At 32.4% G+C, this 111170-nt stretch overlaps 1 protein-coding gene across 1 annotated transcript; it reads right to left on the bottom strand.

Moving 5' to 3' along the window:
* Positions 1-783: 783 nt before the first annotated feature.
* Positions 784-77801, bottom strand: LOC127710268 (transmembrane protein 94-like). Its single transcript, XM_052216044.1, has 29 exons — positions 77688-77801; positions 71660-71889; positions 68470-68621; positions 67143-67336; positions 66114-66265; positions 65250-65355; positions 64052-64138; positions 59745-59858; positions 58342-58509; positions 55369-55528; positions 48318-48370; positions 32214-32279; positions 29735-29856; positions 28074-28167; positions 27206-27314; positions 26767-26869; positions 25772-25933; positions 21837-22023; positions 20336-20419; positions 19366-19839; positions 18271-18370; positions 16439-16547; positions 15817-15991; positions 15304-15549; positions 13294-13421; positions 11716-11810; positions 7449-7542; positions 6182-6346; positions 784-2789 (listed from the first exon to the last, which is right to left on the bottom strand). Exons 1-29 carry the CDS (start codon positions 77688-77690, stop codon positions 2717-2719), a joined length of 4005 nt encoding a protein of 1334 aa, XP_052072004.1. The 5' UTR covers positions 77691-77801; the 3' UTR covers positions 784-2716.
* Between the last annotated feature and the right edge of the window lie 33369 nt (positions 77802-111170).

The following is a 111170-nucleotide window of genomic DNA, read 5'->3' as shown; positions in this document are numbered from 1 at the left end:
TGATTATAAAGATTATAACACAATGTTGTCTTGTGTACCCCAATTTTTGACTTCTTTATCAATTATGTTTATGTGTTTTGCTCACACATTGTGTGTCAATATAATGGAATTCTCTGTGACTGTCATACAAGTGAGAGGTTTAGCTAGCTATAAGTGCCTACCAAATAAATGCTATATTTTATACAAAACTGGTCAACCTTTTCCAATATCAATGAATTGTTATTGTTTGACTTGTTCCCTTACTGAATATACATTTGCTATTGGCCACAGGGCCAAACAGCTACTAAAGGTGATACTTTATCTTTTTTTGACTGCTGGTGATCCAATGATATATCAGAATGAAGACACGTTAAATGGGTCTGTTTACAATGATACCAATACTTTATTTGTTATCTATAGTTTCTTGGACAAACATATACATGTATCAGTTTACCAACTGGGACAATGACCCTTAAAATCTCAATATTGATAAATTTACTGTCTAAACATTCATGATATGAAATGTTGGCACTTTAAATATGGAGTAGTCGCCCACAGATTTCCAATACATCTACCCATATATTTAGATGAGGCTTCTCGAATGCAATGTGAGTATTGCAGGCATTGAGATATAGGAACACAAATTCAACATACCAATAAGGGTTAAACAAACCAATAATAAATGAAAACAAATAGTGCTTGTTCACAACATTATTTTGCCCCCCAGCTCAATTGGACTTAATAATGGTGGCTTAAAGTGCAACTGAATGTAAAGAGTAGATGCAGGCTGTAAGAATTGAATGCTGAAGATACAAATTTAATAGCTATGGAGTGTCATATGTATACAAAATAATCACAAATAAACAAAGGAATTTCAGTTACACTTGTAATATCTCTGAGTATTTTGCTTATAATATAAATTGTACCATGATTTAAGCTCAAATAACTGAACAACATATTTCCTTCACCATTTCTTTTTTATCAAACAAAAAACAATAAAAAAAAGTCACAATAAATCATGGTGTTACAACAGCTTAAACTTATTTTTGTACCAAGGAAAACTGAACTTTACTTTCTTTAAGGCTACTGATCTAAAGAAAAATAGTTGTCCTTTGGAAAATTGTAATTTAAAACATTACTAGGTGGAACTGTTGTAGTGAACTAAAATAAATTTCTTGACTTAAACTAGTGCCATCATGTCCCTCAGACAAGGAAAGACAACAGATACATTCTAGTATTGGGAAGGTATTGTAATGGCAAATAACAATACATATGGTAAATGGGTGTGGAATTTAACTGTTTTCAAAATATTTTTATATGAGATGGTGGGACAAAACCTGCATTCAGAAGGGTTATCATGGATGTATGGGTTAGGGGTAGAGATTCAAAATGATAAGAACATGGGATATAAAACAGTGTTCAAAAATATTTAATAATCAATGAGATGATAAAAACCCAGGGAAAATAGTTTTATCAAGGAAATTAAGAATGTATATGGTTAAGAGGTGGGAATGTGAGCAGTTTTCAAGATATGTTACAATTAATGATAGGAGAGCTAGGCATGTTCCCATGGGAGAAGATCTATGGTAAACTAGAAGGTATTATCAAGGCAATTAAGAATATATATGGTTTAGGGATGGGATCTATAGCATTATTTAGATATTTAACAATAATTTATGAGGGGCAGGGCATAACCCATAAAGGCACAAAATTTTAGGTGCATTGAAAATATATGGTTTTGGGTGGACATATAAAAATCTGTTATCTTACATAAAAGGTCAGAGGTCATCTTCAATAGTACGCTACATATTGTCTTGAGGTGCTGCACCAATGTACCAAACATCAAATACATATGTCAAAGGATTAAAAAAGTTATATGCCTGACAAGGAAATGTCCAAAAATAAAAATGGCCTATTATTGCTTACATCCACACCATTTAAACTTTGGTGGATAGTTGTCTCATTGGCAATCATACCACATCTTCTTATGTTTATACAATAGCATTTTAACCATAAATATAGATTCTACCACTGCATCGAGTGTGATACGATATTTATCCACTCAAGACAGTTAAATTTTCAAATTTTAAATGCGAGGCTTGCCGAGCGTTTTAAATATTTAAAATTTAACTGTCGAGAGTGGATAAATATCGTATTACACAAGATTTGGTGGTGGAATCTGTTTCTCTAATGATTTTCAAACAATATGCAGGCAAACTTATTCCTTCTTTTTGAATGATCTGCAAAAAGATGTGTTCTTTCTATGTGACGTCATCAGGCATGGTCGCCTTTTTTCATGCCGTCACAATAGGAAATTCAGAGGAAAGCAAGAAAATTTGACGTTATAATCGGATTTTAACCAATGAAGAACTGAGATCAAACGAACCACACGTTGATTAAATTTTTTTTATACAATGGGTGCAGAAAGGGATAAATTGACGAAGAATTAGAGAAACAGTATTTATACAGACTTATTATCAAAATAAGATATTTACCACAGTTTACATTTGAATAAAAAAAGAAATGTAGAGTATACATCAATGTAACAGTAACTTAATGACAAAAAAAAATTCAAAACATTTAGGGAACAACCCATAGTCATTAACAATAGATAGGTGTCAGTACAATATGTCAAGCTCTAAGTCGTCCAGAGTTTATAAAAGTTGTGAATAAAAATGGTTTAAAATGCTCTTAATATGTAAACATAATTAATATCTAAAAACATGCTCTATTACTATTAGAACGGTGAATTCATGCCAAGTTTTGTTCCAAAGTTCAGTCTTGTCCTTTTCTGATATCGTGTGTAAATGCTGAAATATAAAAAAAAAGAAAATTTAAAACATTACTTACATCTAAAAACTTTATCATGGGACATTTTTGTAAATTAGCAACTCTTTTCTCAAAAAATCACAGATAAAAGTACTATGAGGAACCTCTAGCCTTTGGTGTATTTTTTTAAAATTTTGGTTCACCTGTATGTTAAGGAGTTAAGTTTGGCATCCATTTCGCTGAACTAGTTTACATTATTGTTTAGGGGTCAGCTGAAGCCCTCTTCTGGGTGCAGGATTTTCTCACTACGTTGAAGACTTATTGGCGGCCTTGGACTGTTTTCTGCTCTTTGGCCGGGTTGTTGTCCTTTTGACAAATAGTATTTAAGTCATTACAATTCAGTATAACTATTAAATGATTACCAGTAATTTTACTGTCATTGAAAGATTTTTTGTGGAAAGCACATCAGTCATTTATTTTACACAAATTCTTTATAATATTCAAAAGTTGTAAGCCCTTAAGAAATGACTTGAACATCTGTTTACAATTTATCTATGCATATCATTTTATATGAAATTTGTTGTTAAGACATGTAATTAACAGTAGAGAAATTTAGTATATGACTTGTAAAATTGATCAAGATAGTGTGTCAAACAAAATTTAATGGCTTTATGAAATGAGTATTCTATAATATTCAGTATATTATTTAACAACAGACATTCAATTCTTTAAAGGGCAAAAACAGTAAGATTTAACCAAAGAGAACAACTTTACAAGGTCATTAACTTGAGACAGGCAAATGAACAGGTATCAGTTTTGCTCATTTTTGAAGGCTGTACTGTGACTAAGTCATTTGGTCTCTGGAGGAAAGTTGTCTTATTGGCCATCATACCACATCTTCTTATTTTTGTATAGGATGTGAGGTTATACTACTATTTTCAAGCCTTTAATCTTGATAAGAAGATCAAGAAAAGTAAACAGAAGAAACTATAATAAAATTAATTCAGAATAAAATGCTCCGCTGGGCGCAGCTTGATACGACCGCAGAGGTCGAACCCTGAACAGTTGGGGCAAGTATGGACACAACATTCAAGTTTGATACAGCTCTGGATTTGGATTGTGATTAAATATTTGACACAGCATAGGTTTCTGACACAGAATGAATGTGGTCTAAGAACTTAAAATTTTTTAATTTACCTATTATGGTCCAATATCCAAAATCTAAATACATGGTTAGATTCAGCATATCAAAGAATCCAAAGAATTCAATTTTTGATGAAATCAAACAAAGTTTAATTTTGGACCCTTTTGACCTCAATGTGGACCAATTTGATAACGGGGCCCAAAAATCAAAATACATGGTTAGATTCAGCATATCAAAGAACCCCATATATTCAATTTTTGTTGAAATCAAACAAAGTTTAATTTTGGACCCCAACTTGGACCAACTTGAAAACTGGGCCCATAATCAAAAATCTAAACACATGTTTAGATTCAGCATATCAAAGAACCCCTAAGAATTCATTTTTTGTTAAAATCAAACTAAAGTTTAATTTTGGACCCTTTGGACCTTAATGTAGACCAATTTAAAAAACGGGACCCAAAATTAAACATCTAAATACACGGTTAGATTTGACATATCAAAGAACCCCAATAATTCAATTTTTGATGAAATAAAATAAAGTTTAATTTTGGACCCTTTTGACCTCAATATGAACCAATTTGATAGCGGGGCCCACAAATAAAAAATCTAAATACATGGTTAGATTCAGCATATCAAAGAACCCCATATATTCAATTTTTGTTGAAATCAAACAAAGTTTAATTTTGGACCCCAATTTGGTCCAACATGAAAACTGGGCCCGAAATCAAAAATGTAAATACATGTTTAGATTCAGCATATCAAAGAACCCCATATATTCAATTTTTGTTAAAATCAAACTAAGTTTAATTTTGGACCCTTTGGACCTTAATGTAGACCAATTTGAAAACTGGACCCAAAATTAAAAATCTAAATACACGGTTAGATTTGGCATAACAAATAAATAAATGTGGTCAAAGATTTTACAAATCTAATGCGCCATACTGTGCAATTAAAGATTACTTCCTGAAATTTTTCAATATTTGAAATTTGAAAAAAAATAATATTTGAAGAATAATTCTTTTTAATTTCTGAAATCTGAAATGAGAATAAATTGACCCCCACAATTTCTTTTTACCCCCCCCCCCCCCCCTTTTTCCCCAAAAAAATTCTTTCCCTCAAGATATGGTCATAATCTCAATTCAAATTTCCAATGGAATTTGCAACCATAATTACCCATTTAAATTTACCATAGTGCTAACTTAATCTATTTTATAATAGAATTTAAATTATGGTGTCAAATCTTTCATATGGATTTTTTTGTAAAAAAAAAAAAGATGCAACATTTGCAGATATTTTTACTGGTCTTCCTTTATAAATATGCATTTCTTTAAACATAATTTAAAAGCAGTGTAAGGGAAGTAATCAAAACGTTGTATGTGGATTACCTCCCTTACACTGTTTTAAATTGTCTTAATTGTTCATTAACCATTACTTTATACATAATTTAAAAGCAGTGTAAGGGAGGTAATTCAAATGATGTATTTGATTTGTCTCCCTTAGACTGCTTTAAATTATGTTTTGTACTAAAGTATTTGTCCATATAAAAATGCTTGTTTTTTGCCCCATTTTTTGCCCCTAATTCCTAAAATTTTGAGGCAATTACCCCCAAAATCAATCCCAGCATTCCCTTTGTGATATGGAACCTTGTGGTACAATGTCAGAGAGATCCATACACTAACACACAAGTTATGTCTGGAAGTTACAAAAATGCTTATTTTTGGCCCCTTTTTGGCCCCTAATTCCTTAACTGTTGGTACCATAACCCCCAAAATCAATCCCAACCTTCCTTTTGTGGTATTGAACCTTATGGTAAAATTTCATAGGGATCCATTCACTTAAACTAAAGTTAGAGTGCGAAAACCAATGTGTCTTCGGACGACGACAACGACGATGACGACGACGCCAACGTCATCGTCATACCAATATACGATCGCAAAATTTTTTTGCAGTCATATAAAAAGGGCTTTACTGTTGAACACCATGATAGACAACGAAAATACAGGCACATGTATAACAACAAATATAACAGTTTCCATGAATGCTAGCAGTAACTTAAGTCAGTTAACAGTACATAATCTGCTGAGACTGGACATACAGAAGTTCTAAGTTGTATCTACACATTTGAATTCTAAGGTTATATTTTAACTGTCTTAATTATAATGTGATATCTTGTAGTTTTGAATTTTAACATGAGATTGTGTATACAAGTACCTTAAAGTTCTAAGATAAGATTTGTATATATCTCAGTTCAAAGCTAAGATGTCATGTGTCTAATTCATAATTACTTACTTGATTTCATATTTCTTTACAAGCTCATTTACACCAATTATTACAAGAGGGAAACTAAATCCTACAGCATATACTGCTGAATGTATGTTAGAAAATGACATTGGACTTTGATCCTTACTTCGTAGAAAAATATCACAGACACTAACAATCACTTGACCAACTAAACTGAAAAGAAAGTAACATTTCTTAGAAACATGGTACATTCAAGGCATACTTAAATAACATGCATCACAACACATTTATTTCATTAGTCATCAATAATAAGAGTTGTTTGGGAAACATCAATAAAATAGTTACCTAATATCATTCAGTTATTTAGAAGGACATGACCTTCAATACCAAGTAAGCACTCACAATAAGCAAGCTTTTACTAGTTTGACTAAGTCTGCACTAAGTATACAATTGGTTGAAACACAATCATTATGGTAAGAGTTAATCACTTTTCTTTAATTTTGTTAGCTTTATTCTGATGTTAGAAAAAACTGTTTTAAAAAGCAGTAACTGTTGAAACCAAAGTCACTGTTGAAATTAAGGTAAAATCCTTAGAGGAATTTCATTTTAATACCAAACCACTTTTTAATTGGCTTTAAATACAATTCAAACTGATCAGTTGTAAACAAATATGTTGACCTTTCAATGAGTTTGGGTGTTATACTGTAGAATTCATTGGTGTTTGTGCTAACATACAGAGGCAAAGGTTTAATTGATAATTAGAACAAGAAAATATGAAACAATACATCAAGTTAGAAGATTCTGATAAGAGCATAAACCACTATGAACAACAGTTTTTTTAAACACCACTGGATAAAAAAGGGTAAGCTGAATGAGGGCAAAGATCAAACCTTGCCAATGTCCACCTACAGACCCATACTATTGTTTTGCAATGGTTTAATTGTTAATGTGCAGAGTGTGTGGCATTCTCCCAACACATTCAGATTTATTGTCCCTAATCAGACTAAATGGGGGCCTTTTTGGTCATGTGGTCTAGATAGTTTGTCTACAGGGATGACTATCATGTCAACAATGAGCTTGAAGGTTAGAACCATGTTCATGGCGAGGTGTGTTTGACTCTTAACTGACAAGGATTGCCCTAGTTTTTCTGCTGAAGATCAGTGGTTTTCATCATTTACTTAGGCTTACTCCACCAATAAAAATAGCCAAATTAACTGAAAAAGACTTCAAATGCCAAATAATAGATAAACACTTTTTTTTAACAGACTAAATGGTGTAATTCAGTAGTCTTAAAAATATTGCAAAAATGACTTACACTAAAGGAATGACACAGGTCCATAACTTGTTTTTTGTTGGAGATTTCTGCCATAAATGGTCAAACCAATGTACAAAACTTACTGATGTACATACTGAAATTAAAAAAAAAAACATTCAAAAGTTGAAATAACCACTGAAGAAATATAGATTGCTACAAAATAATAATTTTATGAAAGTATCTAAAGGACAATAATGGAAAATTAATTAATTTCTTTACCTGTTGCTGCAAAAAATTTTAAGCAAATATTATGATGCAAATTTTGTGTACTGCTGATTTTATCAATCAAATTTTCACATTTATAACAAAGACATCACATTTATTTCTGAATTACCAGTATTTTCATTATCAGCAGGTTAGCATTTCGCTATACAAGTTACTTTTTAATAAAAAAAAAACCAACTGAAGCTTGATTATCTATATTACTATTAAAATGACCTGCAGAGCCCTGTACTAAAGTACTAAAGTCATAGGATTTATCAAATTATTGTCTCAGCGGCAAGACCCCTTTGGTTACTATCTGTGATACCGCAGTTGTAAATGGCATCTGGAATTTCTTATCAGTCACATGATTTTATCAAGTCCAGTAATTATAGCGCATCTGTGGGAAACCCGTAGTTTATTGATAACGAGGTGGCGCTGTATCATATAAAACTTCTACCTTTAGAAAGAAATAGAATGGTGTAAAAAACTTGAAAAACGGACGAGAATTGTTTAAGCTACAACAGTTTAACATGGAAAATTGTTTTATTTTTGCATATATTTGGTTTTTACTGTTTGTTTTAAACTGATCTAAAAGTATTTTCCAATTGAAAGCGAAGCTCGAGTAAAACAGGTAATAACGATGAAGCAATCAGGTTTCACATGATGTTTAACAAAATAGTGTAGACATATGTAGACATAAAAGATTTTACTGTTGAAATGTGCAAATTGTGAATATTTTAATTGACAAGAAAACACGTATGACTTTGTTTATTGTTATTTGAAAAAAGCAGGTCAAAACATATTTTTGTACAATTATCTTCTTAACTTTTAGAAATTGATTCTAAATCAAAAGAGGGACGAAAGATACCAGAGGGACAGTCAAACTCATAGATCGAAAACAAACTGACAACGTCATGGCCAAAAATAAAAAGACAAACAGACAAATAATAGTACAGATGACACAACATAGAAAACTAAAGACTAAGCAACACGAACCCCACCAAAAACTGGGGGTGATCTCAGGTGCTCCGGAAGGGTAAGCAGATACTGCTCCACATGTGGCACCCGTTGAGTTGCTTATGTTATTACAAATCCGGTAAATAGTCTAATTCGGTAAGTCACATTCGTGAAAAGGGATGGGTATTGTAGTTACGACATAAGGAACATATCCGATATCATCTGTGAAACGGTTATTCCATAACGGTCAACCAACTCGTGATGGCGTCCGTAAAATTTACGAAGCGATGACTTCAACTTCACCATTTGGAACTCTTGGTTTAATAGCTTCCTTGTGAGCAGCAATCCTCTATCAAGGAAATCATGATAGGAAACACAAGCCCGGGAATATCGTATCAATTGGGAGATATATACTCCGTATGCAGGCGCTGCTGGAATGTTGCTACATAGAAATGGAAAGTTCACAATTGGGAAGCTGAAATCATCTCTTTTGTCGTGAAGTTTTGTTTTCAACCGACCCTCATTGTCAATTTCTAGATGTAAGTCAAGATATGAGGCAGACTTAACTGTATCTGTAGTATCCTTTATCTCTAGTTCGATGGGATAGATTCGTTCAACATAGTCACCAAATTTTGTATTATTTAGTGAGAGAACATCATCTATATAAAGGAACGTAGAGTTAAAGGATATTGCTAACTTCTTATCTCTCTTCCTAAGAAGCTCCTGTATGAAGTCAGCCTCATAATAATAAAGAAACAAGTCGGCAAGAAGAGGGGCACAATTGGTTCCCATTGGAATTCCGACAGTCTGTTGAAAAACACGTCCTCCAAACGTAACAAATATGTTGTCAATCAAGAAATCAAGCATCTTGATAATGTCAGTTTCAGAGAATTTTTTGTTTGAATCAGAGTGATTCTTTACAAAGTAGGATTTATCCCTCCCCAAGACAAGATACTTGTATCTACGTTCGCCATTCTTTTTAATGAAACAAAGTAATACCAACTCTTTCAATTTGTCTTTTAGTTTGGAATGGGGAATACTTGTGTAAAGTGTAGAAAAGTCAAATGTTTTAATACTATTGCAAGATGAGAGAGTCTTAGATTGTATGTACTCTAAAAGATCTTTGGAATTTTTTAGTATCCACATCTGATTCACGCCACCTCTAGAATAGGCAGTTTCACAATAACTTTGGAGCCCAGCTTTGATTGCTGATAAAATAGATGTTAATAATTCAGAAAGAGGTTTCGTGGAGCACTTGGAAGACCCAGCAATATACCGTTGTTTGTAAGGACACTTATGTAGTTTAGGTATCCAATACAGTGATGGAAGATCCAGTTCTTCGTCTTTGGTTGAAATTCCAAAGGAACATAGAACAGACCTATGATTATCTAGGATTTCCTCTTTGGTAAGTGTCGTCAGGGTATATGTTGAGTTTCCAAGTGAATTGTCAATACCTAATTCATTAATCAAGCAGTTTATGTAATGATATTTACACACAAAAACGATGTTGTTTGGGGCTTTATCTGCGGGGATAACAACATATTTGTCATGGAGGTAGGACAAGTGTTTTGCAACATTTGGGTCTTTAAAAATTGATGTAGCGTGGGTATTGATATGCCCATTTAGTTTCTTAATTCGGATTTGTATCAACGACCTCACAGCCTTAATCCATTCGGAATGAGTATCTACGTCTTCTTTCTCGCGTTTAGCCCATTGCCTGGCATAATCCTCGACTGAATCCATCAGTATTTTGAAGTTGTATTTCCAATTGATGGATTTAGGCTCATTGCCTGGCATAATCCTCGACTGAATCCATCAGTATTTTGAAGTTGTATTTCCAATTGATGGATTTAGGCTCACGATATTTCGGACCTTAGGATAACAAATTTCGCAGGGAAGTGTTATCGACAATGTTGAGGTCTCCGGTAATAACGTGGCCAGCCGGATTATATGTGAATTGGGAACTAGCACAGGTGCAATCAGGAGGTTTAGACTTGAAGTCGTCAATGTTGAGATCCTGCAAAACGTGTTTGTAATTGAAAATTTTAGTTGCAATTGGTTTGGTATAGGTATATTTCGTTTATGTGGAAAATTAGAAAAAGGAACCTCACATGATTTCCTTTATCGTGAAAAATCAAAGTACGCAAGGGACATTACACTATCTATAAATATTGAAATTGAAAATGATCCACCTTATTTCTGCAATTTCATATGTGATAACTGTCGGCTTAAATTATCAAGATAGATAAAAAGACATAAATAGGGAAAATAGACTAAAATCAAGATTGAACAAGTGACTATATGCAAATTGTAATGTCGTTAGAATAAATCCAGTCCTCTTCTATACGTGAGATTAATGTGGCCATCGTAGAGCGGAATATAATGAGTGAATTATTCGGGTTACTTCGTAAGTATATCCGACAACAACCGGTCTGTTCGTATATTTCTGTGAACACGAAAATGACCGGAAAGTGTCAGTGATTTCATCGATCACATACCGAGAGTCTATCTTAATTTAATAAACTAGTAATCGGAAGATTGGCGGTAACGCAGCTGAAACCTTTGAACTGGCGTTGTTGTTATTCCTGTCAATATAATACTTCCATGGTATGAGTTAAAGAAAAAAAGAACCAAACATTCAAAATTGTTTATTTATTTTTTGTTTATGATTTAATTTTCTTTACAGTCCATTTTGAAATAATTGAGATATACTGAATAAATAATAATTTTTTTGTTACATATTATGTTATTTTGATTGATTTTGGTTGAATTGATATTGTAGAAGATAGTATGAGCTTAAACTGTCTGTAAATAAAAGCTATTGAAAAGAAAACTATAACCACATAAAAATAAAACTGCTAAAATTTCCAGGTTTTTCTGAGGCTACTTAATGCCATGTCACTATTTTACATTGTGAATGTATTCTATTCAAACTTTAAAAGAGATGTGAAATTTTATGACCTCAAATCTATCTTGAAAATAATAGAGAGACACAATTTATACAATTATGTAATATGGTTTTTGAACCTTAGAACAGGGGAAAATAATCAATAGAGAAGATTAGAGCTGCTTTAATGACTGCTTTCATTTCACCATCTATACTTACTAAGATACAACACAAAGAAAAACACGAAAATATTTTGAGCAATAGGTAAACTTTCAGAGAAGTCATCATACCAATACTGTGTTGAATTATTCTGACTGAAAAAAACAAAATTTTATTAGAATTACCTGTATTCCATTAAATTCATAAACCATTTATTTAAGTCAGAGAATGGACTTATATTAATATAAAATAAGATAGAGAATAGATTAATGTTATTAATTTCACAACATGCAACATACTGCATAAATTCTGCAGATTTAAAAAAGTTTCATATCATGCAACATGCTCCATAAATTCTGTAGGTGTGAAAGGATTTGTGTCTCATTGATGCTTACCCTACATCTTCTTTTATTCATATCAATAATTCAATCAAAGTGCTTGTGAGAACTGAAGGGTAAAATTTGCATTCATTTTGAAAAATTACACATTGCATTGTATGAAGCATTATGAACAAAGGCAGATAACTCAAATTTGAAATATTTCTTTAATAATAAAATCATCGATAATTTAAGAAGAGATACTGTAAATTCAGAAATTATTGCGAGGTTTTTATTATTGCGAATAATGCGAATGAGTGATAATCGCAATAATAAAAACTTGCATTCTGGTATCTGATACATATAAGTGTATGCAGATTTTCCTGAAATCACAATAATAAATCTCACATTTTTGTCCTTTCTTCAAAAATCGCAATAATAAATGCACGCAATAATTTCTGAATTTACAGTACCATGCACAATTAATGTAATTTTCTTGACAAGTATGGTGAAACATATCATTTTTGTAACTTGAATATCTGAGTAAATAATTCATTTAAAATGTCTTGGACTTTTCATGGATAGGATGTATAGAATGTAATGCTCAATGCACACATTTTTTTTTTTTATCTCTGACAATAGTAGTGATAAAGTCTGAAAAATTATCACGCCAGCACCTTAAGGGATTTGAAATTAAACATGAATGTAACAATTACCCCAAAAATGTTAATTGTCCAAAATGTTTCTAATAAATAGGCTTTACATTAGAATTTTTTACAGATGTATAACTATATAAAAAGCTTATCAAGAATGAACAATAAATTTAAGATATAGATTATAACTAAATCTTATCTTTGTTAGCTACCTACTGCGAGAATAACAACTGTCATTACAAGCAATTTAAATTATGATACAGGTAAAAAAGACATTAAAGAGGTTTTAATAAAAAATAAAACTTAACAAAAGCAGTGGTCAATTCTAATTGCAAGACAAATTACCAGAGACTTAATAAAATCCCCACTATAATTGTTTACAAACGTCTTTAGCAAAAAAAGTCACAAGTTTATTTTGCGATATTAAGTTCAAAAACATGAAAGTTACCATATTTTTGCTTTATAAAGCATAAAAATGTATAAAGTTTGTTGAAATATCACTCATTAACAATAATGCTGCATTAATGCAAAATATACATTGATGGTTATTTCTTTGGTCTTGTGGATAGTCGCCTCATTGGCAATGATGCCACATCTCTTTAATTTTATATTTATGTGACTCACTGTTAATTTTCCTACAAATAATAATAAAATGGAACTGAACTTACCTAAATGAGTATAATGAACATGAAGAAATGTCACATAATGAGTTCAAGGTCAAACCAAAACATAGTATGGAAATACAGGTGAATGGTACAAAACGTAACAAAAAACAACACAGGAATTGTAGCACCATCTAAAAAAAACAAAGAAATCTAATATCATTTTAAGTAGCACACAATATTAATATAGTGTATAGCATGGTCAAAATTTATAAATTCATTCCAACAACCATATTTTATATACATTCATATGAAAGTTTAAACCTTTTCAGCAATGTGCTGAAAAAAGTGATTTTTTTTTTAAAAGTGCCTTTAGTTTTCTCGTTTGAATTGTTTTACATTTGTCATTTCGGGGCCTTCTATAGCTGTCTATGTGGTATGGGTTTTGCTCATTGTTGAAGGCCGTACTGTGACCTATAGTTGTTAACTCTATGTCATTTGGTCTCTGGTGGAGAGTTGTCTTGGAAATCATACCACATCTTCTTATTTTTATAATCACTTTTGTAATTGTGATGATCAACATATTAACCCTTTTTTTTTGGTGGTCCCGATGACAATTCATAGGTTCACTTTTCCAAACGTTACCTGCAATCTGCATGAAATTTCCTTATTAGCTGCGGCTTATTTCCTCATCATTTGAAAAATTGCAAATTTTTATGAGTCATTATCATATTTACATAAGGAGTTTGCACTGTTTTTAATTAGATCTTATTCAATTTTTGGTATATTTTTTATTTTTTCTATGTATAATCAGGAAAAAAAGAGACTACAAGATACATACAATTTCTTTTGGTAATCAACTGTGAATTGTTTGAAAATTTCCACCAACAACACAGAATCACTTGAATATATAAATAACACATATCTGAGAGGGTGATAGAGCAGATTGTTACCCCGAGAAAACATTGTCAACTGAGGCGAAGCCAAGGTTGACAATGTCTTTTCGAGGGGTAACAATCTGCTCTATCACCCTCTCAGATATGTGTTATTTAATTTATTATACTGAATGTTCTTTTATTACTGTCTATCAAATTTCAAATTCAAAGTAATAACTTATGTCGTCTTGTACATAACAATCATCCGTATTTATTAAAGAGCACATTTGAGCAAGCGTCTCCGTGAAGGGTAATAGAGTATTTACCCATGTGATAGAGTAAATTGTCTCCCTCGTATTAACCAATCAAAATCTGGCATTTTGACATGAAGTATATTAGTATCAGATTATTACATGGTATTTTTCATATCGCATGTATTATCAGCCCTAGGTTCAATATCAGCCCAAGAGCTGCATGGCTTAAGGGCTGATATTGACCGAGGGCTGATAATACATGGGATATGAAAAATGACATGTTATGATCTTTTTATCATATGCTTCAACAATGGAGAAAAATAAAAGATTAATATATTAATCCTTTTACCTGGTTCTCAAATAGAAGTTCAAAGAGTGAAAAGTTCACGGACATAGGACCCCAAATGTAGTACATTCGATATGAAATCTTTCTATCATATGCCTCAACAGAGAAGAAAAACAGCAGTATGAAATATTTTAAATATGGACTATAAAAAAAAAATTATTCAACAATAAACATAATGAACACTGTTTGGAAAAGTCAACATTTTTAAAGTAACTTTCCTAATTATGTTTGAAACTTTTAAAAATGGATTTATGTTATCATTTGTTTGTTGTTTTTTTTTTTCATTTTACACAATATACTATCCAGTATCCAAATAATTGTTCTGTACCCTACGTTGTAATGTTTTTTACTGAAAACGTACCATTTAGCTGTATTTTCCGGAATTTGCAGAGTATCACCGGAATGCCATGCGATAACGTTACGGAAAGGCATGTGATAAAAGTCGAAGCATGTGATAAACTTTTCATATCAGCCCGCTAAGCACCAATTCGAAAAATATGGAATTCTTGTAAATTTAATGCTATTATCATACGGTAAAAATCATATTTTATTTAGTCTAAGTATATGATTATAATAAATATCAAATTCTAAAAACATTCACCTGTGTACTGACATATTCAGGATTTTTACTCGTAGCATTATTCATCACTCGAGGGTCTACTGGATTCCCCATCAAAGTGAGGCTAAGAGCAGGTACTACTATGAATAACAACCATAACAGATGTTGACTGGATAAAACTGGTGGTAACAGGACAATATTGGCCAAAACCTGTGCCAGGCTGATTGAAAGGTGGTAGCATAACATCAAATAAAAACAATTTCTTTGTGACATCAAAAATGTTCTGGCCTTAAAAAACAAAACAAAATTTTTTTACTGTAAAAAAAAATTATAATAAATACAAAAAGATCCATACCATGATTTTTAAGCTTTGAAAAAAAAATCTGTTCATTCAATATTAACAGGTTTATGACCAGAGTTGAAAGCAAAGCAGTTCTCAATGAACATTTATTTTCGACAGCTATTGGAAAAGTCTGGCATATTGTAAACATATTCACTTCATTTATGAGGATTAAAGATAAGAATGAATGAATAAATGAAATGAAATGAACTGACCTCAGCAATAATCTGGACAAGACCTATATAATCATCTCGTCTAAACATGAGAGGACAAGGTATACTGATCATCACGTTAGCTAATTGTGAAGGAGTTAATCTGTCATCACACCATCTTTCCACATTTAAGGCTTGTTTGGCACAAATTTGTGGATAAAGAGGTTCCAATGAAAAACTGAAATAAAGTTATTTCCTAAAATAGTATTTTATAGACATCTAGCTCTGTATTGTCTTTTTGAAATCTTTTTGTAATGTAAGGTTCATAAACTCCTAAAACCCATCGTCAACTCTAGAAATACAAGATAATTTTATCACAATGCACAATTTCAAGTGATATCAAAGTATGGAAAAAACAGATTTATATGTGTAAAGAAGCTATCAAAATAATTGAATGGAATAGAGTACTTCGAAAGTACTGTATATAAACTCATTTTAGAGCATGCTTTTTTCAGATTTTAACCCTTTGGAGTTGATTTTTAGCCAATTATTTTTGTCATTTTCCAGCTTCACTCAGATATTCATATAAAAGAAGATCCAAGTTTGACATATTATTTCTTTTTATTTTCACACTATTTTTCTTCCTGGAAAAGTCATTCAAAATGTTGTTTTACAGTATGCATACCTGCAATCAGCCTGCATAAACATATTAGTATTATTTATATTTAATGAGCTGCCAACACATAAAACTACTTCATCATTCTCCTGCATGATCCTCATCATTTCTTCAGTGGCTGTAGATAAATTATAGAGAAATAAGTTGGCACTTTTAAAAGATATACAACTTATAATGTAAATTACCTAGGTCATGTGATAATTTTACATATATAAGGGGATTTTTCTTTGAGATCTTTAATATGTATAACATTACAGATATTAATCACTGAGTAATATCAAATCAGCAAGTACTAAATTTATATTCTTATTTTGTTTGTTTTTGTCACCTCCCTTGGCTATATCATATTGAAAATACCTTGCCATGAGCTAAATATAAAATATAATACAGTCAAACCTTGTTGTGTCGAACTCAGTTGTATTGAAAACACGGATGAGTCAAAGTAATTGCTCTATCCCATCAAAATTCCTGTTTAATCAATGTATTTTAACCTCTGATGAGTCAAACTCGGATGATTCGAATTCTCGGTTAAGAAGAATAAATCTTATATTCCCTTCGATGGGAAATTTATGTAAACTTCCCCCTGATGTCTTGAAGTTCAAAAGTAAGAAATTTCGAAAAAATGCAGACTTAGATAAAAATTCAAATTGGGTGTTTTTCTTATGTAACCTAATTATTTTCATAAGTGATTAAAGCTGTGTAAACATACTTATTTGTATATTAGTTAAAATGACATGTTTATTGTGGCCTTGTAATTAACACCTTTGTTAATCGTCCAACCGGAACTTTAGTGTGATGAACATATTTCACCTGATATAAAACCGAAACGAATTCAAATGACCCAAGCTGAGATTAAATGAATCATTTGAATTAAAATTCGTTAAGTACAATAATTAAAAGGATTAAGACAATTATGAAAAATTTACAATAATTGAATGGAAAGCAGAGGACCCTCATCAGTGATCTCACAGGACTTGCTTCGTTCTGCGAGTGATTCCATAATTTATAGTGGCTGACCTTTGTAAATATTTGTGTATTGATTTTATTTGTGAATGTTTTGTATCTGTACTTGAGTGTTTAATTACTATGATGGAGCAAAAAATATGGAGCTTTAATACACAATCATAAATTGTCAGATAAAAAAGGCACAATGTTCCAAAATATTATACCATATTTCATGCATTCCAAATACATTACGACACACTCAACCCCGGATGATTCGAATACTTTCGTACCATCCCTTCGACTTAAACTTAACGAGATTCGACTGTATAACAAAATGTATAATATTTGTATTTGGTTGCAACATCAAACTAAATGCTTCCTAAGAAATGTTTAAATGAGGAGGAGAACAGTAACACGTTAAGAAAAAATTAATATACCCTGCATAACATGACCCAACACAATAAGTCTGAATATTCAACAAGCAAGCTCACAATGACAGACATGTCACCCTACTCCAACATGTAATTCTGGTTCTGATCTAACCAGTGTATGCTCTAACTTCATTTTGCAGAAAAGCAGGAAATAACAATTTCATAGACTTTGGTTTGAATCAGGGTTCACTGTGAATGAAAATGAGATGATGAGATGTTGTGTATGAGATGCCCTGAAGGGTTTTCTAATCAAATATAGTCTTTGGTGATACTGGTATTTGTTGCTTCTCTGACATGAATGTAACCTTTAGCAAAAAGAGGTAAGAATGATCAGCTTTTGAGTCAGAAAGAAATATTGATGTTTTGATAAATGTGAAATTTTAACACAAAGTCCATAAACAAAATTTTAAAAATCATTCAATTTAGGAACAATCCATCTAGGAACAAGTCATCAATTTAACTTACTTTCTGGTGTACAATCTGTGAACAAGTTAACCAACAAAGGAACATTATCTATGTTCTGTAAATGTGGTCGGATATTTTCTATCCCTCTTGGAAGCTTAGCCTGAAAAAGATAAAACTAAAAAATATAAATGGCAAATTGACAAGAAATGTTGAATATGTAAAATGAATTTACTAACATATAAATACTCCCTGGAACACTCTAGGTATCCAGTAAAAGTTTTATAATGACAGTGTTGTATGAATGACATAATAATAATAGACAGATAGAAAGAAATGCATGAAAGTCTATTCTATCAAGATCAAACTACATGTTAATTGAATTTTAATAATAAACTGTACATATTATAGAAGGTAAAACATGACTAAGTTGTCTTTTTCAGAATATTAACACCTGTTCCTATGGTTATTAAAATTTTAATGAAGCTGTATAAAATAAGTTATTCTGTATGCTAAATACTTATTTATACACAATTTACAATATGGAGCTAAAAGATATAATGCATCTTTTTAATTAAAGACATATAGTCACAAAACAAATAATTTTGATAGGTGCAAAATATTAATTAATTTCATTGAAAAAAGTCCATGCAAAGAAAGAAGAATGTTTAAAAGCATTAATTTGCATAACATATTTTTTTGGAATTGTAAAGTCAAGTAGTTTTTGAATTCAATAATGTCAAGATATATTCAAGTGCTTGTTCCATTACATTATAAACACCATGCATGGTTAATATTGATTTTATAGTTGTAGAAGGATTGTTCAGGACAGAATGTCTCATGTTTCACTATTTATTCATACTTTATTTCAGGCCATGTTTTATAAGTATTTATTCAGGAAATCCATTCGAACTGCCATGTAACCCTGAATTTTTAATGTTTTATTTTTTCAATTAATTCTAAAGGTTGTCACACACCAAAGCTAATATAGTGATGATTGGATGAAAAGACTTATAGGATATAGCATAAAACATTGCTATGAGCTAACATGGCTGATGTACATTTATTATAATTGAGAAGATTTATATCATAAGGGCAATCATTGAGCTCTATCATCCCAAGTTACCATCACTTGGGATCCCCACCATACCAACCTACCCTGTTATCTAAAGGTCCAGTAATGCTATCCTCAGTATTTTCAGTGAGATAACTGGATGCATGACGACTTTCTCCATCACTGTCTTTATTAGATAAACAATAATCACTGTCTTCTTTACATTCAATGTCATACAACAGTTTCTGTTTCCCATCAACAGACACTTCATCTAATATTCCATTTTCAGAAATCGTCACTGCTTCGTTCATTTCAAATCTAACTTGTGAAGAACTAAGATTGACTATACTAGGTGCACTTTGACTTCTTAGCTGTAGTTTGCTATATCTAGCTTTAAGACTAGTAAATGATTTGTCCTTGGCAGCATCAGAGGAATGACGGCTAGAATGTCTAGAATATCCCTTAGCTATTTCTGTTTGTGAGGTGGCAGTTTCTAAAGGAGATTTGGTTTCCTGTTCTGATAACATGGATATATGACAGTTCCATCCGGCCTCTAATCCCATTTTCTCAGAAAATACCTGAAAAAGAGAAAAGATAGGTATCCAATGATGTCATTTCAGTTTGAGTTAATTCCCTTGTCTGCCAATTTGGAGGGATAAACAGTTGATTTTATTATTTCACTAACCAAATTGAAACATGAGATACACACAAGGGATGAATTAAGCAAGGATAAAAGAAACAAAAAATATTCAGAAAAGGGAAGTAACTCTTGCTCAAATTGTGTCAATCGAAATCTATCTATTGGTATCAATCATCTAAACACTTATTCATTGGACTACTTACTTATTAATATACATATGTTCATTTAAATTTTCAATATAAAAATTAACCCTGAAAAAAAAAATTTATGATACAATATCGGTAGCATTACAATTTCTTGAACAGAGATTTTGTTTAAACACTTTTTAGAACATCTATTATAAATTATATAGTGTGGGTCATTGCTGGAACATTCTAAGTATAAAGACAGATTTTGATGGTTCACTGTGTAGTTATAAAATTCACTCCACTTACCCTGCTTCTGACTTCATTCTCATTTGAGAAATGAACAAATCTAATACAAGCAACTTCTAATTTATCAATTAATTGCACAAATTCCTGCAAAAAAAGAATAAACCAGGTTCTGTTTATTGTTCACAACCAGAAATTCAGTGATTCAGAATCTAAAGGACTATGGGTATTTTCATTGTTTGTACCCTAAAATGAAAATAATATCACATATTTCCTTTCTTTAGGACATTTAAATCACAATTTACAAAAAACAATTTTTGGAGTCAGTTTTTGAAAAGGTTATCAAGAATGCATTGTATTTTAAAGTCATATGAAACAAGTTTCTTGCACATTTTTAAAATTCATTATGAATCTTTAACATATTCTTGACAAATAATATTTCATTCAGTGATTGTCAATCGCAAGCTAATTAACTTTCGAGTTTGGTGTCGAAGTTTACCGGATCGTGACATAAATAAACAATCAACACAGAGCTAGAGCAAGTGGAGTACATGACAAATAAGTGAATTAATAGAGCTATGATATTTATTTTTTGTATTTTCCATGAGTTCCCATTTGTTAATTAAACTTTTCCTTTATAGTGGTAAAATGATTTCTTGTATTAAATTTGTTATTTAAGAATCAGTTATTACAATTAACCTTCCAGTACACGTTTGTTTACATTCTTTCATCACAGTTTTCCCCTCGCACTTGAGCTTTTCGGTGGCCGAAGTTCTGACGAAAGGTCTCATAGTTAAAGTCACTGCATACGGGAAAAATTTCGTGGAAATAGTGTACGGGAAGACAATAATTCAATAGCAGTATATGTATGAAGATTTTGATAATATAAAAGATTTTCTTTTACAAGAAAGTTCACGTACAGTAGTTTTATAGCCATTCAAGTATATAAAACATATTCAACTTTTTTTTTTAAATTTGAAGTTTCATATGACTTTTAGATGGCAAATTCTTTAAGAACTAATTTCCATTGCACATGATGATATGTACCATCTGTTATTCCACTGATAAAGATTTGAAGGTGGAGGTTTGAGTCTCAACTGCTTTATTGATCATGATTGATAGAACACACATGTTAACATGTCTCAAGTCAGGAACCTCATTATTGTTTTCTGTCTTTAGTTTGATCGAAATGGCTTTTTTTTCACCTTTAGGTAAATTAGTATTGATGTTTTTTAGTTTCTGTTAAATTAATTCACATATTATCAGGACTTGGTTGATTTTTATCTGAGTTGTCAAAAATGTCAACCAAATTAAACCACTTCGAAAAATGTCTGTACCAAGTCAGGAATATGGCAGTTGTTTTTCACTTGTTTCATTGATTGATAGTGTTTGATTTTGTCAGTTTTTATGGACTCTCCTTTATATGAATTTGCCTTGGAGTTCAGTTTTATTGTTATACTTTTTTTTATGTCAGATTGGAAAAAATCTTTATAGTAATTCTGATATATAAGTATCCCAAAACATTTTATATTAAACTGAAAATGATCATTTATAGCAGCTATACCTGTCTGGCCTGATACTGCATTGTAACCATTCCTATAAATATTTGATTGGCCTGTACATTACAACATCCTATCACATCATCAACCGATGCTGTACTGGTTGTGTCAAACAGAGAATCCATGCTATAGGCCCTGTTATCTTCATATAATGAAGTTGAGTCAAAAGGCATCATATGGATATCTGAATCTCTGAAATCAATAATTTTCAAGCATTAAATTTCTCTTGTGAATTGAATTAATTTTAGTCTATATATTACATCCTGAACAATATATGTATTATTATATTGCCTAAAAAATTTGTACTCAGGTAAAATTGCAGCCATGGTAATTTTTCCAATTCATTTGGATAAAAACATAATTTGCATTTTTGTGGCCATTTTTTCTTTGATATTAAAGGTGAAAAAAAAAATAATTGCCTTTGAAGAAGAATCTTTAGAAAATAAACTTTGCTTCAAAGACAAATCATTCATTTCAACATTGAAGATCTGGTCTTATACTCTTAATATTGTAGAAGTACCCTTTCTACTAGTATAGTATAAGATGTCAATCCCTTGATATTTTGAATATATTCATATTTATCTTCTTTGAATACGGTAGTTGTAAAAACAGCAGTGAATTTCATATCTGACCCATGCTAAAATACTATTTAACCTTCCATGAACAAGAACAAAAACGGACATGCATTTAGAAGGCAGAATGGAAACAGTCAAGAACAATTTGTATACATATGATATTCTATTTGTTGAACTTAAATCACAATGTCCTTTCAGTTATTAAATTAACTGCAATAAGGCATAAAGCTATATTTTTCTCACTTTTCCAATATGCCCTTTTTCTCAGTCAAGAGTTATTACAATTGAGTTTATAAACATATTTATATATATAAACACAAATAATAAAAGTATACATGGCTTTGACATTTAAAAACTAGAGGCTGTGTCACTCATCTAGCTCTATGTGCATAATCACCAATTGACTCTCTCCAACATTGTAGACAAGAATAGAATTCATGACAAAAATTTCTTTTTTGTTGATCTTGTATTGCTGATCATTTTGTCTGTTAAGTTTCTCTCTATCTTCTTTAATTTTTGCTTAAAACACAAGAAGGTAAAAAAAATCCTCATTTAGGGGCAATCACTCTTATGAAGAGTGACAGTCTACTAACTATATCGGCAAAATTTGACTTGTTTGTGGATCTTGCCTTGCTGATCTTTTTTGTTTTTTAAAGTTTATATTTATCTATAATAATTTTTATCATATAAGGCAAAACACAAAAAAATATGGTAAAAATCGTCATTAAAGGGCAACAACTCCAATAAGGAGTCGTCTGAAAAATTTCCTCCATATTGTCTTAAATGTAGATCTTTTCTTGCTGATCATTTTTGCTTATTTAAGTTTCTATTATAATTTTTAAGATATAAGGCATCAAAGGGAAATAACTCTAATAAGGATTCCAATGAAGATTACGACCGTGTATACTTATTCGTAGATCTTGTCTTGCTGATTATTTTTGCAACTTAAAGTTTCTCTCTATCTATTAAAGTTTTCAAGATAAAAGGCAAAAATGAAAAATAAACTGTTCACACAGAGATATGTCTCGCCTATTTGTTATTTTGATAATGCAAATGTTGAAATTAAAATAGCAATACTTTAACATGTAAGTTATGCAAATATTCAAAGTCTATGAACCATGACTGAAGGTACAGGGCTAAACAATCTCCATTGAAATGAGATATGCCAATGCTAATACAACTGCATACCAAATACCATTGACTTTTCATAAGTCGTTCCCTTTAAACAAACCTAAACACAAACATTAACTTGTAAACTATGTAAAAGTTTCAAAGTCAATGAACCATAATGAGGGGGTGGGGTTATATAATCTCCATGGAAATGAAACTTGCAAATACCAATACATTTGCATACAAAATATCATTAACTTAACATTAGCGGTTCATCTTAAACGGACCTAATCACAAACTAATACATATGTAAACTAAGCAAAAGTTTCAAAGTCAATAGACCATGACTGAGGGGGCGGGGCCAAATATTCTCCATGGAAATGAGATGTGCTAATGCCTATACAACTGCATACCAATTAACATTAGCCTACCACTAATGGTCCCCCTTAAACTGACCTAATAACAAACTAATACATGAAAACTAAGCAAAAGTTTCAAAGTCAATAGACCATGACTGAGGGAGCGGGGCCAAATAATCTCCATGGAAATGAGATATGTCAATGCTTATATAACTGCATACCAAATATCATTGACCTACCACTAGTGGTTCACCATGAACTAGACCTAATCACAAACTAATACATTGTTGTCGCCGCCACCGCCATGGCAGCCGGCGGGGAAGCAGCATACCTATGTCTAGCTTTTTGACTCCGTCAAGGCGAGACAAAAATTGAGAATGGAAATGGGGAATGTGTCAAAGAGACAACAGCCCGATCAAAGAGCAAAAAACAGCCGAAGGCCACCAATGGGTTATATGAATTGAATTTATGTTCAATTAAAGATTTCTTGCTGTTGTGCAATACTTAGTAAATCTGTTGTCAGACTATAAACAAATAAAGTTCAATTAATTCTCAATGTCATATTAGAAATTTATGAAAATAAAAAAGGAGCATACATCAATAGATATAAACAATTCACCAAAGTTTCATGAGAATTGGTGACAGCATTTTTGAGTTATTGTCCGAAAACTGGAAAATCACCCCTTTTTTTAATGAATAAAACCCCATAACTCAGAAATGTAAAATGTAAAATTTATAAAATTCTAAAGGGAGCTTACATCAATACATACAAACAATTCACCAAAGTTTCATAAGAATTGCTGAGAGCATTTTCGAGTTTTTGTCCAAAAACTGGAAAATCCCCCCTTTTTTATGACTAAAACACTGTAACTCGAAAATGTAAAATCGAAAATTTATAAAAATCAAAAGGGAGCTCATGTCAATAGATATAAACAATTCACCACAATTTCTTGCAAGTTGGTGAAAGCATTCTTGAGTTATTGTCCGAAAACTGGAAAATCCCCCTTTTTTTAATGAATAAAACCCCATAACTCGGAAACGTAAAATCTAAATTTTATAAAAAACGAAAGGGAGCTCACGTCAATAGATATAAACAATTCACCAAAGATTTATGCATATTGGTTAAAGCATTTTTGAGTAAATGTCCGACATGTTGACGACAGACAGACGGACGGACAGACAAACGGACAACGGTATACCATAATACGTCCCATAAACGGGCGTATAAAAATGTGTACTAGTTAAGTGAAAATGGACGTCATACTAAACTCCAAAAGACTCCTTAAACTGATCTAATCACAAACTAAAACATGTAAACTAAGCAAAGTTTAGAAGTCAATAGACCATGACTGAGGGGACAGGGCCAAATAATCTCCATAGTAATGAGATGTGCAAATGCTAATACAACTGCAAACCAAATATCATTGACCTACCACTAGTGGTTCACCATAAACTAGACCTGATCACAAACTAATACATTGTTGATGCCGCCGCCACCAGAAACAGCATACCTATGTCAATAACACCTATAAGAAGTCGCCTGACAGTTTTAACGTCAATGAGCAATTGGTAGAACTCAACTTTCTGAACAATATTGTTTTATGTCAGAATTTCTCTATTTATAACGGTTTTCAAAATAATAGACAAAACTTGCATTTTACCCCTATGTTCTATTCTTAGCCATGTCGGCCATGATGATGATTGTGGCCAAGTTTGGTTAAATTTGGTCCAGTAGTTTCAGAGGAGAAGATTTTTGTAAAAGTTAACAGATGACGACGGAGCTAAAAAGGCACAGCATTATGAAAAAGGAGTAGTAAACAAAAGGTATGTTGTAGGACCATGCTTATTTGATTTTACATTTTACACTCTTTTCCCTAACAGTGCAAGTTAACTTACATAGATGTTGAGATATCACGACTCATACAAGCCCAGTTCTGTGGGAGCTGAATGAAGGCACCATCTAGACCCACTGATATTTGTTGTGTTAGTGGTCTATAACTGAAAGCTGTGCAGTAAGATGCCATACTTGTTCTATGATAAAAATCTAAAATCTTCTTTCTGCAAAACAAAGTTTCACTTAGCCTTTAAAATCCTTCCCAATGTTAATGATACTTCAAATAGGTTGCAACATTGTTGGTCTAATAAGTGAATTTGCAGTAAAATGAAATTATAAGTGACCCTACCACCATCCATTCTTTTTTTACATTCTTGTATTCTTTAAAATTACAGTATATTTTTTAAAACTATGTTTATTCTATAACTCACAATACAAATTCAAACCATTTGAATATATACTGATGAACTTCATAATTCACTTTACAAATAGTATATAGTCCTGCAGTTTCATTTATTAAAAGGGGCCTCGGTGGCCGAGTGGTCTAAGTAGTTACTACTGTAATCACTAGCCAGTCAACACTGACGTTGCGAGTTCGAACCCCCCTCGTGCAGGTGCACTCGACTCCAATCCTAATTGACTAGGATTGTCAGTTTTCCTATCTAAGGTCAGTGGTTTTCTCTGGGCACTCCGGCTTCCTCCACCAATAAAAACTGACCGCCACGAAATAGCCCAAAAGCGGTGCTTAAAAGTGGTGTTAAAACACCAAAAATCAAATCATTTATTAAAAAAAATTTCATATCCAGGAACTAAATGTTAATGTAATGTTAAGTTAATGTTAATGTTAATGTTAATGTTAATGTTAATGCTAATGTTCAGATCAGTATCTTTGTTTAATATCTTATTTATCTCAACACTTTGTTTAAAAAGCTCATTGCAAGGTTCTGGATAATGCTTATTGATGAAGACCTTTATCATTCATTGTCAAGTCAGTCTCTTCCTTTACTTTTTTATTCCTTGATAAAAAAGTTTTTCAAGTAAGAGGAAATATAAATACCTATCACTTTCTGTGAATGTACTGACATCCTCTCCATTCCAGTAATCACTGCAACAATCCAGTAAAATGTCAGCTGTACCCTGGGAAAGAACCTGGCTCATTCCTGAATTATAAATAATATAGCTTCATTCACTACAGTAGACATAAAATAAAACAATGTGCATTAAGGGAGGTAACTCAAATTAATTTCTGATGAGACTATCATTTCATAGCATATCAACCTTTAGACCTGGCTCTGACTTCAACATGTTTGAACATCAAATATATGAACCATAAATTTGTTACATAATTTTTTACAGATCGTTTATCTAAAAATTTATCAACTTTTCATGGACCTTCAATACCAATGTGTCAGTTTTCAAGTACTATTATATATATTCTGCTTTTGTTAAATATGAAACAAAAATCAAATGTAACTTTGATTATATTGCTAAGTTACCTGAATTGCTATCTTTCAATACAACAGATACCATATTTGGCATAGGTATTTTGTGCTGAACAAAAGATTTAGACCTGTTGACCTTCTCTTTGGCAGATTCTTCAGCTGACTGAAATAATCATGATACACATTTGATGCCGGTGTGTTGAACATAGATAAACTAGATATATAAAAGAAACCTGAATTGTGGAGCATATTATGTAACAATGAAAAGCAACTATATATATATGTATAAATTCGTTATTTTTTATGAAGCTTTACTTTACAGATATCTGTGAATTCTGGTATCAACAACTTAAATTGTGTCTAACATACTATGATAATGTCATTAACTTGCACAGTTTAAATAATAAGATGAAATGACATCAAAGCAAAAAATGTTTCCCCTTTTAAATAGTATTTAAGGATGTTCGCTACTCTGTTTCAAAATAACAAGCTTTTAAAAAGACTGTTATAAATTGATAGTATATAAATAAAGGAACTTAAAAAGCAGAAAAAATGAAGGATCCGTGTGCTTGTTTTCGAGATATAAACCATTGAAAATTTGGCGGGAAATGATTCTCTCTAGATTTTTCATTCATTTAACATTGGCACCTTTTTTCTTTCAAAACTATGAAAAAATAACAAGGATTTTATAAGATTTTCAAAGATGGCATTTTAAACTAAATGTAATCAAATTATGGTAAGAAAAATGGGGGTAAGCGGGCAAAATTTTTAATGGCAATAAATGGATAAAACCAGAGGATTCCAAATATCTGGCAAAAATTTTAAAATAAGAGGGGCAAACATCCTAAAGTTACTTAATTTTGGAAATAAAAATATGATGAGAATTTGGAAGCTTTATACAACAGTATTATATTGAACTTACAACTTGTCTGTACATTCCTAATGTTCTATCCAGTTCAAAAATGTCTAATGCCTTTTTGGTAAATCCTATCTGCCTTGCTAATTCACACAAGCACCTAAAATGAGAAAATAATCAGTTTCAATTTGGAATCAAGGAATTAACATTAATCAACACAAGGTGTGCAGCTAAGAGCAATATAATACATGTTTTGTTGTTATGCCTCAACAGAAGTTTCTTATTGATACAAGTAAAGGCTACAAGGATCATGTATGTCTCATCTTACATCATATACTGTATTTAAATCATTTCATAATTTAGTTAGGTATATCGTTCCATCATACAAGCTGCAATTAAAATTCATATCGCCATATCTTTCTTTATTTGGAGAATGGGGTGTTAATGACAGGTCATTGAAGGTTTTTGTACCGGTAATTCTATTCACAATTTTTATAAACTCTGGACAATTTAGCACTTGTCATATTGTATAGACACCTGTCTACTGATGAATGGTGCCCTTTTATAAAATGGTAATTTTTTGTTTGGGTTGCTGTCTCATTGATTTGTACCCCCAATTCTCCTTTCTTTCGATCAAAACCAAACCTACCTCTACTTATAAATATTTTTCTCACCATAGAATGAGGAAAAATTACAAAGGATATGATTGTGTTACTATGGCTCAAATATAACAGCACTGTTGATTTACACCAAACAATGTTCCCTTGAAATCATATAAGATAAGTCTGTTTCACAATCATCGCTTCTTTTTTCTTTCAGTACATCTAGACAAAATCAATATGTCTACTCTGATATAATATGATAGGAGCATAACTTCAAAAAGTTTTTTTTATATTGAGATGCCTTTAAACTATTTCCTGTAGCTCAACTGATATAAAAATAAGGAGATGTGGTATGATTACTAATGAGACAACTATCCACCAGAGACCAATGGACAAGGATGTAAAAAAACTATTGTGTTATTGACAGCATCAATCTCTTCTCTTGACAATATTACTGATGCCACAATATGATTTTTATATTCTACTAAGTGAAGTTATAGTCTTTCCAATGCCAAATATGCCACAGGATATGTAGTCAAAACTATCTCTCTACTACAACTATAGTCTATTTTTACCAAATGCCACAAAATTCTTACCTCACAAATGTTCTGTGATGTCTGTTGTCATTGTCTGCTTTCACTTGCTACTTGAACAGTTTTTCTGACATTTTGCTGATTGAAGTCAAAGTTGCAATGCCACACATACCACATGATCTTTACAGCTTACTTTCTATTGACTGCTGCCATAGTCCCTTCTCTTACTTATGCCACACATGCCACATGGTCTTTACAGCTTACCTTCTTTTGACAACTGCCACAGTCTCTTCTCTTTCCAATGCCACACATGACACATGGTCTATAAATCTATTGAAAACTGCCACAGTTTCCTCTCTTTCCAATGCCACATGGTCTTTACAACTTGTCTTCTATTGACAACTGCCCCAGTCTCTTCTTTCTCCAATGCCACATGGTCTATAAATCTTACCTTCTGTTGATTACTGCCACAGTCTCTTCTCTTTCCAATGCCACACAAACCACATGGTTTTTACAACTAATATTCTTTTGACTATTGCCACACTCTCTACTCTTTTAATGAAACACTTTGTACATGGTCTTTACAACTTACCTTCTATTGACAACTGCCACAGTCTCTTCTCTTTCCAATGCCACACATGCCACATGGTCAGTAAACTGAGTGTACCAGTCTCTAGTTCTTTTGTTACAAGTGTTTGCTAATATGTTTAATCCCTGCAATTTTTTAAAATTAAAATTAAATAATAAAATTGAGAATGGAAATGGGGAATGTGTCAAAGAGACAACAACCCGATCAAAGAGCAAAAAACACCCGAAGGCCACCAATGGGTCTTCAACACAGCGAGAAAATCCCACACCCGGAGGCACACTTCAGCTGGCCCCTAAACAAAAATGTGTACTAGTTCAGTGAAAATGGATGTCATACTAAACTCCAAAACATATAAATTAAAATTAACTAGATGTGTCGGAACGACACGAATGGCCCCGTCTCATAAAGTTTTTAAATCTGCAATTTCAATAACACATGTGGACACAAACATGCATGGATAGTATCCAGCTCTCAAGACCAATACTAGTTTGATGAAAAATTTCCTTGATCAATGAGTAGTTAAATTTCAAATTATCAGCAAACAGGAAGTGGATGTACTGAAGATTTGCTGAAACGACATGAAAATCAGCATATCGGAACGAAACATAAACTTGATCTGTAACTCATCATGGTAGACTCACGTATCAAAAATCAGCGCAAAATCTGAAGGCGTATAGAAAAAAAGTCTGTATAACTGTGATTTCAACAATTTTCAAATTCCAAAACCCGTAATTACGGCAAAAATCAGCAGTGCAGAACGAAACTTAAACTTGATCTGTAACTCATCATGGTTAACTCACATACCAAAAATCAGCCCAATATCTGAAGGCGTTTAGAAAAAAAGTCCGTATAATGGTTTGTTGCGGAATGACGGAATGACGGACAAGGGTAAAACTATATGGCCCCGACAACTTTGTTGCGGGACCATAAAAATCATACAAGACTAACAAAGGCCAGATGCTCCTGACTTGGGACAGGCGCAAAAATGTATGTAAAATATTTAAAAAATTATCAACCTAACTGAAATTGTTTTAATAAATAGGTAATTATTTTTTTCAAAATGAACAATGATAGGTCTTTACAGAGTAATTTCAAACTTCAGGAAATATTATTGTATTGCACATAATGATATTGTGCAGTAAGTGAAATATAAGGAGTACTCAAGGAAGAGCAACCAGACATATTTCCAACTTAGACAGATGCACTTTACCAGACTGCAAGTAAGACCATGCACTATACCAGACTGAAAGATTACCTATTATTTAAAGTTCACTCATTGAAAAATCATTTGCCATTATTTCCTAGAAACCTATTTGATACTCTGCAGATATGTCTCTTGATCTATTTCTAAAACATCAATAAATGTGTAAATCGAACAATTATGCATATTAAGTTTGTCTCAGTTTCTTAATTATGTGAACTTGGGTAAGAACTTGTTTATGGAAATCTATCCAGAGGAGACGTATTACAGACATGATCTACAATTCAATTTCTTCACCTATTTCTGAAAGGCATTTTAAATAATGTCTGAGGGAATACCTATATATAACATATGAAAAAGCAATAAATGTAACATGCTGTTGTTAGAATTGTTAAAGATCATACTACAAGAACAAGTAGACTACATTTGTGTGATTTAATTGTCTTTTTTTTATTGTTCTTTTTGAAATAAACAGCTATTATATCTATTTCTAAAACAAATTAAATATAATTTCATCAAATGCTGTGTATTCAAATTTTTATCTGGAGTTAGTCATCTATAACAATTCTAAAGGATCATTTAACCAACATTTGGTAAAAAAAAACAAACTATCTGTTGGGTAAATATCTCTAATATAACCCTAAGTGAGGAGTACAACTATTATCTGTAAAAGTTGCTGTTTCAAAGAATTAACAGAGGTTAACTATTTTAAATAGAAGACAATGATGAGTGATGGATTTCTCTTAGAAGAAATTTAAAGGTCCCATTGAATAAACAACACAGAGAGCAATAGCTATTGTATTTAATCAATGGGACAATTGAACTGACAAAAGTTTAAATACCTTGACCAAGAGGAGATGACTCTGTGGTAGAGTTTCATTTGGTTTATAATAATAGAAAAACATTTTTGAAAAGTTTTATAAAGGAATGGAAAGAGCACAATATGCATCATATGAGCACATGAGCTAAAGCTGTGGTGTGATCACTCCTCAAAAGCAGATGGTGTTTTATGGCATAATCTAATATTAAGATCCAACTTAAAAAAAATCAGTCTATCTAAAGCAAACTTACTAGTGGCTTGAGTGATGTTATATGTTTCTTAAGCAAACTTACAAGTGGATTGAGTGATAATATATGTTTCTTAAGCAAACTTACAAGTGGCTTGAGAGATGTTACATGTTTCTTAAGCAGACTTACAAATAGCTTGAGTGATGTTATATGTTTCTTAAGCAGACTTACAAGTGGATTGAGTGATAATATATGTTTCTAAAGCAGACTTACAAGTGGCTTGAGAGATGTTATATGTTTCAGCCATGTTGAATCATCAAACTGTAAACCAAATGCATCCTGTAAAATGGAGAAAAGATAAGTTATCTACAAATAAAATAAAAAAATTCATAGTCCATCCCTAAAATAAATATTACACACAAACTAGGGTCCTCTTTTTAATGATCATTCCTCCAAAACCAATCCATAGATTTCCTTTAAATTGGTATGTTGCTGACAAAATATATAAATTTTCTCTTTTACATAATTATGTGAAATAAGCATAGCATCACCGACTTTGTTTTTGATTTATTCATCATTCAAATTGGAGTTAAGGGTGAAAAAATTCCAGAAAGAAAAGTTTAAAAATATATTTCACTATGTATAGGACTCAAATAAAGAACTTTACACACATTATCCCTACTGGTTCACAAAAACATAAGATTGTTTTATAGCTTTGAATAGTAATTAACTGAGACCATAGTCACAATTCTTGCCAATGAATTTACATAGGGTAAAATTGAGAATGGAAATGGGGAATGTGTCAAAGAGACAACAACCCGACCATAGAGCAGACAACAGCCGAAGGCCACCAATGGGTCTTCAATGCAGCGAGAAACTCCAGCACCTAGAGGCGTCCTTCAGCTGGCCCCTAAACAAATATGTATACTAGTTCAATGATAATGGACGTCATACTTAACTCCAGATTATACACAGGAAACTAAAATTAATAAAATGCTCTGCAGGGCGCAGCTTGATACGACCGCAGAGGTCGAACCCTGAACAGTTGGGGCAAATTTTCTCTTTTACATAATTATGTGAAATAAGCATAGCATCACCGACTTTGTTTTTGATTTATTCATCATTCAAATTGGAGTTAAGGGTGAAAAAATTCCTGAAAGATAAGTTTAAAAATATATTTCACTATGTATAGGACTCAAATAAAGAACTTTACACACATTATCCCTACTGGTTCACAAAAACATAAGATTGTCTTATAGCTTTGAATAGTAATTAACTGAGACCATAGTCACAATTCTTGCCAATGAATTTACATAGGGTAAAATTGAGAATGGAAATGGGGAATGTGTCAAAGAGACAACAACCCGACCATAGAGCAGACAACAGCCGAAGGCCACCAATGGGTCTTCAATGCAGCGAGAAACTCCAGCACCTGGAGGCGTCCTTCAGCTGGCCCCTAAACAAATATGTATACTAGTTCAATGATAATGGACGTCATACTTAACTCCAAATTATACACAGGAAACTAAAATTAATAAAATGCTTCGCAGGGCGCAGCTTGATACGACCGCAGAGGTCGAACCCTAAACAGTGGGGGCAAGTATGGACACAACATTCAAGCTTGATACAGCTTTGCATTTGGATTGTGATTAAATATTTGACACAGCATAAATTTCTAACACAGAATGAATGTGGTCTAAGAACTTAAAAATTTTAAATTGGACATTCACCTATAATGGTCCAATATCCAAAATCTAAATACATGGTTAGATTCAGCATATCAAAGAACCCCAAGAATTCAATTTTTGATGAAATCAAACAAAGTTTAATTTTGGACCCTTTTGACCTCAATGTGGACAAAGTTGATAACGGGGCCCAAAAATCAAAAATCTAAATACATAGTTAGATTCAGCATATCAAAGAACCCCATATATTTAATTTTTGTTGAAATCAAACAAAGTTTAATTTTGGACCCCGATTTGGACCAACTTGAAAACTGGGCCCATAATCAAAAATCTAAATACATGTTTAGATTCAGCATATCAAAGAACCCTAAGAATTCAATTTTTGTTAAAATCAAACTAAGTTTAATTTTGGACCCTTTGGACCTTAATGTAGACCAATTTGAAAACGGAACCAAAAAATTAAGAATCTAAATACACATTTAGATTCGGCATATCAAAGAACCCCAATAATTCAATATTTGATGAAATCAAACAAAGTTTAATTTTGGACCCTTTTGACCTCAATGTGGACCAATTTAAAAACGGGGCCCAAAATCCAAAAACTAAATACACGGTTAGATTCAGCATATTAAAAAACCCCAAGAATTCAAGAATAAAACCCCATTGAAATTGGTCAAGAAATAAGCAATTTATACGAAGTATCTTCTTTTGCACAATACTGTGCAATTAAATATTTCTTGCTATTGCGCAATACTGTACAATTGACAATTTCTTGCTATTGCGCAATATTGTGCTATTGGATATTTCTTGCAATTGCGCAATACTGTGCAATTGAAGATTTCTTGCTATAGCGCAATACTGTGCAATTGAAGATTTCTTGCTATTGTGCAATACTGTGCAATTGAAAATTTCTTGCTATTGCACAATACTTATTATATAATAATTTACACATCCTGTTTGGTGTGTATCTCCTACCATATCATTATTATTTGCTTTTAAATATAAATCAGAAATAACCAACTTAAAATGGAAAATTTTAAAAGAAAAAACAAGGAAAAAAAGAAAGAAAAAAATCCCCCCCCCCAAATTTTTTGAACTCCCTTATGATTCATCACCCCCAAACTCAATCCCAGCCTTCCCTTTGTGGTATGGTACCTTGCAGTACAATTTCAGAGAGATCCATACACTTGAACACAAGTTATTGTCTGGAAACTAGAAAAATGTGTTTTTTGGCCCCTTTTTGGCCCCAAATTCCTAAAATATTGAGGCAATTACCCCCATCATCAATCCCAGCCTTCCCTTTGTGGTATGGTACCTTGCAGTACAATTTCAGAGAGATCCATACACTTACACACAAGTTATTGTCCTGAAACTAGAAAAATGCTTGTTTTTTACCCCTTTTTGGCCCCTAATTCCTAAAATATTGAGGCAATTACCCCCATCATCAATTCCAGCTTTCCCTTTGTGGTATGGTACCTTGCAGTACAATTTCAGAGAGATCCATACACTTGAACACAAGTTATTGTCTGGTTAACTAGAAAAATGCTTATTTTTGGCCCCTTTTTGGCCCCAATTCCTAAACGTTTCGGCAATTACCCCCAAACTCAATTCCAGCTTTCCCTTTGTGATATGGAACCTTGTAGTACAATTTCAGAAAGATCCATACACTTACACACAAGTTATTGTCATGAAACTAGAAAAATGCTTGTTTTTTGCCCCTTTTTTGGCCCCTAATTCCTAAAATTTTGAGGCAATTACCCCCAAAATCAATCCCAGCATTCCTTTTGTGATATGGAACCTTGTGGTACAATGTCAGAGATATCCATACACTAACACACAAGTTATGTCTGGAAGTTACAAAAATGCTTATTTTTGGCCCCTAATTCCTTTACTGTTGGTACCATAACCCCCAAAATCAATCCCAACCTTCCTTTTGTGGTATTGAACCTTGTGGTAAAATTTCATAGAGATCCATGCACTTAAACTAAAGTTAGACTGCGAAAACCAATGTGTCTTCGGACGACGCCGGACGACGCCAGACGACGACGACGACGATGCCAACGTCATACCAATATACGACCACAAAATTTGGGGTCGTATAAAAATGATACAAGACTAACAAAGGCCAGAGGCTCCTTACTTGGGACAGGCGCAAAAACGGGCGGGGTTAAACATGTTTTTTGAGATCTCAACCCTCCCCCTATACCTCTAGCCAATGTAGAAAAAACAAACGCACAACAGTACGCACAGTAAAACTCAGTATAAGAGAAGTCGAGTCCGATGTCAGAATAGGAAACAAAAGAAAATAAAGAAAATGACAATAATACATAAATAACAACAGACTACTAGCAGTTACTGACATGCCAGCTCCAGACCTCAATTAAACTGATTGAAAGATTATGTCTTCATCATATGAATATCAGGCACAATCCCTCCTGTTAGGGGTTTAGTATTATACCGTCATAAAATATATGAGAAGAACATAACTCGTGTCATGCCAACAGCTGGTTTTAAAATAAATGTGTTTAATTCCGATGCAAAGACCCTATAAGTGAATCAATATTAAAGCCAAAATATGCAATCTTTAATGACCTGACAACAGTATCGTAACTATATCCCTTCTTAATAAGTCTGTTTAAAGGTTTTGTTAGCTTTTGAGGTGAATACTGACATTTTTGTGCTTTGTAAAGAATATTACCATAAAAGATTGGATGTGAAATAACGTATAAGATGTCTGCATGTTGAGTTATATTTACGAATGATGTCCTTATACCGATGATAAAATTTAGTAAATGTTTTGACTAGTTTATGATATCGAAAACCCTGGTGTAATAATTTTTCAGTAATACATAAATTTCTCTCACTAAAATCTAATACGTTGTTACATACACGAGCCAATCGTACAAGTTGAGATATATAAACACCAAAGGATGGTGACAAGGGAACGTCACCATCTAAAAATGGATAATTAACGATAGGAATTGAAAAATCATCTCTTTTATCATAAATTTTTGTATTAAGCTTCCCGTTAATGATATAGATATCAAGATCGAGGAAAGGACAGTGGTCATTGTTACTATTAGCTTTATTTAAAGTAAGTTCAACAGGATAAATTTCTTTAGTATACATACTGAAGTCGTCATTATTGAGAGCCAATATATCATCCAAATATCTATAAGTATTGTTAAATTTTTGTATCAGATGTTGTTTCGATGGGTCTTTGCTGATTTTAGTCATAAATTGTAACTTATAACAATACAAAAACAGGTCCGCAATAAGTGGTGCACAATTAGTCCCCATTGGAATTCCGATAACTTGACGATATACGGAATCTCCAAAGCGAACAAAAATGTTATCAAGTAAAAATTCAAGGGCAGATATAGTATCAAAGCATGTCCAATTGACATAGTTCTTTTGTTTGTTGCTACTTAACTTCCAATTGTGAAAGTAGGAATGTTTCAAAACAATTGTTACTACTTTGGAAAACATTTTTACAAACTTATCAATCATTATCAAAGAAAGTGCAGCCATTGTTTTCAGTCAGCTCAATGTACTGTTAATGTATCTATTTTGTAATATATGAAATATCCAACATCCTTCAGATCTAAATTTAAAATAACAGGAGCACAACTTCATGTAATGTTGAAGAATCAGCGCAAGTTTAGCTGAATTCTGTCTAGCTGTTGCAGATTAACAAAATGATACAAGCAAAAATTCTTAAGAACCAGAAGCTCTTTTCACAAAAAAACATTTCAGTATAACTTACGATCAATTTTAATCGTAAGATTTTTTGTGAAAAGAGTCGCAGGAGTCGGTTTCACAAAAAAACTTATGACTAAGATTGGTCGTAAGTCATGAACAACTCAGTATACTTAAGATCAATCTTAGTCGAAAGTTTTTTTGTGAAACTGACTCCTGGTACATGTTTAAGTATGGAAAACCACAAAAATCACTCAGATCAAAAGTTGAAGTATTGAGTGCACAAATTCATTTACTGTAGAGGAATATGTGCAAGTTTAGATTATAAGGAGTTGCAGAACATCAAAGTTGATCGAGACATGAAAGAGGATGATGCAAGATGACAAAAGTGATCCAAATGTGTTACTCCAGCTGGATAATAAGAGACACAAATAAACTGCTTCGCTGAGCGCAGCTGGATACGCCTGCAGAGGTCCAACCCTGAACAGTTGGGGCAAAAATGGACACAATATTCAAGCTTGATACAGGTCTGAATTTGGATTGTAATGAAATATTCGACATATAGGTTTCTGAATAAATGTAGTCAAAAAACTTGAAATTGGTTATATGAATTGAATTTATATTCAATTAAAGATTTCTTGCTGTTGTGTAATACACTGTGCTGTTGCGCAATACTTAGTAAATCTGTTGTCAGATTATAAACAAATAAAGTTCAATTAATTCTCAATGTCATATTAGAAATTTATGAAAATCAAAAGGGAGCTTACATCAATAGATATAAACAATTCACCAAAGTTTCATGAGAATTGCTGACAGCATTTTTGAGTTATTGTCCGAAAACTGGAAATTCCCCCTTTTTTAATGAATAAAACCCCATAACTCAGAAATGTAAAATGTAAAGTTTATAAAATTCTAAAGGGAGCTTACATCATGAATAAAAAAATTTACGAAAGTTTCATAAGAACTGCAGAAAGCATTTTTGAGTTTTTGTCCAAAAACTGGAAAATCCCCATTTTTTATGAATAAAACCCTGTAACTCGGAAACGTAAAATCTAAAATTTATAAAAATCTAAAGGGAGCTCATGTCAATAGATATAAACAATTCACCACAATTTCTTGCAAGTTGGTGAAAGCATTCTTGAGTTATTGTCCAAAAACTGGAAAATCCCCCTTTTTTTAATGAATAAAACCCCATAACTCGGAAACGTAAAATCTATAATTTATAAAAAAAAGGAAAGGGAGCTCACGTCAATAGATATAAACAATTCACCAAAGTTTTATGCAAATTGGTTAAAGCGTTTTTGAGTTAATGTCCGACATGTTGACGACGGACGGACAGACGGACGGATGGACAACGGTATACCATAATACGTCCCGTAAACGAGCGTATAAAAATTAACTATAAGTACTTTGGAACTTGACATGAAATATTTGTGAAAATTACAACTAACAATTGATGATAATTGGTTCAATCAAACCAAATGAATATTGATTATGTAATCAGTTTTTTTTCAGGAACTTAAAAAAACCATTCTCAATATGTTAAAATATCAAAAATGCAATGTAATGCTTCAAATTCAACAAATATGCAACAAAACACTTCAGTGTATATTTGCAGCAATTCTACATGTATACTGCAACCATTTAAAGTTGGCTTTATGCCTTTCAATGGATCTATCTATAACTGATCATAATCAATTATGAAATTTGAACAATTATCTGGTTGGATTGCCTCAACCGACAGATTTTTTTATTATAATCTATCATCAAAACATCACTAAGAAATTATAAAAGTTCTCTTGTGCAAATAACCTTGGATTTTTTTATGTATTTTGATAATATTTTTTGGAATGTTCGTCCTAGAATATCCTAAGAAATTCATTCATAAATATACAACATCAGGAATAAGTTTGGGAGGTTTTATTCTGGTACATAAAATTGAGAATGGAAATGGGGAATGTGTCAAAGAGACAACAACCCGACCACAGAACAGACAACAGCAGAAGGCCACCAACAGGTCTTCAATGCAGCGAGAAATTCCCGCACCCGGAGGCGTCCTTCAGCTTCAGCGTCCTTACATGTATATAACTCCTACGAAATTTTTCAAATAACATTCCATAAGCATCTGAGATGGGGAGTTTGACATACAGAATAATACAAGTCTTCAAATAATATTGGAAACAACATTTTTTTCTCCTTATACTAAAAATAACATGTGAATTTAACCCATTGTAGCTGACCTAACCCATTGTAGCTGAACTGCTGCTTAACAAGAACTTACTTGAATTGAAAGTGGACTATCCCAAGAACACCCCCATCAAATGAGATTCATTTATAGGTCCTAATAAGACAAAGTTGAAAAGTTCACTAGATTGTTTACTCCAGTCAATCAAGGACAGTTCACTAAACTATTAAAATAAGGAAAAAATATCTTAAACAGCAAGAGTTCAATATACTGAGAGAATCTAGCATAGTTTTCTGAAAAAAGGTTCTTCATTCTTGAATAAATTATAGATTTTCACATAATACACAAGAGAATCTTTTAATTTACTTCAAATTCATTCCATACATGATTTTTATTAACAGAAATTCTAAAGATATTATTAAATGATGTCCAATCTTGACTGGAGGTTGATGAATTCAATTAGAATATTGCTTCAAAAATCAATAATAACTTACATAGCACAAATATTAATATTAATTTTTAAGGGAAACGAGTGTGTGCATTCATTATCATGATTAAACCTAAAAGTTATTAAGCACTAGTAAATAAATACTGTCAGTAGACAGGTTAATGACTATATGCACCAGCTTCAACTATTTAAATGCAATCACCTTCTTGCAAAGTTCACTATTAACAGTTGACACAAATATTGATTCTAACCATATCTCTAGAGAATCAAATTACAATCAATAGCAACCATTAGAAGGATATTGACATTCAAATAATTATATTGCAATCCGGACTATTTAGCAAATGGTGTGTTGAACTTAATAGTATGGAAGTACCTTTAATATTATATAAAGTATAAAGAATGCACTTTTATTCTGCTTAAGTACAAATGACTTGGGTAAAGTACAAAGGAATAGTCTATTTAATCACAAGTGCAGTTCTTAAAAAAATGGATTGTTCCATTTTGGGGACACCAGTACAATGTACTCTACTTTAAGTTTGCTTTGCACTTGAATTTTTCCATTAGCTCACAGTGCAGATATGGTGGAACAGTCCATTTAGTCAATACAAATCTCCACAAATTTGGTATGTTCCATTGTCAAGATTGGTTTGGTCCATATCCTTTCATCAACAGGGGAGAATATAATGGTATCAGCTCATCTTGTAAGATAATTTATTGCTGGTAATGTTTACTTTAACAAATGACTTTTTAAGAATGGTTTTTATTATGAAACAAATTTTTCTTAAAGTTCAATTTAAATAGGATAAAGGTACACAAAATATTCTTTATCTACTTCTTACATCAGCAATCTAGAGAAAATAAGAATCATTCAATACAACAATGCTTAAGACAAGTCACACTGGAATCAATTGGGGAAAAGGATCATATTGTGGAACATGTAACAACATTCCAAAAATGTACTGGATAAAACCAATATTACACAAGAACATAATATTTTTGTTGTTCTCCTTCTTGACAAGTACCAAAATGTTTTCAACAATTAGTTAAAGAACTCAAACATTACATGGACCATAACAACAGCTTAAGTGAAAAATCTTTGATATTTACAGATAACCTACAAAGTTTAAGGCTTTAAAGATTTTAAGTTTTACATCAAAGTTCAACTGTCAAACATTGAACAACCTACATTCATATAACTCAGATGCATGATGGTCTGCATCTTAAAGTATTACAGTTTCCAACCAAAAATAGGTCAGCTCAGCGTAATTAATTGAAATTCATGTACCAGTTTATCCCCATATATATTTTTAATTGGATGATTACACTCATAAAACTTGGGTGTAAGAATGCATACGAGGAGCATTACCTTCTCATCCAAAAAAGGTCATTCAAACTTAATTCTCAAGTTTTAGTGGCTTTGGTTCAAGGCTGAAAATTTTAAAATACATTAAGTGAACAGGATATAGAGTTGGGGAATTATAAGAGAGAAATCACAAAAACATACTCTCTAAATTAATGCAAAAGATCAATGAATTTTATAGCATCTTAATGATGCTATTTGAAAATCAGGAATTTTTTGCATCATACAAGACTGTGTGTTAATTTTTTTAGGGGCTTTTGGGGTTTATTTACAGCCAGAAAAGCTAAAAAAATGTCCAACAACAAATATTGCATCCTTGTACTTTTACATAGAAAGTGACTTTATTCTAAGTACAGATATCCTTGTTTGTGGCTGACATCTTTTTTAATACATCTGTACATGTTATTGTCAGCATGACATTTATTGAATTTACATTTTAACTGGAAATTGCTGCTATTAAATGTGCATCTTAAAGTGATTTTACAAAAAAATTATTACATAAATATCCCAGTTTGAAGATAATTGGATTAGACTTGAAAGCTGTAAGTGTTCAAGTGTAAAGTATGTACTAAGTGCATAAAAGAATTTATCTTGTTTCTAACCTTGATAATATGATGTCAATCTTGCTTAAAAATGTAAACCCTACCCTACCCTACAGAATAATTCTGACCAGTCAGTTTTATATTCATCATTGCTAAAAAGAAGGAATCCATTTTTCATTTAAAAAACACAAATTTAATGTATAAACAACATATGCCAAATAATGTAGCTGACATGACATTTTTTTATACTGGATATTTCTCCTTAACTCTATAGCCTTGACTAAAAACTTATATAATTTTGCCAATAAGTTAATTTTCTTTATATGTGAATGGTTTGTCCTAAGACAGATAACTCTGATAAAGTTATAAAACATAAAATTATTTTAATAATCTATTTAACTTCCCTTATACAGATAGTACATATATCATACTGTGGATTCATTTATTTTCGTGGGTACCAATTTTCGTTGATTGAGGAAAACTTGCATTTTCGTGGGTATTTGATTTCGTGGTTTTGCCAATCTCTGCAAACAAAACCTATAGTAGTGATGTCATTCGTTGAACATTTGTATTTGTGGTTCACCTGTACCCACGAAACCCACGAAAATTGGTATCCAATGAATGATAATGAATCCACAGTATATCAATAGTTAATGTACCTAATATCAATAGTACATACACCTAATATGATTGATTGATTGATTTATGGTGTTTAACACCACTTTCACCACTATTGGCTATTTCATGGCAGTCAGTTTTTATTTTAGTGGAAGTAGCCTGAGTGCCCTAAGTGAGCCACCAGCTTTTGGCAGTAAAACTGACAGTAGAACTTAAATGCATCTCCAATATTCAGGGCTCAAACTCAGAACCTCAGTGTTGACAGGCTAGTGATACAGTAGTTGAACTATTTAGACCACTCGGCCAGAGAGGTCCCATATATACCTAATATCAACAGAACATGAACTTATATCAAAAGTTCATGAACATTATATATCAATAGTACATGTACCTAATATCAACAGTACATATACCTAATATCATCAGTACATGTACCTAATATCAAAAGTACATGAACATTATATCAATAGTACATCAATAGTACATGTACCTAATATCAATAGTACATCAATAGTACATGTACCTTAAATATCGATAGTACATCAATAGTACATACACCTAATATCAATAGTACATCAATAGTACATACACCTAATATCGATAGTACATCAATAGTACATACACCTAATATCAATAGTACATCAACAGTACATTTACCAAATATCAATAGTACATGTACCTAATATCAATAGTACATCAATAGTACATACACCTAATATCAATAGTACATGTACCTAATATCAATAGTACAAACACCTAATATCAATAGTACATCAATAGTACATACACCTAATATCAATAGTACATGTACCTAATATCAATAGTACAAACACCTAATATCAATAGTACATCAATAGTACATACACCTAATATCAATAGTACAGCAATAGTACATGTACCTAATATCAATAGTACATCAATAGTACATGTACCTAATATCAATAGTACATGCACCTAATATCAATAGTACATCAATAGTACATACACTTAATATCAATAGTATATCAACAGTACATTTACCTAACATTAATAGTACATCAACAGTACATGTACCTAATATCAATAGTACATCAATAGTACATGTACCTAATATCAATAGTACATCAATAGTACATACACCTAATATCAATAGAACATGTACCTAATATCAATAGTACATCAATAGTACATGTACCTAATATCAATAGTATATCAACAGTACATGTACCTAATATCAATAGTACATCAATAGTACATACACTTAATATCAATAGTATATCAATAGTACATGTACCTAATATCTGTAGAACATGAACCTAATATCAATACTTCATGTACAGAATATTAATATTTCATGTGCCTAATATAAAATCAATAAAGTTAACACATTTTGATACTTGACCAAATTTATTTTGATTTTATGTTACTATATTAACACCTATGACAACCATATAGGATGGAAAATTATCGCCATCCCTAATTAAATGTTAAAAAAATCTCATTAGGAACAGGATACATTTCTATATATATAGTTTGGACTATTGACTAGATCTTTGTAGATGTGATAATTGAATGTATATGTATTCGCTGTTATAAAAATATTGCATCCAGAATAACTGGAAATTGTCCATTTTTCATGTGGATTTGGAGGGATAAAGCAGGAAAAAATATCTGTTTTCACTATGGACATTTAAATTTTAAAATAATAAATCAGAACCAAAACAAGGTATCCATGAAATAATTGATTTATCCCAAATTCTTACAATATTAGGTTTATCCATAGTAACTGAATTAAAAGTATTACATCTACAAAAAGTTAAAAAAAAAAAAAAATTTAAGTATGTTTCTGGCCCTTACTTTAATCAAACATGAGGAAAATAATATTGTTTGATGTTCAAAATACATTCAAAAAAACATCATTGTCCCTTTTGGAACCACATATTGAAATAAGGGGCATAAAGGAGCCAGAATCGCTCATCTGGCAAAAATATGCAATACTGATATTTTGACAAAAAAATATAATTCATAATTTTTAGATCTTTTTGATAATTTATTAATTTTGTTGTTTACAGTTTCTTTATCTACTATTGTTTTAAAGATAATAACCAAAAATTCTGAAAGTCAATACAATCATCAAATGAAGACAATAGTTTCAATACGGAATTGTTGGACTGTTTTGACGGATTACCAGTTGATCTTGAATATCCAAGCATTTTTACCCCTATTAGAGTTTACCCATTTACTACAGTTTTCAAGAAATTATACAATTATTTGCATTTTACCCCTGATTTCTACTTTTAGTCAAGGTGTCAATATTGTATGCAAATTGTAATATATTTCACAAATGAAATTTAGACATATTATGATCAGTCAGGTCATGATTGCTTTAAATTATTGAAGAAGTTTCAGAGGTGAATAAAAAAGCAAATTATTGGTAAAAGTAAGCATTATGGAGCAACAACTCACATAAACAATCAATTGATAGCTTCAGTAATGAGACTTAATTGTAGAACTTGTATTGTTGATCATTTTTGATTTTAAATAAAATTTGTAAAAATTTGTGATTAAAGACCAATGACTCCTATATATAAACAGTCATTTTTGTCTCGCCTTGACGGAGTCAAAAAGCGAGACATAAGTTTGCTGTTTCTGGCGGTGGCGGCGTATAAGTTTGTGATTAGGTCTAGTTTATGGTGAACCACTAGTGGTAGGTCAATGATATTCGGTATGCAGTTGTATTAGCATTGGCACATCTCATTACCATGGAGATTATTTGACCCCGCCCCCTCAGTCATAGTCTTTAGACTTTGAAACTTTGCTTAGTTTACATGTATTAGTTTGTGATTAGGTCAGTTTATGGGGAACCACTAGTGGTAGGTCAATGATATTTGGTATTCAGTTAGTATAAGCATTGGCATATCTCATTTCCATGGAGATTATTTGGCCCCTCCCCCTCAGTCATGCTCTATTGACTTTGAAACTTTTGCTTAGTTTTCATGTATTAATTTGTGATTAGGTCAGTTTAAGGGGAACCATTAGTGGTAGGTCAATGATAATTGGTTTGCAGTTGAATAAGCATGAGCACATCTCATTTCCATGGAGAATATTTGGTCCTTACCCCTCAGTCATGGTCTATTGACTTTGAAACTTTTGATTAGTTTACATGTACTAGTTTGTGATTAGGTCAGTTTAAGATGAACTGCTAATGTTAAGTCAATGATATTTGGTATGCAAATGTATTGGCATTTGCAAGTTTCATTTCCATGCAGATTATATAACCCCACCCCCTCATTATGTTTCATTGACTTTGAAACTTTTACATAGTTTACAAGTTAATGTTTGTGTTTAGGTTGTTTAAAAGGAACAACTTATGAAAAGTCAATGGTATTTGGTATACAGTTGTATTAGCATTGGCACACCTCATTTCCATGGGGATTGTTTAGCCCTGTACCTTCAGTCATGGTTCATTGACTTTGAATATTTGCATAACTAACATGTTAAAGTATTTCTATTTTAATTTCAACATTTGCATTATCAAAATAACAAATAGGCGAGACATATCTCTATCTGTGTTAACAGTTTATTTGTAGTTCATGTACTGCTTATTCATTTGGCTGATAAAATTTTCTGTCTAAATGTTATAGTCTTTCCCAAGATAATAAGCAAAAGTTGTAAAAGTTTACCAATATGAGGCTCCTTAGAGCCTGAAAATCTCACCTTGCAGTAACTTGCCAATCTGATATTTATTTTTACTTCTTTTGCAGAAACAAATTACCAATTTTTAAATATACAGCTTTTGGAGTCCATTCAAAAAGACCAATAAATTATCTCATTGTCTTCAGTACTAGTATCATATTTAGTAAGTTATAAAGTTTTGACACAGAGATATGTCTTAACAATAGTGGTTCCTCTCAAACTGATCTAATCACAAACTTTAACATGTAAACCATGCAAAACATTCAGTCAACAGACCATGACTGAGGGGATGGAGCCAAATGACTTCCATGGAAAACAGATGTGCCAATGCTTATGCATCTGCATACCAAATATCATTGACCTACCACCAGAGGTTCCCTTTAAACTGAGCTAATCACACACTAATACATGTTAAGTAAGCAAAATTTTCAAAGTTAGTAGACCATTACTGAAGGGGTGATCGTGGGGCCAAATAACCTCCATGGAAATGAGATGTGCCAATTCTCATACAACTGCATACCAAATATCATTGCCTACCACTCATGGTTCCCTTTAAACTGACCTAATCACACAAACTAATACATGTTAAGTAAGTAAAAGTTTCAGTCAATAGACCATAAATGAGGGGGTGGGCATAATAGTCTCCATTGAAATTGATATATATTAAGTTTCTCTCTAACATATGTTAATTCTCCTTCAGCTCATTTTCATGGTTCAACAATGATTAAAAAACTGTTTTGTGTTTTATGACTGGATTTTTTCAATTATTAATTTTTTCCCCAATATTAGCATTTATGTCTGTTATCTAGCAAACTATACTATTTCTGTTGTTATCAGTTTCCATCTGATATAGCTTGCTAAATAATAGGCATAAATGCTAACGTTAGCGGAAAAAATTGTCATTAAAGGCCTATAGTTCCTATGATCATTTAATTGATGATTTGAGTGATATGAGCACTTTTTTTTAAATCCAATCCTGCTGATTATTTATGATGTTGACAGTTTAATGTGAGTTGGTCAAAAAACATTATTTAAGTCCTATAAAAAAGAGTTAAAATTTGTCCCAAAAAATCGTCATTTAAGAGTAATAGTTCCTAAAAAAGTGAATCGACGCATACCTGTATATCTAAATGTATTGTACTGCTAATAATTTTTGCTGTGTACACTTTCTATTGATGATGTATAGCTGTTCAAAGTTCAGTGGCAAATTAAATACATAATCAGAACGAGAACATGTTAATATAATGTGATATGAATATGAAGCCTACTTTATACTAGACAGACATGCTGATCCTGAATCCAAGTCAAACAATCTTTGCTTTTACTCCTTAATGCCAGGTGCTTAGCATAGAAGCAGAACTACCAATTTTAAAAATCTTTGGTTTGACAAAGCTGGGGATTAAACCCACAACCTCCCACACTCAAGGTGAGCAGGGCTACCATGAGACCACCAAGGCCGTTTTTACCTTTTCTGTCTATCTATTAAAGTTTGCAAGGTTTTAAAAAAAAACATTAATTATTGTCGAAAAAAAATTATCATTTAAGGGCAATAACTCCTGGAGAATGTCAATTACATTGTAATGGTTTCTGACATTTTTACACTTATGAATATATAGATTGTATTGCTGATTGTTTTTGCTGTTTTCACTTTCTGTCTATCTATTATACCTGTTCAAGATAATAAACAGTAATGCTAAAATTTGTCAACAATAGTCACTTGATATCAGAAAATTGGTAATTTTTTTTTACAACTTAAACTGCTGATAATATTTTTTCTGTTTCTGCCAAACTTCTATAGTTTTCAAGTTAGTGGACAACAATGCTAAAATATGTAATAAATCATCAGTAAAAGGCCCTTTTCTAATGAGGAGTAATCTGATAGTTTTGGTGGAAATGAAAATTCGTAAATCTTGCCATTCTAAAATGACTTATGATTTTACTATCCATCCGAGTTAAATGACTTGGTTGTAGGCAATTTTGGTTAAAATTGGAAAAATAGTTTCAGGACAAAATTTTTCTAAAGTTTACAAGGATTATTTACACTTACAACAGATCTCAGGTGATGGAATAGCACACACAGCCCATTAGGCCAGGGGAGTCAAAGTTCATCACAAGATATATCAAGTGATAAAATAAAAGAATTTGAAAAATAAAACACATACCTTAGAATGATGAGTAAGATCAAGAACTTCAGTATGACTTAATGATCCATATGCTGAAACAAACAGTATGGTCAAAATAGTTTGTAAATTGATAAAAAGCACAAGTACATATATTAAACATTTGACAAAACTTTAACAGAATTTCATTAAAAAATATAGGGGTTCCAATACTAAGAAATCAATATACATGCATAGTGGTATTTCACATTTTAGGTGTAATACCACCAAAACACAGTATGTCACATCCAGTTTCATACAAAAAAATTGGTAAAAAAAAATATTCCTGTGAATTTGACCGTTGCAAAATATTGCAAAAATTGAAATATTCTGAGTGGATTGAGTCTCAAAGACACATTTGAGGGAAAATTGCTTTGAAATAGGTTCTACCATGAATATTTGTAGGCAGAACAAGCAGTACTCAGTGTTTTGGGGAGCTTTTCACGACTTTTTCGCCTTATGTCTAATATTTGGATATAAAAGAACACATTTTCCTTCGTATTTCTTTAAGACGACTTTTTCTCCTTATGTCCTATATTGGGATATAAAAGAACACATTTTCCTTAGTAATTCTTTAAGAGATATACAGTAATAAGTTAATAAAATGATTTTTGAAGCAGTAACAACAAATTATTTACTAAAAGGGAACTATTATATGTCCCTCTCTGGAATGAGGCATAAACTTAAGTTTTACATATAAATGACTTATTGACTCAATGGTGTCAGTTAACTTTTATATGTATAGTTCATTCAGCTTGAACACTTCAATTACCCTATTATTATCACATTTCTTACATAAATGTGTGATAGTCAACCCAATTTTTTTTAATTATTACCCTAAATAAACTGTTATCACAGAGATATGTCTTGCCTTTTTGTAATTTTGATAATGCAAATAATGAAAATCAAAATAGCAATACTTTAACATGTAAGTCATGCAAATATTTAAAGTCGATGAACCATGACTGAAGGTACATGGCTAAACAATCTCCATGAAATGAGATGCGCCAATGCTAATACAACTGCATACCAAATACCATTGACTTATTATAAGTCGTTCCCTTTTAACAAACCTAAACACAAACATTAACTTGTAAACTATGTAAAAGTTTCAAAGTCAATGAACCATGATCAGGGGTGGGGCTATATAATCTCCATGGAAACGATACTTGCAAATGCCAATAAATTTGCATACCAAATATCATTGACTTAACATCAGCAGTTCATCTTAAACTGATCTAATCACAAACTAATACATGTAAACTAAGCAAAAGTTTCAAAGTAAATAGACCATGACTGAGGGGGCGGGGCCAAATATTCTCCATGGAAATGAGATGTGCTAATGCTTATACAACTGAACACCAATTAACATTGGCCTACCACTAATGGTTCCCCTTGAACTGACCTAATCACAAACTAATACATGTTAACTTAGCAAAATTTTCAAAGTCTATAGACCATGACTAAGGGGGCGGAGCCAAATAATCTCCATGGAAATGAGATATGCCAATGCTTATACAACTGCATACCAAATATCATTGACCTACCACTAGTGGTTCCCCATAAATTGACCTAATCACGAACTAATACATGTAAACTATGAAAAGTTTCAAAGTCAATAGACCTTGATTGAGGGGGTGGGGCCAAATAATCCCCATGGTAATGAGATGTGCCAATGCTAATACAACTGCATACCAAATATCATTGACCTACCCCTAACGGTCACAAACTAATACAGTGTTGATGCCGCGGCCGCCTTCGCTGTAGCCGTCGCCGCAGACATACCTATGTCTCGCTTTTTGACTCCTTCAAGGCGAGACAAAAATTGAAATTTTGAGGAAATGAGGTATAAATGGACTAAAACAGACCTTATAATGAAGACAAAAGGGTACATTGTGTTTATCATATTAACCTCATCTTTTGTATCATATTCAACTATCTTTATGCAGATGAGATGAATATTTGATCATTTATTGGTAAACACTATACTTCTCATGATGAACTGTGATTTGGAGTACTCTAAGATATTTTGTTCAAATCACTGTAGATGTCATCTTACATTATACTAAACTTCTATCACATTTTTGAACTGATTATGACAAAACTTGACAGTAATGCTTCAAATAACCAGTATTTGAAAGGGAAAATCACATTCACTTTATTCAACAAAAATGTCTTCTTTATAAATTTACGATAACATCTTTTATACAGCATACAATTTTAAGAATTGTCTTTTTAATCTTTTTTTGGCTTCACAAATTGCTTTAAGGATGTACTTAGGTGAAATTAAAAAAATCTAGAATTTAAAATTGAAACTATAAGTCAGAAGAGCATTAGTTAAGAAACAAAATAGGCTAAAAATATTGATAGGTAATGGAGCTCCCTTTGAGATATTTAATCTTTTTAAAATGGCGGGAAAATGACTCGGACTTTTACCTTATATTTGCATTGGCATTATTTGGGTCTCAAATCGAAAGAAAAGAAATCTAGAATCTGCTTAAATTTTAGTAAATGACCTTTTATGAACTATTGAAGTCTTATATGGAAAGAAAAATGGGTGTTATGGGGCAAAATATTTTACCCTGTATCGTAGGAAAAAAACCAAGGAGTCCAAAAATCTGACAAAAATTCCTAAACCTAACCCAAGTACATCCTTAAGGGCATACGATACAGTAGCAGGGGCAGATAATAACGTTTTCAAAACTTTTTGTGTTGTTTTAGCGACGTTGTTAATCAGAACGTTGTAATTTCGCGATGTTTCTAATAAGAACGATTACATTTCGCGTCGTCGCTTTAGATGTAGTCACATTTGCGGAAATCCACTGACGTCATAATCCCGATTGCGCGAATTTGAAAAAAGTACCTGCAATGAAAATCAGCCAAATCACGAGAATTGTTATATTGATTCATTAATAAGGAAGTCAACAATATTAACTTCGAATGGGAAAAAAATCAAATCCACATTCTTAATTTTCTATGTCTGTTATTTCATATAGGAAATGAATTAGAGATATGAAAAACATAAGACGTCGATGAGAGAGAAACCCAAGTACACAAGAAAAAAACATAAGTAATTTATATAGTAACTTCACCATTTAGCTAACTCTAAGTCGTAATGAGAATTGTACGGATAAATTCATCAGAAACTATCAACAAAATGACAAAAAAACGTAATAAATAATGACAGCGCATCTTACTGTTCCTGACTTTGAAAAGGTACATTAAAGAGTTTAACGGCATTTTTAGAATTTAACCCGTGGAATATATAAGTGTATGAAGAAGAATTGTCAGTTAAAATGACTCAGTTATAAGCCCCGTATTATAGACCAAAAACAAAAACGCACCCGTTGATGTGATAAGCATATCCTCTTTGTACATATTGAGAGAGAAAAATCGGCACACAGGAATTAGGTATTTGACAGATCAGAGTTGCACCTCATTGATGTTAAGTTACTGACCAAATACGAAGTCTTTTTGTAAAGTAGTTTCTCAGATAAGAAACAAAATATTTGTTGGACCGGACAAACAATGTGGTTGCACTCACTCCTAGATTGAAGGTATAATACAGACAAGTAATTCAATGATTATATGTACCGTAATAAAAAAAAAATACCCTAAAGACAAGCTTAGGTAACTTATCTATTGATACAGAATCATTAAATTTCATGCTCTAATATCGACTGCTGTATGAAATGTTATACTACACTGTAATTGACTAAGCTGACCCGATTTAATGTGGGTATGATGTTGTGTTCATGTAATGCCTATAGAGTAGGTCGTTAGTTTTCTAGTTTGAATTATTTCACATTTTCATGTCGGGGCTTTTTAAAGCTGACTATACGGTGTGGCTTTTTTTTTTTCTTTTTTTTTTGTGTTGAAGGCCGTAGGGTGACCTTTAATAGCGTTTATCTTCGTCATTTGAACTATGGTTGATAGTTTGCAATCATACCAAATGTCCTTATGTTTATATCATCCCCCTTACTTTATAATTGTTGCACATTTTGTCATGGTGGGGCCTTTTGAATAATTAAAACTATGTTCAAGCTGTGTTGTCTACATGAATTGTATGACTAATGTCGGACAGAGATGCAAATTATTTTTTTTTATTATATATATCTGTTTTGTTTCCGAACATTTCTTTTCTAAAAGTAATTTACTAGAATACTTTTTCTATCCAAGTTTCGAAACAATTCATAAAGGTTTTGCAAATATGATGCTATTTTACGAGGAGCCAGCTTTATTCATTTTCATGATTAATATCATCCCCCTTACTTTATATTTGTAATAACATAAGCAACACGACGGGTGCCACATGTGGAGCAGGATCTGCTTACCCTTCCGGAGCACCTGATATCACCCCCAGTTTTTGGTGGGGTATAGTTGCTTAGACTTAGTTTTCACTGTTGTGTCATCTGTACTATTATTTGTCTGTTTGTCTTTTTATTTTTGGCCATGGCGTTGTCAGTTTGTTTTCGATCTATGAGTTTACATGTCCCTCTGGTATCTTTCGTCCCTCTTTTATATTACTAGAATACTTTTTCTATCCGAGTTTCGAAACAATTCATAAAGGTTTGGCAAATATGATGCTATTTTACGAGGAGCCAGCTTTATTAATTTTCATGATTAATATCATTGGTTTAATAAAAAAACACCTTGGCTCTACCACTGAAATTTACAACGTAGTATAGTGAACGGCGGGAAAGATTTCACGACGTTGTTGCGAATAAAACTTATCCCAACGTAGTTTGGCGCCTTATTGGCAAACGTCCCATTTGCCAATAAAAATTAAGGTTTATTGCTTTTATTGAAAAAACAAGCACATGGACCCCCAGTTTTTTCTTTTGCAATCGATCAAGTTCTGTTTCGAAAACGCTCCGCCAACATTTTAAGAAAAAATCAACGATAGAATTTTTTCTGCACTTCTGTGTAGACGCAAAAATATTTTCAACTTCTTTATTTCACTTGTATTAAAAGAATTTAGGATATAATTATTTATTTCAACCGTTAACTTGTTACAGCATACTGATGCCATGGATCAAGGGAACATTTTACAAAAAACCCAATTAAATTATGACTGTTCGTTCAAAAGTATTGGTACTTTCCTTAAAAGTCCTTATTTATGAAATTTCAGGGTTTTTCCTTCAAATATGCAAATTTCGAACCAAAATATCTCAAAAAGTAAGTCATGAAGGTATATTTTTCTTTGCATATTTCAAAAGTACACATCGAAATTGACCTTCTACCAAAATTTCAAGAAAAAATCAACAAGGGATCTCTACTGTATCGTATGCCCTTAAAAGATCAAATAATAAAGTTGCAATGATAAAATTGCATCTTATATTTTTTTTATTAATAGCAACTTCTTTTTATTTACAATTTGAAACATAATTAAATTGTTCGTTTATTTCTTGCCTGTATCTGCACATTAATTTACTTTTGAAATAGCACTAGATAGTATTTCTGCATTGTTCATGACATCTCTGGAGATTATAACTCAGAAAAACAGAAGCTAGTATAAGAGTGTATATAATAGTGTTTTTGTTGTTAATTAAACCAGTTTCATGTAGTTAAGTACTTTTTGAAGTAAGTTTTAGTCTGTTTATTATGTATTTCATTTATTATTTCACAGATTGAGACAAAAAATGATGAGAGTATTTTAGAGAGCCTGTGTCGCTCATCTGCATCTTCAACAATGGCCATTTTGGGTAAAAATAATTATTTAAGGGTAATAACTCCATAAAGAGCTGACCATTTTGAGTCATGTTGACATATTTGTAGATCTTGTCTTGCTGATCATTTTAATTTTTAAGTTTCTATCTATCTATTAAAGTTTTCATTATAATTGGTAAAATCATGGTAATAATCATCATTTAAGGGAAATAACTCTTAAATGGAGTTGGCTGATGATTTTGGACTTGCAAACTTATAAGTAAATCCTGTATTGAAGATCATTCTTATTATTTAAAGTGCCTATCTATTATAGTTTTCTAGATAATAGGCAAAAACGCAAAAAAATCTGTAAAAATTGTCATTAATGAGCAAGAACTCCAATATGGAGTCAACATACAATTTTGATAATGTTAACTTATTTGTACATATTGTCTTGCTAATCTTTTTTGATTTATAAGTATCCATCTATCTTTAATAGTTTTTATGATATTAGGCAAAAACTCAAAAAATTGGTAAAAATTGTCATTAAAGGGTAATAACTCCAATAAGGAGTTGTCGGACTATTTCAGCTATGCTGTCTTATTTGTAGATCTTGCTGCTGAACATATTTGCTTATTTAAGTTTCCATCTATCTATTCTAGTTTTTAAGATGTTACGTAAAAACACTTAAAATTCGTCATTAAAGAACAATAACTCTAATAAGGAGTCGTCAGATGATTTTGTCCATGTTGATTTGTTTGAAGATATTATTTTGCTGATCAGTTATGTTAATTTAAGTTTCTATCCCTCTATCATAATTTTTATGATATAATGCAAAAATGCAAAAATATGGTAAAAATTGTCACCAAAGGGCAATAACTCCAATAAGGAGTTGTTGGATGATTTTAGCCATGTTGACTTGTTTGTATATCTTGTCTTGCTGATTATTTTTGCTACTTTAAATTTCTCTTTATCTATTATAGTTTTCACGATAATAGGCAAAAGTGAAAAAAATGGAAAAATATGTCATTTATTAAAGGGCAATAACTCCTATAAGAAGCCGTCTGACAGATTTGAGGGAAATAGACAATAGGTAGATCTGGAAATTTCTGCCTCTGTCAAATAATCTCTATTGATAGAGATTTTTCCAAATAATAGACAAAACTTGCATTTTACCCCTTTGTTCTATTTTTAGCCATGTCAGCTATGTTGGTTGGTAGTTAAGGTCATTGGACATATTTTTTTAAACAAGATACCAAAATGATGCTTGTGGCCAAATTTGGTTAAATTTGGCCAAGTAGTTTCTGAGGAGAAGATTTTTAACATTTTAAAGTGGATTTTAAATAGCTGGTCATGAAAGATGTTTTATTTTATTTATGCTAAAAGGTAATGCTTTTTTACTAACCTGAAGTTTGGATTTTAGATTTTTCACCACTACTAAAGCTTGTATTAACAGCAATGCTTTCCTCTGCAGGTTTCTTTGTGTTGGAGGAAAGAAAGAAGACCTTTTCTGCTGTAGGATTAGGCCAAGATAAAATTCCCTTTTTATCAACACAACAGAGAGACTGAAAATAGGAAAAAAATCAATGAAAAAAAGAAAAGGAGAAAGAAATGTCCCTTTTTTACAGTAATTCATGTTTGATTCAGATCTCAAACTGAGTGGGTGTGTTTTACGATCTTAACTGGCTATTAAGCCCTCACACAGTCAGCTTGGTGCCCTAAGGCATTTGGTGAGCTTTAGAATATTGTTGTTGTCATAAAGTTGGGTTTTGCATATGTTGATTTTGTTCGGCAATACACTCCCCCATCCACAATGGATTTTGGAGTTTATTCTGACGAGGACCAAAATATGTTACTGTAGGGCATTCAGTTAGTTAGCTGTAGACATAGTAGTGTGTCATTGAACCATACGATCAGCATTACACGTTGTAGTTTGCGGATAATCAGGAGCTGATCCAGCACGTCCGTTCAGCAGTAAGGACTGAGAAGTGAATGGATCTCAGTTATTTAAGCTGCATGAAGAAACTAAAGAGGATGAGCAGGGACATACTGACAATCTTATAACCTTTTCAGAATAAAAAATAGAAAAATTTGAAAGGGCTTCTGCGGAACCCTATGTCTCGCCTGCAATTACTGCTGTCAGTGTAAAAGTGTAATGTTGACTTAAAAAGTGAGTCCATCTATTATCACAAGAGTGCACACGCTGAAATGTCTCGCCTACTATACTGACCATTGTTTTTATGCTGATAGTCCTACATATAAAGTTTTACTACAAGTATCACATTAACATTTATGATCCAAGAAAATGAGGTCAAGGTCAGATAAACCAAGCCGGATATACATGTACACATGAAGGTCAGATGATACCTGCCAGACAGACATAAACACCTTACAATCATTCCATACACCAAATATAGTTGACCTATTGCTTAAAGTTTTAAGAAGAACAGACCAAAACACAAAAACTTAACATTGAGCAATGAACCGTAAAAAATGAGGTCAAGGTGAAATAAAACCTGCCAGACTGACATGTACATCGTAAAATATTTCCATACACCAAATATAGTTGACCTACTGCATACAGTTTTAGAAAAACAGACCAAAACATAAAAAACTTAACATTGAGCAATGAACCGTGAAAATACGGTCAAGGTCAAATAAAACCTGCCAGACTGACCTGTACATCGTAAAATATTTTCATACACCAAATATAGTTGACCTACTGCATACAGTTTTAGAAAAACAGACCAAAACACAAAAAACTTAACATTGAGAAATGAACGGTGAAAATGAGGTAAAGGTCAAATTAAACCTGCCAGACTGACATGTACATCATAAAATATTTCCATACACCAAATATAGTTGACCTACTGCATACAGTATTAGAAAAACAGACCAAAAACACAAAAACTAAACTATGACCACTGAACCATGAAAATGAGGTCAAGGTCAGATGAAAACTGCCAGTTGGACATGCACACCTTACAATCATTACATACATCAAATATAGTAGACCTATTACTTATAGTATCTGAGATATGGACTTAACCACAAAAACTTAACCTTGTTCACTGACCCATGAAATGAGGTCAAGGTCAAGTGAAAACTGTCTGACAGGCATGAGGACCTTGAAAGGTACGCACATACCAAATATAGTTATCCTATTACTCATAATAAAAATCTCAACTTTTTTTTCAAGTATTACTGAACCATCAAAATGATGTCAAGGACAATGGACATATGACAGATCGAAACTTCATATCTTAAGGCATCTATATACAAAGTATGAAGCACCCAGGTCTTCTACCTTCTGAAATATTAAGCTTTAAAGAAGTTAGTTAACACCGCCGCCGCCGGATCACTATCCCTATTCGAGCTTTATGCGACAAAAGTCGCAGGCTCGACAAAAATACAGAATTAAAAAAATTAATTTTCTTTAGATGCTATTTCTTTGTCTTAAAGATTTAGCTTCTGTCTAAGTTTCATGAAAATCCAAGATGGTTAACAAATTTATCATGTCAAAAAAATTTAATCCCAGACTGTCTGTAAATGTTAAAACTGTGAAAGTCCATCTATCAAACAAATACTGAAAATGAAAACAAAAAAAATGTTTTCAAAAGTTTGCTTGTATGAAGGTTTGACAAAGTAATTGATGTATAACAAACTTTAACACCAGACTGTTAACTGTTAACTGTAATAAAAACTAAGTCCATTTATTAGTAAAATATAGGAAAATGAAACCAAATAATTTCAAAATTTTGCTCTGGATACTATATTTTGATCATAAACAAACTTCTGTCCAAATTTCATAAAATTCCATGAAGGTTTGACAAAGTTATCAATGACTGAAAAACTTTAACCTCAGATCTAGACTAAATCTGAAAGTTAACTGTAAAAAAACTAAGTCCATTTATTAGTAAAATATGGAAAAATGAAAATAAATATTTTTAAAGTTTTGCTCTGGATACTATATTTTGGTCATAAACAAGCTTCTATCCAAATCTAATAATATTCCATTAAGGTTTGACAAAGTTATTGATGTTCAAAAAACTTTAACCACAGACTGAATCTAAATGTTGACGAGGCCAACGCCGATGACGGATTCTAGGATCACTATGTCTCGCTTTTGCGACATAAATGTTGCAGCCTCGACAAAAATTCAGCTCACTGTACTCTTTTTCTTGCTTCAGAACAAAGTATCAGATTTTCATTAAAGATCTAGAAGGATTTTTTTTCTGCTATTTTACAATCAAAGATGTACAAGATCCTTTTCCTCATTAATATAATTAAAATTACACAATATGGCATCTAAATAAAGAGTACAAGATAAGACTAGTTATTCCAAAAGGATATTAAAAAGTATAAAATTTATACTTACTGTTATAGAACCAAGAACTTGTGTTATATTAACTCTCCTGGTAACTACAGAACAATCTCCTTGTAATATTGACCAAAACCAGCTTAGGATTTTATTGTAGTTTACATCCAGTTTAGTGTCGTCTTCTGATATAGTACTGTCACTACTAAAACTGCTCTCTGGATCAACCTTTCAAAAAAAAAATGTTAAAAAATATAAAATAAAAAATTAACATGTCTTATATAATAAAAGAACAGAGTTCCAATGCGCTCCTGCTTTGCACAAATTCTAACCTGTCCAAGGGCAATAACTCAAATTGATTTTTTTTATCTTTAATTAGATATAAGAAGATGTGGTATGAGTGCCAATGAGACAACTCTCCATCCAAGTCACAATTTGTAAAAGTAAACCATTATAGGTCAAAGTACGGTCTTCAACACGGAGCCTTATAGCAAGCTATAAAGGGCCCCAAAAATTACTAGTGTAAAACCATTCAAATGGGAAAACCAACGGTCTAATCTATATAAAAAAAAAGAGAAAAACTTTTGAACCACATCAACAAACGACAACTACTGAACATCAGATTCCTGACTTAGGACAGGTGCAAACAAATGCAGCGGGTTTAAACGTTTTAATAGGTACCAACCTTCACCCTTATCTGAAACTTTTTATAAATTGAAAAATAGTTGACCTGCACTGATTTCCAAACATGTCCTAGACAATGCTGATATTAGCCTTTGATATAAATTTCAAAAATATCTGGTAAGAATTGTACAAGTGAGAGTGATAACAATATAATATTCTATTGAATTACATTTCTAAGGGACATAACTCCTGTAAAAAAAATAACTGAGTGCTGGTTTTCAAACAATTCCAACACATTGCTGATATAAACCTTTAAATTTCATATCAATCCTTGAAAAAATATAGGCCTGAAAGCACTTACAATGCAATTTTCCATATCATTAATATTTCAAACGGGCATTACTCTTTTTAAAATAGTTGATCAGACTGATTTTCAAACTTTTCCGAGACATTGCTGATATAAACCTTGATATATATATTTTATAAAAATCTGGCAAGAATTGTACATGTTAGAGCACTTTTCATAATGCAATTTTCAAAAAAAATAATATTTCCAAGGGGCAGAACTCACAACAAGAAACTGACGTGTTATCAAGGGCCCTGCTTCCATGTTTATGTATGAAGAGCTGAAACAAATAACTAATATTAAGGTGAACAAAGCAATAGATGTTCTTTAGGTATAAATGTTTGTGCATATCATGTTAATATATACCCAGTATATGTAATGTGTAAAAATTTGCTCTACAAACCTTAAATGAAGCCTATGAAGTACTCTTGATTATGACACTATACTTAATGGTTTGAAAAGAGTAAATTGGTTTTACATACTCAATACACACCTTGGTATATTTTGCTGTATGGGATGCTGAAAATACTCTGGCTTGACCATAAATGTCAAGAATCCTCCATAACAATGGATATAATGCTGGTACCATAGGAAGAATAACATGGACCTAGAACAATATACCATTAATATCAATCAAATTCAGACAACATACAATTGATATCAATTAAATACATATTCATTATTTACAGTTCCAAAATAAGCAGCTACACCATAATTGTATAACATAAACTCCCCTTTATGCACCATTATGTTCCCATTACTCCTGAAAAAATTAAACTGTTTCAGTGCATATTGAATGGAAGGTAGCCTTAAATTGTAATTAGACTGTCTTATGTCATGGGGTATTGATAGATAAAATGTACTTTACATAATCATTAATGCACACCATAAACTGCTTGTATTTTGATCAATTAAGTTTACTCTGGTAAAATCAAAAGGTAGCTTGTGTTAAGCTTGTCAAACATTGTGGTTTTTTTTAAATGATATGCAGCCATATTGGTCATCAAAATTACAGCAATTTGGGTGGTAACTAGCAGTTGACTTTACACTTGATCCTACTAGGAATATATGTATTTCCTATTGGCTCTTATGTAAAATTAAGTTTCTTGTTAAAGCCAATGAACCTATCTAACCATTTGACATTGGACTTCCTTTTAATATTTAATTTCTTTCAACAAACTTCTCCATAGATTCAAACTTTTAACTAAGCTGAAGTAATATGTGATATCCAATTAGAACAAGCATTCTGAGAGTATTGCATGGCAATACATAGTCCCCTACCGGGTAAAAATTCAATACTGGAACAAAATGCTAACTTGTTCTATAACTTGTCATGGTGTAAACAAAAAGAAAATATCAAGTCAATATCTTCAAGCATGACTAAAAACAGTGTGGAAAACTGAATATATGAGTGAATTTTTTCAAGTCCAAGGACCATAACTCTGCACAAAATTATCAGACTAAACAAAAATTTGAACTTGATCTGTAACTTGTCATGATAAAACTATATACCAATTGTCAATCAATATCTTCAAGCATGATGAAAACTAGAGGCTCTAAAGAGCCTGTGTCGCTCACCTGATTCTACTTTGGTTTTGGAAATCATGTTAAAATAGATTAAAATCATAACAGATACCCTAATAATGAGTGAGGCCAAATTTGGTTTAATATTGGCCCTGTAATTTAATAAAAAATCCTGGTAGCCATCTTGAACAGTAAATCAGCAACAAAGTAGCAACACTTCATCAGCACCTCATAAGAAACTTTTATGCCATGTTTGGTTTCTATCCATTCAGTGCATCTCTAGAAGAAACATTTGTATTATATTTCCAATAGGGTCTTATGTTAAAGGAAGTCTCCCCGCTGGCTGCCATCGTGGGTGAAGGATCAGCTTCAAAGTAACAACACTTGGTCAGCACCTCAAAAGGAACATTCATGCCATGTTTGATTTCATTCCATTCAGTGGTTCTCTAAAAGAAGACATTCGTATGTATTTCCCTTAGGGTCCTATGTTAAACTAAGTCCCCAGCTGGCAGCCATCTTGGATGATGGATTGGCTTCAAAGTAACAACACTTGGTCAACACCTCAAAAGGAACATTCATGCCATGTTTGGTTTCATTCCATTCAGTGGTTCTTTTAAAGAAGACATTTGTATGTATTTCCCATAGGGTCCTATGTTAAACTAAGTCCCCTGCTGGCGGCCATCTTGGATGATGAATCGGCTTCAAAGTAACAACACTTGGTCAGCACCTCATAAGGAACATTCATGCCATGTTTGGTTTCAATCCATTCAGTGGTTCTTTTAAAGAAGACATTTGTATGTATTTCCCATAGGGTCCTATGTTAAACTAAGTCCCCTGCTGGCGGCCATCTTGGATGATGGATCGGCTTCAAAGTAACAACACTTGGTCAGCACCTCATAAGGAACATTCATGCCATGTTTGGTTTCATTCCATTCAGTGGTTCTCTAAAAGAAGACATTTGTAAATATTTCCCATAGGGTCCTATGTTAAACTAAGTCCCCTGCAGGCGGCCATCTTGGATTATTGATCGGCTTCAAAGTAACAATACTTGGTCAGCACCTCATAAGGAACATTCATGCCATGTTTGGTTTCATTTCATTCAGTGGTTCTCTAAAAGTGTGGAAAACCTACAACACTCTAACATTAGATATGATTAATAGTTCTCTAACATTTGATATGATGTAATACAATGTATATCTATTTTCAAATTACAATCAAATATAATTAATAGTTCCAAATATTTTTTCTTTCATTTGTCACAAACTAATATAGATTTGTAACTTATCTATAAAATGTCAACAACTTTTATCTACACAATGTAACGTAATGAAATATATACCTTAATAAAAATAGATTATTATCTAATTAAAGGATTTCACTTAATAAAAAAAAATATATATATATGTAGCATTCAGAAAATTAGTTTATACAAAATAACATATAAACCTGCCACAAAATTCCTCAAACAATTTACCAAAGAATGTCTTTAGAAAAATGAGTTATCTCCCTTTGTACAGATTATATGGTTTAACATAGTACTCTAACATTAGTTATGGAGTTTTTTTATGGACCATAACTCTGGACTTAATCATCAGACCGGAACAAAATTCGAACTTGATCTATAACTTGTCATGATAAAACTATACACCAAATATCAAATCAATATCTTCAAGAACGAAGAAAAAAAGTGTGGAAAGCTGAGTTGCCGGACTGACGGATGGACAGACGGACGGACGGACAGACGGACAAAGTGCAAACCTAAAGTCGGTAGGGGACTAAAAATAGTAAAAGGTGGACAAAAAAGTCTGTTCTATCCATTCAAATATATATTTAAATTTCAAAATAGTTTTAAGGATTTCATGTAAATTTGCAATCTTAATTGTGCATTCATTAATGAAAATCTTCTGCAAATAAAATAATGTGAGATTAACAAGAAATGGCATGCTATGTAATGCAAAGAATACCCTCACTTGCTTCATACCAAAGACGGGCAAAGAGGGTATAGTTAAGATATGTATTGGCAAAGAGGGTATAGTTAAGATATGTATTGTCAAAGAGGGTATAGTTAAGATATGTATTGTCAAAGAGGGTATTGTTAAGATAAGTATTGTCAAACAAGAAGTGACTACCAAACAGATCTAAATTCATTTTAATAAGTAGAACTCAACATTATTAAGATCCAGAAATCAAAGTATTCCTTTATACAGAATTTGAGTAATATGTTGCTTTTGATTTTACCAATGGATGAATAGATAAGGTGATTGCTGTATCCCATTACTCTATTTGTGGGGGTATAATAACACTAATTAATGACAACATTAGCATATGAATAGCAACATGAACTATTGTAATGTTCATCAACCATTTTTGGCATTTAATAAAAATCATGTCATTAATCTCTGAATTTACAATTCTGCTGATTCATTTTTATTCATTTGGTATACCAATTTTCCTGGGTTTCATTTGTCACAGCAAAGCACAAATTCAAGAATTCAACGAAGAATAATATTGAGAAATGTGTATTGAGGAATATTAAATTTCACACCTTTGACTTTAAAAAATGATTGACAAACTTTTAATATGATAGCATAGGTATAATCCTTTATGAATTTATCGGTCCATATCATACATTATACAAGACAATTTTAATTGCAACATCTTTTATCAAAATTACATGTGAAATAATTATTTCCATCATGAAACTTAAAACTTAGAATAGCCTTGTACATGTTCCACAGAGTATATATAATAAAACCATGAGATGAGTAAATTGTATCATTTTTTATGGCTTAGGTTCTAGCTTGGCCTGCAAACATTGTAAGCATGTTTCTTACTTTTGATCATTTTCTAGTGACTGCTTATTAAGTTGTGATTAGGGAAAATAACTTTCTGTTGTTTCCTTTATTCAATCAGTTTTACATCAAAAGGCTTTGAATACCTTATGAAATTCCGCCAAGAATTATAAATGGTAAAACAAACAAATAATAGTTGCCTTTGTCCACCCTTGTAATCAACGATTTTAATGAACACTTTAACCTCTAATGACCAAGCGAGGATTTTGACAATTTAAAACATTTTCAGTTACTTTCTATCTTTTGTTTGATTATTATTTAAACAGAGACCTACGAATAAACATATCTGAAACATTTTTTTATTTTTCAAACAGAGATCAATGAATTTACGTATCCCAAGAATTGTCTTTTTTCTTTATCCAAGAAAATTGATACCCAAGAAAATAAATGAATCCACAGTATTTAAAAATGCTATAAATACTACCTGTAAAACAAGAAACATTTCTGTCCAATGTCCACTGTGATCAGGCATATACATGTATCTTAGAATGTTTATCAATAACATTAATGCCTGAAAAAAATTATACATAAACAACATAAGTATTTAGTCTGTAATGAGTTACTTAACTTTGGTTTGTTTTTATAATAATGGAAATAGTGAAACAAAGAAGACATATGCATCTTACTCTAAAATACAAACTTCTGGTAATACGCATTGTGTATAAGTTTCATAACATTTAGTTGAGGCAAACTTAAGTTAGAGAACGGAAACCAATTTTGGGGCGTACAGATGGACAGACCGACGGACAAATGGACATACGGAGGGACAAGGGTCAAACTTAATGCCCCCTCCGCTATGGTGGAGGCATAAACAAAAAATTGAATCATAATTTCCTACAAAGTTTCATGAAATTCTATTGTGTGGTTTTAGAGGAGTTGCATGACAAGAACAGGACTGACAGACGGACTGACAGACAGACGGATGGACAGATGGGTCAAAAACATTATACCCTATGCAACGTTGTTGTGTGGGGTATAATAAAGTACATACTTGTGTTTATAAATAAAAGGAGATGAAGAGTGAGACAGCAACTGAATACATTTAAATTGAACTTTCTTAATGTTAATTTAGAAGACAGGATCTGGTAACCAGAAAATTTATTTTACATGGCCTTATGTTCACACATTTATCTAAAACAAAGTTTTAGCATGTTCATACACAAGTTATTACCAGTATTCATATATACAGAAAATCCACATCAATATAGGTATTAGCTTTTTTCTTGCTGTCATTTTTGTTAATAAAATAATTGCAAACTGAATACATTTGAAACACTACAGACTACCGCTGCGAATACGTTAATTCTTAATTCAGAGTCAAATAATAAGAGAAATAATAAAAACAAAAATTGAAGTACACAATTATGAACTATCTGAAAATTGTTTGATTAAAATAAAAAGAGAGTTGAATATACTTGTGAAATTCACCCTATATAGGTTTTCCTTCTTTTTCTGAGATCTGTCTCTTGCAACAAAACTAAATAATTATAGCCATAAAATCTTACAAATACTACAGGTAATAATAAAATCTTACAAATACTACAGGTAATAATAAAATCTTACAAATACTACAGGTAATAATAAAAATCTTACAAATACTACAGATAATAATAAAATCTTACAAATACTAAAGGTAATAATCTCCTCTCAACCAAATAACTTGCTATCATATATCTTTCATTTTCTATTACTGTAACAGGCCTTGGAAACTCATCTTCAAGCATTGTTCTAAAATGAAGAAAAAATGTTAATTTCAGTTCATAACTTCATAAATACAAGGACTAGCAGTCTGTTAAAGATGTGCTTTATTGCATACATTTAGAATATTAAATTCAATGTAACAGATAAATGTACAAATTTTATTATCAATAAAATTGAGAATGGAAATGGGGAATGTGTCAAAGAGACAACAACCCGACCATAGAGCAGACAACAGCCGAAGGCCACCAATGGGTCTTCAATGCAGCGAGAAACTCCCGCACCTGGAGGCGTCTTTCAGCTGGCCCCTAAACAAATATGTATACTAGTTCAGTGATAATGGACGTCATACTAAACTCCAAATTATACACAAGAAACTAAAATTAAAAATGATACAAGACTAACAAAGGCCAGATACATGTATAAATATTGGTGGTTGATTCTTGTGTATAAATCAAATCAATAAATCTTCTCTTTGTTCATTTGAAAAATATACTTTGTTTTGTAACTCTTATTTATGTTGTAAAAATTTTTTTCTATACAGTATCATTTTTGAATGTCATATCTTTACATCAAACTCAAATATAAAACCTTAATCCTTAATGTATTATTATGTAGTTTAACATGTTACATTTCAATAATTTTCATAGTTGTTTTCCCTTTATGTGACAGTGATTGAATCGAATTAATTGAAAGAGGTTCTTAAAAACTTATGCTTACATTTAAATTTTAATGTTTCACTATTAATTGGCATGGATTTTTTTCTCTTTTTACTATGTCATTATTACCTCAAATTCTGTAGAAATACTGTTTCTAGCATGACAAATTTTTGAGCAGTTACAGGTTTACAGTTGTGTGGTGTTCCTTTGTAGTCAGAGTCTTCTTGAGAGGTAGAACAATACATGTCTCCCTGACTCAATAATACCTCTTTTCCATCTACCTATAAATAGAGACTTCTTTCCAGTTTATAGTTCACAATATAAGTAATACAAATATATAATATACACACTTCATTTCCTTTTAGATGATTTTTGCTTTTTTGCTTAATCATGGTAGAATATAATTCTCATAAACAGAAAATGAAGAACAAAAAAAGCCTTTTTTTAACTTAATAAATATTTATATTATTACTTCTCTTATAAATATAGCTACTACATTTATTTTAATATTGAAAACTGTTCTGTCAAAAACTGAAATTGAAAAATAAAAGCATTTGTAATCTACTACTATAGTTTGCCTTTTCCCTAAATTGATTAAATAAACATTGTATGATAAATTAAACAGCTATTACAGTGAAATCTAAATTAAGGGAGAAAAGAACCTAAATGTAGATCACATAGTATCTCAGATGTTTTAAAATTACTAAAGAATTGAATGCTTTCTTTTTAATTTATTGAGGTGTAAAAGTGTTGACCGAAGCACATTTTGTATGAAGTGCAAAAGCATAAACACAAATCAGTAAAGCATTAAATAAATACAGGTCAGAATGAGCTTATTTTTGGGATGCGGCTATACTCCCCTAGATACCCTCTTCACCAAGTCATATGATTGGAGGCCATTAAGCATCTGAGATATAGAATAATACTTTATAATACTGATACTGAATAAAATTTTAAATCCATGAAATATGAAACATGTAATCTTCATCTAATGGTACATCATGTACATGACCAGCCCCTTGAAAAAGAATCAACAGATTTTATATAGTATAAACCTTAATACAAGTTCGACACAGGTTTAAACAGTTATATTCTTAAATACACATGACAATTGAGATAAGGGACTAAAAGGATGACAGCAATGCATGAATATTTTACCTCTAATTGTCTGCAGCTACCAGGAACAATATGTCCAGGCCTTAATAGTATTACATCACCAGCTACCAGTAATGGGACTGGTAAATTAACCACCTGATTATCTCTGAGTGTCCACTGTAGTGAAACACATGGTGATAAAGGAGTATGAATGTTAACATATTCATCAATAGTCCATGAGGGAGCTCTCAAACAATCTGAAATACACAAGAAGTATACAACTATCATTCAACAAGTATTTTCTTTTCATATTAGTCATGTTAGTGAAGGTTGAGTAAATCATAAGTCATTGCATAAAAATATCAAGAATTTTAAAGGTAAAAATGAGTCACTTCTACATGGCAAAAATGAGTCACACTCTTTGTTTAATGTTTAATCTGAAGAAAATATACTCAGCTGAACCTCGATAAGTCAAAGTTGAAGGTACAGTTATCAAACATTACTACTGTGGATTCATTATTACCAATTTTCGTGGATTTTGTTGGTACATGTGAACCACGAATTTAAATGTTCAATGTAGTACAAATTTCCTATTGGGTTGTATGTAGAATTTGACAAAACCACAAAATCAAATATCCAAGAAGATGCAAGATTTCCTCAATCCACAAAAATTGGTACCCACGAAAATAAATGAATCCACAGTATTCATCTTATCAGATGCTACAGTCATCCAAGGTTGTGAATCACATCATGTTTTCTCTGTTTTAAAATGGTAAAAAAAAAAACTTGTATAATAAATCTGGTATGTTAATGTTGAAATTGTAATTCATATTTCAATCCATCTTTGTGAAAACATTTTAGAAATAATTTCATGTTATAACAAGCATCAATGCCAAGATACTCCAGTCTTGTACACATTGAAATTGTTGTGAGAATGAAATGGAATATTGAAGACATCTATCAAAAATCAGCTTTAACATGGCTTTATAGAAAAACTAGCAGGTATAGATCTAGATATTGCCTTAGATGTGAAGTCCCATAACTTTAGAACAAACAAGAAAATTTTCAAAATTGAAAGTGAGCCTACATTCACCAAACCCCACACTGACAAAATACCTTGACATATCCAAGATTTGGTCACAACAAGGTTCAGCAATATATTCACTGCTTTTGATATTTCAATAAATTATGTGTAATCAATGCATTTGTGTCTAATAAAATTCCCAATAAACTGGAAAACTTTAATTTTCATTTGTCCTTTAAATAATAAAGTACATGTCACTTTAAGTCGCAGAACAATGCTAAAAGTGCTGCTGATGTGTTTTTAGTTTTTGTCCAGTACATGTAAGGATTAAGTGTCATTCATCCCATCTAATTCCACCACATTTACCTTTGATCTTTTTTAAAGTAAGCCTGGCAATATTGATAATTTCCTTTAATTCTATATGACAGTTCCATATGCTGCTTATAATATTCAATGCAAGTACTATTAACCATACAACTACTTCTATTATCCACCATACTGGATTACTCTCTGTAGAACTGTAAGGGAAAATTCATCATGTAAAAAATAAATAACATGCATGTTCCAACCAAAACTTGTAGTTAAATTTGTATCTTTGTTACAAATTCTTAAACCACATTCACAGAAATTTCACATCACCATTGTTAAGATTTTCATTTCCTTTTTGAGTTTTATGTTTCTTAGGACCTTAAAATAGTAGTTATATTTTAAGGAACCTTAAAATAGTAGTTATATTTTAAGGGTATACATCCATTTCACTGAAAAAAAACCTTTAAATTCTCTAATTTCTAATTATAATTCTTGAAGCAGAGACCAATTATATTAATCAATAGACAAGATATGATTATAATCTTGCATTACCCGGTAATAAAGTCTACAAAATGAATGAAGCTTGTTTACAAGAGACTGCAGTTCATTGTAATAAATGAATGTGATAATAAGAATTATTCACTGCAAGGAAGTGGGTACATTGCTGTCAGAGCAAATTGTTATCAGGAATAACAAATGTGGTTTAGTTCAGCATAGGGATCTAAATGCATTATAATAAAGAAATCATTGATTTGAGGGGCCAAGATTACCCCAAGGACGGGGATTATCTCTATGTTGTAGACGGTACATCTTGTCATGAGGAATCAATAAATATGATTTAGAATTAGGGATCTAAACAGTTTTTAAGATAATTCAAAGCTACAATATGAAACTTAGAAGATGTGGTATGGTTGCCAATGAGACAACTCTCCACCAGAGACCAAATGACATAGAAGTTAACAACTATTGGTCACTGTATGGCCTTCAACAATGAGCAAAACCCATTACGCATAGTCAGCTATAAAAGGTCTCGAAATGACAAACGTAAAACAATTCAAACGAGAAAACTAAAGGCCTGATTTATGTACAAGACAATGAATGAAAAACAAATCTGTTATATAGCAACAAACGACCACCACTGAATTACAAGCTCCTGACTTGGGACAGGCACACACAGAATGTGGGGGGGGGGGGGGGGGGGGGGGGTAAACATGTTTGTTGGCGCCAACCTAACCTGGGATAGTGGTGTAACAGTTCAACATAAGAACAAACTGTAACAATCAGTTGAAAAGGGCTCATCAGATCGATACAAAGCAGAAAGACATCTAACAAAAGAACAGACCGGACGTGGCAGGGTATTTATACATCACCACAACAATAAATACACTAAGTACAGATCTGAGAATACTCACAGTTACTGACAGCTAGTTCAAAGCTAAACAACAACAAAAATCATGCATCTAAGACTAAAATATCAATCAATATATATCCAACATCCAATGGATTTAGTGTAAAGACATCATTAACATTCAGAGAAAAAGCAATATCAAGATACAGGTTTCAACAGATTGTAGAGCTATGAATGTGCATATGTATATGAAAATAATAATTAGTTAGATTTTAATTTACTGATAACAAAATCAATATTAATAATAATAAAAACAATATTCAAAGATCTAATTACAGTGTTGAATTGGTAACCTTTGAGAATAAGTTTATTTAATGGATCGTTAAGTTAACCGGGATGGTATCTAAGTTTCAAGGCTTGGAAATAACATCTCCGTAAAAATTAGGATGTGCTATCCCGTTTGAAATAATTTTTCTACAGGTATAGCCAAACTTCGAAATCAAATCTTTGTATCTATGGAAGAATTTAATAAAGGTTTTAAGTAATTTGTGTAAATGAAATCTCTGACTTAACAATTTACCCGAAATACATAGATTACGTTCAATGAAATCCAAAACTTTACAACAGACACAGGAATAACAAACGAGTTGTGATATATAAACACCGTAAGATGGTACCAAAGGAACATCACCTTCCAAAAAAGAAAAATTAACAGTAGAGAACAAAATCATCCCTTTTGTCATAAATTTTTGTGAAGAGTTTCCCATGTAAAACTGAAATATCTAAATCTAGGAAAGGACAGTTATTACCTTTTATATTTGATTTATTTAAAGTAAGTTCTTTCGCATAAATTTCGGCAGTAATTTTGAAAATTCTTGATTATTTAAAAGAAAAAATATCATCAAGATAACGGTAAATGTTGTTGAATTTATCATTCAAATGCAATTTTAAATAGATAGGTCTTTACTAAGTTTGGTCATAAACTGTGATTCATAACAGTACAAGAACAAGTCTGCTTTTAAAGGGGCACAATTGGTGCCCATAGGAATACCTACAACCTAAAGATAAACTTTATTGCCAAAACGTACATAAATATTATCAAGGAGAAAATAAACAGCTTCAATCATCTCATCACACTTCCAGTAAGTATGTCTAGCAAATTTACCTTTCTCATTATAGAAGGCTTTAAATGAGTTGCAGGAAATATGTTTGCAATCAGATTTACCAAACCACCATTTAATTAAAAAGGAAAACTTTTGTTTGATAAGATTGTGTGGAAGTGTAGTGAATAGAGTTGACAAGTCAAAACTTTCAACAGAATCAAAAGTATTGATTTGTGGGGATGGGGATGATATCCATGAGCAAGACTGTATGTTGCAGAGAACTGATTTAAGGGGGTTGGGATTAACCCCTAGTCATTGCATCTTGTCATTAGGAATCAGAAATTAATCAATTATATGGTTAAGGGTGGGGATCTGAAGTTTTTTAAAAGATGATTGAGGATTATTGATTTAATGATTGGGTTGACCAGATGTTGATCTCTAAGAAAATTTTATTTTGTTCATGTTGTTTGTGATGTTGGGAGCTCACCAATTGATGTTTACCCTAAACCTCCTCTCATCTAAATTTTTCATAAAAGATACAGAATTGTTTACACATGATTAATTCTCTAATATTAATAAAAGGAAATGTTGTATATCAACATGAAAAATGATTCTTGTGAGTGACCATCACATTTTACAACTTTGTGAAATTGTATCATTGTAATGTCGCTACCTTTGTGTGGAATCTACTGGCTGATACTCTAAACTAGAATAGAGTGTGTAATGAACATCAGTATTTTGAAGAAGAAAAAAGATCATTACAATTGTTATTACTATTTACCTGTCTCATACATACCTACTTAAAAATGCACCAAAAGCCACAACCAATGCAACTGACAACAAACTCAGAATTATAACACTTGTACAGTGAAAAGCTGATTTCACCTCATAAGGATTCAAACATCTTAGTAACTGTCTTGTTTTTGAAGCAGCAACCTTTTCTTCATATTGAATGATTTCATTTTCTAATTCATCATGTAAGGTAGATAAAGCATCAGCTGTACAGAGACCATCATCAATCTCTGTCTAAAATAAAGGGAAAAGTTATCAAGTCTTTATGCATATTATGTAAAAGTCTTATGATAATTAAAACATTGTACATGTGCATGATGTGTGTTGAGGCAGCCTATCTGAGGCCAAAATAAAAAAAAAAACTTTTGTTAAGTACCTTCCATATTTGTGTATGCTTTAAAATGCCTACTTTCAAACTTTTATTGCTACTTTGGGTAGTGTATCATGACAAAATTGCAAATGTCCCCTAAAAGTTAAAAAATGTTCAAAAATCATTCCTACATGTACCTACCCTATTGCTGGATGTCTTTTAAAGAGGAACCCCAAACACAAACATTTTTTAGTTTACCTCTGACTTGATTCAATCTTGACACAACATTTAAGCTTAAAACAGCTCTGAATATGGATTGTGATTGAATATTTGACACAGCATATGTTTGTGACATAAAATGAATGTGGTCAAAGAACTGAAAAATTTGAAATTAGACATTTACCTATTATGGTTCAATATCCAAAATCTAAGTAAATGGTTAGAATCAGCATATCAAAGAACCACAAAAATTCAATTTCTGATGAAATCAAACAAAAGTTTAATTTAAGACCCTTTGGACCTCAAGGTAGACCAATTTTATAACGGAGCCCAAAATCCTAAATCTAAATGCATGGTCAGATTCAGCATTTCAAAAAACCCCATAAATTAAATTTTTGTTGAAATCAAACAAAAAAGTTTAATTTTGGACCCTGATTTGAACCAAGTTGAAAACTGGGCCCAAAAATCCAAAATTTAAATACAGATTTAGATTCAGCATTTCAAAGAACCCCATATATATTCAATTTATGTTGAAATCAAACACAGTTTTTTTGGACCCCGATTTGGACCAACTTGAAAACTGGGCCCAAATCAAAAATCTAAATACTTGTTTATTAATATACAATATAAGCTTAGTTTTTAAAGGAGTTCGCTTCATTCAAAAAAAAACAAATATATATAGCATTCAGAAAATTTGTTTATACAGAATAACAAACAAACCTACCACAAAATTCTTCAAACAATTTACCAAAAAAAAAGATAAAAATAATTTCCAAAATATCATTTATCATTAATACAATGTCTTTAAAAAATCTGTTAAACTTATCTGTAGTTTATCTTCAAAATATCTAATAATGAACAGTAAATTTCAAACTATATTTATACCGTCCTACAGAGCTTATCATCAACAACACTTAGGAAACACAAAATTTTCAAATAAATCTGTCACTCCAATTATAATTGTGTTATTGATAATTACTACATGTTTTGTTATCTTGATAACAGGTGAAAATTATTGCATGAATAAATTAATAGTAAATACATTGTACTAATCTATTATACAAATTGTGTGTAGTTTTATAGGAAGAAAAATTAAATTTTCAATTTCTTTTTGTTATGAGTAAGGGAATTTCATTATAATAAATGGAAACAATACGTTATCAATTTCATGCGTCCAAAGTGCTTTTCTGGATTTACCTTCATCAGGAACGCTCAAAGCCAAATATTTGAAAGACCGAGGATGTGTAAGGACCGAAACAGTTGAAGAGCTATATAACCAAAAAATACCTAATAAACTGCTTCGCTGAGCGCAGCTGGATACGCCTGCAGAAGTCCAACCCTGAACAGTTGGGGCAAAGATGGACACAATATTCAAGCTTGATACAGCTCTGAATTTGGACTGTAATTAAATATTTGACATAAAATAGGTTTGTGAATAAATGTAGTCAAAGAAATTGAAATTGGTTTTATGAATTGAATTTATATTCAATTAAAGGTTTCTTGCTGTTGTGCAATACACTGTGCTGTTGTGCAATACTTAGTAAATCTGTTGTCAGACTATAAACAAATAAAGTTCAATTTCTTTTCAATGTCATATTTGAAATTTATGAAAATCAATAGGGAGATAACATCAATAGCTATAAATAATTCACCAAAGTTTCATGAGAACTGCTGAAAGTATTTGAGTTATTGTCCAAAAACTGGAAAATCCCCCCTTTTTTAATGAATAAAACTCCGTAACTCAGAAATGTAAAATCTAAAATTTATAAAATTCTAAAGGGAGCTTACATCAACAGATATAAACAATTCACCAAAGTTTCATAAGAACTGCTGAAAGCATTTTTAAGTTATTGTCCGAAAACTGGAAAATCCCCCTTTTTTTATGAATAAAACCCTGTAACTCGGAAACGTTCAATCTAAAATTTATAAAAATCCAAAAGGGAGCTCATGTCAATAGATATAAACAATTCACCAAAATTTCTTGCAAGTTGGTGAAAGCATTCTTGAGTTATTGTCGGAAAACTGGAAAATCCCCCCTTTTTTAATGAATAAAACCCCAACACTCGGAAATGGTAAATCTGAAATTTATAAAAAAAGAAAGGGAGCTCACGTCAATAGATATAAACAATTCAATAAAGTTTCATGCATATTGGTTAAAGATTTTTTGAGTTAATGTCCGACATGTTGACGACGGACGGACAGACAGACAGATGGTCAACGGTATACCATAATACGTCCCGTAAACGGGCGTATTAAATCTATAGCCAAATCCTTTTAAAGTCAACTTTTCCTGAGGGAGTTGAAACCTCAGTTTCTTTATAATTTCAAAATTTATAAACAGACAATCTTAGAAAGGTTTGTTATAAATCATGTCAGTACCGAAGTACTGACTACTGAGCTGATGATACCCTCGGGGACTGATAGTCTACCAGCAGAAGTATCTACCCAGGATATAAAATAAATGGAAACACGTTATTAATTTCATGCATCCGAAGTGCTCTTCTGGATTTACCTTCATGCTGTATCTATTTTTAAATATGACTCAACTTAAAATTTCCATTAATTGTGCAATGCATCTCTAAATTTAGATTTTGATTAAATATTTGATATAGCATAGTTTCTGACACAGAATGAATGTGGTCCAAGTACTTAAATATTTAAAATTGGACATTTACCAACATGACCAATTATGGTCCCATATCCAAATTCTAAATATATGGTTGGAATCAGCATATCAAAGAACCCCAAGAATTCAATTTGAAAACTGTGCAAAAAATTTATTTTTTGTTAAAAAGGATGGAAAATTTGTAGATAAAAACACACCAAGGAACACCAAGAAAGATGATAGTTTTCCACACCTATTTACATTTCCAAGCTGGAAGATGTGACCTATTCTAGCGGCACGTCCTATCACCTTGTATATAGGAAGTGCAACCCTATCCCCGCAGAATTTCAGTTATTAATGAGTTTGTTCCCTTTATTTCTTTATATAAATAATGCCAGGCCGAGTTTGTTATAATTCGAGTGTGATAGTCCGAGTTTGTTTTAGGATGACTTATCCAGTACTCCAAAAAGTCACAGAAACAGATAATGGTGTGTCAGATCTAATGTACCTTCACCCTAAAATAGTGCTGACAAGGAACAATAAACAGTGAAATACATGAATAATCTTTTTAGATTTTAAAATATTAGAACTTTAATAGGTTGGGGACAATCACCCAAATGGGTTATAAATTGTATCCTTTTGAGAAATAATACGCCAAATGGGATATAAATTTACTTTGTAAAAAACTTTTTATTGAAGGGAAAATATCACAAAATGCAAATTACATAAAAGGCTACAACTGATCTTTTGGTTAGCAACTTTTCTGAATACCTGGTTGTTAATTAGGGATCAACTGAACTTGGCGACCACAATACTTGTATACTAGTATTGTCAACAATACTCGTATATAATTAATGTATAAGTATTGTGTACGAGTATTGTCATAGTATTGTTTATATAAAATATAAATACAGTGTTCCAGCTAGGATTTCAAAAGGGCAGGGTACCAATCCTGAAAAAGGGCATTTAACGCGTGATATGATAATATGAAAAGGGCATGTTTTAATAAAGATTATAATCAAACATTGTTTGTTCATTGAATCACTGGTTATAAAGATACAAGAACAACATCATTAGCCCAGAGAAAAACTATCTTTCTACTTTTTAGGCTGAAAACTTATCAAGCAGCTTGTGACACAAGTTTTAAATCATTGCTTGGCACAGTTAAGCTTTATATGCAGTATTTTTTGAAAAATGTCCTGCTTCATTCTGTTTCTATGGTCTGACACACTTTACAAGCTTCACCTTTCTAATTTTTCTGTGCTTAATGGCAATGCAGCACAAAACAGCTGTAAATGCACAATGTTAGGATATAGTGAACAGTGAAAATTTGGATTGAAAATAAAAAATACAGAAAAAGATGACCAAGGCACCCTACCAACCCTGCTACTAAGACCCTCTTCAACTTTTCCCATAACTCAAAACACCTAAACATATAAATTCTAAAGCCAGAAGTATGAAGACATATTTTATAATATCTTAGTAGGTTACTCAATGCTAGGAAAAAATAAGATTGAGTTATCTTTCTTTATTTGGGTGTGCTCCTTCTTTGGAGGATAATAAACAGTACGTAGAAGATGTAAATACGATCAACAATATGGCGGCCGATTTTGTTATTTTCGTATAAAAAATGAAGGCAGTCAATGAAAAATAAGTCTTAATTTGCTATTTATTTCACGGAAAACAATAAGAGCAATGTTTTTAACGAGTTGATTATGGTTTTCGACTTTCTGTCAATTACGTTTTCTCCATGAAACTACGGTAAACATTGCTAATACACCTTATCGCTATTTGTCCGCCATTACTGGACATCACAAAAGTTCCCGTAAAATTTTGACGTCATAATAGAAAATATCTGACGCCAAAAATAAGTATTTCAGGATAGAAAATTAGAAACATTTATTCATTTTTTGTAACAAAATGGTCAGGGTACGAATGTTTTTTGCCAGGGTACGATATGCTTAGGGTACGAAATGACTATATTCATCAACATCATGCGTCAGCATACAGACATGGACACAAAGACAATTGACCAGATGAGAATCACCCTGCTTACAGCTGCAGCATATGAACGTTTCTGATTTATTATTGTGATTTCTTTGTACATATTTTCTTGTGTATTAATTCTGGGTCTATTATACTGTTAATATAATAATCCCAGATTAATTTAAGTATGTTTTTGTTATCATGAATAAATAAAAGTATAAAGCAACATACATTTAGTCTCAATATTTACATCTGGCTAAATGCATTAGAACAAAAATACACCAACAAGTTGTTAATAAAACACATCAATGAATAATAACAAACCCTATTGATTTTTTAAATTTTTTGTACAATACTTGTACATTAATTATATACGAGTATTGTTGACAATACTAGTATACAAGTATTATGGTTGCCAAGTTCAGTTGATCCTTAATAAGTTCAACCTCTTGAAAGATGGTGTTTTTGAAAGAGGGAATCTAGCAACTTATTCATTAGCTAGAAAAGTCTCCAACCAAAAGTTACTACTATTGACTAAAACAAATGCACTTCTCAATATTTTTGCTAAATTCTAAAATTGAGATTTTTTGGCACTGGAAATTTATATCCCATTTGGGCTATATATATAAGTATAATAACCCAAATGGCTCATTGTGCCCAACCTGTACCGGTGTACTGTAGGCTGTTTACGTATTGATCTTAAAGTGTCCAACTTATTAATTGTCATCTATATAACATAAGTAGGTTTATTCTAAAAAGAAGGTAGGTTTTAGAATGTGTAAATTACATAGCGATTTAAACTATTTGTGCTCGTGACCGTGTAGCATAAGCCTGATCTGAAAATTAGGAAAATAATTTGTTACTAAATTCCAAGGAAGAATATATAGAAAGAAAATATATCCATGGTGCTACCATTTTTAAGTGTATTCTATCATTCTTCTAAGTTATGCATTTAAAAGAGCTGCAACATTCCAATATTCTTAGTTTTTGATTTCCTTGAATATAATTTTTCGTTTTGACGCCATTTTGAAGATTTTGCCAAACTGAAGTTAAGACACACATTTTCATTTGATGAATAAACTGTTGTTGTCCAATCGGATGTCTTGAAATAAGAATTACAGAAAAGACTGAATACCGAAAAAGAATAAACAAAAATTTAAACAAGCACGTCCTAATTGGTAAAAATCTTTTTAAAAGGGTCCTTTTTCTTGACTAAGAAAAACAAATAGTTCAATTCTTTAATGGAATGACATTAAAGTGTTGATTTTTAGGTCTGAGACTCCAAAAAGTAATCTAAGTCAAAGTCAAAAGTTTTATTTAAAGTCGATGTGCATAATTTACAAACATAAGCTATGAAACGCTTTTGAATCAACTATATATGCATATATTACACATAACACAAGGACAATACACACATATACGAAACATGAAATATTATAAATGCATGATAAAACAAATGAAAGGGGAAAATGTAACAAGGATTTACATAACCGTGAGTATCTTAGTTTATAAATCCTTCAAATGCATTAAAACAACACTGGCGTTGTGAATTTCATGTGCCTGAAGCATTTTTCTGGATTTACCTTCATCAGGAACGCTCAAAACCGAATGTTTGAAAGCCAAGGATGTATAAGAGCTGAAAAAGTTGAAGAGCTATATGATGACCAAAAAGGACATAAAATATAGCCAAATACATCTAAGGTCAACTTTGCCTGAGGGAGTTGAAAACGGTTTCTTTATAATCTAAAAATTTATAAACGGATAATTTAAGAAAGATTTGTTATAAATCATGTCAGTACCGAAGTACTGACTACTGAGCTGATGATACCCCGAGCCCTGACTGATACTCCACCAGCAGAGGTATCGACCTCGACCGGCCAGTGCTGTATAAAATGAAAACCTCAAGTTATAAATTTCATGCGTCCGAAGCGCTTTTTATGCATCTACCTTCATCAGGAACGCCCAAAGCCGAACATTTCAAAGCCAATGATGTATTAGAACCGAAACAGTTGAAGAGCTATATGATCAAAAAGGACTTGAATGTAAGAAGCAGATAAGCGTAGAAAACAAAATTTGATAACAAATTAAAGCATAAAATAAAGCACTTTAACTTAATGTAGTAAGCAAATCAGCATATCATGCAAAATAATATAAAAAAAATAAAACATAAAATAAAGCACTTTAACAACACAAATGAGCTGCCATTCCATGAGAAATATATTTTGTAAACTGTTCCAAATATGTCTCTAGTCTAAAATAGTCGGCGCGGGACGTTTGCGCTTTTTCATAGGACATTTGCGCTTTTTTTAATGGACATTTGCGCTTTTTTTGATGGACATTTGCGCTTCAATTCATTGGACATTTGCGCTTTTTAAATATGGACATTTGCGCTTTTTGTATAGGACATTTGCGCTTTTACAATATTTTCTTTATGGTTAAAAGTTAAATAGTCATTACATAGCACATTGGTGTTTAAAAGTAATTTCATAGCACATTGATATATAGTTATATATACCTAAAAGTAAACATTATAAAGACACCAAAGACACGCATAGTTATCACAGGTAAGTTTTCGCTTGATATATGAAGCCCAAGGAATGAACAATTTTGCTCTTGTAATCTGTCCTGACTGATATTTCGCCCTCATTTCAAATTCTAGTCTCTATTTCTCAATTCTTGACCGAGATGCCTGTTCAACAATATAAAGAATTTTAATGTATTCAACCGACTGTTGTTCAATGATAAAACTCCATCGTGACATATACATTTTGTTCCTTTACTTGTCTCTATAACTTTATACTCTATGTTTAAGACTGTGTCAATGTGAACTATCTAACGACAAATACAAGTTGCATTTATTTACGTAATTCATTAAGATTACAGTTAGACGACTAAAGGTAAAAAGCGCAAATGTCCGGTCAATTTACTACTGTACAGGTGTATCGAATTTAAAGCGCAAATGTCCTATCGTGTTACAGGTAAAGAAGCGCAAACGTCCTGTGCCCAAAATAGTTGGGCAGCTAATTCCATAATTAAGAAGCATAATATCTTCTGTTTGATTTCGTATAAAAGAATAATTATGTGTTTTTATACTTACCAGACTATGTGAATACGCAAGACGTTTTTTGTTCACAATTTGAAAAGTTTCTAAAGCTATACAGAGCATTTGTTTATTTCAATAAAGGCATTTTAATTTTTCTAGCAGATCAGTAAAGAATAAAATATAATCATTATTAATAAATCTTAGAGCTCGTTCTTGTATTTTCTCAATCTTAATTGCATTTTTGTTTTCACTTCAGAAGTGCAATTTAATTGGTAAATTATTATTTCAAAAATGACAATATTGATGAATAATATATATGGAATCTGTCTAATTTCTTGAGGTATTTTCTATTTCTTTTCAAAACATTAAGCTGTCTTGGTGCTTTTTTTCTGATTTCTGGTACTTGCTCATCAAAATTTAATATATAATCTATCGTGACATCAAGTAATTTACATCTTTTCCACACTCTTATCTCATTTCCACTTCAATTGAACACAATATTTTTTTATTGAAAGTTTTATTTCCAATGACGAAAGCCTTAAATTTACCTGGATCCGTTTGCATTAAATCATTTCCAATATCTCCCGCTTTTTAAAACTATCACTCTGATTTTCAATTACATTTTCAAAGTCACGACTTGCATAAAAAGAGGCAGAAGATACAAAGGGGACATCCAAAACTCACATGTCCAGCGACAACACCATGGCAAAAAATGAAAGAAGACGAAAAGACAAAAAAGTTCACACTGATTTGAACCACTGCATAGAAAAAACAAGAACTGAACAACACGACCTCCCAGAAAAACTGGGGGCGATCTCAGGTGCTCCGGAAGGGTAAAAAGATCCTACTACTCCACTTGTGTCATCCCGTCGTGTTACCCATGGTAATTATAAACTCGTGAATGAGTCTCATCCGATCATGTCACAATCGAGAAAAAGAGGACGGTATTTTGACTATGACAATTGGAATACATCCGTGGTCATACGTGACTCGCATTATCCGTAAAGGACAACCAACTCGTGATGGTGTCCGTAACGCTTTCGAAGAGAGGACTTCAACTTAATTCAGCACTTGGAACTCTCGGCATAATAGCTTCCTTGTTAGAAACAACCTAGCTCTGGAATATCGTATCAACTGGTAGATATATACTCCATATACAGGCGCTGCTTGAATGTTAATACATAGAAATGGAAAGTGAACAATTGGAAAGCTGAAATAACCCCTTTTGTCGTAAATATTTGTTAATCAATCATTAGTGTCAAATTGTAGATACGATAGGGTGTTATCATTTTCATAGTTATACATAGTATTATTATCTACAACATAAGACATATCTCCAAATATCACTACTAAGCCCGATAGAAGGCACAAAACAATATGCAAACCTGCTTAAAATGCAAGCCATCAAAAGATCTAGGGCTATTCAGTTAAACTGAGAGATACTGGCATGGAAACATGTCGTTTCATCTGCCATAAGTGACGGCGATTCAATAAAAACCGTATCAAGCAAAAAAAAAAAAAAAAAATAGGACGTAGATCAGTCTAGCAAGGATTATTTTTGGTCGTACAATAGAATGAAAAGAAAAGGAACGAGACAAACTAAGCAATATTCATATATATTTGACTTTCAATAAAAGGTTGGCTCATTGTTAATGCAGACGTCAATAGAATAGGACACAAAATGTACACATGCGATATATATATATATAGATACAAGTCTAAATTGAAAACAACGTTCAAACCTATGATTGCGTTGGATAAAAACTGAAATTTTTATACGTATGCATGCAAAACAAATTTCTTGGTAGAGGGGTCTAAATACAGCACAAACAACATTTTCCAAAAGACCAAATGAGTGAAAAAGCATATTTTAACCAAACGCATTTGACTAGCAGGTCGAACAACGGATGTTCTTAAACACTGCTGACTGCCATGGTGATTGCCAAATAAACGGACACCAGATGTAACAAAATGGATCTTAATTATTAATTTAATACCAAACAGAAAACAATAAACTTGCGGAAAAGATGGTATACTGCAAACATGAGATGCAAATATATATATATATATTATTGATGCGTCTCAGGCAAATCATCATTAATTTTAGTTTCTGTCTCACTGTCTTCTGTGGCATTCATTTTTCTTTGTGTCGATGGAGATGGAATTGGCTTTGAGTTTTATATCAATATATATGGAATTGGCTTTGAGTTTTATATCCATATATATATGGATATAAAACTCAAAGCCAATTCCATCTCCATCGACACAAAGCCTTCTCTTTTCAGACTGTAGTGTCTTATCTACATACTCAGGCGGTACTCATTCACTACTACCTATAGCTAGACGATTCTCTAATCAAGAATCATTGCCGATCGCTTCTGGAGGAACGTTCTGGCTATCCAATTTCTGAGACTGTTTTTTTTTATTACCTGGGAAAAATCAGAGATAATTCCCAGTCAAGATTTCATTTTCCTGGGAGAACATTTTCGGACAGATATGGGTCTAGTTCTTCCTCAAGAAGAGAAGGTAATCAAGGTACATCAGTCAGTCAGTGCTCTGATGCAGTTTTCAACTGTTCCAGCTAGTCAATTTCTTCAGCTGGTGGGTTTCTTGATATCTATCATGGACGTCATTCCACTAGGACGTCTACACATTCGTCCTATCCAGTGGTATCTGACGGAGTTTCTTCTGTTGTTACCTCATCTTCAGTGGTAACTTCAGGAGAAACATATTCTGAAGGGAGTTTTGTTCCATCCTCCAGACCCCAGTCTACCTCTGTTCACAGATGCGAGCTTGATGGGTTGGGGAGCTTATCTGGAGGGCAGAACAGCTTCGGGTCTTTGGTCAGGTGCTCAGCTGGAGGAACCCATCAATCTTTTAGAGATGAGATCTGTCTTACTTTCTCTCCTTCATTTTCAGGCTGTGATTCAGGGTCAGTCACTACTGGTTGCCACGGACAACTCCACAGTAATGGCTTATCTTCAGAATCAAGGGGGAACTCATTCCTTTTCTCTGTATCATCTGAGCAAGGAAATTCTTCTGTGTCACAGTCTCGATATAATTCTGTCAGTGAGACATGTTCCAGGCAGTAAAAATCTTTCGCGTGTTCCAGTGAACACAGAATGGGAACTTCATCCATCAGTGTTTCAGGAGACCACTCTTCGTTGGGATCGTCCTCATATAGATATGTTTGCCACCAGTCTGAATCACAAGTTGAAGATTTACGTTTCCCCCATTCCAGACGAAAAAGCTTGGGCAGTAGATGCTATGACCCTATCTTGGAAGGGAATGTTCAGTTACATGTTTCCCCCTTTTCGTCTTCTTCCCAAGATCTTGCACAAAATTCAGAGGGATCTTTGCAAGACCATTTTTATTGCTCCGGCTTGGCTAAGACAGTCTTGGTTCCCAGAACTACTTCTTCTGTGTTGTGCAAAGCCGTTTCGACTTCCTCTAAGGTACGATCTACTTTCTCAGTTCCAGGGAAGAAAGATTCACCAGGGTCTAGAAAATCTCCTTCTGCACGCTTGGTTACTATCAGGAATTCCCTCAGAAAGGGACGCTTTTCAGAAGGAGCAACCAAGCGTATCGCAGGGTCAGTCAGGCAATCTACAGGATCCGTTTATGACTCCAAATGGTCTATTTTCTCTTCTTGGTTTCAGTAGAAACAGACTCTCTCAGTTACTGTGCAACTAATTAAAAATAGGAATTTCTGACATTTCTGCTAAAACCATTTCTACCTGGATTTGCAATACCGTCATGTTTTCCTATAAGTCTGCTTCATCTGAAGTTTTAGCTAAACATCAGGTTAAAGCTCATGAAGTCAGAGCCTTAGCCTCTTCTTGGAATATTTTTAATTTCTCCTCTATGTCGGAAATCATGTCAGCTGGTTTTTGGAGGTCAGATAGTGCCTTTTATAACCATTATTTACGCTCTATGTCTCTTCATTGTGATAACCTCTATTCTTTAGGACCTTTAGTTGCTGCTCAATAGGTTGTTTTTCCTCCTCCTAGTGACGGGGATTCAGCGATTCGTTAAATTCTGTTTATCTAAATTTATGAAGGTGAGGTATTTAATGTAATAAAAATCAAATTTTTAGAATTAAAATTTAGTTTTGTAAATTAAATACCCACCTTCATAAATCAGAGGTCCCGCCCTATCCCCTTCACCCCCCTTGGTGTCTGGCAATTCAAGGAACAAATGATGAAGGTTTATGGCGCACATGCGTCAGATGGGAGAGGTTGTCACAGGGGTATGGTTCTTTTTTCTGGCTGGTTTCCGGTTGAATAATACAGCGAGTGGACTGATATCTAAATTTATGAAAGTGAGTATTTAATTTACAAAACTAAATTTTATTTCTAAAAATTTGATTTTGAGCTTTCGATTTTGCCTTTTGATAAAGGACTTTCCGTTTTGAATTTTCGTTGGAGTTCGGTATTTTTGTTATTTTACTATTATTCGGTGGATGACGTCACAAATGACGCCAAGGAACCAAAACCACAACTACAAACTGAACTAACCCCATATACTAATTTTCTGTCGCTCTCTTTTTGATACAATGCAGATAAGTTCCTGGTGAGCATTAAAGGTTATTGTGATTTAACAAGTGGATTTTGCATGGTTTCTTTACATGTCAGTCGAAATGTCACGTGACTCTTCAGGTGCTCACCTCATGCTTCGACCCAGTTTTTACCGTCGTTTCCGAAACAGCGTTGTGTGATTTAAAACAATTTGTATCTGTTATGTGATATGAACAAGTATTAATTTGTCTCATCATGGTGTAATATAAATATATTTTTAAGTTATTCATTTGATGTGCTGTAATGTACACCATTGTTCCATGTTATGTGGGATTGAACGTTCGCAAACATGTTTAACACCACAACATTCTGTTTGTGCCTGTCCCAAGTCAGGTGCATGTAGTTCAGTGGTTGTCGTTTGTTGCTGTATCACCAGTCCAGTAGTCAGTACTTCTGTGTTGACATGAATTATCATCAATGTGTTCATAATTATGAACTAAATTAAAAAAAAAAATTTTTCGAAATACTTAGGATTTTCTACATCAGGAATAGCGGATAACCTAAGCTGTATTTGGCAAAACCCTTAGGAATGTTGGATACACAATGCTCTTCGACTTCGTACTTTATTTGGCCATTGAAGGTTTTTTATTCGAGCGTCACTAACGGGTCTTTTGTACACGAAAAGCGCGTCTAGCGTACACAGTTTACACCTGGTATCTATGTGAGTTTATATCTGACATATTTTATTTTCGTTTGTTGTTTTATCCTAAATCAGACTGTTGTTTCCCTCATTTGAATTATTGTATATTTTGTCATGTTGGGGTCTTTTATAGCTATATTATATGGTATATGTTTTGCTCATTGTTGAAGGCCGAACGGTGACCTATAGATTAAATCCACGTCAATATGTATCTGGTGATAATTGTCTCATTGGCAATAACATCACACCATGTTCCTTATATTTATAATGATGGAATGAATCTTTGTTAAGAATTATCTAGTACGCACTTTCAGATAACGGAAATTTGTTGATTGTGTGTGTTATATAAAGTTAAAAAGTATTAATACTTAAGTCCATTTTTGATTTTTGGTGTTCCTTCTTTTAATAAATAACATTTTTTAATTAATATAGAAAAATATATAATAACGTGTTATTCAACATTTGCAGACGCAGATCTTGAATATTCAACAAAATTTCAAAAGAAGATTGTGTAAGTATAAGAATTGTTTCACTGACACTTCTGTTATAAAAAGAGGGAGAGATTGTCAAATTTTATACGAAACTGAGAACGCACGTTGAAAATATTGGGACTAGGAAAAAAGCTGTCAAAATAAAAAATATATACACGGCTCTGTTTCTTACATTGCCTATATGCGAAATAAAAATAGGAGTATTTAATAACTTTAAAGTTAGCAAGATGTTTACCCTTAAAACGTAGCGAATCCTCCATTTTCTTTTACTCAATGACAAGGTTGTTATTACCATACGAAAAAAATCGAGTTCAAAATTAATTAATTTAAACGTTATGTATTAATCAATGCGTTAGTATTTTCAAACAAAGAGAGGCGAAAAATACCAAAGGGATATTCAAATTCATTAGTCGAAAACAAACTGATAATGCCACAGCGAAAAGCGAAAAACGACAAGAAAAACAACAGCACAACAATACAACATAGAAAACTACCTGCTCCACCAGTGGCAAATATTGGTCAAAAGTAGTAATTTGTTAGATATTTCTAAAGGTACCTAAGTTACTGTGCGGAAACAAAATTGAATATGATTTGGTGGAGGCTTACCTAAGTTATAGTGTAGAAACAAAATTGTATATGATTTGGTGGAGTCTTACCTAAGTTATAGTGTGGAAACAAAATTGTATATGATTTGGTGGAGGCTTACCTAAGTTATAGTGTGGAAACAAAATTGTATATGATTTGATGGAGGCTTACCTACAGTAAGTTATAGTGTGGAAACAAAATTGTATATGATTTGGTGGAGGCTCACCTAAGTTATAGTGTGGAAACAAAACTGTCGATTTCAACTTTTCAAGAAGCACTACTCCAAAAATGAATCCAGTTACATTCGAACTAGATCTGCATGATGTTGTTCCTAGCAATAATTTCAAATTTCAAATGATTTCGCCGAGGCTAACTCAAGTTAGCATCCTGAAACAAACATGTCGATGTAAGTACACGAGTAAAACTATATTCAAGAGTCGTCGCTCGATGGTGGCATACAAATGAATACATAAATCCCCTGGTGTTGAGTGGGTTAAAGCAATCTGGTAATTTAAGCAGACCTCTTCATGCATCAGGTAGTAGAACTTATATTAAAGATTAACCTGTCTGTATGTGCTGGATGTATAAATACGCAGCCACGACCGGTTGAAAAAGGGACGTTAAATCCAATACCTCGTGTATGGATTGTGTCATACTCACTGCACGTGAAAGAATTCTTGCATCCACTTTATTTTACTTTTCCTAGGCAAAATGTTCGTCCCTATGCAAAATGCCCTTGCGCCAATGGCAATTATGAATTTACGTCCATTTTCCCGGTCGAACCATTTGCAAAACCTATCTATTTGATTTAACGTCCCCATTTTGACTGAACGCGGCTGTGATTTTATACATAATTATCACACAGCTAAACGGACACCAATTTTTAGCATTGGTTTGATAGCTGAAAAAGTCAACTCTTAGTATCATTGAGAAACTGAAAACTTACAGCCAATATTATGCCACAACCAAACAACTGACAACTGGGTGAATAGTACCAGTGGGAAAGGATAGTCACCAATAGCGGTAATGACATATAATAGATAAATAAGAAAGAGTTCACCTACCGGTATCTTTGTGTAAATTTCTTGTAAAGCAAAAAATGTATTATTTAAGAAGACAAATCGTTAAATCAATCAAAATTAAAGCTCTGGTGGTTTTATAATATTTCTAAACAGAATGGATCCAAAATATGAGCCACTTAGTTTTCAGATGTCGCTATTAATATCAGCGTTACTAAGCTCTAGCGCCAGCAATTTAATTTAAAAAAGAATTTTGATAGCTACCCTCATATCAAACTTATTAGCAGGACAAGTTTCTCTTGGTGATGTTTTACTGTTGAATGTAGAAAAAGGAGTGATTTGAAGAAGCACCTCTGTGTTAACATGAATTATCATTGATATGGTCATAATTATAAATTAACTGTTTACAAAACTTAAATTTTTTCGAAATTCTAAGGATTTTCTTCCCCAGGAATAGATTACCTTGGCAGTATTTGGCAAAACCTTTCGGAAGTTTTGGCCCTCAATGCTCTCCAACTTCGTATTTTATTTGGCCTTTTTTTTACTTTTTTTATTCGAGCGTCAATGATGAGCCTTTTGTAGACGAAACGCGCGTCTTGTGTATAAAATTTTAATCCTGGTACCTATGATGAGTTTATCATCTATCTAGACATCTATTTGAGTACAAACTTTATTCAATACTCAACGGGTGATTTTTAAGTTGTGCCGCTGAATTTAAGGCAGTATAAAATTTATTTTTTAATTCTTCTTATTCAAATGATATTTCACAATATTCTCATCGGATATGAATGTCAAGGATTGAATTGGGTATAGAAGTATTATCTCAACTTCTTTAGTCCAACGGTAAGACTTATCCTAACAGAGAGGTATGTTGGTTATTGCGGGATGTATAAATACACAGCTTCGTTCGATTGGAATGGCAACATTATATCCGAAGCTCCGTGTTGGAAGAAAACAATTTTCCTTGAAAATCGAGAATTGTTGCAACAACCTGTTATTTGACAATATCCCCCGCCAAAAATCTTTTTTTTTTCTTTTACCAGTGGCAGTCCAAAATCCCTAGCCACTTTTGTATTTGTTCTCCATATCAGAAAGTGCCTGCATCTCATATGTCCAAGTGAACTTGAAGTTGATCACATTATATGAGCTTCCGAGGTAACAGGGTTGAGCTCAAAATTGCTCGAACAGGGCTATGAAGAAAAACGACAGAAATCGTCGCTAAACAAGTTTTACGAACACCATCACGAATTGGTTGACCGATATACGAGGTGTCTGTGTCTCAAGTCACAAATTACATGTTTTGCGGTCTGAGATCTTTAAATACCATAGCAGTCTTCTGGTCGATATATATTTACAGGTTGTGTCTTTTTTTCTACTGTGATATTGACTGAGTTAATTACATGACTGGTGATGCACGTACATGCAGTAGGTGACTTTTACTGTCGTCGACGCACCAGGTCTCGCTCCGTTTGAAATTCATGCGATTCCCTCAGGATTTTGTTTTTTTCATGTTCATCGTTAATAAATATTATTTAAATTGGTTTTTATGAATTCTCTCAACTCTAGTAATCGTTCAACGTCCCTGTGGATTACCCGTCGGGAACTAAACATTTGATATTTGTAATCTATTCAATATTTATTTGAGAATGATTAATTCACTAAGAAGTGACTGGAACATATAATATACTAACTTAGACCTCTCCTGTCCGACAATAAGAAACGTGCTAATGTACAGTAGCATCGCTTATGCTGTGCCGGATATATAAATACGCAGCCACGTATGGCCGGAATGAGACTTTAACTCCGATGTCTTGTTTGAAGATTGTTGATTGTGGTTTGCATGAAGTACGATGGCTGATATATCGTGCATATTCGTGACAAAAACCAACTGAAGATTTCATAAAATAATTGCTCTGCAAAAGTAGGCCAACGAAGGACAGGAAATTTAGTCTGCCTCTGGTTAACGTTCAGGTTGTACTGCCGGATGGGAAAATGTTTGTATGACAGGAGTGACAGGCGGTACATTTGGACTGTCACATAAAATGGTTCCTGAAATGCCTTTGTATGTATTCTTTTAAACAAATCAGTTAATTCTGATACTGAAGGACTGATTGTTTGTATTAAAAATAATTCTAATGACAACACACATATTGCGTGCCGCTAACAAAAGATGCTTCGACCCTATTGTGAAAAATAATATATTGAAAATAAAAAAGTGTTCAGACAATAGTAGGTTCTAATGATTAAGAGGTAAATCAAAACTTTCAGCGTTGTCATTACAACGTGATCATGGACAAAGAAATTAATTTATTCACAGTTTACTAGCACCCGTACAACACAAAAATAGTTGTTATTCATTTGTGAATTTGAACAGAAAGAAAGACTTAAACTTTATAATGTTATATGATAATGATGATGACGGATGGCTGTTTAACGTCGAGCGGCAATTTAAAATGCATATATATTCAGTACGATAACATGTTATGCGATATGAATACGAATACTTTATTAACCAATCATCGGCCCATAAATGGCATGTTACATATAATTATTATAAACAGACATAAGTGAAGAAACAATAATGACAATTCTAATGGTAGCTTGAGGTTAACTATAGCAATTATTTTCTTATTGTCAGACATTTAAAACAATAATAATTCTGTATTGTCATATTAGTAAAAATGATACTTGTGACAAATACAAATAATAACAACAATAAAAAATACACCGATGTGAATACATATATACATATATAGAGAAATTAGCAAGATCTCTCAGAATCAAGGAACACTTTTCTAAGGACACCACAAAAGTTAACACTGATGGGAACATAAGTGATCTCGACTCAGATGAAGAACAAGAAGATGTCGATATTCCCAGATTCAGGAAACAAAGTTCATGAATTCCTAAACCCAGTAAATGTGCTACTTTAGAACATATTATTGACAAAATTAAATCCGACGTAACACATCTGTCCACTGCCACTTCCCAAACATTCAACAATTTATCGTCTGAAGAAAATGAAGCTGTGCGGTTGCTTAAAAGCAGAGACGACATTATAATAAAACCAGCAGATTAAGGCAGCGCTGTTGTCCTCACGGACAAATGTGATTACATTCAAGAGGCAGAACGTCAACTCTTTGATGAGAGATTTTATAAGAAATTAGACTCTGACCCCACCCCTCAATTCAACAAAGAGGTCACCACAAACTTGAAAATCATGTGAAACAGGGTCATATTGATGAAGACACATTTAAATATCTAAAACCTGAAAACTCAAAGCCGGGGCGTTTCTATCTTCTGCCCAAAATACACAAAGTCAATAATCCAGGTAGACCATTTGTTTCTGCCAATGACCACCCTACAGAGAAAATATCAGAATTTATTGACTTTCATTTAATACCACATGTAGAAAATTTACCATCCTATATACAAGACACAACACACTATCTTAAGAAAATGGAATCCTTGAACCCTCTACCACCTGAAACGATCCATGTCTCGCTTGATGTTACCTCTCTCTATACTAACATCCCCCATGACGATGGTATTGAAGCCTGTAGGGAAGTCTGGAACTCCCACAAAACCTTACATCCACCAACTGAATGTCTAGTCAAACTTATAACTTTGGTATTGAAATGCAATAACTTCACATTCAATGGTGAACACTTTCTCCAAGTTAATGGAACAGCAATGGAAACAAAGATGGCCCATCTTGTGCCAATATTTGTATGGGGAAATTGGAACAGCGAATTATCAATATTTCTCTTTATCAACCTCTCTCTTGTTTCCGATTCGTCGACGATATTGACATGAAGTGGGATAATACTGAACAAGAACTAAATTTGTTCATTCTACATGCCAACGATGCTCATCCCTCAATAAAATTCACTTATGTAATCTCTGTCTCTAAGATCACATTTCTTGACACTGCTACGCAAGTGAAGGATGGAATCATATTTACAGATCCGTATTGCAAGCCCACAGACAAACATCAATATCTTTCTCCTTCGAGTTGTCATCCTAAGCATTGCACCAAGAACATTCCCTACAGCCAGGCCATACGAATAAAACTGATTTGCTCCACCAATGATACTTCAAAAAGGCGACTACAAGAACTTCGCGGTCACCTACAAAATCGGGGCTACGAAAGAAAAGACATTAATACAGGTTTCTCTAGTGCTAACAACATCAGCCGAGATGAACTTTTACAATATAAAGACAAAAAGGTCAACAAAAGAGTGCCGTTTGTGCTTACTTACCATTCCATATTTGACAAGTTATCACACCTAATCCGCGAAAATTGGAAAGAAATCGAAAAACATCCTAAATTATCCAAGATCTTTCCCGAGCCACCTGTACTGGCTTTCCGTAGGACCAAAAGCCTAAAAGACTTGCTGGTGAGAGCTGATTTATCCTCTAAAGCAGGCTCTTCGTCTGTGGGCTCTTGCAAGGCAAACGATGTATAACTTGCAAACAAATACTGAATACCCAGACTTTTAACAGTCACTCCACTGATACGGAATACACCATATATTGCAATGTTAATTGCAAGACTACAAATGCTGTGTATCTTCTACAGTGTAAATGTGGTAAACAGTATGTTGGCGAGTCAGAACAGCCATTTCACAAACGAATGAACGGCCATCGTAGCGACTATGAATGCAAGCCAGACCTTCCTCTCAGTCTACATTTGAGATCACCTGGCCATACTAAGGCATATCTCAATCGACTGACCATTACAGTCATAGACCACAACACTGTGTGGTATAGGGAGGATAGACTCACCCGTATTTTGGATAAGAAAATTAAAAACTTTGGCACCAAATGGGGTAAATGAAAAGGTGTAGTTCGTGCAGTTCTTTCATTGGGTTATTTTACATATTACTACGCAGTCTCTGTTGCTGTTCCTTTACCTTTGTCAACTCTAAAATTATTGAATTATACCAGTTTAAATTGCTGGGTTCTTTTCATTTGGGATGTGTAAGTACGCAGCCACGTTCAATTACTTAACCATTGTCAATTTTTTTTTTCATTATCAAACTGCTATTCATTTGGGATGTTTAAATACGCAGCCTCTGTTGTAATTACTTTACCGTTGTCAAATTTGAAATATTATACCAGCTCAGATCGGTCAGTGCTGTTCATTGGGAATGTATTTCCACGCAGTCTTTGCTGTAACATCTTAACTGTTGTCACCTTTGAATTTTAGAAATGTACCAGTTCATATCGCACATTACTATTTTTATTAGAAGCATATCTATGCAGTCTCTGTTGTAAATACCTATATAACCTACGTCATTTTTGAAATTTTAGAATTGTACAAGCGTTTTTGTGTTCGGTTTTAATTGTATAAATTTCAAGATTATTATAGTTAATCAGAATAGATTGATATGATTCATTTTACATCATAATCATACTGATGAAGGATATCTGTTATTCGAAATATTTATAGATTATTACATTTAATGTTTCCTTTTTTTAATATTGGTGTTGTTTTGTACACTTTTTAGGCGTTTATATAATTTATTTATTGTGTACATGTATCGTTACTCGTAACGATCCAGCGCCCTCGTAAGAAAGATCGTTGCCTAATATCTAGACGTATTTTATATATATATACAAGCAAAAATATCTAAGAGTCCCCTGTCCTCAGCAAATCAAAGCCACACTGTTGCATATTCCTTGATGTTCACATGAAAGAAGCCAAATAAATCTGTTTTCTGTATCTAGATTTTTTTTAAATTAATACCTATTTTTAAAGCAGAGCCTTACATAACTTGTCGTTGTTGTTAGAATGCTAGACATTACATGATACCAAATGAATTTAATATTCAATTGAATTTAAAGACCAACATTTACAAAGTCTTTTACCTTTGTTAATAAATCTATTTATAACGACTTTGCTCAAGAGCTAATTTATGAACACTAATTCTCAATGTTGTGAGGTGCTTTCTATAGTCCAGCTGTTTCGTGCATATTTTTAGAAGAATTGCGGATTTAATGACAAAAGCCTGAAACTCTGCACAATATATATATGGTAGTCAGTTGAAGCTATGGACCCACTCAGAAAAATCCAATATTGCGGCCATTTTCAAGATGGCTGCTAATCAATCCGAATTTTACAACCATGTTTAAATTAAGCAAATGATATTCAAATCAAATTTTTAAAAGCATATAAAATGTAACCATAATGTACCAAGTCAGGAATATGACAGTTGTTTTCCATTCGTTTGATGTATTTGAGCTTTGGTTTTTGGCCATTGTATAAAGGAATTTCCGTTTTGAATTTCCTTGGAGTTCGGTATTTTTGTTATTTTACTTTTTCTGTCTTTTTTTAAAGTCATGGCGTTATATTGAAATTATCTTTGTTTTTTCAAAATGGCCGCCAAAAAGTGAAAATGAACTAAACTAAGACAATGCTTTGCTGATATTTATTTCTTCAATCGAATTACACTTTGCAGTTCATACAATATTCTAAAGATTGTATTTCAATGATGCATCGATGCTGCTTGCAAGACAATTTAATCAGATCCCATAAATGGAAACATTCGAACGTTTGTAGGACGCCATCAGGATTTGTTTAACCGTAAAGTACCATCTGAGTCACAAATGATAATGGATATGTTCCACTTCTCCTTGGCACAATCCTTTCTTTTTCCTCGATTGTGGATTAAGATGATCATTAAATACGACTCATCACCGACTTTCTACTTGCAATAAGTAACACCACACGTGCTACCAGTTGGCCAGAAACTACACACCCTTCTGGAACACCCGAGTTGAACCCTAGTTTTGATGAAAGGGGACTCGTGTTGTTTATGTTGTCAATGTTGTGTTAATCGCTCTTTATTTTTCAATGTATGTGTTGTTATCCAGTGAAAGTCTTGTTTATCCATCGTACAGACATGGAAAACCTTGCTTCATTTCAAACGTTCACATTTGGTCAAATTATTTAGATAATTTTCAAATACCAATGGGTTTTACATGTTTTAAAATTTGTGATTCTAATGGGTAGAAAATAGACATTTATAAATGCACTAGTATATATGATATATGCCTAATTACTGGATATAATTCATTAATTTATTTAAACAAAAGCACCTAGGCAGACGTCACTTGTGGAACAGGAACTGCTGATCCTTCTTGAGCACCTGATCATCCCCGGTTTTAAGTGGGGTTGGTGTTGCTCAATTTTTTTATTTTTGTGTAGAGATGTCTTGACTGCTGTTATCTGGTTTTGTTTCTCTAATGATGTTTGAGTCCCTAAGTATGTTATCCATCTTTTTTATCATCTAAACAACAACATATTTTCACAACAGTTTTCAAAATGTTTATTAAGGACAGCCCATTAAATCTTTGCTTTACACAACTCTCCACCACATTTAAAACAGCACTGTACACGACATCATTGTTCTCTCACATTTATATCTTCCAACCACATTTTATTAGCTCATTATAAAACAAAATGCTGATACTTTTGTGATAAATGTCCAATGAGTATATGACATCCACATTCACTGGAAGTAGCACTCTAGATAAAAGGCCGAAACATTCCCCCACCTAAAGCTTTCACATGCTTTTAAGACGGATTGAAACCTGTTAATAACTAAAGCCATTTCTGGAAAAACATCATATTTTAATGCTGTATTTATGCGATATTAACGGTCAATCCGATTGCCCAACCATCTCCTTTTACAAGTGTGTAATTCTACTCATGGGCTACTTTATCATTTTCAAATTACGTTTGAACACTTGAACTGTGAAGTAAAATCGCATAATCGCACAAGGGTACTAGAAGTCATAATTAGGATGGAAAATAAAATAAAACCATGGAATAAGCAGAATAATGAAATCCATATACACCCAGAAGGAACATTCTCTTAATGATCTCATATCAACATGTCCAGTTCAATCTTTAATGTTACAGACCAGTTGTGGTTAAGTGGACTCAATTTTCCCTTATTACTCCATTCTTTGAATGCTACATACTTCTCACCAGGGTCTCGTTCCTCAGTAAAAGTATGTCAGGATCTTTGTATAAGAATGAGAAGTACACCTATTGTAACCTCATGGAAATGGCTTGTTCATGATGCATGAGAGCCTCTAAAAAGAATCTGCTGTTCATGAAGTACTATGTTTCCTTGATTGAACACTTGATCAAATACTGTTTTCTAACCAATCACATAATGTTGTCAACGAATATTTAACTATGTTATGGCGGCCATCTTGAAATTTTTTTGAAGTTGGGTCAATAGCTTATATTGTTCGAAGCACCTAGCACTACGAACATGCCAAATTTGAACTGATATAAGTAATACTTGTTGATTTTGATATCTTATGGCGGCCATCTAGGAAAAAGCCGCCTTATTGAAATTTCAATGTGGGTCCATAGCTAATATTGTTCTAGACACACAGCACTACTATCGTGCCAAATTTGATCTTAATGTTGACCTTATATACGTGATATATGTAAATTTTGATATTTTACGGCCATTTTTGGAAAAAGCCGCCCTATTGAAATTCGCAATTTAAGGTGGGTCCATAGATTATATTGCTTGAAACACCCAAAACTACAACCATGCCAAATTTGGTGCTTTTATCATCAAACCCAAAATTCTGTCACCGATCAGCAGGACTACTAGTCTCAAAATTTTTTCACAACATTTAGATAAGTCTCCCTTTTGAAAATATCCTTATATTTAAAATTATTTCGTAATTTATCCCTTTTCAATGTAGCATTCTGTAAAAGATTGTCTTTTCAAAATTGCATATATTTTTTTAATTAAAACGTTTTAATCTCATTAATATTGAGATTATCAATATCTACATTCAACTGTTTTGCAATAAAAACAGTATAAGAATATCATGTTTGTATACCATTCTGGTGCATATAAATGCTATCTATAAGAGATTGACTTATGTATGACTATGAACCCTGCTTTGTACTAGACCGACATGCTGAGCCAGATCTTTAACGTGCTAGTTCACAAGGAAACAGTCCGCAGGAAGACATGTCACCCTAACCCGGACATTTTATTCTGACTTCGAACCGACCCGACCCGTCTTTGCTCTTACTCATTGATGCCGCATTCTTAGCGGAGAAGCAGCAAATACTAATTTTGAATATTTGGTTTTGCACGGTCGGTGATCGATACCATGCACGATACCCTCACTTGAGAAGAGCACTCTATCATGAGACCATCGAGGTGGTGTATAACATTTGAAAGACGATTTTCAAATGACTGTATATTGTATTGTATTAAATACCTTTTGGAAAAATAATGTTACAAAGAAATTTTAAACACCTTTTGCAAATGAAAAGGAGCACGCCAACAGCAAAAGTATAGAAGAAACTGGGCGATACCCATTAAATATTTCTATCAGAACAAGGATGATTAATATTGATGTAAACTGGAAAAGGGTAAGGCGAAATTGTTTTCCATTATGCATAAACAACACTATCATTATACGATTAACAATTATGATCTGTCTTTGATGAAAAATGTTACTTTCAATCTTAACTAATGCGGTATTTGCATTTACCTAACAGGCAAATAATAATACTCTGTAGATTCCGAACTCTAATCAATACTTTCCGATAGTAAGCAGGAGTTAATGCATTATTTTGACCGATCCGAAAATAAATATAAAATCTGTATTTGTCAGAAAGAAGCGATGAACATAACTATATCATGAAACGGCCTGCATAAGAAAACCAAAAGAATTCTTGAATACATAATCATATGTATCTTTTTATTGATCTTTTTTGTGATGGATTGTATACATTTGCTCCGCGAGTCATTGTATGTTCAAATGTATTAAGTTTCCTTCTCATTTAATTGGTTTAAAATAATAAAACATCGAACATAAAAGAATTGACGAGTAATGTGGTGAATGTTTTGCATAAAACATGCTTACCCCTAAGAGCATATTATGTTTTGTGTTTTTTTATAAAATCTATATTGTTCCGGTTGTTATTTCCGTTTCGTTGTTTCATTTCGGAGTAGGGTGTTGCTGAACTGTATTATCTTGAACTTGTCTTGGTCGACTGGTTTGAATAGTTCATAATCTAGACATAGGAAACTCTTTTAGTAATTACACCAAAAAACATAACAAAGTGCATCTAGAAAGTCTGGTCATCTAACAAGTGGTTATGGCATTTATTCTTAGTACCCGCTAGATCTAATTTTATTTTATATATACTGTCAAATTTTTTTTACTATGCATACTTTAATATTGTAAGAGCTACAATATTCAAAAATAGTACAACAAATAAACGAGGATTATCGCCCTTTCATCACCTTGTCTTTTTATCTATTTATTGATGGATTAGAATGATTGATTGGTTGGTTGATGTTTGGTTACTGTCCAGTGGCATATATTGCAGGCATGTTAAGGACGAAAACTAACTGATAACAAATACAATAGGTAGGTCCTGTAATAGAGGTCGTCCAAGATGAAGGTCGGGAAAATTTGGACTGCAACTGGAGAATTAGGATATATTGGATAGGGACAGAAATTTGCCTTGTAACAGGCCACCAACGGACCACTCAAAGAGGTAATGCACGGGTTCTTAACGTGCAGAGAGCGTGACACTCTCTCTACACGCGTCATCAGATTAAACGTCCCCATTCTGACTGGACGTGGCTGCGTACTTATACATCCCGCATAGCCAAACAGACGCCCCACTTTGGCAAGAATTTTTTTTGGCGGTCGGAAGAAGACCAAGGTGACCATATTTCTATTCTCCAGTCACCCTTGGGGATAAATTGAAATGATCTGAATTAAGTACACTACCCGGTGGGCTCAATGTTATAAAAAACACGATCAAAAGTTCGATATGAATAAACTCATCATAGATACCAGGCTTAAAACTATGTAAGCCAGACGCGCGTTTCGTCTACAAAAGACCCATCAGTGACGCTCGAATCAAAGATGTTAAAAAGACAAAATAAAGTGCCTAATTGAAGAAAATTGAGGACCTACAATTCCAAAAGGTTTTGCCAAATTCGGCTAAGGTAGTCTATTTTTGGGGTAGAAAACCCTTTGTATTTCTAAAAACTAGTCTTGTAAACAGTTGTATATGCTATGATATAAAATATATATATATGTGTGAATAGGTTGAACGAGTAGTGATGGTATATTTGAGTCATTTTAAACGGTACCAACTTTACTGCACCAGATGCGCATTTCGACAACTAGTGTCTCTTCAGTGATGCTCGAGGCCAAAATATTTGAATACGTTTACCTGCAAGAAACGTTGAAGAGCTGATAAAAACTAAAAGGATCATAATTAATGTCAAACCCGGCAAGTGTTTTACATGATGGAGATACATACATTAGTTTTAAACGATTTTCCAAGTTTTACAGCAGCAAATTTCAATAAAAATTAATCGTATTTTCCTCCTAGTACCGAAGTACTGGGCTACTGGCTTGTTGTTACGCTTGGGGACTAAGAACAGTCCATCTGCAGATGGGGGACCTAGTGATAGGAATCGCGTTAGCTTAACGGTATCACTTTTACTGCACCAGATGCGCATTTAGACAATTAATGTCCCTTCTGGATATGTACCAACCTGTAAATTAATTGGCCTAGTTTCTTTTATTTAGGCAATGTCCTTGGCTCATTTCTAACAAAAGTCTTTATCTCTATCCATTCATAGTTTTAAGCATGACTAATCGAATAAAAAATACCACGTGAAAAATACCATTAGTGCCAAGACATCAAATTATTAAAACCGGTAAAATTTGGCCATTAAGTGTTCGTTTGTTAATTGGTTTGTTAGATTTTTATACACAAACGTGGGATGTAAGGGTAACATTTCTCATGACTTCACCCTATTCAAACCGAGAAAAAAATCAATGTAAAAGTGGTTGTATTTATCGGTTGACCTAAATCTGTCACAAGTTTGACAGCAACTGGGTAATATATTATAAGCTAACTCCGCCTCGTAACGTGAAATCCAGAACGACCCAATCGGAAACCGGAGATAAAGGGGCTCACATAGCCATAAATTGATAATTGATATGTAAAATGATTCAAGTGTGATCTGTTAAGAACATGAAGAATGTGTGTCAGATAAAATAAATATACCATCCATGCGTAATGTAATTATGTGTATTACCGTTGAGACCTCTAGTACGTTGATTTTCTTCATCAAAACAATGGCTGTATCAACAGATTACAGTTACGTGCAAGGATAATTGAGCTCATTTAGCATTTTTAAATGTTGATGTTTTTGGATAAAGTTTGCATGCATAAAAACGGCGGTGTATATATATTTGCATAACGTGTTTTGTGCATTCATTTGGATGTAATTACTCGCCTGGGAGATTATGCCATTCAATGATGTATTATTGTGGATTTTTACACCAGATAAAAAGGTAGTGAATTCGCCATTTTTCTTGTCTTTTTTTCATAGCAACCAATGACTGCGTTTCTCCTCAGTCACGCACAAATGATATGTAAGAGAAACAACAAACAACCTTTGCCATTACATTTAGCCAGCTGGCGGCATACATAGCTAAGGTTTTGAAGTTTATAACTGCCAAGATAATTTAGGACATGTCTATCTTGTATTGTAAACAATGATGTATTGAATTTGGTAGGCAAGGAGAAATATTGATTTATATGTTGTGTAATGGTTTTGACATTTAGTTAACTGATATCAGTAAAACTTTTACACTGTCAATATCATTCAGTCGCCAAAAAGCATTTAATAGGATTTTTTATGCAAATGATTTATGCTCTCAGTGTGTGCGACACTATTTGACAGTACCAAATATAGCCCCAAACGTTCAAGTTTCAGTTCGTCTGCAATAGATGCTATCTATTCCGTTTTTTTTTTTTTTTTGTAAGCCATGTTAATTTGTTAACGCTCAGCTGAATCGACCTGTATCATGTGTATTCAAGTATTTTCAAAAGTACAGGATATCAAGATACAAACGGACGAAGGCGTACATTGAACTTTTATCGTGCACCAGTGAACAAAATTAATGACGAAATGCGTCACTCAAACCATCCAGTTAATTATTAGATCCTTAAAAGCTTAAAATTCCGTTTTTTTTTTTTTAATTATAATATTGAAAGTGACTGAATTTGTAAGTGATGAGAGGAAAAAATTTAAATTTACATGATGAAAAAAATTCACGATCCTTTTTTGGCATAATATGGTACGTTTCGATGAACGTTCACCAGGGACGTTTCCTGTCAGACAAATCACAAATACAAATCAATACTGAAAACAGTCTCTCACAAATGGTTTATAGCTTGTTTATTCTTGGAAAAATTACATTTATATATCGAGTTCAATTACATGTGAAATCCTGCAAATAAATGCAGTTTAGCGGGTAAATGTTAACTCCAGAGTAGATTGTATATCTATGAATTGCAGAATCTGAATTAGTGAATATATTTTTCAAATTTTTTACCTACTTCATGTATTTTTTTTTAATGCTTACCATGCTTACTGGTCCTTAAAAAAATCGAATCTCTACTCGGTTTTTTTATTATACCGAATTGATGAATGCGTGGTATTTTGACAAGCACATATATACCTTTTTTGTATTTTTCGTTGTACTTATTTTTGTAAAAAAAAAGTTTCAACATTAAAGATAATCTAACATCTTTAGCTGAAAAGTATATAATCATGCCACGCTTTTAACTAGTAAAATTAGAATCTATTGCAGGCTACACACACTAGTTTTATAAAAATAAAAAATGTGTAGAAGTGTTCGTCCTCAATCATGTCTCGTCTTTGGAAATAGCTATGTTTCTCTTATTTCATCGTATAAAGCGAACGATCCCGTAGGCAGGATGCATATTTTTGCATTGAAATCTGAATTTGTGCAAAAATTTGTAAAGTCAAAAATCGCTAAAGTGCACATGGTCTCAGAAAGTCTAAATTCATATCTAATAAAACTCAGAAAACATGACGTGTGCATTTATAACAAGTCGTAAAAAAATATTAGTGATTTGTTATATACATATAAAAGTATTTATCTGTGCATTTAAAAAAAAAAAATTTGTATTGTTGCTGTTTTTTATATATTTTTTTTTTATTAATATTTACTTTTTTCCTTTTTGTATTGAAATTTGTCCTTTTTTATTATATAATGAACTCGTAAAATAAGTTTGGTTAATACTATCATAAATTTTATTTGATATTAAAGCACTTAATTTGATAGTGAGATTATTTAGGATTAATGAAATATTGTGACATTGTTTATGTTTTATCAAAAATTATTGCGACACTATTCAGGTTGAACCAAACATCTGTCTTCTGTTTATTGCAGTACAAATAAACGTCATTAAAAATATGACAAAAATATGGGGATATATCCTGGAATTCGACAAATTGGTTATTTGAACGTGCTGCGCATTAAATGTTTTTTTTCATGTGCGTTATTTATTGTCTATGTTTCATGTTGAATACTTAAACATACATCAAATAATACTTTAAAACACTGTAACGTATGCGTTTTATCAGATAAATATTCAAGAAAAGGCATTATTACATTTCGAGTGTTCCTCCCGATTTTAAGTTTTCTATGACGAGAAGCATTAAAGCTCAAGAGATCGATCCTGATTTTGGTATAACTTACGTATCAAGGACATCAATTTATAAGCAAATTGTTTCACAGACAAAACAGTTCTTTAATCAATAAGCGTCAAGCAATTTATTCGACGTCGAAATTCTTTAATTTTCTACATCAAAACTCGTTCTTTTTATACAAGTGTAAGTGACCTCAACAGGATTGAATTTACAACGTTTTTTACAGAGGAAAAGTATTTTTTGAACTATTCAGCTAAGCTGTACAAAGATAATGATTAGCCTGAACCATTGTAACAAAAATTACATGCACAAAGGAAGAATATAAAACAAAAGTTTAAATTTGCCTTTTAAAAGTCGAACTTTTTCTTCAAGTGTTACGTCTTTTTTATTCAAATTAAACACATCAATTTGTATGTGTTGGACAATTAAAATCGTCACGCTGTCATAGCTGTGACATAAAAAAAGGGAAAATATCGGAGTAAATTTTAATAAATTCACACATTTGCTTTCGTTCAAAATATATTTGCATCTTAACAGCATCCGAAATTTTAAGCACTAAACATATATTGGAATATCATAAAATTGTATTTCGAAAAGTATCACTTTCACTCACACACGTGGGTGTGTGTGTGTGAATGTGATATTTTTCAGGAAACAATTACATGATATTTCTCTATATAATATGTATATGTGCATATTTCGTTTCACAGTTAGGGGGTGGGGGAGATGCTATTCCCTATTAAAAGTCCCACATCATGTGACATGGCCTAAAGAAATGACAGAGTTCCGAAGTCTGAAAAAATCGGTAAAAATTCCTGAAACAATTCCATAATAGCAAGTGCACAACTGCGTCATTCTGATAAATTTCATGGATCTGGGTCGATAACTAGTAGAAGTTAATTTTCCCAAATTGGTTCCGTCTTTTGTAACTTTACTGAAAAAATTGAGTTCCACAGTTCTGAAAAATTGGGGGGAATTCCTCAAACTCAATAATAGCAAATGTTCAACTTCAATAAATGTTTTCAATCGGTCTGTGAAGTTTCAGGGCTCTGTTTGAAAAATGTATAGGAGTTAATTACACGAACTGGTACCATATTTTGTTAATTTTGTTTCCAAGTAAAGAAAAATGGGGGAAAAAAATCCTTAAACAACTCCATAATAACAGGTGCACACATCTTCCACGTAGAAGGTGTTGACAAAAATGGAAATAAAAAACAACCAAAAGACAAACAACAATAACAAAACACTACACAGAAAACTAAAGATTGAACACAAACCCCACCGAACACCGTGGTGAATTCAGGTGCTCCAGAAGGGTAAGCGCAGTCCGTGCTGCACTAGTCTCATCAGTCGCGTCACTCATTGTTAGTAAAATATTGTGACAAGTCGCATTCGGTAATGTCACAATCGAGAAAAAGTGGACGGGATTGTGGTTACGACAAGTGAAACATATATCCGTGGCCATCTGTGACGCAGATATTCCATACCGTGTTAACGAACGGCACTTTTTTCTCTTTGTTTTCTGGAATATATCTAATTTTTGTCTATTTTTTTCATAAAATTTTCTATAAATAGCTGCAGAAGACTATTGTTCGTTTTTTTTCAAAATGCGTATATCGTGTATATGATGCAGCTAACTAACTTCGGAATTTTGTAATTCCGGAAGCTATACTATTGATTCAATGCTTCTGCTATTGGACTGCAAATCTTCGCTGGTTAACAGTTTCCCAGTTTTCGGTGTTTTTGCACTTTCATGGTATTAACTTATTGGTATTAGAATACATAGTGAATAAAATACTCTTTTGGATAAGAAATTGTATCTGCAGATGGTTTAGCATAAAAAACGCTTTGAAAAGATTGAAATTTAATTACACATCTGACTTGTTTCCACTAGAATTTCTCCCTACTCATTTGTGTTATAAAATTCTAATTCTGATGATAAAAATACCGAATAAAACATATCAAACAATCTCAATTCAAATACATATATCAGAAACAAGTTTATTATTTATTCTAGAACATGCATATTTGTTTAAGGAAATATTATTAACGGTTTACATAAATTGAATGCATTTGAAACATGTTCATTCACATATAGGAAATATGTATATACATATTCCATGCAGTTGGAAATATAAATATTTATGAAGCATGCATAGAAAAAAATAACATTACTCGGTTTATCATACGTGTATGTCACTTGTTCAAGAGAACTGTCGTGATCTATCCTATCTGAGAAAGTACATATATATACTGAGATGCAATCAAAGTAAATACATAATACGAATAAAATATTGGACATCGTAGCTATTAATTGCCTGAATATAACTGAAAATAGTTCCGATGAAGACCCAAGACTTTAGTTGTTTAAACATCAAGCGGTCAATAATAAAGCCACATCTAGGACGAGAACAAAAAAAGTAGTAAACGACGTTCTGAAAAGGATATAAACGATACAAGCAAGTGAAGTAAAGGTTAGGTCCATTGGGGAATTTAACATGTTTGGTCCAGTATGTTTATATATGCAGCTCGCCATATTAGAAGTAATTTATTTCATACTTGAATATTTTATTTGGAGCGATTTTTTGTTGTTGTATTTAAGGTTTGAGATATTTAATACGGTATATCTTTATATACGGTGGAAATTTTGTGTGTTGCAGACGGGAGTCTTAATATGGTAGAAAAGATCAAAACTACATATTGTAAATTGTCATGTATAACGCATCATAAGTTTATTTTGGTTTGAATCTCATATTTTGAATATGTTTCCGTGTAAATTAAGAAAAAAAAACATATAAAGGTTAGTATTGGTCCTGTCTGGTTTCATTATTACACGGAGATTCGTATTTTAACGTCCTATACCTGACCGGATAATAACTGTTAATATAAATTCCAAAGAAAGAAAGTGAGAGCCCTACATAAATACTTCACCTCAAACATCAACAATTGTATTATCCTTCTTGATATATTAATAATTTTCTAAAATATTTCTAACATTTAGGTTTGCTGATAAGACAATGGTTGTTATTTTTTATGCAATGGCAATGTATGGTCACACATGTAGTAAATAATGTATACAAATACACACGTATAGTATATAAAGGAATAAAACTAGCAGCTATCAAATCAACTATAAAGCACATGGCTGGTCATCTACGTGCGAAAGATAAGCAACGACATTCATAATTAGGGATATTAATTATTTTGGAAAAATGCACGGTTAGCCAAACGACCCTTTTTATTCATAAATTGTTTAATAAGTTCATAAATTTCACTTTCCTAAGAAATTCAGTTGTGTTGAAAAGACATTAAAATTAAACTGTTTTAAAAATGTTTCCTAGAAAGAAAAAAGGAAAGCAAAATGTAACGAAAGGATCGTCGGCATAAATATGTGTTTAAGGTTTAGACTAGTGAAACACGCGTATACGTATACTTCCTTGCATATCAACTTTATATTAATCTAAACTTTATAAAATGGTGGAATCAAAATTGGCCAAAGAAAATAAATGTACATATTCTTTAATTATACTGTGATTTGTCGAAAGTTATTTAGGGGAACACTGTAATTTCCTATAAAAATACAGTTTTTGTTGTCTTTTGATAGTGTTTTCTTTTAAATAATTAGCATACCCGTATATCATATTTTTTTTCCTTCATTGTTTTGTACATAAATAAGGCCGTTAGTTTTATCGTTGGGGCCTTTTATAGCCGACTATATGCGGTATGATTTTTGCGTAGATATATACTATACGTCGGTAAAATGAAGACATACTGTTAATTATCAAAATTATAGAAAGAGAATAAACGAAAAAATAAACCATAAGATATAATAGAATAAAGAAGAAAGTAAGATAAAAACTATATTCGCGTCATCTGGTGATGTCAACATACATGCACTCGACCATTGTCGACACCAATCAATCTATATGGAAATTTAATTATTTTGCATGCCATATATAAGTTATTATAAAGAAAAATTTCTTTTTTTTTTTAAGTAAAGTGAGATACATTCAAACCGTGAATATCGTTTTATTTCTGTCCATACAAATGTGAAATGATGATCAATATATATTTTTACTAAAATGCAATTAAATTATTTGTAAGTGCATTAAAAATATTATTACATGCTTAAGCAATATATAACAATAAAGTACATAATTTTATAAATTTTGTAACAAGAAAAAGCAGTTACGCATGCAATAAGCCATAAAGAACACTTTAATATCAATTTAGCTTCACATTGCTTTTTAAAAAAGACCACCATGAACATTTCTCGTCGTCCAGAGAATTATTATTCAAGTTTTCTTGGATACAGTCATTCAAAACCAACAAATTTTCTTGGATAGTCATTCAAAACAAACAAAAAAGTTGAGAACAGTCTATAATATTTTTTTTTCAAATTAAACACAACAAAATTGCCATTCTGTTTGTGACATACACAAATTCTTATGATATTCCAAATGTTTATTTAATTGAATATAACAAATATTTAATGACAATAATGAGTGGAGGAACACAGAAAAGAAGATTTTAATTCTAATATCACTATGATTTATCTTCTGTAAAGTACTTTTCAAATGTAGTCACTTTGATATAAAAAAAAAATCAGTTAATGGTTTTATACCTATCAACCACCACTCTAAATTATAATAATCATTAATAAATAATGATAATATTCATAATGGTAAAATAATATAACTTTTGAAATCGGACACATTATTGGACACTGGGGGAAACTGTCTCGTTGTGGACAATTAATAAATGTTTTGGGCTGCATAAAAATGCAGGCATGTTTAAAAATTTACAAGCAAGTCGAGATAAATTTGGAAACAACATAATTAATTTTGAATTATGTATGTATAGTGCATTTGACACCACATCAATTAAGTTCAATTCTTTATTTACACTCGGACACAAACAATGTGTTACATGAGGACAAATTAATAATCAAACACGAACTCGTTAAATAGTAGGAAATAGAGCCTAATTTTCGCCGAAGGGTTATATGAAACTTAAATATCTCATTTTAATATATGTTTTTGTGTTCAAGAAAACATGATAGTGAGAGATGAGAGTAAATTTGTGATTGAAAGCAGCACAGTAAACCTTATATTCAATCTGAAAGTGCTGAATGAAAGATATTATAATTTACATGTGTGTGTAATTATTATTTTTGTTTAATTTGGTGGTAGCCAACACGGAATACTAACACGTGCTCAGATCTCATATCCATTGTTTTCACGTTCGGATTTTACGTAGGATCATATTTTCATAGTTTTGTGAAAGGTCAGAGCGCTGCAAGCAGATTACTTTAATTTATTACTGTAATTCCCTAAAATAAATTTAAATATATTTCTTGCATTATCGGATTGATTATTTGTAGACCAAAAATACTATCAACCCGTCTTTTGGTCCCTTATATTCCTGAGTGTAGGTTTCATCATGATACCTAAACATATTCACAATTTAAATTATTATTTAATACAGTTATACTATTTCTGTTGTGTAAATTATAATAGCCATGGATCACCATTAATCATTCATGCTGTATTGAGTGCTTGTTAATCCCCTTACCTCCTATGGACCCTTACATTTTCCAATATTCATTATTTTTGTAACATCTGAAAATCTGTTCAAAGAATTGAGAAAAACTCGATGCGGTAGGGAGAAGCTTCATACAACATCAACAAAATTCATTTACTTCATCATCAATCAAATAACTTATTTTTTAAGGTTTTAATGTAACTTGGCGGGAATTAGCCTGCCGCGTCCCGTGGCATATAATGACTGAATTCTGGATATTCAAATCAATGATAACATAAAATTGACAAAGCTTTGAGCTTTTGAAGTGAAAATATTATATTGAGTAAAATTGATACAAAGTGGTTAAATAATTTATTAATTTACTAGTATGTGACACTTGTTACTGACAAAAAGCAAGCCGGTGACGTCAGATCAAACAGTACCAGTTTACACGCGGTCATTTTAATTAAAATTTAAAATGAAATACTGAATAATATTAAAACAGAATTCAATACCAAAGCTGATTTTAAGAAACATGCAGCATAAGAATTATACCGGACATAAAAACTAAATATTGACGACAACAACATATTGAGATAAAATTGGGACGATGGTATACATCACTGAGACAGCAACATAGGATGCATAACATTAAGCTGGCATTTCTATACAATATATATCAAGAAAGGATATGAACATACATCTAACAAACGAGTAAACATGGTAAAGATCTGCAAACAATGCATCGCCAAAGCAATCTATAATTATTTATTTAATTAATAAAACATTTTCGTGTGTACAATTTAAAAGCGTTACAAATTTTGGTATACTATTTCACTCTAAAGATAATTATCACCGGAGTTATTGCATCGAAATATTCATTTTGTTTGAGCAAGGACAATCGAAATTAAAATCTATTAGTTGTTTTCTTAATGTGTATTTTGTGCCTTTCACCATAGGGCTACTGCTTTTCAATGACATATACCTCGCGGAAATTATACATACAGCGTTATTGCCTCGAAATATTCATTTTGTTTGAGCAAGGACAGTCGAAATTAAAATCTATAAGTTGTCTTCTAATGTTTGTTTTGTGCATTTCACCATAGGGGTACTGCTCTTCCCTACCTTCCAGTACCTTCAGAATTGTAAATAGTCGACGATGTACTGAGAATCTGACATCAGCTATACCAAATTCACGAGATTGCCTTGTACTATTTCATAATTATTCAACATTTAACAAATATTTTTTTCTGTTTGTGTATATATTTTGTTGGCATTCGTCTCAAGTTACTTTAGAAGTTGATCTACCAATCCAGAGGACTTTTCCAAATTAGGTAGTCATTTATCATACCTGTATGAGAAACAAATATCTTTCGCGCCAGCTTTACCAAGCTCCGATGATGTACAAAGTATCAATCAATCCCAACTAAAAAAGTAAAGAATAAAAAAAACCATTTGACATTTTATCAGCCAATTGCGAAACTGATGTGATGAAACGCAAAAATTAAAGAAATAAAAATATACAAAAAACAGAGCAAAGAAATTGCTCGAAGTAGTTTTTCCTGAGTTATTTTACTAAATATATTATTATGTAACTGAATGCATGTCGTTGCCAATGCATTCGATATTTCCGGAATTTGTTTTAACATTTCCTGTGTTCATTTAAGCAAACTGATGAAGCGTGTTTAAGTTGCTATTCATAACTTCCGATAACTACTGTTAATTTCATGCGTGAAATTTTGTGCATGAAATTGGAAAAAGACAGGATACTACTTAACTTTTACAGGTTATTGTGTTCACGTCATGTTTTGCTGGAGACCTTATTTTCTACTACGTATTTTGTTTCTTTCAGTAATGGGTTTTCGTCCAACATGTTCAATGCCAATAGATGAAAAGAACAACCAACAAGAATTAGGGAGAAGACCATAATTTACCTCTAAACATCGGAGATAGTGTTATTGTAAAGGTTCTGTCTTGTTGTATAGGGGTAAAGTGACAGGTCACATTCGCAATTAACCAGGAGAAACGAAAAAAAACTACAATCCAACTTGGGACGCCTAATAACGTCAAGTATGTAAACTGTTATGTGTATTTATTACGATTAACGTTTAGTAAATGTTGATAAAGTCGAGAAGTGTACATAGATATAAAAGTATAAACAGCCCTTCAAGAATAAATACATGTTAATAAAAGGAAGGAGATGTGGAGTATACGTCAATGAGACAGCAATCCTGCAACCCACGAAGTCTAGATAAGTTAAATTTATATTTAACAGAAATTATAATAAGATAAAGCTGTCATCAGTAGACCAAATTCCCAAAGCGATATACAAATAAAAAGTTTTAACACCACATATCGGTGGGGTTATACTATTTTTTGCACTCAACCCTCATATGCACCGTTTCAATCTAGAACGCATATAAGGCAAATACTATCCATAGTTTTTACTGGTTTGCAGAGTATTGAAATACCGGTATTCGCAAGGGTAGAAAATATATACATTGATAGAACCTACTTTGTGGCTACGCTTTTCCTTCACACATATGTACAAAAGTGGTTTATTACGTATACGGGGAGCGTGGGGCTCTCCAAACACGCCCCCTTAAATCGAACGATAAGGCTTTCTGTGTATTACAATACAGAAAGGATGCCTTGAGACACAATGAATATTTGTTTGGATAGGTGTCCTGTGAACTGTTTTGGATTAACAAGCATGTATTTGGTTAAGAAAGCATTTTTTCCAAAGGGGTTGGAAATCCTTGAATTTGGGTTAATCTACTGAAAACATTATCACGAATTTGACTTTATACGTCCAAACCGGCATATTAAAATGTTACTAAATTAACAGAAGCCAGCTCGTATGTATAATATAATATATATACATAGACATTACTTTGTTAATGTTTTGCAACCTTACGGTAACTATGATATATAGAATTTGATTACTTCTTTGTCTTGAATTAAACCCTTGAAGAGAATAAATACCAAATACGGTACCAAAGATATTTCCTTTATAGGTCATAAGTACGTCAACATGTTTTTTTATGCCCCCGCCGTAGCGGAGGGGGCATTAAGTTTGACCCTTGTCCGTCTGTACGTACGTACGTACGTCCCAAAATTGGTTTCCGTTCTCTGATTTTAGTTTGCCTCAACCAAATGTTATGAAACTTATACACAATGCTTATTACCACAAAACACAGATCAAGTTTGAATTTTGGTGGCGTCACGTTTACTTTTCTAGAGTTATGCCCTTTACAAATGGAAACTTGCTGAAATATTCGTTTCTGTTTTCTAACATTAGTTTGCCTCAACCAAATGTCATGAAACTTATGCACAATGCTAATTACCACAAAACACAGATCAAATTCGAATTTTGGTGGCGTCACTTTTACCGTTCTAGAGTTATGCCCCTTTACAAATGGAAAAATTGCTGAAGTTTTCGTTTCCGTTCTTTAACTTAAGTTTGCCTCAACTAAATGTTATGAAACTTATAAATAATGCTTATTACCACAAAACTCAGATCAATTACAAATTTGGGTAGCGTCACTTTTACAGTTCTTAAGTTATGTCCCTTTATAACGTTATATGCAAGCGGGGGCATCATCTGTGTCCCATGGACACATTCCTCATTTATTTTTAAATGTTAAAATATCTAATAAAGACAGGAAAAATTATTGCCTCGCAATTTTTGTTTGCACCCTAACCTGCTCGCAAATTCCTTTGCTTTGGTTAATGCTTAATGTTCAGCAAAAAATATTTCAATCATATCGAAAAACATCGCTGTGTGGCAGAACAGAAAATGGACAATGAATTTTGACTACCGTTGCAAAATCATGAAAAGAAAACAAGATTTGCACGTTTGTGTTTTTTTCATTTTTTGAAATCTTAAATTAAAGATTAGAATGAGAAGATGCACGATAAAAAAAAATTGTGCATGATAGTCCAGAGCTTGCGTTTCC

This window comes from Mytilus californianus, unplaced genomic scaffold (genome assembly GCF_021869535.1).
Source record: "Mytilus californianus isolate M0D057914Y unplaced genomic scaffold, xbMytCali1.0.p SCAF_7, whole genome shotgun sequence".
NCBI classification, from domain to species: Eukaryota; Metazoa; Mollusca; class Bivalvia; order Mytilida; family Mytilidae; genus Mytilus; species Mytilus californianus.
The sequence above is the reverse complement of the archived record's forward strand: the minus strand, read 5'-3'. Positions and strand labels throughout refer to the sequence as shown.

What these genes read in the sequence shown, in the direction of transcription:
- LOC127710268 (XM_052216044.1), bottom strand. An exon ending in CGTGATATCTCAACATCTAT is followed by an intron (nt 22,024 to 25,771) that starts GTAAGTTAACTT and finishes TATTGATTTCAG; the next exon opens with AGATTCAGATATCCATATGA. An exon ending in TGTTCATTATACTCATTTAG is followed by an intron (nt 11,811 to 13,293) that starts GTAAGTTCAGTT and finishes TGTTTTTTTCAG; the next exon opens with TCAGAATAATTCAACACAGT.